This window comes from Cydia amplana, chromosome 1, assembly GCF_948474715.1.
Source record: "Cydia amplana chromosome 1, ilCydAmpl1.1, whole genome shotgun sequence".
NCBI classification, from domain to species: Eukaryota; Metazoa; Arthropoda; class Insecta; order Lepidoptera; family Tortricidae; genus Cydia; species Cydia amplana.
Window position 1 is genome coordinate 20,255,735 of NC_086069.1, and position 144,179 is coordinate 20,399,913.

A 144,179-nucleotide genomic window follows, 5' to 3' on the forward strand; every position below is an offset into this window, starting at 1 on the left:
CGATTTGCCAGGGAGGTTTTGGGAATACACTTAGCAACATTTTCTATGGGACCAACGCCGAAGTGGCGAGAAAAAATTTGGCTGTTTCATACATTTTGGCTGGTCCATTTTCTATGGATGGGAGGGTCATGGGAGGGTAATTTTTTCTCGCGATTTCGGGATTGGGCCACTAGTAAAAGTTGCTTAGTATAATCCCAAATTCTGCGTGGCAATGGGAATGCAGTTATTTTTTAGCCACCATGTATATAGGAATTGAGGTCTTCCTCTCGCTCAGCACGTTTTCTTAATTCCTCCTTACCAAACAAAATTAAACTTTATCCCGTTAGTTTATACTTGGTCAAGCGAATCTTGTCAGTAGAAAAAGGCGCCAAATTTAAAAAATCGCGGGTTAGCAACACTACTTTTGAATTGTTCGAAAATCGCTAGTTGGTCAAGCAGATCTTGTCAGTAGAATAAGGCGGCATATCTCTGAAAAATATAGGCGTGAAGCCATAGAAAATTTGAATTTCGCGCCTTTTTCTACTGACAAGATTTGCTTGACCATCTATATCTTATCTGTGGAACTGTTTTGTTTTTAAGCCCCCTCCACACTCGTGCGCGAATCGCGGCTTCGCTCGCACGCACATAGTCTGGAGGGGACTTAGGGATACCATACTGTTTCCTTTAAAGTGATAACACACTATCGCACCGCACCGCAACCTTGGTGCGGTGCGATAGTGTGTAATGGGCCTTACATTGCTACTAACTATAGTTTGTCAAATGACTGTCTCATTTCAAACATAGACAGAGACAATCATACTATAGATGGTCAACCAAATCTTGTCAGTAAAAAAAGGCGCGGAATTTTCTATGGCACGATATCCCTTCGCGCGTGCTTCGCGCCTACATTTTTCAAATTTGCCGCCTTTTTCTACTGACAAGATCTGCTTTTATATCTTTGCCTTACATTGTGCTTACATTAGTACTAGCACCCAAAAGAAAAAATGAGTATAGTTTTTTGTTCTTTATTTATTTACTGACCAGCTTTATTTGGTTGACCAAATCTTGTCAGTAAAAAAAGGCGCGAAATTCAAATTTTCTATGGGACGATATCCCTTCGCGCCTACATTTTTCAAATTTGCAGCCTTTTTCTACTGTCAAGATCTGGTTGACCAAGTATATATATATATTTCTTTTATTGACATTTTTAACAGTTGGGTTTATCAGATTATATAGCTGGTCAAGCAAATTTTGTCAGTAAAAAAGGCGCGATATTCAAATTTTCTATGCGACGATATCCCTTCGCGCCTACATTTTTCAAATTTGCCGCCTTTTCTACTGACAAAATCTGCTTGACCAAGTATATTGACACTAGTTTTTTTAACATGACATACATCGAAACGAAACGCACCAAGTGTCAGTCGCAGGACAGTGTCATGGTCATAGAATTAATATAGAATAGAACAACTGTCAATCTTCAAAAGTGCGACCAAAAATGAAATGCAAGTGTGTGCGTAAATTGTCTATGTGAGATCAAAAATAGTGATGTCATGTTACAACATATTAATAATCTATCGGTGTTTGATTGCTTTATCGACTACTTTTCAAATGTGTTTTCACTATCACTAGGTACATAGTATAAAACAAAGTCGCTTTCCTGTCTGTCTGTCTGTCTGTATGCTTAGATCTTTAAAACTACGCAACGGATTTTGATGCGGCTTTTTTAAATAGAGTGATTCAAGAGGAAGGTTTATGTATAATTTGTTAACCCGCGCGAAGCCGGGGCGGGTCGCTAGTTTGTGTCGCTAATTATTTTATGGACCTCATACGAGATAAAATATTTTTTTATTATGAGTGGTGGTAGGTATACGAGTAAGCATTGGTACTTACAGGTACAAACAAAGTTGGGATGGAGCCGATCTTGAGATTTTTTTTTACTATTCCCCTGAAACATTCTGGATCAAAATGTTTGCCACAAACAACAGAATATTTATGTGGAGTCCAAGTTTCCCTGTTAATGGCACGCAACCATTTCCGACGTAAGTCAGGGTCATTGGGATATCTGCAAAGGAAGGAGCAGGGATATCAGTCATATTATTACTGGAATATTAACAGGATTCGTTGCCAAACTTACACAAACCTAGATACTGCGTTATGATGGTATGGTAGGTAAAGAATAGGTAGAGTAGTGTAGAAGAGGTTAACTAGCGTTTGGTTGCTTGAGGACGAGTAAAGGACTGAAATAATGGTTCGGACTATAGTAATTTAGTGGGATTATGAGTATTTTAGTTACTTGATGTGTCTAAACACCAATAATTTAGTCGATTATATTAATAAGATTGGTAGGAGGGACATATTCACCAGATTAAAATAGATCCACTCGATTGTTTGACTGACTACTTTACTAGACAAAATATTTCGTGTTGAGTTCAGACAAGTTTAGTAGGTACTTAACTAAAATACTCTGACTACTCGATTAAATTACTAACGTAGTCCGGACAAGCCTTAAGGAACGCGGCGTTATCGGTAAAGCAGGTGACTCGCGTCGATAAAGCAGGTTTATTGTCGTAAGCGTGTGTGAGAGATGTAACGTCGTTAACACAAACACATGCTAAGCGTTAACACGAGGGCGCAAAGAGTCGACTTACCATAGAAAATTTGAATTTTGCGTCTTTTTCTACTGATAAGTTGGGTGTGTATACCTTGTGCTTCCTTGTGTTGACGGCAAAGCCGTGGAAAAGTGGCTAAAATTTAAGTAGAGTTAGATCAAGAAAGGTCTGCAACGACTTTGATAGCACTCGCAGTGCAATTGTTATTTTATTTTTAACGTCAAATTTATACGAGTTTATGACGTATAAATATCAGTTGCACTGCGTGTGCTATCGAAATATTCAGTCACTGCAGACTTATTTTGGTCTAGTCTAACTCTTATATCTTAATGATGTCTTGTGAACAAATAATTACATAGCTATTAATATACCGACGAGTTATCGATATTGTCATATGAACATTTTGTCAAGCCCTAGCGTAAAGTAACAGTTTATGTTTTTACACAAAATATTCTAAATTATAGACTAATATGATAAAATAATAGCACACAACGGAAGGAAAACTAATATTGAACTGTATAAACCGGCTTCTCACACTTTTTATGCTGTTAATTAGACAAAATATCCTTAAGAAAATTTCGCTCGGAATATCATAATCACCTGTGAAATGAGTATTTGTTTGGATTATTTCGGCCCGTGATAGTGCAATCCGGCACACTGCAAGATTTCATCTTCCCTGTTGTATTTTATTTTATAGTAGCTTCCTAAATTGTGTCTCTTTTTCCAATTGAAAATTCCTACGATACGCCTTTGGCCGTCCGCGGCCGTCGTCAAATTCAAAAATGGTCACGTTTTCTCATTTGTAGTCTGACTCTTTCGCACTCATGGGATGTTCATATATTTGATGGCTTCCCTTTCGCACACTTCAGCTGTCTGTCAAGCGCGAGCGCGAAAATGACAAGTCTGTGGTCATGGTCGTCTGTCATAATTAGTTTAGTTTCATTCAGGGGGGGGACACTAGGAATGTAGTTAACGTCAGTAAAGATGCAGGCGATTTCTATATTTTGCTCCCGACAACATACTATTGCGTAAAGTTGACTTCCGATTACACAAACTACGTCACCAGATGTCACTATAAAATTCATATAATTTTGGTGGCATTAATATTAAAATTAAAATAAGTACGAATTAATATTTTTAATTATTATAATTTTCAATTAATTTTGCGAAAAAATAAGACTTTTGTTAAAATGTGATTTAATTATGCTGTTTGTTTATGCTGGCAACATTGCATAACCGCCAAGACCATAGAGGTACAATGTACAATCATAATTATATAGATGAAATGGGCGAGGAGCCAGTTGACCGAACGAGATGCACTTATAGAACTTTTAGTATGGAGTAGCAGAGAAAGCGCTTTTGAAATAACCCGACCAAATTACGTAGGTTATGTTTGGTAGGTTGTCGGGAACGTCAAAAAGTGTTTTTAATTTGGTCGCATCACGTATGTTCTGTCCCTCACGGGCGCACGCGTATAGCTCATCTAAGTATATAATACTAGGTATATGGCCAAGACATGAAATTTTTTAGCTGTCACTGGAAGAGCGTAAATTAAAAATATTTTAGTGATGGTTGAGCCATTTTCTTCGTTATGGTTTGGTTATGGTGCTGGAGGAAATTAGATTATAGCCCGAATGAAAACACATGCCTGCCCTGCCCTGCCATGCCCTGTTGTGAAAACCTCCAGAAAGTGCGTTGAGTTCTGTGTTATTTTGTGCAATATGGACGCTATTTTAGAGTAAATTTTTTTCTTGGTAGGTATCTAATAAGTACCTACTTTTGATAAGGCACGCCACTATCGATAAATCTGCTACAATGCCTAGACTATGTGCTTGTATTGTGCGTAGTAAATTAATCATATTTTCTTAATCATGTATTTTCTTGTGTGTGAATGCTTTTTCACCACACTCGCTTTCTTTTCTATTGTTTACCTAAAATTGTACTTTCCTAGCGATAATGTGATGTAAAACATGTATGCAATAAACATATTGAATTTAATATTCTGTTTTTTTCTTTATTCCATTATTGATAACATTAACCTTTTCCACATAATGTTAGGTCTACTTGGGCGGTTTACAAGTACATTTGTTGTTTGATTTCTTGTAAATAATTAAAGGTTTTTGTTACAAGAAACCAAACAAAAAATGGACTTGTAAACCGCCCGAGTAGACCTAATATTATGTGGAACGAAAGTACACGTATGGATGCATATGTAGTTGTGCACGCACACAAACATACTTAGTATCGGCGGAGAATCAGAGATGGCTCTTTCAAATGAGTTTCCATAAAATGCTTCAAGAGGGCTCTCTTTACCTATATACTTACTTTACTCTTTGGTTTCATTTATGTTTAGTTTAGGTTTAGTTACTGTCAGTGTCAACCTAATGTCATGATATGTATATGTAACGAAGCAAAGCAACCTTTTATTAGTGATATAATAATATCAAAGTAGGTTTAAGTGCGCAAAATAAACGTTTTTCCGTTTACCAGCACTCAGGCTGATTGGGCTTTAAATAATGTATTCCAGGATAAAAATGAGGTATTACACGTTTTGTTTACATTTAATTACAATTTACAAAACCCTGTATGAGGCTGTATGTTCATGGTCAATTAGAATTTAGAAACCTGTTTACAAATTGTTTTTAAATGATTAATGTATAAGCATTTTGAATTCACTAAGTTTATTGTTATTAAAATCCAATGCGAGGAAAAGAGTGTTTGCCAGCAATGGGACACAAATAACTACGTTCACTGTGTTCAGCTGTTGCCAGTGTGCTGGAGGAGTCCTGTGCAGGTATTTGAGTTCAGCCGAAGTATCGACGGCGCTGCGGCCTTTTTACTTCAGTGTACATCCAGACTTGTTTGGAAAATATCCAGAACAGAGAGTAAGTTCTATTATTGCTTTGTATTTCAATCTGTTACTCTAATCTGATTACTGAATGAATTAATTAATATACTTTCATTCTTTTTTTTAAATTGTGTATTGACTTTAAAACTTGTTTTATTGCAGAAGATAAATGAAAACTCATTACAACAATTAAGTGCTCTAATAGAGGCACAGCAATCTAGTCAAAGAATGTCTATACCTCCACTATCATTTTACTTAAGGCAAAAGGATATGGCAGAAGGTATGTCTCATCATATATTCTCTAAATTAAAAAAAAATCACTGATTTTATAGAGTCTGTGCGGAAAGAGAAGAGTTGTGAAATGTATGGGATCCAATACATTATACGACTCTTCTCTTTCAGCACAGACTATTAATATCCAATAATTTGCAATTGTATTGTTGGTGTTAAAAAATAGTTAAATCACACGTAGCATATGTATATGTATAATTTGATTTCTTGCTCACTAGCTGTTTCGGTCAGGGGTCGGCAAACTTTTGAAGAGAAAAGTTAATCACAATAGAAATAATCAGTTTTAAGAATGTGAGAGCCACAAAAGTTGATTTGACTAGGTCTAAACCCTCTAATTGTTAATTCAAAGGGCAACTTGGCTTGCAAGCTACTGTTTGCCTAGCCCTGGTTTAGGATGTGAGAATGTAGATTTCATGTTTTATAATTCTTTCAGGTGAATTCAAACTAGTCAGAATCCAGTTGAACAGCAGTGATGTTAGGGAAACAGTTGTAAAAGTTTTGAGTGCATGCGATATATCTACAAAATATATTGATAAGATACCAAGGAGTCCACAGAAGAACAATACTTTTAGGTAAATGAGTAAAAAAAAATGTACCTTTTAAAAGCTGCTAAGTGAGAAATAAGTTAGGATAATATTACTTATATGAAATATTTTTTTACAGTAAGGAAAACTTTACAAATGCATATAAAGAATACAGTGTTGAATTTGAGAAAGTTGCCCGAATGAAGAGAAAAGTTCAGGAAAAGAAAGCAGTTGAAAATCTCATGTAAGTGCTTTCACTGTGACGATTTGATTACACTATTTTAGACAATTGATAAGTAAAGAGAACCTATGTTATTGAGCAGGCCTCATTATTTTGTTCATTTAGTCATATTCTTAATTTCGGATTGCATCAATGACTGTTAAGCAAAATCTAAATCTTCTGTTTTAATTTAATTTCTACAATAATCATCTTTATTATTATAGAGAGTGGATCTACGACAATAGTGCAACAGCAAGGAGTAAATATGAAGCAACAAGTGCAACCAGGGACCAAGTGAAGAGCTTAATGGACAACCTATGTAGTACTTATGGTATAAAAGAAGTTCGTAAAGTAAAATATTAAGTCAATACTTTTTATTGTTGTAAATCTGTATTTTATAATATGTATCCTCTCTTTAAGTGTCTCAGGAACCTGCCACCAAAAAGACGCTCCCATACAATCAAAGTTATACTCTAATTTTAAAATGACATGCTGAAATAACATGAAAATCTAAGTAAGTAATATATATGTCTGGTACTAGTTTTTGTTGCTAAATATTGTAATGCATACAACTAAAATAGATCCAGTAAAAGTTTTGTATGTAAAACTTACTCATTCTATTTTCTCTGTGTACTAGACGAAACGAAAACTACTATCAGACATAAATATGTATATGTTACTTGAATGTCCTTGCCAAATTAATATAATTTCAGCACTTAATTTTAAAATGTAAGCATACCTACAATTATATGGCGTCGGCTAGGTTCTTAATATAATGGTGTGTCCAACAGTGGAACTATTTTCATTCATAATTAGTTAAGTAAGTACACTGATTTACTTATCATCGTGAATAATGTGTTCTACTGTCTGCTTACTGCAAACATCAGGCACAGACGTCCGCTAATGGATGGGAGACGCATTTGTTTGTTATGATCCAATATGCTTGCAGGTAAAATATGATAGTGGTTGGAATATTAGCCATATCAGAGGTGCGCTACAAAGCCTGGTTGCGTTGGCCACGCAACATTCGCAACATATGAGTAATTTAACAGGTAAGTTCGAAAGTGATTGTGTACAGTCAGCTGCAGAGATAAAAATGTTTTCCACAATAATGAACCCATGACAATATCAAAATATTCTAAAAAATTGCTGTAAATGCAACGTCATTTTCCCTGGGCGGGATAAGACATAAGACAGAGGCAGTATTTGTACGGGCAGCTCGAGGCTCTCTAACCGTTTTAAAACCCCCATACATAATACATAATGATCTCTGCTAGGCTTGTGCCTGCTCGTTCATTATAGCCAATTTAGACTCTCGCGCGAGCCACGAGACGAGCCGCGAGCCGCGCCACGAGACGCGAGTCCACCGCTTACACTCGCGTTCGGCTTGTCATTCGGTTATAAACCTTATGCCGTGTCGTTAGTGTTTAAATTATATTAGCTCGACGAGCTTGCGAGCCACGAGACGAGCCGCGAGCCCACCGCTTACACTCGCGTCTCGTGGCGCGGCTCGTCTCGTGGCTCGCGCGAGAGTCTAAACCGGCTATTACAGAGAGCGCTCCGCTCTCGGTCAATCGGTCAAACGAACTAGTTCGCTCTTTTAGTTCCTTTAGTTTAGTTCGGTCGTTGAACTTGTTGGGAGCCGGGAATGAATAGGAATCGGTTTTACACACGATTTTTTTCCAATCTTTGGTAAATTCAAATTGTATGATATGATTATGTCGATATTAAACACCTCAATAAAAAAATCAAATGTATAGAAAAATACAGTATAGAGGTATATGGAAAAATATTATTTTCCTTCATAGTTTTCGGGCTTTAGCGTGTCACGTCGTTCTTTGTCTCGTTCGCACTTGTGCTAGCTACATTTTGAACCGTTTCGTTCCGTCCGTTTTCCGTTGCACTCATTCAAGCGCTCTCCAATCCCACTGAACTAAAGGACCTAAAGACCGATTTTGAGCGCGCAAAAAGATTTAGTTCCTTTCCGTCCTTCACGGGATTTCATTCCTAACAGTTCTTAGTTCGCGACCGACACAAGCCTAATCTCTGCAGGGCCGGATCTAGGGTAGAGCGAGTGGAGCGGCCGCTCTAGGCGCCGGAGGGCAAGGGGGGCGCCAAAATGGCAAATGAGAAAAAAAAAGTTTTAAAAGACGCGAGTGTGGCGAGGGGGGGCGGGGTTGGAAAATACGCATGAAAACTTCAACGAAGGGCGCCAAAACCCGATTTCGCTCTACCCTGATCAAGGGCTCGGGCCGGCACTGGATCTCTGTCCTTATTCTGAACTTTAACAAGAGCAGAAATGCGCTGCGGCGCACGCGACACTAATAATGCGACATGTGGCTCACGCCCTTGCACACTGTTCATTTTGTTCAAACATGGTGTAGTGTAAACTCTGATGAGCATTTTAAACTATAATTGTTTAATTTCAGGTAGAACCATTGCCTTAGGACAATTTACTGGCGTAAGCTTAGATGGTGATGTTTTCCTGAATATAATTGACGTAAGAAACGAATGGCTCTCGGTAAGTTAATAAGATTGAGAATTATTTATTCAAGTCAATAGTATGAGTATCATGATTAATATATTAGGTCAAATACGAAACATATACTTAACTAAACATAGTTAGGAAGGACCTAAAAAATGTTACACTTAATTGCATTAAGGAATGTGTTTTTCCCTTGTACCCCGTACATAACCAAGTTACATAACTAGTAATGTAAAAGGACAAATAACTCCTATTCCAGAACTGGGTTTTGTAAAAGGAATTTTTATTTCCTGGTTCAAAACTTAGGTCACGTGCCAGTAATGTAAAAGGAAAGAAAATTTCTACTACAGTACCCGGTTTTGGAGTAGGAACTTTAGTTGCCTCGCACATAACCAACAACTACAATATAATTGGCAATGTTAATAGGAATGGGATTTCCTGACGCACAAGTCAGGATAATTACTACAATATGTTTAAGTAACTGACCAATAGAACATACATATACTACAGTACAGTTTTTCTTACAACCAATATTTGACAGCTATCATCTAAATACATTTTTCGCGTTTTAGGTTATAAGTATCGAAATGACAGCCGTCAAATATTGGTTACAAGAAAAATTGTACTAATATGTACATATATTTGTGTACATATTTTTAGGTAAGGTAAACTTATGTTAAAAGCACTTACAAATTATCGCGTCATGAATCATCACAAATGACTTGTCATGTCTATTAATATTTTGAATTTTAAAGAAAGAATATGCCAGTATTTTATATACCTGCCAAACTTTAAGTTATAAGGTTGGTTTCATTTTTGGTTTTGTATATATATAGAATGAGATTGCTAAGATCCTGTTACATAACTCGCTTATGCGTCAGGAAATCCCATTCCTATTAACATATTGTAGTTGTTGGTTATGTGCGAGGCAATTAAAGTTCCTACTCCAAAACCGGGTACTGTAGTAGGAATTTTCTTTCCTTTTACATTACCGGCACGTGACCTAAGTTTTGTACCAGGAAATAAAAAATCCTTTTACAAAACCCAGTTCTGGAATAGGAATTATTTGTCCTTTCACATTACTAGTTATGTAACTTGGTTATGTACGGGGTACAAGGGGTGTTTTTTTTATATTTCAGCTTATTAAAAAGGTTAGCCAAGAAGATAGTGCTCTGACACAAATACCACACTACGAAGAGGCTTTGTCCAGTATACTAAGGAATATACACATTTGTAGACGGTAATATTTTACCTTCGTTTTATTGTCAAACAATGCTATTAGAAGGGCGGCCAGGGGGCCTCCAACACTAATCGATGTGACTGGACAGTATACTACTGACAAGTGGTATGGTTGTGTTCGGTAGAGTGTACTGAGTACGAAATAGAGACTTGTCACTTTCTAAGACTGTGGGGGGGTTAACTGTGACGTCACAAAGATGGCGGTCCCGGGTTTCAAATTTTAGATAATTACTCGGCAAGTTATTATCCGAATTTGAAAAATGAGGTGTCCTATGAAAGCTGATGAAATGTAGAATAAAACATGCTATGTAACTAAAAGTATAATATCATTAATTATTTTTTTATTTACAAAAATCCGAAAACATAACATTTGTGTTTTTTTTGTAGCCCAAAAAACACAATGACAACGGCCACTTAGGTGAAAATTGTGTCATGTAAATCATTTAGGTACATTTATAAGCTATATGTTACTTCTTGATTTTTGTGAATCGGATAATAAATAAGCAAACTACGATGATTTTACCACGGGCGCGGCGTATCTCGCGGCGCGCGTTCGCGTACTTATAGGCGCGGGCGCGACTGAGGACGCTGACGACGCTGTACTGTATAGTGTAGGTAGATCAAAAACTACCTACTTAACATTTTTAAACAAATGATATATCATATGAAAGATATTTAAATAACCAATAAAACGTGGTTATAAACTGTTGACTGTCATCTAAAAAAGAAGTATCTATATAGAATTAAACAAACAATAAAAATACAAAAAGTAGTCACTTCACTATAATTAGTAACAGTAATCTGTTATCGAAAATAATATACGAACCAAATAAATGTTATTATTTAAGCATAAATAGCCAGGCAAGCGACATCTCTATGACTTAGAATACCTACTGTTTGATAAGTTTTTACGCACTAGCAAATGTTTTTGTTATGCACTAGCAAAAATCATAATAATGTTTGTTTTTATTATTACCTACTTGGCTAAAATTAGTACAACTACTTGTATACATGTCATTAAAAGTCCACACTACAATGGTAATACTTAAAAAAACCTATCTATTTATTAATCACAACCATACCACAACTGAATAATGTTTGCGTTTTTTTTGTGTTTTTCCCAAATAACATACATAAGTATTTTAGCTATTATTTAATAGTACATTATTGTTGAGGCTCGGAAGTAGCCGTCCGGTCGAGTCATATATACTGCTTTTCACAAATATGGTGCAAGAAATATACTTACCTACCTCTATAAATATAAGTATTAGAAATATTCTACAGAAGCAACGTTCTTACGTATATATATGTCGCAATCAAATTGTAAGATACGGCATTTTACAAATGGCGTCGTCATTTTACAAACGGGAAACGTTATACAAATTGCCGAAATCACCATTTTGTAAAATATCTTAGGACATGAACAGCACCGTTTGCAATTTACCGCGGCCTTTTGGTCGAATTAGTTCTTTAATTTACCACGCGTGGTGCTTCACATCAAAATTATGAAAAACGCTGCCCAGGGTGTCCATTAAATCTGGAGTTCGTCGAACTTATTCGCGGAGCGGGGGGTGTGGAGGCTTTTGGATCTGGGTGGCTTCGGCTTGCTGGTCGCCTTATTATGGCGACCAGCTTCAGTTGTTCGCCTCGCTCGTTCCCGCGCTCCGTCACAGGGGGCGAGGGCTGGTTTCCCTTCACGCTTTCGATTTCGCAATTGCTCTCTGGAGAAAAGGCAGACAAGACTACGTGGACAGTGGGGTGCTCTAATTCGGTTTTGGGTGACCTTGTGATTTTGGTGGACGTGATGGTGGTTTGGTATAAAAGTAAATATAAATTGATAAAACAACAAACCATGGTCACCCTCAGACAACCATCACGTTTACGTTGACACTTTTGAGCACATTAATAATTTGCCTTCGCCAATTTGCATAACGTTTCACGTTTGTAAAATGCCGAATCTTACAATTTGACTGCGACATATACCTACTTATGTAAGAACGTTTCTTCTGTAGAATATTTTTATTACTTATATTCAAGGCATCTGCCCACTACACCGTATCATACCATGACCGTGCTGTGAACGTATCAGGCACGGAATGTAACGCGATACGGACTACTATGCCCACTACACCGTGTCACATTTTTTCATATCCGTACATAACGGGTTTAGTGCCCGTAGTAACTGCGTATCATCCCCATAGCATCCGTCTATAATCGCCGTAGCATCCGCGTTTCATCCCGCGCGTTTTATTCGCGAGAGCCAGAGTCGTCAGAAAGAGCGAGCACCGTTCTGGCAACGTTGCGTGCCATGCACGTAGCGTTTCAGCACCGGCAAAATATCCTCGCCGACAATTTTTGACGCTGGTCGGTGACGGAACGGGCTAGTCGGCAAAGTCTCATACTTTTAAATACAAAGAATATTTTTTGCCTAACACGATCCTACTGTGGTCATGGTATGATACGGTGCAGTGGGCAGAGACCTTTATTAAGAATATTTCTTGCACCATTTTTGAGATAAGCACTATATATGACTCGGCCGGAAGACTTACTTATAGTTATGTACAACGCTTAATATTCACTTACCATCTAGTCGCTCAAATAAATCCCGTGATGACAAATCAAGTCACTTTTTGCGTCAAAACGCCGTACCTAAACTGTTTCGTCACATTACTTAGATTAGCTACCTTTTCTTGCTTGGCAAATAATACAACGAAATCAATCGACACTCATTCGTAAAAATAAACTTTTAAACAGTCACAAACATCATTATGCCACATAAAAATCCTCAAATTTAGGAATAATACGATAAAACAAACGCAAACATTAGGTATTCAGTTGTGGTTATACTTACCGACATTTTGGGAATAGGTAAGTAGATAGGTTTTTTACGTATTACCAATGTAGTGTGGACTTTTTAGAACTGTATACAAGTCATTTTAGCCAAGTAATAATAAAAAGTAAGAATATTATGACAAAAACACTAGATAACAATCACTAGTTTATAACCACGTTTTATTGGTTATTTAAATATCTTTCATATGATATATCATTTGTTTAAAAATGTTAAGTAGTTTTTGATCTACCTACACTATACAGTACATCGTCCTCAGTCGCACCCGCGCCTATAAGTACGCGAACGCGCGCTGCGAGATACGCCGCGCCCACGGTAAAATCATCGTAGTTTGCTTATTTATTACCCGATTCACAAAAATCAAGAAGTAACATATAGCTTATTAATGTACCTAAATGATTTACATGACACAATTTTCATCTAAGTGGCCGCTGTCATTGTCTTTTTTGGGCTACAAAAAAAAGACAAATGTTATGTTTTCGGATTTTTGTAAATAAAAAAATAATTAATGAAATTACACTTTTAGTTACATAGCATGTTTTATTCTATATTTCATCAGCTTTCATAGGACACCTCATTTTTCAAAATCCAATAACAACTTGCCGAGTAATTATCTAAAATTTGAAACCCGGGACCGCCATCTTTGTGACGTCACAGTTAACCCCCCCACAGTCTTAGAAAGTGACAAGTCCCTATTTCGTACTCAGTACACTCTACCGAACATAACCATACCACTTGTCAGTAGTATACTGTCCAGTCACATCGATTAGTGTTGGAGGCCCCCTGGCCGCCCTTCTATATTTTGTTTTGTTATTACAAAATAATATTAAATTGTTAATCATTCAAAAAACTAAAAGACAAAGTCTTTAGACTTAACACCTTTACTTTACTCTTGGTTTACGATTGGCCTGTTATTTGTGTAATTCCGTAATTTCGGTGGCAATGTAATAATCTGATCTAATAACGCAGTATGCAGCTCCGTATCGAAAAAACTCAACCATATCAGTTTGGGCTCATTAGAATTAAGGGATAGAAATTTGATGGAAGTGCAAAGCAAGATACAGTCGGCAGTAGCTACCAGGATGTTGCAATATTTGTTATTTTGATTATAGTTCGTTTTTTTTAGCATTAGAAATAAGGTAAACAATCTTGATGTGTCTTTTAATTGAAAAACACATTTTAAAAATAAGTTACGGCAAATATGTAACAATTATAAATCTAATACGATCATTTATATTCTTCTGCTTTCATAAGTAATAGTTTTTGATTTTTAAAAAGCGTTTTTCAATTAAAAGACATGTCAAGATCGCTTACCTTCTTGCAAGTTCTTTCTAATCCTAAAAAAAACGAACTATAGTCCTAACGTAAATAGTCTAGCCTATCTAGTTCTAGAGGATAAAACAAATTATTTGCAAGACGTTTCTTTGAAATACATCAAATCCACATTTTTTACAGGAAATTCATGCCAAAAGTGTCCGCTCACCAGTACTGCAGCCACCTGAGGCAGCTCATCACATCCATCGGGGACTTTTACGGGCGGGGGAAGAAGATCCCTGCCTCGGTGCCAGAATCGCTTAGCAAGTACGAGATTGTGGTTGAGCCGTAAGTTCAAATTATCTTCATGTGGTGGTAAAACACTTTTAGGTACCTATAGTCAAATAAGTCCGGTAGGAATAATGAAATCAAATTGCCTACCGTAATAAGAGCAGATCATTACGCTCGTGGTTATTCTGAAATTTATCTAAATTTATCGTTATCTTAAAATTTTGAGCGTAGCGGGGTAATGTAAAAGCCTCTCCTTACCGCGAGAACGAGAACATTCACTTTGCTTTTCACCATTCGATGCTTTTCATAGACGAGTATATACATCCTTATAATTTTGATATTAATATTTTGCGCCTTTAAGAAGCGCTGGTGGCCTAGCGGTAAGAGCGTGCTACTTTCAATCCGGAGGTGGCAGGTTCGAACCCCGGCTCGTAGGTACCAATGAGTTTTTCGGAACTTATGTACGAAATATCATTAGATATTTTCTAGTCGCTTTTCGGTGAAGGAAAACAGCGTGAGGAAACTGGACTCATCCCAATAAGATCTAGTTTACCTTCTGGGTTGGAAGGTCAGATGGCAGTCGCTCTCGTAAAAACTAGTGCCTACGCCAATTCCTGGGATTAGTTGCCAAGCGGACCTCAGGCTCCCATGAGCCGTGGCAAAATGCCGGGATAACGCGAGGAACATGATGATTATTTGATTAAATATTTTGCGCCTTTGAAGTAAAATGGAAGGAGCAAAACCGATCATGTAATAGGACATTAGTACAATAGTATGTAATGTACTATTTCGTCTGCGACTATAGTTCGTTTTTTTTAGCATTAGAAAGAACTTGAAAGAAGGTAAGCGATTTTGACATGTCTTCTAATTGAAAAACACTTTTTAAAAATCAATAACTATTACTTATGAAAGCAGAAGACTATAAAAGACCGTATTAGATTCATAATTGTTACCTATTTACCGTAACTTATTTTTAAAATGTGTTTTTCAATTAAAAGACACATCAAGATTGTTTACCAAATTTCTAATGCTAAAAAAACGTAGTATAGTGTAGGGTAGTGTTTACTTACAGAGAGGCCGGTCCCCTGATGCTGTCACCCACGGGCCAGTTCATCACGCCGGCGTCCTGCCCGGCCGACGAGCTCATCTACTTCATCAGCAACCACCTGGACGAAGCCATGCTGCTCCTGACTGAGTACAGCATGTAAGTTTTGTATCACAATTACCGTACCGTACCTGCTTATAGAAACATTTTGTTCAAACATTTAAACCAAAGTGTACCTAATTCTATATACACGAAATATCAGATCTGTATGAACCATGTTCTCGAAAACGTTTAGAATAATAACTACTAAATTTAAAAAAACGAGAACCCCCCCCCCTACGCTATAGCGTATATGCCAAAAATGTATTAAATCATTTTGGAAAAGAGCTGATTCAGCTGATACTCTTAACTGCTGGATCGATGACTTAGATCCTGGTCTATTCCAAGAACAAACATGTTTCATTGTTCAAGATCTACAGATTAAAGAAAATACATTCCAAGAACATAAATACGATACACATTACTTAAACTACAAACATTAAAGCCATAATTATTGATATTAACCTCCTAAGGCCCAACGAAAAATTGAGTATGTACTCAATACGGCCCATAGTCCTACCAGTAGTACTATTGTTTTATACTCATTCAGACCCAAGTACTTAAAATACTTTTTTTTAATGTTATTGTACTTATACCTTGTACAGCACTTTGTATTTTTTTTACGAACTTGTTAAAGGGCTCACAGACAAAACAAAACAGTCCTTTAGAAGTTCGTACACGCCAATTTCGATAAGCGCAAAATTTGAAATGGGTTTTCTATTAAGTCCTACTACTGGTAGGACCGTGGTACGCTATGACTACACAATTGTTGTAGGAGCTGGGTCTGAATAAGAAAGTTAATAAGTACTATGGGTAGGACCTTGGGCCTTAGGAGGTTAATTAACAAAACATGCAGAGTTTGGATATGTATAAAAATGAGAACGTAAACAAAAGTAGCTCGGTACACCTCCTTGGATGGCCTATTCTTATTTCCATGAAAATATTAATTGTCATGAAATAACAAAAGTTCCATTGAACAATTCGTTTTATTCAGCAACAAGCATGTGGAGAAGGCACTTTACAAAGAAGTAAAAGATCGGTTCGGCCTCCTCGGGCTGCACAAGGACGACAGCATCACGCCGGCGCTCATGATCCTGTGCTGCCAGCGGCTGCTCACGCGCATCGACAACATTCATATGGTAACACATATTTACCACTAATATTGTTTGCCGGTCGAAGTATTTTACAGTTTTTTTTTTTTTTTTTTTTTTTTTTTTCTCCTGGCTTACTCCCTGCAATTTTGCCCAGGGTGAATTTGCCAATGTCGGTGTTGACTTTCACACGTGAGGAGAATGTTCGGTATAATAATTTTGTATTTTTGGAAGGATGTAGTTGGGAAACCCTAAAAACAAATAATTGTTATGAACATCACAGACAAACACATGACGAATACAAAAATTAGCAAAAAAGCGGGAAGCGGGTGACAGAACGTTAGTAGTGCCAACATGAAGGAAGTGGAAGAGAAGAATACTTTATATATATAATATAGATAAAGATATAGAGTATAAATTGACATGAATTAAACGAGTTAAATTAGAAAAGATAAGACGTTATTTAGAGTTTAATGTTATTCGTTTGTAAATATTTAATTAGGATAGAAGTTAGCTTAGTATCCATGTGACAAAGTAGCGAGCTAAAGCATATAGGTCGTGGAACATTTTCGGGTAATACATCGTACAGCGAGTAGCTACATTTTGAACAAGCAAAGAAGATGTGGTCCAAGTTGCCCTCATCCAACCCACATTCACACATTGAATTCGCACGGACACCAATCATAGCCAGAAATAACGGGGTACATACTTTGCCTAAGCGTAAGCGACAAATGGTGGATATTACCCATTTCGGAGAAGTACGGAATCGATAGAACCACGGTTTTCGAGTAATTCGAGGTTGTATACAGCCATAATGTTTACCGGTCTCTAATCTAGAGGTATCCCATTGTTCCTGCCATGAATCAAACATATCAGATAGTGCACAACTCAACAGGTCAGTACTGTAAATTTCCTGTTTTATTGATCCAATCTCAATCGCCTGTTTTGCCCATATATCAGCCATCTCATTACCTCTAATACCACAGTGGCTTGGAACCCATCCGAGAACAATATGTAGGCCCCTCAGTTCACACCTACGTAGCACAGCCTTAATTTCAAGGATCAATGGAAATTTTGCTTTAAATTTGAATTGATTGCCTACAATTGCCTGCAGGCAACTCCTGCTGTCAGAGAAGATAATTGTTTTTTTAATGTTATGTGTGTCTGCATATTTTACCGCCTCAAGAATAGCAACTGCCTCACCGGTGAAAATGGATGCTTGAGGAGGACATTTAAATGGGAGGGCAATATTGTACCGAGGAATCCACACCGCTGCTCCCACGCATCTTGTAGGATCCACCTTAGATGCATCAGTAAAAACCGGTAAGTATTCTTGCCATTTTTCCAAAAATTTATTGAGTTTGTTGTTTGCCCCTGTATCATTTTTGAAAATTCCTATATCTAATATAACTTTTGGTGAGTATATTAAGGTCTCAAACGCCACTTCAAATAAAGGGTTAGTACCAGATTGGTATACACTGGGGTGAATATTAATTAATTTTGAAAAAGAAATTACTATTCTGGGAAAGGCTTTATATGTCCAATATCGGTTTTCAGTGACCTCCAGTGCCAGTGCTCGCAAGCGTGGAAGCAGCAAGTGGTTGTTATAAGAGCTGGCTTTAATCAAGAACCTGTCGGCGAGGTATTGTCTGCGTAGAGATAACGGCGGTTCAACACCTTCCACCTGCATGCCATTTTTGGGAGAAGGAAGCATAGCACCTAGTATGATCCTTAAACATTTAGCCTGTATAAGGTCTAATTTATCTAGGCCATCCTTATTACAGGGTTCCATTAAAAATGACCCATAGTCCATATGGCTGCGTATGATGGCATTATATAGTAGCTTCTGGCAATAAGGATGGGAGCCCCACCAGACACCTGACAACGCTCGCAGAATATTAATATTTTTCTCACATTTACCCAGTACATATTTGTGGTGTGAGGTGCCAGACATTTTGTGGTCTAATATAACACCTAGAAATTTTACTGACTCTTTACTTGGAATCACAACACCACCATAACGGACATCTGCGGCAGGCATGATCCTTCTGCGACTGAAAGTCACTACACAACTTTTTGTTGGTGATAGGGTCAAACCATGTTCATCAAGCCAATCCTTGAGGTAACCCAAAGCTGTATTTAGACTAGCAGTGGCTTTGTCCATTGACTTTGCTGAGGTGTATAAGACTAGATCATCAGCATACTGCAAGATATTACAGAAGGATAGGACAGATTGCTCCAAGTCGTAGGTGTAGATACTGTAAAGTAGGGGGCTGAGCACCGATCCTTGCGGAAGACCACGCCACAAAGTTCGAGGAGGGTAATAAGAATTACCATTCCTAATTTTAATTGACCTACCCATGAACAATTTGGTGACAATATGTACAATCTTCGCGGGAATGCTCAGATGTAGCATTTTTGCCCTGAGCACCGGAAGAAGGACATTGTCGTAGGCCGCAGAGATATCTAGAAAACATCCCAGCAGATATTCGTTTTTTGAAAGGGTAAGTCGGATATCAGTTGCTAAAATATTTAAACTGTCCATTGTACTACGGCCCTTTCGGAAGCCAAACTGCGTGTCAGCCAGGATACCTTTGTTTTCCACAAACCACTCCAATCTATTTTTAACCAGATGCTCTAATATCTTTCCCATTGTCGCGGAAAGAGCAATCGGGCGATATGAGCTAGACTCGTCTGGGTTTTTAGACGGTTTTAGGATTGGGATAATAACTTGGGTCTTCCAGTCAACTGGAATCTCTCCCGTGTCAAAGGCGTGGTTTAGAATACCAAGCAGATACTCTTGTGAATATGAATTTAGCTTAGACAGGAAACAGTATGGTATGCCATCCTCTCCAGGTGTAGTATTTCTCAATCCACTAAGCACTAGACTGAGCTCTGAATATGAGAAAGGCATGTCCAGGGAGCTCAAGGTGCCTGACAGCGGGGGAAGTAACAAGCAGGATGCTTCAGGAGCAGTTGGCGGGGCAAGTCTATCTGCAAAGTCTGACAGCCAAGGAGCATCTGTGGTGGGCATAGACTCTGGATGAAATGAACCCCTGAACCTCTTTATGTTCCGCCATATCAGTGATGGAGGGGTTCTAGGAGATAAGCTCTCGCAGAATCCCTTCCATCCCCTCTTTTTAGCCTTTGCTAGGAAGCGCTTTGTACGTGCCGAGATTTTTTTAAAAGAAATGTAGTCATCCAAATTTCCGGAATTGTTGAAAGCCTTTTCAGCGGCATCTCTTTCCTTAACGGCTACCGTACAGTCCGCGTTCCACCACGGGGGAGATGGGATTTTAAGTCTAGCAGGTTTCTTTTTTGGTATAAATTTATCGGCGGACTCTATTAACACATTTGTAAATTTTAAATATTTTTCAACTTGACCCATTTCGCTCGTGTCCCATTCTTTCATATTTTCCTCTATAAATAATGCATAATTGGGCCAGTCTGCTGATTGAATTTTGTGTTTTAAAAGAGGTTCAGGGGAGGGAGTTGGGAGAATAGAAGAAGGCTTCGTGATAATAATTGGGAAATGGTCACTGCCAAACGACTGGCGTAATACCCTCCAGGATAATAAAGAAGACAAACTAGGAGAACAAACAGATAGATCGAGAACTGACTGGGGGTTCTGACCTGGGTATACCCGATGCGTGGGAGTACCGTCATTAATAACTCCTACATTGATTTCATCGAATAAATCCAACAGGGCAGATGAAAACGCATCCGAATGGTATGACCCCCATGACATATTGTGACAATTAAAGTCCCCTAAAATTATAAGAGGAGGTGGAGCCGATTTGAGAATAGAATTTAATTCATTTATATCAACTACTTCAGTATGGGGAATATATATAGAGATGAAATTAATGCCCATAACCTTGGCAGCTACGGCATTAATCCCATCCGAATGAGGGGGGATAGAAATTTGGGAGAAAGGGTAACCGTGTTTGATCAACAACGCACATCCGGCGCGTCCATCATTACGATCTTCCCGGAGACATGAGAAGCCCGGCACTCTGAAAAAGGCTCCGGGGCGTAACCACGTCTCCGAAATGGCCGCAACAGTCACACCGTGATTGTTGATGAGCTGAATAAGGTCAGGTTTTTTTGGAATAATGCTTCGACTATTCCATTGTAGAAATGTGACCGGGGGGGCCGTTATGAAATGTAAGTCTTTCCGCGAGTGTGATCATTAGGGGCGCAACGTCGTTCGGTAGGCAATCGCTCCACTTAGCGATTATGTTTGTTAAGAGTTTTATACAGAGCTCCATTAGGTCTTCATTGGGAGTGATTCTATTGTAGGAAGAAGAATCATTCAGAGCATGGCCATTAGGAAGTTGAGGTGGGGGAGTTCGGACAATATTCTTGTGAGCCTCTCTATCATAACCCGGGGAGAGAGAGACCCGCGTCCGGGGCGCTCGGTATACGGTCTTACGATATGATGTGGTGGGCGGAGGGGTTGGCATGAAAGTATTAGGGTGGCCTGGGGACTGGGAAGATTGTGAAGAGTCTGTAACCGGTTCAAACATGACTCTTGCTACATCTGAATATGGCCTGCGAACTGCTGAGAACTGTGCCGCTGCTTCTGCGTATGAGATGTTCTGTTCAGACATGGCAAGTTTAATGGCCTTTTGCCGACCATATTCATTGCATACTTTTTCTGTAGCAAAGTGTCTGCCTGAACAAAATATACATGTCACATGTTCTGGAGCTACATTGCATCCATCACCGGGGTGTTTTTGTGCACACTTATAACATCTGGCATCAGACCGGCACTGTGTTTGAATATGTCCGAACCTAAGGCACTTCCTGCATTGAATAATTGGCAGTTGATATACTTCTACAACTAGTGAGGTGTAGTAGGCGAAGATTTTTGATGGTAAGGATTGCCCTTCAAAAGTAACCACCACCGACTGGGTTGGTACCCAGGATGGGGAGCCATCATCCTTTGTCACCTTTCGTTGCAGTCGTCGGGCCTTAAGGATTTTTCCTCTACCTTCTTTGAGGTTTGTGCCGTTGACTAATTCCTCCATAGACCAATCCGAAGGAACTCCTCGCACAACTCCCATACGCGACACATGGTATGAGGGAATATCAGCTATAAACTTATGTTTGTCTAGTAACGGGTGTTTTAGGAAGCTATTTGCATCAGCTGCTGTGGAGAAAGTTACTGCTACTCTGTTGCGACCTACTGATTTAATACCACCTTCTTTCTGGATATTATTAACATTTGCTTGAGTAAGCAGAAGGCCTACATTGATGGGTTTTAGAGAAGCATTGGAAGATGGCGCAGACTCTCTGGAGACATGAACTATAAATGGTCCATCATCTTCGGCATTGTACTCTCGGTATTTGCTGTCTAGACTGGGGTGTTTGTATAAGTGTGGGTTGAACTCGTCTGAATTATTTTTGTTTGAATCAACCGTATTAATTTGACTTGTCTGGGCTGGATTATTTTTGTTTAAGTCAACCACATTACTGTTATTAGGCTCAACTGTATTAATTGTATTACCCGACTGCTTGCCGGCCTCTGACGGGTCGATTACTATTTTTTTAGGAGAAGGCTCCAGCTTGGTCGGTGACAAATCCAAGTTACGTTTACGTGAGACTGTCTCCCAGTTCATGTCATTATCATCAGCCTCGTCTGGAGGCTTCTCCTTCTCGTTACCCTCCATCTAAACGCCTATTATATTTAAATATACCACCACCTGATTAGTAAACAAGGAAAGTTGTTTTATTTATGGGAATATAACCTAAAAACGAACCACTCACTCAACGCGCTACTCCTCTCCTCTACTCCTCAATTCGCGGTTCGGCCTCCTCGGGCTGCACAAGGACGACACCATCACGCCGGCGCTCATGATCCTGTGCTGCCAGCGGCTGCTCACGCGCATCGACAACATTCATATGGTAACACATATTTACCACTAATATTGTTTGCCGGTCGAAGTATTTTACAGTTGGCGCCAGCTTGGTTTTCCCTGTCAGTCCTGTCTAAGAAGTGAAAAATTCTTGTTTTATTTGGGTAATTTTGTGGTCGCATATAACAAATCGGTAAAACCTATGCTGGTACCATCTATAAAAAACCTAAATCTTTGACAGTTGCCAATTCTATTGGTAAATCTCGTTTCATTTTCGTGGCAGCGTAGTGAATTCAAGTAATATTGTCAAAGAGGTACTATTTATCTGAAAATGTTAGAAAGCAGAGATTAGATTTTTTTACTCTTAAATAGTCAAGTTACATTGACTTGACTCAAGTCAATGTAATTTAAAAAACCGCTTTCGTAAGCGACACTTAGAACGTATCTATTTTTTCACAATTGTCATGAAAAGTATTAAATACTCCCTACACATACCTAAACCTGTGTTACATTTAAAAAATTTACCTATCTAACATTTAAAATTTATTAAGAATTCTTAATCAAGTTTAAAAAGTATTAACTACACCAAATCTGGAGATCACATAGAGTATTTATTAATCTAGGACTATCATATTCATATAAATGTTTTGTTACAGAAATTACAAGGAAATATCTTATACGTCACACATTACTACTCGGTACTAACGGAGGGCGTTTTATGCATACCTTGGAACTTCAAATAAGACCTTTGCATACTTATACCTACTTTTCTAAAAAATTGTAAATGTTGTAGGTCACACTGAAAGTTTTAGAATGAACCATTTTGAGATAACGCAATTAAAATAACCAATATATTTTAAAAAATGCACTCCACTACTCTAGATTTTTTTATAAATTCATAATAATATTATAGTTATAGTTTTTTGAGGGTTGTCATTTGTTTTTTTTTTTTGGGTGGTAATTGAGAATTTTCGTGTTGATTTCTTGTGGCCTCAGTTAACTTATTAAAGATGTGATGATGGTGTGGCTGTTTTTTAATAATGAAATCTTATACGACTTAGATGAGTGTTTCTAATTGATAATACAATTTTATCTATCTCTTATAAATTATAAGTTATAATAATTATAGCGAACACCAAAATAGCTGCATATCAGCAAATTTTCAAGTCTGAAAATTTGCTGAAAGCCTGAGAACCAACATGACACAACAAATACGTATACACGTTGTTTGAAATATTCTAAAAACTTTCAGTGTTATCCTCGTATTTATTTACTCATTCATAAAACTTTACAGGCCACAATTAGGTAATATATGTACGAAGATTATCCCTTTCATACAAATACATGAGTAACATGAGTCAAAATGACATTTAAACAAACAATTGATAGCTAATTGAGGCATGTAACACGTTTATGAATAACGGTCATTCTTCGGCCATTAGATGAAATAGGTAAATACCTAATAAGTTGAGAGATGTCACATTATCAACCTTCATTTGGCTTCTTCTGGTAAAAATAGTACCTGGTTAAATATAAGTACATATGTAAGTAGGTATTCGCCGACTGAATACTTTTTTTGCGTGCCACTTTTCTTTGGAGTGATACTTTTACAACTCTCGTTTCAAATAGAAATAGTATACATACATACATAAAGCATTTAGTATTTCTTAATTCCGTGGAACGAAGTTCATTAAGAATACGAAGTCGAAACTATGCGATGTTATTTTTAAGTCAGTATAAAAATAATAGAGCGAATCTTAGTTGTTCTCCGTGATAGTATCATATCCGCATTTGTTTGTATTAGATATCACCCTAGTTTCTTAGGCAATAAAGGTCAACAATATCAAGCGAATGGTTTGAATGAAGCCTGCGATTATCATCTAACTTTTAATCAAAAATAAGTGTTTTTAATAGTATAGATGATTTGTAAATGTATAAGAACAATTGTAGTTTATCACGTTGTATTTTATAATATTCTTTTCATGCTTATTGCCACAATGGATCACAACATGAATTTAGAGAATACGCTTACATTATTTTTTACAATAGAATATGAAATCGTTTCGAATTTAAATTAATTGAAATATTAGTTACTAATAAAAAGTTTTAAACAGAGATGTATAAAATCATGGATAAAAAATGTATTGTAATATTTTGTAAATAGCGAATATGATAAATATGTGTAAAGGCAGAAATAAAGCTGCGAGTAAATATCAGTGTTTCTTGTGCTGTACGATGACGAGCTTGTTCCTCTCCTTGGTGACGCGCGCCGCGGGCGCCGCCGTGGCCGGCATCAGCTGCCGCAGGTTCTGGCTCGGGATCAAGGGCGCCTGCAACACATCATAACTCAATGGCACAAAACAGATACAGTACAGAAATCAATCTACATACAAAGTGCGCTCGAGCAACGCACACATAGACACTGCTCACGGACACGATATCTCGGACCGGTTGGGACCAGTGCGAGCGCGAGTGCCATCCGGTTGAGAGCTTGCAATAATGGAGAAACAAAAAAAAGTTATTCTAACTGTTCAGTGGACGGTCGTTTAAATTCAACATTAAACGGTGAATTGTCGTTTTTTAAGCTACCGGTGGTTTCAGAGAGGTAAGTAGGTATTTGCTTGTATTTCGATGGTTCGTTTTAACGTTAAACAGAACAGTTAGGTAGGTAGGTAAGCACCCTGCCCGGCCACTACTAGATAAGAGTGCCACTATCACGATAGTTTTTTGTGCATAAGTCATAGTTGACAACCCTAGAGCGACCGCCGAGCGTAGGTATGAAAAGTGAAGTACATACATGTGATTGACTTCTGTACTGTATCTGTTTTGTGTCAATGGGGTTGGCCGGTACAAGTATTTAGCAGATGGCGCCATCACAGCTTGCGCTGTCAATCCCTAGAATAGTGTCAATTTTTGTTTTTTTTAATGCCCTGGATGCCAGCCCTTTAAGCCAAATCTCAGAAAAAGGGGCAAGCTATGATGGCGCCATCTATGCAAACCTTTGACAGTTGCCAACCCCATTAACGCATGCTGTGCAGTAATAGACTTAACTAAATTTTAATACCACTGGTAGGATGGATAAAGTTTTGGTGACTATACACCGAGACAAAACGATTCTTAAGACGAAAAGCGACGACCGCTTCTCCATACATTCCCCGCTATCCTAATTCTGCAGGTGATACTCCTGAAAGCAGCTTTAGAAACTGTTGATATATTTTCAATAGAATTACCCCGCAGAAAGCGATGTAAAATCAGTGTGACGTCAATTCGTTACTACGTCTCAACGGAATAGCGTAGTAATCCAGTTAGGCAACAACAAATACCGATCAAAGCACATACAAAGTTTACAGCATACGCTGATCTCGAATGTCCAGTAGTTAAATCTGAAAACGTGAAATGTTGAGCGTTGCGAGGGTTTCAAAGCACGAGAGGTCAATAAACTGCTGCCTAGTGAAATACAAATCGTGAAAATTTACCATCAACCTGGCTGAATAGGGATAAAAACTGGGAACGTCATTTACCTGATAATTTCTTGAAAACTACAAATTGTATTATGCAAAATCTACTATTATTTTATAATCGCAGTGGTGTGAGTAGTTGTTCACTTCGCTATCCCTATTCGGTACCAAAGCAAATTGGCCACTCACCGGCGGACATCTCGCCAGCTGTTTCATCCGATCGACGAGCCGCATTGCGTCGTCCGACGTGTCGGTGTCCGTCGTCATGCCCAGGGACAGCGCTCGCTCGGGGTTGCCGCTCTCTAGGAATCGGTGCACCGATTGGTATTGTCTGAAATTGATTAGGTAAATAAGGGCGTGGAAATGTCAAATTCGTGTTATTATTACCTACAAAAAAACAGTTTTTTTTTTCTTTTCATGTTAATTGATTTGGTAAACTGGCATTTGTACAACAGCAGTAGAATACAAAACACTATACTCATTCCTTTTTGTTTGGGTGATAATCTGATAATATAATCCTGATCCAGATAATCCTAGTATGTACCTATAAGAAAAAAAATACAGTATGATTCTTTGCCTATGCTCCAGTGACAAGAGACTTTTGCATCTTGCATAGTAGAAAGCAATTTCCGGCAAGATTTTTTTTAAATAGAAGACCCCGAGAGTCTGTTTGAATTTGATGACCTCGGGGAGATCTCTCGGAGATCCGAGATGTTTCGCCCTGTACGGTTGGTTAAAACCATGGTATCTGTTGCGGTCGGCGACTGAAGACCTCGAGTAAAGGTAAGTAAGGCTGGTAGCGCACCTGGTGTGCTGGTGGTGGCGCGCGCGCTGCGCCAGGCGCCAGGCGGCGGCGGCGCGCGCGCGCCACGCGGCCGCGTCCTCGGCCGCCGCCGCCGCGCCCGCCTCCAGCGCCGCGCACGCGCTGCGCAGGTCCACCACCTGCAACACGATCACCATGCGTTCCACTTGTATCATCATAGCCTCCTGAGACACCTCGTACAATTTTGAGTACATATTATACCACAGTGTAACTTTTGTGTAAAAAAAGGTTCAAATTTATAGTACATTACATACCTAGCGAGGTGAATTCGTGAATGCTCCAGATCGAAGATAAAAAATGAAAATGAAAATATTTATTTCAGACACCAGGTATCCATATTTTTGTCTACACAACTATATTAGTAGATAACAAAGAAAAATAAAATCAACTATAAAAATAAACGTTAATGTTAGTAGAACATATAATATGCGATCTGGGGCTTTACGAATTACCGCCCGTAGTTGTCTAAAGTGTTACGTCTTGCCTTGGCCAGGAAGTGAGATTTTCTCCTCGCGTAGCAGGGAGAAAATTCCACTTACAGGCCTAGGGTGACGTAAAAATAAAACAAGTGCTTCTGGGTCTCAATCTAATGCAATCTAATCGATCTAATGTATTACGGCTTTGAGAGACCGCCCCCGCTGCCCCCTAGCGTCAAGGCTAACAATGTCTTCATCTAAAAAAGATTTGAATCTCTAATAGTTTAGGTTACTGGTTTTTCCACGTTGTAGCGAAGAGCGCCTACAAACAGAGAACCAACCTAGAGCGGGTCGCTATTTACAATTGTTCTTGTTACCAACCTAAGGTTTGACAAGAACAACTGCCCCGCTGAGGCGTGTTGCGAGATGGAAAGGGGCGCGGTATGAGTTAGTTAAAATTAGCAATTCGAAAGAGGATATGACAATTTACCTATTGTATCATTTAGGGAAACTCGGACAAGAAAGGCATAATTTTCCAGTATCGGAAATCGAAACATACCTTTTGGAAATATCTATAGAGAAGGGTCTTCATTTCATCATGCGGCAGTTTGTCAAGCCTCGCCATCAGCATCTGCTCGCCCCGGCTCTTGGAGTCGCGATTGTCGGCGCAATCCGACAGAGAGGCGGACGGCGATCGACCGCATATCAAGTTGTTTTTGTACTCTATGGCAGTGTCTATTGCTTCTATGGCCTCTTCACATTCAAGCAACTTGCGCTCCTAGAAAACAAAAAATCCTTAAGTAGGAATGGTGATAAGAAAACCAACAAATTGGTTTTATGTATAGTAGGAGAAAAAATGAAGTTTGTTGATAACCACAGATAATAGAAGATGAAAGATGCTTGGACACCTCTTACGACACGACGAATTCATCAAAAACATCATAGAACCGAGTTGAAGCAACCAACACATACATGGATCAATTTAAGGAAAAACTCACCGTCGTGTCGTATCAGGCTGTCAAGAAGAAGGCAGAAGACCAACGCATAGATTAAAATCGCTCCACAGACAAGTCTTAACTCTTATTATATATGATGATGATGAAGATGAGGAATGGTTTCGAATCTAGATTCATATATTAAAATAATGAAGAATGTGTTATCATGTTATCAAAGTGGGTCAAAATCATCTCATCAGGTAGCAGATAAATATTTTTTTAAGATTTGCAGTAGTGCCTGCCTGTATGCTGCTTCACATTAGCTAACTTAACTGGTTACATTGCTCGAGAGAACGTAATTTTGGATCCACATACCTACAGATTTACTTACCTCAGAATCTGATAAGGATTTGTATATTTTTCTTTTGTGGCCTAAACTACATCTTTGTTCATGTAAGCATTCCCTAGTTTTCCTCAAGTTTTTAATTTCTTTCCTTAACATAAATTCCTTTTCTTTTGATAGTTCTAAATTCTCCAAATCATTAGTCTTTTCTTTAAGTATACTGTCTATATGAGATATTCTATGTGTGAAGTGTCTTAATGAATGCACCTTTTTATCTTTTACTTCAACTGAAGTTTCAGATAGTTCGTCTAATTTCATTTTGTCCTTAACTAGTTCTACGTCTAATGTGTTTTTACGTTTTTCGTCTTTTTTTATTTGCCGCTTTATTTGGTCTATTTGTTTTTTATATGTTTTCAGACTAGTTTCATGCTTTCTTATCTCTTTTATATTGTCTTGGTCTATTGCACTGGACTCTTCACTGTCTTCTAGTTGTTTTTCATATTTCTCTATTATAGACTTACATTGTTGCAAATGGTGTAATAATTTGACATTATTCTTGTCTATGGCTAATTTTGAATGTGTAGCTGCAAAATCTGCCTTGGCTTTGTTATACTGGTTCTTCGTGGCTAATTTGTCAGCATAAGGTTTATTTTGTGAATTGTGATTCATTGCTCGCGAGAGATCATCTATCAGTCTTTCTTTGGCAATACAAAGATTTATCAATTCTTTAAGTTGTGATTGGCTGTTTCCAATTTCTTTAGATAGTTTCCTAGCTAAGACTTGTTTCTGTGCATACTTTTCTTTAGTCATTTTATATTTTTTACATAACTCTACATTCTTTGGAGAGTCAATCATCTTAAGAAGCTCTCTCTCAATCAGCTTTGGTTCAGGATCTAAATCATTTTTGTGTGATTCAATAAGAATTCTTTGAGATTCAGGTGAGATTGCTTTTGCTGCCACTTTTCTTAGTAACTCAAGTTCTGGTCCAGATAAACTTTCGCCTGGTTGAATGGTTCTTCTGCGCCCAGAGTTTGACTGTGAAGTCATAATGGGCAAAGATTGTGACCCACTAGTTTCTGATATTGTGATATCATCAGAGTCTGCATGGTTCAGATATTCCTCACATCTATCTGCAAATAGTTGATCATTCTTTTCTCTAAAATATTCCATGAATTTATCTAGTTTGTCTTGGAAAACTGTGTCAGAGTCACTATCTTCTGAATCAGACTCTACGTCAGATTCACTGGGCTCATCACTGGGTTCAGTGTCTTCTGCAATTCTTGGCAAGCCATGCCTTGGACCTACGTCTTTATTTTCTACCACATCTGTATTGAGACATTCGTCACATTCAGCTTTCAAGAACAGCCATTCACTCACTTGATTGACATCTGTTTCTGATAAAGATTTAGATTGCAATATTTTATTAAATAGTCCTTCTGCATTAGATACTAATTTGATCCACTGAGCAGTAGCAAATTGCAAATTGAAATTGTTATCAACTGGTGGTGCCATCAATTTTTCGCTGTATACGGGCGTATTGTTATCCGCAAATAAATTGACTGTGACAAAATTCTTGATTCCTCTGCAGCATAAACACAAATTCAGTATTTTCAATGTATCTTGATAATCTTCAGGTTCCGTGCTGGTACAGCCTATCACCCAAGTAAAGGCTCGACCCCCAAACGAGTCTCGGAGCATAGCAGTGAGAATACATTGATCGTAATTTATTTGTTTGGGTGGATTGCCAGCTAACAGTTCCTTTATTATATTTTCTAAAGCGAAAAGTCCAGGTTCTGGATACGCAGCTAGATCACAAAAGCTAGCTGTTGACATTCTGTGATTTAGGACTCCATTTGTGCCAACCCATTTTTGTTCCATACTGACTGTAAATACTGTATGGTTGTTACCCTGGCAACGCTGCCGCCAACCTAACTGCAAATACTGAAATGCTTCCTCAACATTACAGCATCTGACTAATCCGGCTCCCAATACATCAAATATATTGTTGTTCACAACTTGCATCCATGTTATGTGTAGAATGTACTCCCTCTCAGGCATTTGATTCAGTTTATGAAATATCTCAGTCAGGAACCTGGGTACAATGCCTTGGTCACACTCACTATGAATGCATTCAAAACCTGAAAAATGTAACAAAAATCAATAAAGGGGTTCAACATGGAAATGTAACTAGATTAATTGCAGTTTTGAATAAAATAATAAGGCATAATAAAATCTTTGAACAAAATAAATTTCAAATATTGTGGCACGCCCTGGCCATCCCTAAGTTAGAATAGTATGGTTCGACCTCCTTAAACCAAATCAGCTCAGGTGACTCCGGGCTAGCGCAAAAAGATGGCACTGCCATTAATACTCTAAGAACAAATAAGATTATACAAAGCCTTTGGAAATTGTCATATTCTTCAAAATTTTGACCCATGCCAGCAAGCCCAGGTGGCCGAGCGGTTCAGACATCTATCGCGTAAACGGCAGACACTGGTTATTTTCCAACCCTAGGCACTGGAGGCCTTGGTAATTTTTTCCTTTGTATATGACATTTATTTCGTTTATATGTAGTTTAAATGATAGTGTGACTACTTGTAAAACACACAAATTAAAATATTTTCATAGAAAGTAATTTAATTTGTTCTTAGAGTAAATCTGCCTACATATGAATTTTTGTATTTTGACAAAGAATAAATACAAAAGAATATAGTGGTAGCTTGCTGCTCCTAGTAATGCAGTTTGTTTGTGGAGCTTGCATTGAAATAGAAATCTTGCATAACAATACATAAAAATAACAATATTAACAAATAAACGAACATACGAGAATAGACAATTTAATTTAATGTTTTAATATATTATCACGTTCAAACCAAATTTATCTTACAATAGCGTGACCATCCTCATATCCGCCACCACAAAAACTAAAAAAATTGTTAGCCAGTATTGGTAGTTGATTATACAAGTGACAGCCGTTCATTAAGACTAGTCCCATTTTGACCATTTTCAGCAAATTTATATTATACCATACATACCTGGCCCAAACAATGTGTAGGTCTTCCCAGTCTTGGGCTGCCCAAAGACAACCACTGAAGTATCACATCCATCTAGGAAACAATTTATTTGCGGTATCATAAACGAATTGAAGAGGTGTGCTTGAGTACAGTCCACTGGCAAAGCCCTGTTGACGTGAAAAGTTTGTCCACTTTCTGTTATCACGATTTGAGTCACTGGATTACTGAATATGCATTGTGAGGAATCCACTAGGCTCGGAGGCTTCAACCGCACGGCGATTTGCACTGGGATTTCCATGGTGACTCCTTGGAGGCCTGCAAACTTGAGCTAAATTATGAAATAAGTATTTCTATACTATACAAGATCATATTTTGTCAATTCCACTTCAGACATAAACCAATAAAATGATAGTTCTACACAAGTGTGCGGTTATTAATGAATTTCGTGTAAATCTAAATCCACAGGTAAATCTTCTTTTCCTCGAAAAATAACAATCCATACCAAATTGTACACAAATTGAGATGGTATGGTTTGGTTTGGTTGACACAAAATCACAAAACGAAACGAAAGTAACGAAACGTTCAGAAGAAAAAAGTTTTTTTACGTTTTTTTTCTGATGCACAGCGTGCATGGCGCATGGTGCACAGCTTACAGCCAGCTGCATTAAAGCCATTATACACTACCGCACCGCACCAAGGTCAGTACGGCAAGCAGCGATTCACGCACGAGTGTGGAGGGGGTTTTATAGCTTTCAGCGATCACAACGATGAGGGGTTAGCGCGAAAACCGAAAATCGCAAATTGCGGGGATGTTTCTCTTTTACTCCAATGAAGGCGTAATTGGAGTGACAGAGAAAATTGCGAGCAATTTGCGAACTTCGATTTTCGCGGTTATAGCACTGATATTAAGCCCCCTCCAGACTATGTGCGTGAATCGCAGGCGAAGCCGCGAATGCGAGTGTGGAGTCGATTTCGCTGTCTGCGAAAATCGACTCCACACTCGCTTTCGCGGCTTCGCGGCGCGATTCGCGCACGAGTATGGAAAGGGCTTTATATTTTGTGAAACGGAAGTCCTCAGCCCGGCTGTCGAAAACACGGAGCTTCGAGCAACACCGGCTTCCCAAAGGTACGGAAGTAAGACGGAAGTCCCAAATCTCTTGTTTTTTATTTACAATAAATTACGAAAGTACTGCTACTTGACAATAGATCATAGAATACCGCCTATAGAAACCTAATATTGGTCATTTTGTTCCTGACGCAACTCACCAAACTGTGAGGTGCGGGAGGGGTACTCACGGCGTTGCGATTGGTCGTTTCAAATATGGCGCGATGTCACGTGTCAGCGTAGGGATGGGACACGTTCATTACGGACAGTGGTACAGTGGTACAGTAATTTATTGTGGTAAAATTGTTATCATTTAGTTTAGGTACTTAAAGTAAACTTATTTAAGAATATTATTGACTAATAATATTTTAGCAATGTAAAAATGTAGGTAAAACCTAAAAATTTTACTTAACATAATGGCATTTATATTTAAAGTTGTTCCCGTATCTTGCATTTTAAACTTTAGATCTTTATATTATTTCCACTTAAAATCGCGATCTCTTTCAATACTAATACGAGAAAAAATTGTCACCGCAAGTTCATACAATTTACTTTCCGTTTTGTTACGGTCATTATAGAGTGTTCTATTAAAAACATAATGAAATAGGCCAAAAAAATTGGGTACATTGTTTTTTTCTCAGTAAAAATGGAAATGGTTTGTTATTCTGAGTAGTGTCGCGGGTTCGAAACCCGGCTCGTACCAATGAGTTTTTTGGAACTTATGTACGAAATATCATTAGATATTTACTAGTCGCTTTTCGGTAAAGGAAACATCGTGAGGAAACCGGACTAATCCCAATAAGGTCTAGTGTACCCTCTGGGTTGGAAGGTCAGATAGCAGAAGCTTTCGTAAAAACTAGAGCCTACGCCAATTCTCGGGACTAGTTGCCAAGCGGACCCTAGGTACCCATGAGCCGTGGCAAAAGCCGAAACAACGCGGGGAAGATGATGACGTATGTCTATCACAAACCAAAACCGAGTTCCCTCGCACTTCTTTGAAGTTCATCATCGGGTCCATCTCGTGACATGAGGCCTAACTGCTCCCCTAGAGGATTCTAAAAAAACCCACACAACATATGCCTATCACAAACCAACACCGAGTTCCCTCGCACTTCTTTGAAGTTCATCATCAGGCCCATCTCGTGACATGAGACCTAACTGCTCCCCTAGAGGATTCTAAAAAACCCACACAACATATGCCTATCACAAACCAACACCTAGTTCCCTCGCACTTCTTTGAAGTTCATCATAAGGCCCATCTGGTGACATGAGACCTAACTGCGCACCTACGCGATTCAAAAAAAACTCACCGATTTCTTATTTTAATACTAGAACTCTATAATGATTATACTACTAGCAAAAAACGAAAATACGTACATATACCTACTTAATATTTAAGATAAACTACCATTATATTAAAACTACAGATTAATTACATTATTATATTCAATTAAAAGTAAAAGAGAATCACAGTTTTGTTTTATATTTCTTAAAATGGTACAATACGGTACGAACGAAGGCACGAAGTTCGCGCAACTGACGAAACTAGTGTTGAGTCGCTCACTCGTGAGGCACCTCATTTGTACCACTCATTTTGTTAATTTGTCGAAGTACTTCGTACCGCAAAAATGTCTTACTTCACTCCTCTATTCATTTTACTTGATTCTAAAATTATCTTTCTCCTAAATGTTCTATTCTTAACCTCCAGAATTGCACTCCAATTAAATGTTACTATTTATTTATTTATAAAGGAAGTGATGAATATATAAATATGTATATACATTAAATATTTTTGTCGCCGTTGGAATTAATGGAATAGTCGACGCTGAAAATATGCTAGTACCTCACCTCATTTGAAGTAAGACATTATAACACCTCATTTTAGAAAATGAGGTACTCATACAAACTCATTTTAAATTGATGTCCTACCAATCACTAGACGAAACCATCATCGTCGCATCCCTAGTCGTAACGTGAAAGGGATAGCACATTGCATTTTCAAGTTGACGAAAAGGGACGGACATAATTCGCCCTGAGCTTATTGACCACTATAAAATGAACCCCGCGGACAAGAAACAATTTTCAACGTAATAATGAATTTGACTTTCCCGTCGAAGGTAATTCCATCTGTTTTGTAAGTAGAAGTCTAAGATGACTTGCCACACCATATTACTCTGCAATATCCCATGATTTCCTCAAGAATTCAATAGTTTATTATTATTATTATTATATAATTATAGGCGAGCAGCTATTGAGCTGATGAGCCTATGTCACACAGTGTCCAGTGTTATATAGTTCAAAGTTTGTATAGTCATATCACTTCACTAGTAATCATCAGTCTAGCTTATTGCTTAAAAGCTAATTGTCCAATCTGTTTTTAAACACATTGACCGAGGGGGCAGTCACAACACTATCCGGTAAACGGTTCCAAGCCGAAGCCGAGCCGAGCCGAGCGGTTTACGATTTATTTTCTTAGACACGTGCACACTGCTAACGGGTCGTAAGCTTGGTCGCTACTGATCGGAGCGGCGCGCGTGCAATATTATATTTGACCTATGCACCATACGGGTGATGACCGCGAGTCGTCCTATAAGCTCTGTCTATAGGGGTTGGTCTGTGCAATAGATGTAGCACCGACCGAAAAGTCTTATGTGGTTGAGCATAAGCATGGAGCATATTTCTTTTTTATTTCATACGTATATACGTTTGGTGGTCTATGAATGGAGTTTTCGATCTCGTACGTCATTTACGTACGTACGTCGAGCTAATATAATTTAAACACTAACGGCACGGCATAAGGCTTATAACCGAATGACAAGCCGAACGCGAGTGTAAACGGTGGACTCACGTCTCGTGGCGGGGCCGCGGCTCGTCTCGTGGCTCGTGCGAGAGTTTAAACGGCTATAATATTCCAGTCAGTGACAGTTTGATTTGACAGACTTCGACTAGTTCGACTCAGACTGCTGGCTGAGCATTGGCGGAGCGACAGCCGTCACATCACAGCCGAGCCGAGCCGAGTCAGCCAAGCTAGCAAGGGAATGGAAATCTCCTAATTTTTTAGTTATCTTGTGTACTACTGATAAGGTAGACGCGTCTTCCCGAATAACGAATACAATCAAAATTTGTCTAAGCTCTTGTTGTTCTGATTTTATAGAACATAGCGAACATCCAGTGACCTTTTTATAAAATGGAAATGGATACAATCGGCGATCAAGAAAAGGACCAAGTGCCCAAATACGGCCTGAAATTGGCTTTAAATCATGAATATCCTTTGCAAAGCAAACAAATTATTATACTAAGTGCTAAGCAAATGTTTGATATGATGCCTCTTACGACTAGGTGAGTAAAATTTATTATTATCAACATTTAACCCTTAAATGCATGATTCTTTCTTTTTGCCCGAAATTAATATATGTATGACATAATTGTTTGCCGTTTCTAGGAAAAATAGTAAAAAAAATTATATCATCGATTTTCACTGCGAAATTAGTCTTAAAAGTTGCATAGGCTAAATAATATTTTTGGAAATATATAGCTATTAGTAAAGGGTATAGGAAAAATCTTAACTGCCATCAGAAAGGTACATATGATGTTCCCATAATAAAATTTGTAAATATAAAATAATTACAAACCCTGAAAAACCTGCCCAAAATCACATACTAAAAATCAGGTTTTTCCAAGTTTTCCGACATTTCGTCTATAAACAAATGTAATTTTTATAAATTAAAATACTGCGTAAATTTATGTAATAATTCGGAAAATTTATTAGTTTTACTATTGAAATAATATACAGGAACAAATAGAATTTGTTTAACCTTTGATCTGTGAGCTGTCTAATGCTTTGTAGACATTTGGCAACACTGCATTTAAGGGTTAAATTTTGTTTTAGGCTATGTTTGATAGACTTGATTATATTATTTATTGCTCTAGATCACAAAAGAAAATTAATATATTTATGTTCTTACATTGGTTACATTACAGATATTTGAAGTATTATGTTGGTAAAAAAATAAGCAAGAAGAAACCGATTATGGATTATATTAACATGATATCTGCTCAAAGAATGTATGGTAAGTCTTGTTAAAAAGTGCAATTTTTTTCTCAGATTAGTTTCATAGAACATTTTTTAGGTAAGTAAATTTCATAGTTAAGATGTATAAAGTTGTAATGTAACCTACAAAATTTTAGATTATGTTATGTTTCTAATTTTGACATAAAACCACATTTAACATTCCTTTTTACTCTTTTATAGGCTGCCCAATAGGAGGTATTGGTGGTGGCACTATTGGAAGAGGGTACAAGGGAGAGTTTTGTCGCTTTCAGCTCTACCCTGGCATTTATAACCATACCACTGTGCCCGAGTGCCAATTTATTGTCAATATAAGGAATGCTAACAATGAAACCATATTCCAGTCAGTTTTATCTACTTACAAGTAAGTCAAATCTTTAATATTAATTTGATTGATGTTGTTTATCTTATCTACTTATTACTTATTTGGTCTTCCAACTGTTTCTTTCTTTTGCTGTTTGCATCCATTTACTTCCTCCGATTTTTGTTAAATTATTCAAATAGAGGCATATCCAGCCATTTAACATTTTCATTAATTCTATAGTTTCAATGGTAACTACATACATCCCATATTGATCCCAAAGCACTTATGTTTAAATTGAATACAAATAATCTGAAACTATAATAAACAATAGAGTCAGACCAAGCTAAGTTGGCAGGGATTGATAGCACAGACTTTGCAAGTGTTAGAAACATCATAATTTCTTGTAATAAGTTGTTTATGACACTGACTCTGACATTCTAATTATCTCTAGCAAACCAAAGAAAGCTCCATCATCGTGGGAATGGAATTTAAATGGAGCAGATTGTCAGTACACAGCACTTTATCCCCGAGCATGGACTACCTATGACCTCAGCAAGTATGGGGTTAAACTAGTGTGTCGACAAATATCTCCAGTGATACCACACAACTATAAAGTAAGTTGCTGTTAAATGCTTTATCAAATTGTAGTGGTATTCCTGTTGTAGTCTTAGAAGAACTTTATTTGATCATTTTGATTTGTAACAAGTCTCTTAATCTTTATAGATATTATAATCTCTTAATCTTAATATTTTGTTTGCAGACTGCAAAATATTCTACCTGTTCTTGAGTAGAGCAAGTCAATTGAAATCTAAACTCAACTGAGTTAAGATTTTTAGAAAATGTTAACCCTATTTGTAACTTCATATTTAAATATGTTCCCTTACACAAGTATACTCGTACCTATATCGCATAAATGCTATGATGCAGACATAACTGACCACCCTGAAAACAAGTTTTTTTATGCACCAGTACGTTTTTTAGCTCAATTGCACCAAAAAAATAGGTAAAGTTAATTTGCAAGATTGACAAACCAGGCAGATTAAAGACGAGAAAAAAATTACATAAAAAAGAATATAATTACATACCTACTTAAATGTGTGACGTTAAATATTAGGCAGTAACAAAATTTAATAACCAAGACAGAAGCAGCGCATCATGTTGTATCATATTGCTCCAATCACCTTAATTGGTTCTGTGTTCTTACTCAATGTAAGTGCTCCACATACTAATTGCTTTGGGCCCTCGCAATATCTGTATGAGGCAGGCTTGTATTAACTATTCAAATTAATTCAAACATGAATACAGATCTTTTATTAAATAACTCACAAATAACTCGTATGTTATTATTTAAAACAGTTATTTCACAACAATCATGAAATTCGGGATCGAGATTGTCTAACACCCTGCCACTGCCATGCCATAAATGCCATAATACAAGATACATAATGTAGTAGGAATCTGGGCAATCTGGCAAAAGTATATGCCAAGGACATTTTGCAATCAAAGCCAGGCGTGTCTCACTCCGCGATTTCGTCGCTTTGCTACAGGTAGCTAAAAGTACATCCGTTCGGCCCCAATTTTGGGGAAAGCCATAAACCGCATAAACCGCGCGTGGCGCTGTCGCCACGTAGCGGCCTTATCTGTGCTGATCGTAACAGACGCGTTTTATTAGAGAGTGAGTCTTCTGTAGGTACTTAGTACTATTATTTATTCTGTGTCAAAGCTTCTTCTGTTCAAGTACTTAATTAAAGCGTTAATAACCAATATTGTAGTAACAATGAGGTAGCTGTGTTTCACTTAACAAGTCTGTATGTTCTTGTGAATCAAATCAATTAGATTATTGTATGCCTACATTTAGCACTAATTCAAAACATCATGCTAAATAGTTTTACCTACGTATTATTCTCTAGACCAGTGGTTCCCAAAGTTGACTGGGCTCTGACCCACCTAACAAAAACTGTCTAATTCGGGACCCATCTCTTGGCCGTCTTAAATATTAAGGAGCATGAAATATTATTAGTATCGGCTGTTTAACCGATTGGAGGCTACCAAAAATTCACAAAATTAAAAATACATTTAAAAGTTTTTTTCTTTAAGTATAGTATAGAAGTATAGTATAGTACGGAGATTTATAAGTTTTTAGGGTTCCGTACCTCAAAAGGAAAAAACGGAACCCTTATAGGATCACTCGTGCGTCTGTCTGTCCGACCATTCCCCCCTTTATCTCCGAAACTATATACTGAGTCTATATTAAAAAAAATACACAAAATAGTTCTTTTCCTATAGATGACAGGAAAACCTATTAGAAATGTGCAGTCAAGCGTGAGTCGGACTTAATGTACGGAACCCTTGGAACGCGAGTCCGACTCGCACTTGGCCGGGTTTTTTCTTCGATTATAAACTATTTGCAGTTGACAAAATAAACAGTTTTTCAGTTCAATGGGAATGTCGCTCAATCCAATTTATCTTTTTCGTATACTGCAGGGGTTGGCAAACATAATAAATAACGTAATGTGAATTGCAGGACAGTAGCCTACCGTGTGCAGTGTTCGTATTCACCGCGTCCAACGTGAGTGGAGAGCACCGACATGTCAGCATCACGCAAACCTGGACCGAAATACCGCTCAAGGCGAATAAGAAGAAAAAGCATTTAGGTCAGTATTGCACAATATATGTATTTATCAATATACCCCAGGCTTGTCAAATATGCCGTACCTAGCTAAATGTCGAGACCACGCTAGGAATTTTCCTATCTCTGATGATGATGTTGATGGGAAGATGATGACGAGCAGAAGATGATGATGATTAATGGGCGGACGACGGATGCAATATACGTCAAAATCATGTTGTCTTATTTAAACCAATTTTAATTACGTATATCGCTTGACATGATTTTGACGTATATTGCATCCGTCGTCCGCCCATTAATGATGATGATGTTTATCGATATCTGTGTGCTGAAAAATCTTGATCAGGTAAACACTTACATATTTCCATAAAAATGAAACATAGCCAGATCGATTTCTCGTCTTTGTGAGCCTTTTTCAAGAACCGATTTACACTCAATGTCCACTAATGAGATGAGACCACCTGCATAAATGTCATAAAATATTTGGGACACCATGAATGTTTCATATTAGTTAGGTAGGTACAAACGAGTCGGACTCGCGCACGGAGGGTTCCGCACCATCAACAAAAAATAGAGCAAAACAAGCAAAAAACGGTCACCCATCCAAGTACTGACCCCGCCCGACGTTGCTTAACCTCGGTCAAAAATCACGTTTGTCGTATGGGAGCCCCACTTCAATCTTTATTTTATTCTGTTTTTAGTATTTGTTGCTATAGCGGCAACAGAAATACATCATCTGTGAAAATTTCAACTGTCTAGCAATCACGGTTCGTGAGATACAGCCTGGTGACAGACGGACGGACGGACAGCGGAGTCTTAGTAATAGGGTCCCGTTTTTACCCTTTGGGTACGGAACCCTAAAAAATCATATTTTTTAGGATTCCTGTAGGTATTTAAATATGAAGTGATATTTACAATATGCATGTTTATTTACCTAACTAATAAAGCAGTTCCGTTAATGCAGGTGTCAAATTTATTTATCATCAAATGAACGATATGGGTATCCGATAACATTATCACTGATTTTAATTTAGCTCAATATTAAGTAGATATTATAGTCAATATTATATCACAGTTGTTAAGTAGGCACGCTTATCTTATCACGTAATATTGGAATTTGTGCCACGTGGCATCTGGTGACACCTTACCTATTGGCAACCACCAAAGTGTTTTTTTTTTTAGATCGATTCAAATAAATTAAGAAAATAACCTCAATCATCATTATCACAAAGACTGCCATTGAAAAATTACAACAAAATCAAACGAGAGATTCGAGCTATTTTCAACGTCATGTAGTTTAACCCATTAGCATCTTCCTACAGTACCTACACCCACTTTTGGGAACTTACCATTTTTATAATGCTGTTAGGTAGAATTACAGTAGAAAATCTGTGAGAAAATCGAATCAAACGCCGTAAACCCAGGTGTACCCAAGTGGGTACAATGGGCGCTAATGGGTTTCGTGTGATAACTTAAAGATGCAAAAATGCTTTATCCTGATTCCTGACCTTATCGCGCGATGGGTGATCATGAATTTTGGATTGTTTTGAGTAACCAAACCTGAGGGACATATTCTAAAATCTTTGGTTTCCGGAATCTCTAATACTATCATAAGTTCCCAATCGCTTATCTACATCTTGCATTATCTTTTAAACTGACAGCAAAATTGGAAATTGAGAGGTATTCAGAAGAAAACACATGTGGCGTATCATTAGAGCAAAAAGTGGGCGAAACATCGTGTACCTTTACTGTGGCGAAGAATAAAGACGAAAAGGAGACTATTCACGAGGGCTATTGTCTATGGAGCGCGGCCAAGACGTCAAGCTACGTGTGGGAGTGCCTTAAGAAGAATGGCAAGCTCGGGCCGGACCCGAGTCTCACGCCGCCGCCGCCAAAGATCCCGGATAAGTCAGAAGGAAAAGTTGAAGAAAAGAAGGAAAAGGCTAAAAAGATTTATAAGTGTGAGTACTGGCCAATATACCTATTACATATATGTTTTGTATTTATTGTTAGGTACAAGTTTTTGTAAAAACGTTTTATTGAGAGGGGAAATTAAACCTGATTGGGTTTGTCCAAACAGCTGATAGACTGTAATGTATGTTCCAAACCGCCTCAAATTGAATTAACGTTTGCTTGCTTGCACGCACACATTAGGCCTTAATTTTTTTCCAGAATGCAACTCGGATGGGCGCAATCTTTTTTTAAATGCCCGAAAGCCGCGAGGTTTGTGTATGTATCATTTATTTAATCAATATAATTAATAAGCTTATTTTTTATAGGTGATTCCATAGGACTATCGAGCGTCATATCCCTGGACCCAGGAGGGACGGGGGCGACGGAGTTCTGTCTCGCCTGGGACATGCCTATTATTAAATATAAGAAAGACAAGAAAATTCATAGAAGGTAATATTAGAATACGTTTAAATTCGTTATTTATAAAATTGTAAATGGCTGATGTAACGTCACTGAGGGACTTTGAAAGGGGTAGCATGATGCGAGGACACCAAGTATAACCAAAATCTCTTATGTGTTGTGCAGTCCAGTTATCTTATGAAATTTGTATTTTTATTTTATTTTATTTATTAAGTACAACCCATAGACTAGGAATCCTCTAGACGGAGTTTAGAGCAATTATTTCATGAAACCGATGCTGCCAAAAATACTGGGGTGCGGGGGACGAGGTGAGCGAATCCCCGTGCCGTTCAAAGACACGGACCAATCACGGCACGGGATTCTGACACTTGACTCGAAGATGGAGTAAAACTACTGTATATTTGTGGCAGAGGGGGTAGCGTTACTATGCTCAGTCTAGACTAGAGGATGTCTTGTCTGTGGTACAACCACATCGTATGTATTCAATTGTTCGGGTAGTACTTTATACCTAGGCCACTCGACGAGTGGCATGGGAAGTCGGCAGAGACGTGTATGGCCTAGGTATTATTATTTTGCTAAACCGCTGGTAAATTATGTTCTCCTATTAGCCCTCTAATCCCATACCTTTTGCACTCATACATACATACTCGTAAATTAAGTAGGTATCTGTTCAAATATCATACGGAGAACCTTGGAAACATGTCATTAATTTTGATTTTTCCAAAACAAATATAACTATATAGGTACCTTACCCTTTTACATTGACTATACTGGCTATAGGATTTTGAAAAAACTAATTAGATTAAAGCAATGTTGTATCCACAGATATTACACAAAATACTTCGGCAGCGATGGCATAGCCGGCGCGAGCATCGCCGCCTACGCGCTCAAGAATTATAAGAACTGGGAGAAGCAACTCGCAGAGTGGCAGGATCCCATTCTCACTAATAGGTCATTTAATACACTTTTCTCAAACATGCAATGAAATGTCGTCGCTCCGGGCGTTATATCAGGCTTCGAAGTATCACGTTTAGGGCGGAGCAACTCCAGAGAACTGTAAAGGAATTTCATACGAAATTGAAGGCCTAGGCCGGGAAGTAATTTTTTTTTAAATTCTAATGTAAACATGGGGTCTGTGTCCATGAACAGGCTAAACAGCCGAATCATATTTTTTTTTTAATATTTTTAGTGAATGAATGGTTATCGGACAAAAATATCCGTGTTAACGCCTGTTATACACGAACGTACTGATATTAAGAATACGAATCTGTATGATTCAATGTGTTGATGAATAAACTTAAAATTTTGTCTATACGTAAGTCACCAGAGACCATAGACAATATTTAAAATCCTCTGCATTTATTTTATTTATAGAAATTGAGATTCTTATTATCAGATTGTATATAATGGCCCTAATAAGGTCTATTCGAACACTACACACGCGAAATTCGGACGACTTCCGTAAAAAAAAAAACAATTATGGCGGGATTGGAAGGAAAATTAAAAAACTTTTGTTGTGAAGTTGGATTTTTATTATAAAGATTATAAATTTGTTTTTTTTGAGTGGTGTATTTTTTTATTTCATTGCATGTTTGAGAAAAGCACTATACATGCCTAGCCGTGAAAAGGTCTTGCCGGCTTCGTATCGCTATCCGGCCTCCCTACGGTCGGCCGGCTATACCTACTCACCTGCCAAGCCCTTCTTTCCCGGCGTCTGCAGTAATGTACTATTACTGCGCAATTGGGCCATTTTATTTAAAGTTGTCCCCTACACTTTTTTTTTCAAAATTGTGATTTGTTATGTTATTTCTACTCAGAATCATGAGCTCTTTTGATCCTAATAAGAGAAAAAAAGTGTCCCAAGATTTCCAATACATTTTTCGATCTTTCCATTCCAAACCGCCATACAAAGTCTATGAAAAAATGGTAACGGAATGGAAAAAAACCTTGGGACACTTTCTTTCTCCCATTAGAATAGAAAGAGCTCGTGATTCTGAGTAGAAATAACATATAAATTCACAAATTAATAAAAAAGTGTAGGGGACAACTTTAAATAGAATGGCCCAATTACTGTTTCTTATTTCAACGTTTTACTGCGTTATGTTTACAGACAAACTGAGTTAGTTGTTAGTACACAGTTGTCATGATCGAAGCGAGCAAACTGATCACGACTTTTTGTCTAGGGCATAGAGTCCATATTCAAATATATGCAGATATTTTTCATAGTTACTGAATCTACTGTTGAGACCTGGAGACTGAACTTGCATATTAATCAACTTATGGGTCACGTCACGAAGTAAAATTTGATAATTTGTTCATTTGCTGTAAAAAAACCTTGCTTACTAAAGTCTATTTTTTTATTCGGTAGACTAAAATGACATTTCAGTCTACGGAATAAAAAAATAGACTAAGTAAATTAGTCTTGTTATATGTTTTCAGTAATATACCAGACTGGTTAAAAGGTGCCTTAATGAACGAGCTTTACTATATCGCCGACGGCGGGACCATTTGGTTCGATGTTGCTGAGGAATTCCCCGAAGGCGACCCTAGGTGAGGTTATCAACTTTAACCCGTTATTATAAGGATTAAATTTAAGTAAATTTTGTCAAGTGGCAAATATTTTTTGTGGACACGGGGAATTTTAATGGTAAAAAAAACGGTACGATTTTGTAACATCTAACCTATCTCTTATCTTGGAATCGGTTTGTTTTTAATCCGTTATGTATACCACAGACGCAAATGGTTGACTTTTTGGTGATTTAAGTTAATAGTAGCAACGAAGTACTTAATTTTTTTTTTGTTTCAGACGCGACTTTGGTCTTTTTGGTTATTTAGAGGGGCACGAGTATAGAATGTATAATACGTATGACGTACACTTCTATGCGTCGTTCGCTTTAGCACAGCTGTGGCCTAATTTACAAGTGAGCTATTGTATCTGTTTTATTTATTTTTTATATACATATAAGTAAAGCGACGACCTAGGTTCTCTTTTCCACTAGTTTTGTCGTAGAAAGAATGGAAAAGATAGCAATATAACCCCAGTGGTCAGTTTGGTTTGTGGAAAATATAGAATGTCTCTGTCATGTCATGTTACGTTACATACAGATCGACTAAAAATAGTAACTAACAGAAAGGAAATGCCTGAAATTTTTCGTTTTCACAAATGCGCTTTATTGATTTTGAACAGATTTTCCCAAAATAAATATTTCTTCAGAAACATGACAGTTGTTGTTGGATTACTAAATTACTATCAACTTGAATCTCGTAATATTTTCATGTATTTACAGGTAGTATTGCAATATATGTTCCGCGACACCATAGCACTGGAGACGGAAAAGTGTAGGACGTCGCTATACGACGGTAAATCCGTCAAGTTCAAAATAAAGGATTCCATACCGCACGATTTGGGAGATCCAGGTAAAATTGACACTACATATTAGTATTTTTCTCGATATATTAGTAATTTTTTCCGTTTTAGTACTTTGATACAAGCTTGAGTGCGTGACTGTTTCCTTATGCTTGACTCCATCCTCAGTCTGGGTTGGCCTAAAGTGTTAACCTAATGACCCCCCTTGGAAACAAGTTTTAAGTATAGTTTATTTTGTTGCAATAAGATCCATAAGTAGTCAATTAATTGTGTATTAGCAATAGGACCAATTTGCCAAAACATATATACACGACTTAAAAATGATAATACGGTCGTGCATAGTTCGTTGACCGATGCGAAATTGGTCTTATCGATGTTTTAGTCCGTAACTGCAGGTACATCATACCCGTGATTTGAGCGCTAGGCTCTATAGTAAAAAGGCTGTAACAAAAATGTTAAATGTCCTGTACTGTATACAGCGGACGTGCCGTTCTCTAATATCAACGCGTACAACATTCACGACGTGAGCGAGTGGCGCGACCTCAACATCAAGTTCGTTCTGCAAGTCGCCCGCGACCATCGCCTGCTGCGGGCCTACAGCGCGCCCTTCAACACCGAAAGGTACATTATGTACATGGCAACACATTTTCATTTGTTATAACGACGGAAAGCCGAATGGATCTTGAGTCAATAACACTTTTGGTCGACTACACGATGTGTCATTCATCTGAGTCACGGACTAAACGGAGGGTCTACCGCTAACATCGAAAAACGTTATGTGCCTCTATCGCTCGAATATGCAAGAGCGATAGTTTAGATTTTTCGACGCTCGCGGTAGTCCCCGGCGCCGCAAACTGAAGCGTTTTCAAAGAGCGCAATGTTAACGCACATTGCAATTTGAAACATCGAGCACTACTGTTGGATCGCTCCACAGACAAGACATCCTCTAGACTGAGCATAGTAACGCTACCCCCTCTGCCACTTATACGATAGTTTTACTCCATCTTCGAGTCAATCCCGTGCCGTGATTGGTCCGTGTCTTTGAACGGACCAATCACGGCACGGGATTCGCTCACCTCGTCCCCCCGCACCCCCGTATTTTTGGCAGCATCGGTTTCATGAAATAATTGCTCTAAACTCCGTCTAGAGGATTCCTAGTCTATGGATCGCTCTAACAGCCTATGCTATCCCTAGAACTCAATCTTTGAAGATAGATATTTAGTGTATGAGAACAGATCGTAAACATGGACGCAATCGGAATGAGCGGTGGCGCTGAGCGCCTACTGCTAGTCGTCTTATAAGTATATGCCCCATCTAGCATTTGATGAGGTGATCCGAGGCCTAAGGCGTTGTATAGTTTGTAGCTTTCTAATAGAGCCCGAAGGCTAATCCTATTGTCTATTGTTAAGTAAAACCGCTCGTGCCACGTGCCACAACCACCTGCATAAAAAATTGGTACTTCGGTTACTGAGTGCCGGCGAGTCGAACGCTACAGAACCAGTCTAAAATGTGTCATCGAGAAGCGTAACAAAGGCGCGTTATCGGAGAGCGCACCTACACTGGTTCTTTGAGCGTTGGACTAGCCCGCGCTCAGGTGCCAAATATAATAATTAGGACCCTTTTTTGCAGGTAAGTAGCACGTGCGGTTTTACTGAACAATATACAATAGGATAAGCCTTCGGGCGCTACTAGAAAGCTACAAACTATACCGTGACATGTGATGGTGGTTGGTTGGTGGGCGGGGCCAGGTACCGGTCGATGGCGTACATCGACGACGTGCGGCCGGGCACGGAGGACGACCTGTACGCGCGCGCTACGGGCCAGGCGGCCGGCGCCGCGCCCGGCGAGCGCGCCGTCGCCGCGCCGCTCCAGCCCGCGCCGCAGAGGCCTAGGGACATCCTCGACATGCTCTACAGGTGGGCTAGCGGGTGGCCGGTGCTAAGTGGAATGGATAGTGTGGTTCGGACTTCGGTCGCTCTAGCAAAGCTTTTTAAATTAAACTATAAAAAAACCGGCCAAGTGCGAGTCTGACTCGCGCACGGAGGGTTCCGCACCATCAACAAAAAATAGAGCAAAACAAGCAAAAAAAAACAAGCAAAAAAACGGTCACCCATCCAAGTACTGACCCCGCTCGACGTTGCTTAACTTCGGTTAAAAATCACGTTTGTTGTATGGGAGCTTCACTTAAATCTTTATTTTATTCTGTTTTTAATATTTGTTGTTATAGCGGCAACAGAAATACATACATCATCTGTGAAAATATCAACTGTCTAGCTATCACGGTTCGTAAGATACAGCCTGGTGACAGACGGACGGACGGACGGACAGCGGAGTCTTAGTAATATTAGGGTCCCGTTTTTACCCTTTGGGTACGGAACCCATATGTCACCCATATGTAGGTCAAATATGTAACAATTATGAATCTAATACGATCATTTATATTCTTCCGCTTTCATAAGTAATAGTTACTGATTTTTAAAAAGCGTTTTTCAATTAAAAGACATGTCAAGATCGCTTACCTTCTTTCTAATGCTAAAAAAACGAACTATATGCTAATGTAACGCTTCATGTTTCATTTATAATTTTATTTCAATCGCCTTTCATTTGCCAATACAATTCCCACCTTACACCAAAGCTATAAAGTTCACATCAATCCATAACACTGGCCATCCGCTACCAGCCAGTACCAGTGCCAGTTGGAGAGCATACTTCTCTGTCCAGGACCGTGGAGGAGCCCGAGGAGCTGGAAGAGCCGGAGGCGCCCGAGCTGGGCGCGACGGTGTGGGACGCGCGGCAGTACGTCACGGACATGTACCCCGCGTGCGCCGCGCTCGTGCGGCGGGCCGCCGCGGCCTGGGACAAGGACGGAGATGGACTCATTGAGAATGGAGGCTTCCCTGATCAGACTTACGACGCTTGGGTCATGTCTGGACCTAGGTACGTTCGATTATTTTGTATTTATTTTTGAATATCCAAACTGGCAATAGTACGTCACGGACATGTACCCCGCGTGCGCCACGCTTGTGCGGCGGGCCGCCGCGGCCTGGGACAAGGACGGAGATGGACTCATTGAGAATGGAGGCTTCCCTGATCAGACTTACGACGCTTGGGTCATGTCTGGACCTGGGTACGTTCGATTATTTTGTATTTATTTTTGAATATCCAAACTGGCAATAGTACGTCACGGACATGTACCCGGCGTGCGCCGCGCTCGTGCGGCGGGCCGCCGCGGCCTGGGACAAGGACGGAGATGGACTCATTGAGAATGGAGGCTTCCCTGATCAGACGACGCTTGGGTCATGTCTGGACCTAGGTACGTTCGATTATTTTGTATTTATTTTTGAATATCCAAACTGGCAATAGTATGTCACGGACATGTACCCCGCGTGCGCCACGCTCGTGCGGCGGGCCGCCGCGGCCTGGGACAAGGACGGAGATGGACTCATTGAGAATGGAGGCTTCCCTGATCAGACTTACGACGCTTGGGTCATGTCTGGACCTAGGTACGTTCGATTATTTTGTATTTATTTTTGAATATCCAAACTGGCAATGGGTTAGGAGTTATATATAATTAATTTGTTGTTTTTACAACCTTGTTGCATTAGAAAAAGTTAAGAGTTTAATGAATATCTTCTTCTTGGTCTTTTTATAGTGGTTTAAGTACGAGGTGCGGTCCAAAAGTCTCCGACCTGACATAGAAAATAAGAGCATACATTTACAAAACTATTTTTATTATTCGATATATTTCCCTTCTATTTCAACACACTTTTTAAATCTGTAAATTAGCTTTTCTATCCCCTTGTAAAAGTACTCTGAAAGTTTGTCCTCAAAATGAACGTAAACCTCATGGGTCACTTCACCATCTGAAGAAAATCGTCTTCCGTCTGCCTTAAGTTTCCAAAACAAATAGTAGTCACTAGGGGCCAGGTCGTGACTATACGGTAGGTGGCGAATTTCCTCAAAGCCACACTTTGCAACAGCAGCCTTGGTAATTAAAGCAGTGTGAATGGGGGCATCGTAGTAGAGAAGGCGCACACTTCTGCTAAATTTTCCCCGAAATGTGTGCTTGATCACCTCTCGTAACTGTTGTTTAAGTAGCCTCTAGTAGCTGCCAGTCACCGTGGTATTACTTTCTTTTATGTTCATCAACCGTATTCCGTGACAATCCCAGAACATGGTCTTTTTAGTGGATTGCGTTACCTTCGCCTTCCGAAGCCGCTATTCACCATGACGACGCCACTCCTTCGATTCTCTTTTATAGAGGCAATCATAGTACAAAACCATTGTTTCGTCCACAGTAACAATTGACTGCAGAAAACTCTTTTCATGTTTTTTATAGGCATCCAAAACTTCTTGAGAGCACGCTCTTCGTTCACTTCGCTGTAAGCTTGAAAAAAAGTTTACACTTTCTGTTGTTGTAATCGCCGTGAAATAAAAACCGCAAACAATAGAATCCCAAAAACGATATCCAAAAGAACAGGATAAATGACAATAATAAAAATGACATATTTTGTTCTTTTTTTGAAACGGCCAAATCATTCCAGCCGGAAATATTTGGACCGCACCTCGTACTTTAAGTGAACGTGTTATATATTTCGATCAATTATTGTTACCGTAATGTTATTGTCACCGCAAATTGCTTAAACAAAACAGCGAGTCTGGTTTCTATAGCCAATTAGATTTGAGAACACTTTTTTATTTTGTTATCGCATCATATCGGACTAGCTTTAGTTTTTTTCTCTTTGCGAAGAACGCCTAGAAATATTCTGATTTGTTTGTGGTGCAGCGCCTACTGCGGCGGGCTGTGGCTGGCCGCAGTGGCCGGCGTGCTCAGTATGGCCCGGACGCTCACTCTAGAAGAGGACGCGGCTGAGTTCTCGAAGCTTCTCGAGCGGGCGAAGGCCGCCTTCGAGGAGAAACTGTGGAACGGCTCCTATTACCGGTTCGACACCAGGCCGGTCAACGAACGCGTCGTCATGTCCGACCAACTTGCTGGACAATGGTAAATATTACCGTCAAACATTTATTAACCTGCCCGATCCCGCGACCCGAAAACTAATTTTGTTGTTGTCTCCCAGTATGTTGTTGTCTCCCACTTCAACTCCCATTTGAGCCACTGGGAGTTGAAGTGGGAGGTTTTGAAAATCGTGGGAAATCTGGAAAATTTATTTACGGCTCATATTTGAGCCCTTGGGATATGACAGGTTAAATATCACATACATATTCCTTTTTAAAACTTAAAGCATTACCATCAGTCACTTTTTAAATCCTTGATTCGATCCCTTGCTGTTGACGGAAGCATTGTAATATGCTTCTCTACTTGTTGCAGTCTTCAGCTTGATGGAAAGCCTTGCCCCAACTAGAATTCCCTTTGGTTCCTTACCATCCTTCACCATCTCCACCTTGCCTGTTATTATTGGGTTTTCTAGATTATCACTCCCGAATTACTCGTTATAGTAGTTTGAAACTTTGAATGGCAACACATTGGTACCCTTAATAGGCTACATGACTAATTTTCATTTATGGTATCAATCGATCGGGTTTGTTTTTAGGATCAAATGTCTATATGGGACCCATTGCATTAAAGTAACACAAAAGTCAGAAATTGTAGTCAAAGGCCGACAGTCGCACTTCACTCGCGAAACGCCCTAAACAAAACGAGAAGGGAACGTGACGTCAAGGTCTCTGGGAGCCCATCTTGTAGTATGGACAAAACAAGAAAATTGCGTTTTTGTCGGTGAAATATTGCGTTTATGTATATACATAGTTGCTATATAATATTTATTTGGATGAAATTTAAGGAATCGAATGGTACCTTACTTTTATCGTTTTTGGAAGTTAAAAAAAAAACTTAAATTTTGAAACTTTCCGGTCCTATATTTTTGTAATTTTTCAATATTTTATTTTAATATCCACATTATTGATAAATTGCTCGCTTGCTATATATTTAATAGAATATAAAATTCAACATGTGTCATCATCCCTAAGCAGAAACCGATTTGTAAAAAATTTATCGCCCTTTTTAGGTTCCTCCGTGCTTCGGGCTCCACCGAGCCAGTGTTCCCCGAAGCGCACGTTCGAAAGGCACTGTCTTCCATCTACGAGAACAACGTGCTCAAGTTCATGGACGGCAAGATGGGCGCCGTGAACGGGTTCTCGCTGGAGCGCGGCCGCGCCGACGCCACCGCGCTGCAGAGCGGCGAGGTGTGGGTCGGCGTGGTGTCCGGACTCGCCGCCACCATGATCTACGAAGGTATAGTTTGTAGCTTTCTAATAGACCCCGAAGGCTAATCCTATTGTCTATTGTTAAGAAAAACTGCTCGTGCCACGTGCCACAACCACCTGCATAAAAAATCGGTACTTCGGTTACTGAGTGCCGGCGAGTCGAACGCTACAGAACCAGTCTAAAATGTGTCATCGAGATGCGTAACAAAGGCGCGTTATCGGAGAGCGCACCTACACTGGTTTTTTGAGCGTTGGACTAGCTCGCGCTCAGGTGCCAAATAGAATAACTAGGACCCTTTTTTGCAGGTAAGTAAGGTAGGTAAGTAGGTAGTAGGTTTGTCTATTGTTCAGTAAAACCGCACGTGCTACGTTTTATTTTTTATTACCATTGGGAGGAGGGGTAAAATCAGGTAAAAAAAAATTATCTGTTTATTTTCAATCAAGAGGTTAGTTGTACAATCAATCTCAGTTACAATCTCTATATTTGGAGATTATTTAAACTAATTAGTCATAGGGGTGACCGGACTGAAAAGGTTAGGAACCACTGCTCTATTGCATCAGGTATGGTCTACCAATGCTCACTTAAACGTGTTGCAGCATAGAATCATAACTATTTCGTTATCTCTTAGGTATGCACGAAGAGGCGTTCAAAACGGCCGGTGGTCTCTACAACACACTAACTCAAATGGGGCTCTCGTTCGAAACTCCGGAGGCCCTGTACGAAAACGGCAACCATCGCTCCATCGCCTACATGCGGCCCCTTGCCATATGGGGTATGTACCAAGCCATAATATCCACACCCCCGGTCCATACTCCCATGGCCAACGGACAAGTTGCCAAAGAGAATATTGTCAATGGATTATAGTTAAAAATACGTTTCCGAAACAAGGTTGTGTTGGTTCACAAATTTAAAATTTATAACGTATTGAAGTTGGGTTTGTTTAGGTGACGTTTTGGATATGGGAGTTAATTATCACAGCAAAGGGTTAAAAAAGAGAAGAATGACATAAGAATTAATAAAATAAATTTACAATGAAACCTAATTGACTGGCTGATAAGTGATAAGATAAAATAGGGACTGATTTAAAAAAAATAAAACTATATTCGAATTGGATATTTTTGTGATGTATCTTAGTCCTTTGCTGTTTTAGCCGCTCCCTAGTCAGTTTGTCCTGTTGTTAAATATATTTGTATGCGAGAAGTGTTAAAATTGTTATTAATTAACGAGCTTGTACGATACGGATACGGATGACTTCTAAATATATGTTAAGAATATTTGAGTTCCTTCGAAACGAAAGTCAACTTAGTTTTTTGTGCAATACTTTAGGTATTTATTTACTGGTTCGCTTACCTTCACTTTAAATTTAAAATCACAACATATTCATGGCGTGCAGTATTGTAATTTAAACCTAATATACCTACTTCATTTTTTTAAACAAAAATAAGAAAATAACATAACAGAACTATCTTAAATTAAATTATCATGGCAATGTATTTTACCCAGATTTTACCAGCCGAATATAAACATGTAATATCGTTTATACCTAAACAAGTCGATATAGTGTTGCAACCGATTGCTCCTCAAGCTCCATTTCTAAATCACTAGATCAGTAGATTGAAGTAGCTAAAGATTCGACCGTATCTAATCAAGTGCAATAACTGCTAAATTCTATTATTTAAATAGTGTCTATGCAGGTAGATACCTTCACACTACGTATGTTATATTTATATTATATTTTTGGTGAAACGTTTTTTTTTACAACTTGCTTTATTTACTTGTATGTGATATTATGATGTTTTAAGTCAAACCGAACCACACCGATGTTCAGATATTTATTAGTGATATTTTTTTGTATTTATCTCGACGAACGTTGTTTATTTACGAAGTGCTTGGGTTTAACTTATCATCTCATCATTTAACTAGGATGGACATTCAAAATAAATCAATGTGATATTGTATATGATATTATGCTAATGGTGAAGCAACTTTTAGAAAAAGTGTGTTTTTGATATATAATTATTTATTAAATGCATTTATTTAATGTAATTACTTAATCAATAGTTAACGTTTAAACCAATGAAATTGCAACGAGAGTATTGTATTTTATATTAAATTTTAATAATTTATTAAACAAATTCTAGTTCTAATTTTTTTTCTTGTCTTAATTATTAAACATGACTAATGTACTTAAGTAGAAAATTATGGGCGTATTCTTAAAGTTTATATACCGATTATTAATGAATTTTGTACTTAAAACTTATATCCGAAATCCGAATGTTGGCCTTATAACGGGTTGGTGAAATAATAAATACCATTTATCTTATTTTTACTTTTTATTTCAAAGATTATATAGATAAAAATAAATGCGATTTGGGTCACATTAATACAAAATTACGTATAAAAAACCTTCGTTTCTATTGAGATTCCCATTTTCGAAACATTTGTAGCAACAAAAGAAAAAAAGAATGGAAAAAAACATGTTCTACAATAATATTGTCACTACCCGTCGTAGTTCTTAATTCTATTGATGCTGCATATGTAATTTGTACGAACTTTAAACTAAAGAATATATTTTGTACTGCATATAATAATATTAAACACGAATGCATTACTTTAGATAATAAATAGAAAACTATAAATCTAATCTAAACGGTAGGTATATTTTATTTACACAATATTTACATAAAATTACGTTAACTTTTCAGTCTTCAAAATTCGTTGAAAGTGTCATATTTGTCCAAAAACAACAAAGTGAACAATTTATTAAACCATATATTTTCTGCTTGATCGACACAAAATAGGCAAGTCATTAGTTTACAAATCGAATTATGTGGGCGCCCCAACTGTAATAATTCTTTCGAATTCAATGTAGGTGCTGTCATAATTATGAAGTCTAGGCGTTCTGATTGTAGTGAATGTATCCATTAATCTATATTGTAGAAGGCATAAGGCAAACAGAAGATAATATACATTCTGGTTGTTTGTCGAACACTTGGAATGTAACTACACAATAGCTTATTTATATGAGCTAGTAAGTATTTTTGTAAATGCAATATGTATATTTAGTAAAGAGTTAGTTGGCAAAAACGGGGTCGACGCAAAATGTGTCAACACCAGAGATGTGACTTATTTCAAATACTTGTATTTAAAATGCAAATACAAAATGCAAAATACCTATTTTGTATTTAAATACCTTTTGAAGAAAACTATTTTGTATTTTATTTGAAATAGTTTTTGGGACCTATTTTCTATTTTCAAAATACAAAATACTTTATAGTAGGTAATGTAGGTAAGAGTTACAATCTCTTCTGATGTTACAATCCTGGCAACTCTCTCATTCTTTTAACATGGAACTGTTGAATCTGTTTAGTAACGTCGCACATGACCACAAGCGTAGCGAGTGGTTAAAAAAGTGGAAAGTGTTGCGAGGGTTTCAAGGTACAAGAGGAGAACAAACTTTTCTGCCCTGATGAAACACCAACGAGACGTTTTCATCACACTAACGAGAGGCATTATACTAGCTGTAAAACATTACAAATCTAAATTAATGCTTTTAAAAATTGTCCGTTATAAACCATCATCCATCCATCCTTCCGGTTAATATGAGCAAACAACTAGAAATTTGCACTTTAGATAGAGGATGATTGACACTGTTTTCAAAGAATAAAGAGTCTTTTCAATTCGGATATTCTGAGTAATACTTTTTAATTCAGACTAGGTATTCACTATTCAGAGTACCTTTTATCGCAAAGTATTTGTATTTTTAAAAAGTATTTTGAAAATACCTATTTCGTATTTTGTATTTTAAATACAAATTCAAAAACTATTTTGTATTTTGCATTTGAAATAGTATACCAAGGAAGTATTTGTATTTTGTATTTAAATACTTTTTATAAAGTATTTTTCACATCTCTGGTCAACACGTTATGTAACGACGACCAAAAACGATTGTATCGGAGCTGCATACCTACAACTGCACAATAATGAACATGATCCGTCTCTATAATGTCGACGTGTGAATTAACCATCTTGCTGTACACTACAAATTAAGAGGTAACAAGGCACACCGCCTCTATGAGGAGGTATGGAAACTATAAAAAACTATTTGGTATTCCTAAAGCGGAGCGCCACTACAAAATAATCCGCATACAGCATCGCGTATTAGGGCCAAAATGGGCTCAATGGGTTGGTCTGTTTTGGGCGGGGTACCCTCCAAATTGTAAACTACACCACAGCCTCGTGTCACCCGCCACACTAGGTGTGCGTCGCGGATATGTTCATGTACATGTGCGCGCCGTCGCGGTCGTCGCAGCGGCCGGTGGGGGCGGGGCGGTCGCGCGGGAACTTCATGCGGAGGTGCGTGCTGCTGGCGTCCGACTCGCAGTCCAGGCGCTCCCGCGACGCTGAGGTTTCGCGCTCCACTATTGTTGCCATGTGGCCTCTGAAAGGTAAGATGTTACTTCAGTATCGATAATACTTTAATTGATATATTTATAATTAACTATTAGCTTTTGCCCACGACTTTATATATCTCCGTGGAATGATGACCATCATTATAAAAACTAAGGTGTGTCCTTAACCGGGCCTTAAACAATCTCCGACTCCATACCAAATTTCGACTAAATTGGTTCAGCGGATTAGTGTTGCAAATAAAACTCCGGTCGAGGTTTCAAGGCTAGCAAGCCTTCTGTAGCACTATGAAAGCTAATTTCTGCGAGTCTGCCAAGGCCTGATAAATAAAAGACGGCGTGTGCGGAGTAGTACGTATATTTCTAGACAGATCGGCCTAGCTTCGACCCACCCTCAAGTACAATTCTATTAATTTGTATATACCCCCATATTCAATACCTAACACCTCCACCCTTATTTTCTAACTTATGCCAACTAAGTTAATAAGTACATCTATGTATAGATATAGTATTGACTGTTAGTTTACTTTGGTTGCAGGTGCCAAACAATACGGTTAAGTTATTAAGTTTTCCTTAAGGCTAAAGCAAGTTTACAGTTGGAATAGGTACCTACATGTTTTAATTGAAAACAAAGACTAATACTATTATACATCTTATAAACATAGCATGCATACCAAAGACGTACAATCGTGTTCAAGGAATATTTATAAATTGAACTTTTTACAGTAAGGCACAACCGTTTCCTACAAGTATAATGAAACATAATTCTTACATGCTTAGGCGAAATTAAAACTTATTTTAATAACGACAAGGAACGTATACATGTTTGCATGTAAGACAAAGCTAGGTATAACAGTAGGTACACAGGTGCTAGGCACCAACTTATTTATCTATTATTAATGCTAATTAGAAATACATGTATATTAGGTATAATGAGCAAACATTAGAAAGTCTCTAGATACAAAAATATGAAACATCACTAAAAGATGTCCTCGAAACCGAAACGTCTAGGAGGATTCACCATGGGTCTCAAACGCTCGGCCCGCGTGCGTTCAGCGGCGGCGTCCGGGTCGGGACGCTGCGCCAGCTCCGGGTTTGACTCCGGCTCTGCCCGCGCGCCCTCTGGTGGATTGTTTACCTCGCGACTGACACTCTCCGCCGACCCTGAACTCGACGCCTCCTCGCTTGGGACCAACAAGGGCGTCCGAGCCGGTGGATAACTCAATGCCATATTACGCGGTCTAGGCTCCCGGACTTCCCCATTTGAATCGCGTTTTCTTAGTTGATTTATATGCCGATGTGTAACTCCTAAAGAACTAGCTATTGTGTAATCGGTTTCCCCTATCCGTTCCAATACCTGTCCAGCTTCCCACTTGCCCTGTGAGTTCCCTACATTGTACCGTCTATACCATACCAAGTCGCCTACGTTGAGTGCTCGCTGCGTTCCTCCCGCCGCGTCCCGCTGGCGGCGTTGAAGATCGGTAACCCTCTGTTCTCGATCGGGTTTAAGACAATCTAACCGGGTGCGCACCGCACGCCCTAACAGAACCTTAGCCGGACTCTCGCCCGTGGTATTATGGGGGGTGTTACGATACATTAATAGGAATCTATTTAAGGCCGTCTCTGTATTCATATTCTGCATTATCGCTTTATTAATTACACGCTTACACAACTTGACCGCGTTTTCAGCTGCACCATTAGAGGCCGGGTGGTATGGTGCTGAAAACAATTGTTCGATTTTATTATTTGAACAAAAAACTCTAAACTCCTCACTCGAAAACGGAGGTCCATTATCACTCACTATCTGTTTAGGCAAGCCGAACCTAGCAAAGTAGTCTCGTAGTTTTTGAATTAATATTTTAGCCGTTGAACACGACATTTCTGCTATTTCTATCCATTTAGAATACGCATCTATAAGTACCAAGTACTTTGTTCCAGCTATTGGACCTAAGAAATCTAAATGAATCCTAGCCCAAGGACGACTGGGGTATGGCCAGGGGCAGGGTGCGTGGCGCGGGGGCGCCGCCGCTACCGCGGCGCACACGGGGCAGGCGCGGCACATATCCTCCACGGCCTCGTCCAGGCCGGGCCACCACACATAGCTACGCGCCAGCGCTTTAGTCTTCACGATCCCCATGTGCGAATCGTGCATCTCTCGCAAAACTCGCTCGCGACATGCCGTCGGCACCACCACCCTATGACCCCACATGACGCAATCAAGCTCAGTATATAATTCTGATTTACGATTAAAAAAAGGTTTTAATTCTTTTATGTCTGTATCTTGGGGCCAACCGTCCCGGATATAACTAAGAATTCTACCTAGCAATACGTCGTTACGAGTTTCTTTACTTATCGCATTATAATCCAAAAGCATCGCGTCAGTCGCAAAATGTAAATAAGTTTGTTCCGGACCGTCCTCATCTACGGAACCCGTCAACTTGTGTGCCGCTATGAGTCGCGAAAGGGCGTCCGCGGTGTTATCATCCGATTTTACATATTCTATATCAAAGTCGTATGCCGATAAAATTAAGGCCCAACGCTGCAAACGGCTCGCAGTCATACTAGGTATACCATAACCTGGTCCAAATATGCTCACGAGAGGCTTGTGGTCGGTTTTCAACGTGAACCGCCTACCGTAAAGGAACTGGTGAAACTTTTTTACTGAAAATATAATAGCAAGTGCCTCTTTGTGTATTTGACTGTAGTTGCGCTCGGCCGGTGTGAGCGCTCGTGAGGCGTAGGCGATGACAGTGTCGGGCGCCCCGCGCGCGCGCCCGCGCATGGCCAGCACGGCGCCCACGCCGTAGGGTCCCGCGTCACAGGTGACAACCAGTTCCCGTTCCGCGTCGTAATGTCCTAAAACCGGCGCCTCGCTCAACAATTTTTTTATCGTGTTAAATGCCCTATCCTGATCGACCGACCACGTCCACTTCCTTTGTTTCTTTAATAATTCATATAACGGAGCTAAAATTTCGCTCAGGTTTTGTATGAACTTTCCATAAAAAATTATCATACCGATAAACGACTTAAGTTCGGAAACATTCCTAGGTCGGGACATTGTTAGAATTGGTGTAACTTTGTCTTCGTCTACCCTAACCCCATTTTTGTCAATCACAAATCCCAGGTATTTAACCTCTGGTACCAGAAAGGAACACTTTTGTTTTTTTATCTTTAATCCATTTTTACTTAATCTTTGTAATACCCGCCGAAGGCTACATAAATGTGAATCTAAAGTATCCCCCGTTATCAAAATGTCATCTAAAAAAAAAGTCACGTTAGGGATATCTTTCAAAAGATTGCTCATGATTCTTTGGAATATACCCGGGCTAGATGCGAGACCGTATACTAAACGCTTATACCTAAACAATCCCCGGTGCGTATTAATTACCGTTAACTCTCTAGAACCGTCGTCTTCCAATATAATTTGATTGTAGGCTTGTGATAAATCTAACTTAGTAAAATACCTACTACCGCTAAGCTGGGAAAACAGGTCTTCAATTTTAGGAATCGGAAATTTATCTACTAACAAAACGCGATTCAATGTGGATTTGTAATCCGCGCACAACCGTAACGATCCGTCCGGTTTATTTACGATTACCAATGGCGTGGCCCAGTCCGAGTGCTCCACCGGCTCGATGACGTCGGCGCGCAGCATGGCGTCGAGCTCAGCGTCGACGCGGCCCTTCAGGGCGTAGGGCAGGGGGCGCGCGCGGCAGAACACGGGCGCCGCGTCCGGCCGGACGCGCAGCCGAGCCCGCCCGCCGGTGAACGCACCCAAGGTCCCATCGAATATCTCTTTATGCCTGGAAATTACATCGGATATTTTATCATCACATATTACATCATTCGTAAGAACATTTTCGCATGAAGACAGCTTAGGTATTGCAATATCTAATTCGGCTAACCATTGCCGCCCTAATAAACTAGTCGTACCTCTCTGATGGACATATAAATTCAAATTTTTATCTATGTTTTTGTACTGCACATTGCCTACAATAAAACCTAATAACGGTTTCGTTACGGTACCATCATAAAACTTTAAAGACATATTACATGGCTGTAACGGTACATCTTTAAACAAGGTGTCATACGTCTGTTTACTTATACATGTTAAGGCTGTACCCGTATCAATTTCAAAGGTCATTAACTTATTATTAACCATAACTTGTATCCTTACCGGTTTGTATTTGTCGAGGCTCATTTGGTAAATGGGCTCCTCGCTTCCTTCGTTTACCCCGAACGGTATCTCCTCCTGGTCCAGCTGGCCATCTTCAATCACCCAGTGCACCCGCGAGTTTCCCCAGCTGTTTCTAGCGCGACCACCGCGCGCTCCGCTGCCGCCGGGCGTGGCCGCTGTTCCCGGCCCACGGGTGGCTCCGCTTCGGCCATAACCGGCTGAAGCCCTTGTACCGCCACCCCTAGCACTACTTCTAGGCGAAGAAGAGGCCTGTTCGCGTATTCCGTTGGCCATGGTTGGACACATGCGACGCAAATGCCCCTTTACATTACACCGACTACACACGTAACTGTTAAATTTGCAGTGAGCCTGTTCATGACGGAAATCACCGCACGCCATGCATCCCGCCGCTGCCGAACGAACATTATGTACTGCTGCAGTCTCTGTTGTCGAGCCACTTGCGGCTGCCCCGCCGCCTCCCCCCTCGACCGCTACCGAATCCCGCTCGGCCGCTTCCAGAGATAACGCTAATGACACTGATTTCGCAAAATTTATTTCACCTTCCGCAAACAATCGCTGCCTTATAAGATCACTTGACAACCCGCACACAAACTGATCACGCATATTATCGTCTAACGTCGTTTTGAAATCACAAAACCGTGCCATCTTTTTTAACTCCGCCACGTACTGCGCCACTGTTTGACCTTTGACCTGTCGGTACTGACGAAATCTGAACCGTTCTGCTAGCACCGAAGGAGTTGGTTGCAGATGTTTTTCCATTACCTCCACAACTTGTTTAAAGGTCAGCTCGGCCGGCTTCTTAGGGCTACACAAATTCACCATTAATTCGTAAGCTGTCTCACCGACTACCGAAATCAATGTCGGTAACTTCCGCTCATCTTTCACGTCGTTGACGACAAAGTAGCTCTCCAGCCTGTCACAGTATGATCTCCAGCTACCACTTTGGACGTCGAACTCCCTGATTTTCCCCACCGACATTTTGATTTAAATAATATCCTCGTCAGCCACTGATAAATAAAAGACGGCGTGTGCGGAGTAGTACGTATATTTCTAGACAGATCGGCCTAGCTTCGACCCACCCTCAAGTACAATTCTATTAATTTGTATATACCCCCATATTCAATACCCAACAACTCATAAAATAATTTAATTGGAAATTAACATTTACCACCAAAATTTTAAAGTTACCAAATAATGTACCTGTTCTGATCTTGTTTAGGGTGGCCGAAGGTGGTGAACTGCGGGCAGCCGTTGAGCGGGCGCGGCGGCGGCGGGACCAGGTAGTCGTCGAGCCGGCTGTCGTGCTCGCTCGCCGAGTGCATCGTCAGGGTACTGGCCGAAATCTGGACGAGTCCAAGTTATATGGGTAAGTGCTCTTCTACATTACAATCAATATTAAAACGAACTCTTGATAATTAAGGAATTACCGTGAATGAATTCTGTTTTGGTCTTTATACAATTGATAATACGAGTCATAAAATTAAACGCGAGAATAAATCAAATTAAGTATGTAGTTATTTTACAGCTAATTGGCCCGGAGCCTAAAAATTACAATAGTGTCATTCTGCATAGGTATTTTTAAACGTACCTATGTTTTTTTATTGAGCAGTGTGTAGCTAAAACACGGTTTTAACCGCTGCAACAGTTAATCCGTGGATAATGTAGGTACAATACTTCACAACTGGTAAGTAGGTAGGGACTAGACCACATTCACGGATTTCGACGTGCATCATGCATCTGAGCACCTAATTATGTAATTGTAAGTGATTATTATGAAATACAAAATAACTCACAATAGATCTCGCCTTGTCGTCATGTTCTGACTGAACGCTGTTGGTCTCCGCCACACTGCCTCCGCTCACGGTACTCAGGCGCCCAGATGATGATGAACCTTCACAAAAACATGAAACATTATTTAAGGAACTAAAAGAAACATTCAGAAAAAATATTTCGTATTAATACATATAACCAACTCACTGTCGCTTAAGCTGCTGTTGGGGCGCGTATTTCCTTTCCTTTTTTCAACGGATCCATTTTGGTCGTGATCTATAAAAAATATGTTATAATTAGAATGAGAAGTTAAAAATAAAGATCTAAAAGGGTGAGCATATTTATTTAGCAACTTACGTTTTTTGCCTTTGGAGAAAATTTTCTTTACCCTCTCGAACGGGGTTGGCCTTTTCAAATTGTCCTTAATTCTTTGTTGGATCTTGTCGTACTCATCACGCATTTTGTTAAGCTGCTCCTGTTTCTCTTTTAAGGATTGCTGCGTCTCATTCCGGTTCTTCCATTCCATAACCAGTTTTTCGACTTCAGAAATAGAGAATACATTGTTCTTAAAATCGTTTATAATTTCCGCTAACTCGTCTTGTCCGTTTAACGGGAACATTTCTTTCCCTGATTTAGCGCTACACCTATCTTTGGCATTCAAGTTTATTTGGCTTATGTCACTGGTGGGAGTTTCTATGTTAAAGTTTTTGAATTCTTCGGTGGGTGAGTAAAGGAAAACGTCGGACTGCTGAGGCATGAGCCGGGAGCTGTTGGCATACAAGTTGTTGGGTCTGAATTTAGGGCTCTCCACTTTGATGTTGGACGGCTGGACGAGGTAGTCGTGCTCTATCGCCTGCTGGATCCTGCCGGCGGTGTCATCGTGGAAAGGAATGTCGTTTTGGTAAAGTTGCTCTTTCATCTTTGGTATTTTCAGGACGGGTCGTTTCTTTTTGTTTTCGCTAAGTTTGTCTAAATTGTCTTCCAAGGTTTGAGTGCATGCCTCGCTGAAGGGGTCGGTGGCCGGCTCTTCCACAGCTTTCGCTTCGGGGCTCGTGGGGGAGTCGACAGTGTCGCACGTTTCTACAATTCGTAACTCTTCATCGTGGTTGATTTCCTTTTGGTCTTCGTCTTTGTCGCTTTCAGTCATATTTTTTAAATAGTAGTACATATTGGAGAATTCGTTTATTTTCTAAAACAAATGGATTACCATTAGACCATTACACATTTTAAACAAATGGGTTATTTTATTTATCATGATCAATTTAGTTTAGTTATTTGGTTGAATATTAACTATAGATTTGCTATACAAAATACTACGTATCGTAGTTGGTAGATGGATGAACCTTAAAAATAGGACGAAAAATTCTAACCACGAGCAACAGAAAACATTTAAATAAAAGTTTTGGGGAAAGTGTTGGTTACCATATGGTCAGCCAGCACGTCGGCGAGCTTAGCGTGGTGGTGGTCGCGCGCCAAGTCGGCGGGCGTGCGCTGGCGCACGTTGCGCAGCGCCACGGCCGCGCCGCCGCCCGGGCACTCCAGCAGCTGCCAGCACAGCCGCTCCAGCCCAAAGCGTGCCGCCCAGTGCAGCAGGGTGGGGTATTCTTCGCCGCCTGACGACAAATGTGTGTTTTGTAGAGAGGGACTCATTTTTGGAACACCTCTTGAAATTGAGAAACTCGCGCTAGTTTCACGAAACCGGTCATCAACGGACACATAAAGCGAATCGCCGGTAACAGCATATTCAGGACGTCAATGACCACGGTAATTTAAAAGCGACCTCGGAGGATTTCCTACGTCTATTACGTCTTCTGCTTTATCGGTGCCGTGGACGAGCATGCTAAATTATAAAAGCGCCCAATAAGTTTTACGTGGATCGATCTACATACTACTTTATTTCGAATACGTTCAAATGAATTATTATATAGTAGATTGGTACTTACTTGATACATCAGCCTTAGGATTAAACTGCTCATTAGAAACGAGCAAGTTGAAGTGTGGAGGAATGTTCTTCTGGAATGCGCTGAGCATCCAACTGTCGAGCTGCTCTTTACTTGTTGTTTTAAAACCTAAAGTCTGAAATAAAAAGATAAATTGAGATTACAAAAGGTCTCTAATGAAATATTTAGGTAGATAAACTGATATTTAACTCGGATATTGTGTTACCTGGCACATGAATTCCAAAGGGTGATCCGACGCCCTCAATAGCTGGTCCAACTCTCTAAGTCGACTTTCGCATTTGATTTGCCTCCTTCCTAACGGCTGGCCGTTTTTGCTGACTCTAACCCACACCAGCATAGATACATCCAGACACGATTCTATAAGGAAACAACGAGATTAGTAAAGTTAGACCAAGCAAAGTTTTCAGTGATTTTGATAGCCCAGACTTTGCAAGTGTTATTTTAAACGTCAAACTGAAATTATGACGTCTAATTAACACCAAATACTGTTACTTATTCTGTGATTTAACACTTGCACACTGGGCTATCAAAATCGCTGCCAACTTAGCTTGGTCTAACACTAAAATACGTGTCAATTGTTAGCAATTGCGGTATCAACACGTTACATAATTCAAGAGTTCATTTTCTCAAGGTTATTTTGGTGTCTTTTAATTACGAGTATTAGTACCTACCTGGAATGTCAAATTGCAGCGTATAAGGATTCCGCTTCTTATACGTCGGTATGTGGATGGCTTCCCCTTTCTTGTCGACGATTATCTTGATACTGTCCTCTTCTCTGATTGGATCGTTGAGCAGTGCTATGACCCGACTATGTCCCTAAATAATGAGATTGTGTTATTGTAGCTTTCTTTGAGATTCTAGGTATATGTTGGTGGAAAAGCTACCTATATAAAACTGTCGATGTTACGTATTTCGTAAACGCCAATTATTTGATGCAGTGTTGATCGAGTTCTCAAAGGCATTAAAGTTTTAAAAAGCTCCTTTCTTAGTCCTGCAACATTCCTCAGAGCGCCGAATAGCCCGTATATCTACGAGTAGGTATTCAGTTGGTATGACCGAGTGCTCTGAGAACTGCTGTATTCTTAGCTCGTTTTCTTTTTTGATTAACGTTCTATCATACTTCTACGTTTAACAATACAAGTTTCTTACAATTTTGACTTTCTTCGGCACTATAGAGAAGCTGGTGCGGTCGGTGGCGGTGTCCTTGCAGTCCTTGGTGCGCAGGATGCCCACGGCGGCCGTGAGGAACGTGTCCACGAAGGACGTGTCCTTCTCGCGCACCGACATCATCTGCCACTGGTCTATCGTGGGGTAGTCTGTGCAATAATCAATCATTTGAATGGCTTTGTATAAGGATTTGCACTGGGCACTGGAGGCCTTGGTCACTTTTTCTTAGTATGACATTTATTTAAAGTTTAGGATTTAGATTATAATAATTTCATATAGTTGTCTAGCGAGGTTATTCTTTATCTTACTACTATTTTACCGTCGAGGAACCATAGATAGGGTAGGCATCAACCGTTATGCGGTCGCAATCCTACCTACAATTTGTAACAGTTGACTTACTATCTAATTAAACGATTGGAATTCCGAATATTCCGATTATCAGTTTCTTACCTTCACAGTTGTTCGCAATAACTTGATTCTTTTCGACGCCTAGCAGCATTACCAGCACCTTGTCGACTTTGAACAGCGTCTCCATGTTGCTTTCCACCTTCAGGTCCGACATCTTGGTGGCGAGGTTCGGGCACAGGATCACTATTTGAAGCTGAGATTTTGAAAGTTTCTCTATTTTCTCTTGTGAGTCGCTGGCCATTAGCTCCTCCACAGTTATAGGCGTCACTCTAAAATGTAAACATAAAATTGTTACTTAAATGTACGCTAAACATTTTATTGAAAAGGTATCTTTTATTTGAACGTTAAGTGAATCTATAACCTCTAACTGAACGATTTGCCTTGGCATATCAGAGTAAAATAGTCGCCATGTAGGTAGAGTCAACCGTATGAATAAACAGGTTTTTATATTTAAATTTCCAAAGTATGTATATTTATTATGTATCCCTTAGGTGCTTTAAGCTGGGTGCTGGGAAAAAGATCGGCAAAATTACATTGTAGAGCTTTTGCGAACTTTAGTAGAAGCTTTTAAAGATAACTTGTTTAACAAGAAAATCCGAACCCTACGATGAAAACAAACATAAAAAAACATCAAACGACATTGACATAAAGTTAATTAGGGACTCTTTTGGCTCGTTTACAACATTTGAAGGCGAACGATTGGGCGTGTGCCTATTGTTAGCAACGAAATATTATTTGTGGCGTTATCTAGTTTCATAAAGAGTTGAGAAGTAGACCTCCAGTGAGTTCTGTTACAAACCTATCGATAGGTAAATAGGGAGTTCCTACCTGTAGTGATGGCGGGCCCTCTGAGACATGATCTTGTCGAAGCTTGCTACGAGGTAGTCTGACCAGAGCGCGCTCTCAGGCGAGCCTGAACTCCACAGGATCGCGATGTCTTCCATCTCTGCAATGTATTTAAAATTAAAATCTTTTCAAACAAAACACGGCATTTCTGCATTATTTTACCATGGCATAAAGAAATTCAATCAAGTCACGAATAATTTTTGAAATTATCGACAACATCTCATCCGTGATGATGATGAACCTCATTTATATTCTTGTTTACCTACTCGTACGAATAGGTAATTATTTATTTAGTGTATACCTATGTATGTATAACTAAATTAACTAAATATTTATGTTATTCAATAAAACAGGCTGCGATATATCCTGTTGCCACATATGTAAAGTGCACTTATAGGGTCCATGTTGGAATATCATATTTCCCGCAACAATCTGACGATTGAACTGTCGTAACTCAATAACGTCTTCGTCAAATTGGAATAAAATAAGGCTGAAAGGAAGTGTTGTATGGGCATAATGGATATGAACGGAGCCGTTCACTCCGTATCGGCGGGTCACAGCACCAAGTTCAAGTCACCGAAATTAACTCCATTTAAACATTTGGTTTGATAGTAACCATAAATATTTACTTAGAACTAGCTTTTTATTAAATATACTAGCTTTTGTCCGCGACATCGTCTGTGTAGACTGGTGATGATTATTGATAAAAATTACCCTGTGATGTCCTTCTCTGGGCCTCAAATTATTAAAGTATCAGCGGTTTAAGCGTGAATAGGTAAGAGAAAGACAGACAGTTACTTTCGCATTCATAATATTTGTAGGGATAAACTTGGAAAACACAATCGATATAATATAATAATGACATATACCAACCTATTATTACCGTACATAAGTAGTAGGTACTAGCTTCTACCCGTGATGTCGTCTGTGTGGAATGATAATGATGATGATTGATAAAAACTACCGTGTGTCCTTCTCCGGGCCTTAAGCTATCTCCATCCAGGGAGTTAGACAAACATTTGGCATACGAAAAATAATCAATACTTACAGCATCTCAATGACCCACTTGAAATCAATTAATTGAACAGAAGCATCGATTCATTAGCATAATGGCATCAATACATTTCCCCTATCTCCGCGTGCAAGATTGAATGCGCTTGGTTCACAGTAGACATAAAAGAACGCTAAAAAAATAACATTGTTGTCGCGACAAAACTAGGTAGGACCCGTTACTTATCCATAACAAGCTTTATTGGTGTAAAAAGCACACCTACAACGACTTCTACTTATAAGGCATTGTCCTAAAAACACACTCCCATATCCCTGCATGAATGAAAACATACGTTGGCCGTTAACATTTTTATTGCATCCAAGCTCCGCGCATACGCATCGACTGCTTACAAAATATGCTATGCACCGCGCGCGCCGGAAACCCATTCGGATTTATACTTGCCCACCTCTGCCGCCAAATGCAGACGAGACTAAATGTAATATCCGTTTCCTAAATAGACAAACGTCTATCAGCGTCGCCCGGAATAACTAACGCGCGATGCCCGACATGCGAACAAGCCTGAATAACTTGAAACACGTGGCGAAAACGCTTCGCTCCTGTTGGAATGCGGGGATACTCGTAGTGAATGCACCCATTATCATAATTATCGATTTGTGGCTAACGCACATCCTAAAAGCTCTTTGGAGCTCTGTCCATTAGGTACATTTAAAATGGATTCAATACGTACTTACTTTATACTTAACTAAAATAAATAAACTTTAGCTCGCCAATAAATGTTAAGTATGTACATTATTTCAAAGACATAGGTGCTTAAATAAATACATCCAACACGAGCTACGAAAAATAGGAAATGGTAGCTGAATTTCCAGAAACAATAAAAGTCTACATAATATTTCATACAAGCCAAGCGTATGGACTGTTCTTAATGTCCTAAATTAATTGCACCATGCTACATGAGGTGCACTTCAGATTATTTTTACCCGCTCTCGGCAAGGAGGATATTGCGCAAAGCTCTTCAAAGTAGAGTAGAGCAAAGGTAAGTACATACAGGGGCTGTACCATTTCGGGCATAAAATCTGTTGTGGCTTAAACTTCCAGCTCAGTGGCCGCTACGTTTGATGTGTGAAGTGAAATATTGCAGTTTCCTAATAACTGTTTTCATGTGGCAGGTAGCTTTTTGATCTAATGTTTTCACAAGTGTTTGAAATACCATCAGGCATGTACATTGGTTTATTTTCACTTTTAATGATGGTTTCGCTTCTCCAAATGTTAACTAAATTTTCATTATTATCAAGTTTATTAGAAACTAACGCATCACGGGTACAAAAGTGAATTAGGTATAACGAATATACTAGGTAATAGAATAAATACTATATATATGACTTACTACAGTTTAAACTTATGAGACTAGAGTAGCTACCTATAAGTACTTATTATACTAAATACACCTTCGTTCTAATTGCTATGAATCACACATAGGTACACAGATAATTTTAATTTGTCTTTAGTTTTTAAGTCTTAGTAGGTACAGATAGGTATACTTAATTGTAGAGGTATACTTAGGTAGTCTTAGTAGATACATGTATTATTGGAGTCACATAGTAACGTAGCGTCTTACAAACAGTAAGCACACATTAGGTAATATAGGTACGCTTAAAACAATGTACGTATTTAGTAAGCAATAGGATGTGACCCATTTAAGTTGATGAGGTTCTAGGAACGGGGAGGAAGCAGCTCATAGAACCACAGTAAAACTTTATGTTATCCTCGTTACAGTTTATTTAGCTCGTTAAGTAAATTGTTGTTAAAACTTTGCATTTGTTAGGAAATTCTTTATTCGTTAAGTATTTATTCTGGTACTCAATTAAGTATTCAGTAATTGAATTGACGCTTTAAGACAGATGTAGTTTAGGTTCCGTTTATAATGTGAAAACCCGGAGCCTACCGAGAACAACAAAAACTCGATAATTGCTATCTGCTTCTCTATCGCTCGAATATGCAAGAGCGATAGAGAGGTAGGTAACGATTTTCGACTTTCCGATGTTGGTGGTAGACCCTCAGAACCGGGGGCACGACCGCGTTTACTTAACGAGTGCGTTCTTTCGCACTAACTACTTAACACTCTCAAATTCGGGAATATTCCCAGGAAGTTTTCATAAGGTAGTGATTGTTGTTCACATTTAGGCCGAACATAAATTAATCTGCAAGCTGCCTCGTTAGTGGTAAAGAAACGTGTGATAACAAACACCAAGTATTGAGTGCGCATCCGCGTGATGAATGTGATGATTCACGACATCAAAATAAACATCCCTTCTTTCCCTGGTTTCTGTAGCCGAGCGTGCTACATCGCACGATCTGGCGCCGCACTGTACGGAATAATGATTCATTATGATTTCACGAATAATTTGGGTCACGTTTTTTAAGAGAGACTAAAGGAGTAGGTATCTTTTTTAGAAGCAAGTTCTCTAATTGGCGAAAGTAATAAAAATGTAATACATAGAGTCTGTGCGGAAAGAAAAGAGCAGTGGAATTTATGGGGCCCAATACATGTTCTCTTTCCGAACAGACTCTACATTTTTCACAATTTGCTCTAATTATGCCTGTCTGTATTAAATATGCAAATTATCTTAGAGTGTATTTATAGTAGGTACGAAATAATATCGTAACTTTCTTACAGTTTCATGAAGCGGTCAAACCATACTGCTTGACCAAGATATATACGGTTTAATAGAATTAGAGCTTGTAAAGGTAACTATGTTAGTGTTAGGTAGAGTTAAAGGCTGGCTACTCGTACTATGAGATCTGATAACATTTTCCGGAGTAAAAGCTTCATGCGCTAGTTAATCTAACGCTACATGAAATGTTTTGGCGGGATTCAATTTAGTTACTCCTGTCCACTCTACCGATTGACTCAGGCGGCGGAAGTTATTTTATAGGTATATTATGATTGACTATACGGTGTGGCTTAAAGGTTTGCCTGTGGGCGACTGATAAAAAAACTTAATTAATTGTCGAACTAGCTACCTAATACCAGAAAACCACCACGCAAATAACCGGTTAGTGTTAAGATCTTGCTTACGACAAATGAAGCAACCTCGAAGCTTATTAAAAGCACGCGTATGTTTACATTGGATCCCGCGCTATTTTTAATGCTGACAACCGAGTTAATTAGCAAAGTGTTCCAAGTAATTAAGACGACCATGTCCAAGTGGGGACCTACCTACTTACCTATTAATAAACAACACATGGGTCTAGTACAAGTAGGTAAATTAGTTAACAGAGCTTGATGTTTAAACATTTTAGTGCTTTACTACAATTGTAGGCGATTAAAATACCTGTTTATAAAATGAAGGAAAACTATAACAGCCTATTATTCTTATGGTTTATTAAAAATATTCACAACGATACCTTTTCCTGGTTAAAATATTTGCCTTCATAATATCTAGAGTAGCACTCTTAGGTATGTAGGCACCTATTAGTAAATAGGAAATCAATAAATACACTTATGTGTACAAATCAGCCTTGAATGCGGTCAAAAGCGATAAGTGTCACCCCGCGGCGCCAGGATCACAATCGGTAGTAATAATTTAATATTCTATCTAACGCGATAATGTCGTCACTCGTCGTCGAATAACAATAGAACTATATGACATTAGGCTCGTGTACCTAAGAGCCTAGACTAGGATGTTCAAGTAGCGAAAATATCGAGACTTCCAAGTCTTGATTTGTTAAATTTCTTTCATTTCATTTGACAAAATTGCTTCATTTCAAAAGCAGAGTTCGAATTACATTTGAATAAATAAATCTTCCAAAACTTTTTCGCTTCCCCTCTGAGAGAAATTTATTTAATGATCTTATCTAAATTGTAAATTATTTTGCTGAATGCTCAGACGACGACTAAAATTGATCTGCGCAAAAATCTTCACAAGTGGTGATACTTAGGTATCTTCAGATGACCGTATCTAACGAGCTTTTGTTTGGAAAGAACAGTAAAGCTTCACTGTATAGAAGTAGGTACATGTTTAAGATATATATGTAGATACCTAAATCTCGTAACACTACATGCATGGGGTATTTAAATACTGGCTCGGTCGTAGCGATTCTGCATGTACCTTTAACTCTTGTTCCTCAGAACATTGAAATTCACTACGCGCGTACATTACGGGAGGAGCTTCGATGCATGTAAATTAACCTATGTTTATTCAGCCATGCTACAACCCTGTAAAGGTAATGTGTACCGTGTAACTAATATAAATTTGTTCCCACAATAGGCTATAGTCACCTTTATGGCGCAGGCGTAGAGTCTAAAGTTGTGAGGGTTAAGAGTGACCATAAGTTAAGATAATTTGGTGAAGATATACGGTGTCTCTTTGACAATGATTTTGGGTCGGTCAGGTACACCTTCGAACTACAAAATTTACACACTTTTCCGACGTGATGGGCTCTCTAGGCCGACTAAGTAGTCGCAGTCGCAGGAGGGCTGACAAAGGCGGATATAATACAATTAACTTAGACGCCGTACAGACATTTTACAGAATATTTAAGTCATAACTAGGGCTTGCAAACATTCGAAACTTTCAGATATTCGAATATTCGACTTTTTCTGACGACGTATTCGAATATTCGAATAATTATTCGAATATTATAAAAAATAAGAAAAGGAACGAGAAATCGGTTTATTATCGTTTTATTCAAAAGCTTTTTTCACATATTGCTAAAACTAAGGATATTTGGCAGAATCCACTTGCACCAATCCACTAACCCGGGGTTTACCGGTTAAACCTGGAGTTACCATGGTTACCAGTACCATTTGACACTAGGTTAACGGTTTAACCGCTTAACCCCGGGTAAGTGGGATGGTGCAGTTGGGCCTTAATTGACTAGATTTTATCATCCTACTATTTATAAGATGCCCACAGTTATAAAAAAAGCGGCCAAGTGCGAGTCGGACTCGCCCATGAAGGGTTCCGTATTTAAGCGATTTATGACGTATAAAAAAAAACTACTTACTAGATCTCGTTCAAACCAATTTTCGGTGGAAGTTTACATGGTAATGTACATCATATATTTTTTTTAGTTTTATCATTCTCTTATTTTAGAAGTTACAGGGGGGGGGACACACATTTTACCACTTTGGAAGTGTCTCTCGCGCAAACTATTCAGTTTAGAAAAAAATGATATTAGAAACCTCAATATCATTTTTGAAGACCTATCCATAGATACCCCACACGTATGGGTTTGATGAAAAAAATTTTTTTGAGTTTCAGTTCGAAGTATGGGGAACCCCAAAAATTTATTATTTTTTTTCTATTTTTGTGTGAAAATCTTAATGCGGTTCACAGAATACATCTACTTACCAAGTTTCAACAGTATAGTTCTTATAGTTTCGGAGAAAAGTGGCTGTGACATACGGACGGACAGACAGACGGACAGACGGACAGACAGACAGACAGACAGACAGACAGACATGACGAATCTATAAGGGTTCCGTTTTTTGCCATTTGGCTACGGAACCCTAACAAGTAAAACGCCAAAATTAGACGTATTTAATATTTCTAGATATAACTTATTATAAATGCGTCGTTGCGTGAAATAATATAACTTTAACCATCCAAACACCTAGGTATGTAAGATATTTTTTTTAGTAGGTAATTATTTTCCGATTTAAATTAACTTGTAATCACTCAGAGGCCTGTAAAAAGGCCTTTAATTTCATTGTATTTTGAATCTTTATTGACTTTATTTGTTTTGGCAAGTTATTATTCCTAATGGTCGGCTAATTATATCATATTGGAATATTTAAGGGAAAAAGTTAGTTGAGTACTGGGTGGATTATTCGTCAGCTAAAGGTGCATGGTTAGATTACCAAGTTGGGCAGGTTTGGTATGATTAAATTTGAGAATTGCGGTAAGTGGCAAGGTTTAGACTTCAAAAATTCGCTTAACGTACGCTTGTACTGAATAAACAGAATGACCCTTTAACTTAAAACTTACGCACCGTAAAAATAACATTTTGATTTCGTTTTCTTTTAAATTGAGTTAGGTTTCACTGAATATTCACGAAGTCTATCGAGAGGAATACAGTAAAAATATTATTTCCTTCGTATTTGGGTACCTACCGTTCCCCATTCACTGTAAATACCCGTAAAACACACAGAAACTGTAACTACAGCGGATGACATAGATTTTTTTATAGTAATAAAAAATATTCGAATATTCGAAACCTGAGCGGCCGAATATTCGAATATCAAAACAGGTCGAATATTCGACAAATTCGAATATTCGAATATTCGAATTGCAAGCCCTAGTCATAACGCGGGACAAAAGCTTACATACAATGCGTCGTAAAATACATAAATTAGGTACTGGTAACAAATAATATTATTCTACTTTAGGTAGGAAATGGTACGCGATTTTCACCAAGGGGACTGTACGCTTGTTTGCCACAATCGTATAAAAAACCTACATCAAAAGTTTTCAACCACATACAATATATTGCTTGTACCGCAACCGTATCTATTGTTTATAATGCAATTATGCTTAATATTTATTTAATACTTTTGCACCACACCTACCCTTGTATAAAAAAAAAACTATAAGGCTTTGTTTGGCAAAAGTGAAAAAATACATATTCAAATAAAACTCACTTTCGGCTTCCATTGTCACCACAAACTCAAAGCTGCTCCAAACAAACTGTCATTGCACCGAACTGCAGTGAAATCGAGCGCGCGAGTCCTGCGAAGTGACCGAGAGCGGTTCGCGATATAATGCCGCGCGCGCAGCCCCGACTGGCGTCAAGCAGCGCGAGCGCACGCACTTCGCATACTAAACCGCGACGCGACGATAATCGAATCGCACACCCCGGCTGCCCGACAACCTAATCAAACACTACGGACTCGGCTCTATATTCCCCTAACGTTATCGATTGCCAAATACAACCCCGAAGATAAATATGCGAGCCGCGTTTCCTACGTTTAAGCAGACATTACGGTTTCTCGAAACTGATAAGCTTAAGTAGCGACACAAGGGACGAATATAAATATTAAATTATGGCAGATGGCTAGAAATCTTAACGATGCAATGTACAGTTACGTATTTATTTTATTAGGTGCGTATGTGGTACATAAGGTATCGATTGTATGATAATTGCATAACACATAATAATAATGTAGTTCTCTATTGTTTGAGATAGCCAAATGGTTAAAGGTCAAGTTGATAGAAGGTTCAAAGCGCCGCCCGTTTCGGGTGTACCGCGGTGCATCGCCGGGCGGCGGCGCGCGTATCGATTGGAGCCGCAGAAGGGTGCAGCGGGTGCAACGTACTTTGGTATCAGTCCGACGTCTCCACTGACATGTTTATGGCCATCTCTCATCATCTTAATCATATACACGCTTATCAGTGCTATTACTTAATAATAGATTTTACTGCGTAAGTTTCCTTTATTATTCGTTTTGTGTCTAGGTACGAGCATCCTCCCACCCAAATAAATAAATTTAAACACGAGATAACATTATTTTTTGATATACCGGAACAAATATTTAACGTTGTCTTATGTATTTGTTTATGCAGGTATCCATTTTATACCACAAACTACGTTTAACAGACAAGCGGAGATAAGATATCGAAAATTTTGATCAAGAGATTTCAGGTAAATGTTTGCAAAAAATCTTACCTTTAAAGGGAAAGTTCTTCGGTCTTCTACGTTTGACTTCTTCTTCTTTGGGTCCGAACCGCGGCGGTGGCATTTTAGGCACTTCGCTGGGCACTGAGGTAACTTCTCCGGCGCCCGACGCGCCCGCCGCCAAGTAACCCCCCACGGAGTGCCTTCTGCGACCCTGAAGGGGGATTGTGTAAAACACCTCTTCACGCTCCTGAGGGCCATCAGGTGTAACCACGGTCGTGCTGATTTTTCCTTTTCTGCGACATATATAATATACATGTAATGGCTGGCTTTAACAGACAGTTAACCCATGAAAATGCTTGTAATGATTCGAGAACTTACTTTATCCGTGGTGCTGTGGAACTGTGCCTCATGTCGCCCGGCGCGACATCCCCCGGTCTGGGCTGCCCTCGCAGAAATGCCTCTGCCTGCTCCGGCTCCTTGGCCGACAAAGACCGGAATAGTGCTCGGAATTCCCTTCTCCGGGGGCTCTCTGGCTCCCGTCGTCGCGGAGAGCCCAGAGATCTGCCATCTGCCCAGACGCGGCTCGGTGCCGAGCGGGAGCATGGCTCCGCGGTTTGATTTGATTCTGCGCTGTCCAGAACATCGGCGTTGGGAAGCGCAAAATATGACGGGTTATCTGTAACAAATGTTATGTAGTTATTATCCAACCTTAAGACAAAGATCGACAATTAATTCTGTCAACATTTACCAACGATCATAGTGTACGGCGATGTCCCGTGCCTGGCACTCGGCGACTGTGGCTCGCGGGAATTATTCAATAACGCCAATGAACTAACGGCTCTCCATTACGTCCAGTGCGGGCGAGTGGAGCAACCTACTTTTGTGAGCCGGAAAATGCGAATTGAACGTAATCTCCGTTCGTAGCCCGCCTAAGACTGGCGTAGACAATAGGCAATGTGGCGTAGGGCGATGCCTAATACTAAAGATATTAATTGTGGCGTAGCTTAGGTATTATAGAGATGCATCTAATTTAATATCAGTTCCATCTCGTTGAATGTTAGTTAAGTTTCAGTTAGCTCAGTTAAGAGGATTGTGAAGCCACTAGCGGCTAGTGACTAGCCAGAATATATAATCCGATCCCGTACAAAAAGCAGTAATTTTTTACAACATATATTTAATACCTTTCCATTTGTAAAATTCGCTCCTATTTACCTATACTTACTGCTTTTGAAAATATTGCAAATGTTATGGAAATGCTGTAAATAGGTGTTGCGTTTAAAGAAAAAAAGTGTATCGAATAGTCGATTTTTTTATTGATTTGATTAAAAATTAAAACACAGTGACAAACTGAAAAAAACTTACTATTAATCTATTTCAAATGTTAATTTTATTTACTACCTACTTAAACTCTGAAGTGCGCGTTTTTGGACCAGACCCAAGATAAAATCAACGTAGTGACGTATCAGGACCTCAAAACAGTGGCAGAGAGAAGAACGGAATGGCGGTTACTCCACCGACAAGAGCCAGGCTCTTAAGAATTATGATGATGATGAACCTATGAAGATTTAAAATCACATACATATTTTAATATATACTACATCTCTATGTATCTCATGCATCTCTATGCATCTCTGTGTATGTATCTCTATAGGTATCAAGACACCCATTTCGCTAGTTTGCTTAGATTTACCCAGCTTATCTCGGGCATTACGTACAGAGCCACATAAGTATGTAGTGAAGTACTGCCTAAGTAAGGGTATTATCGGCACAGACGCTTTGAGCACGACTGTGCACTGAAGCAGCCCCACCCTTTGCAAGGGTGGCTGGGCTTCAGAGCTTATTATAGTAACGGGATAAAATTTAAGACTTATTCCTTGCGCATAAAAGGCGACTGAGGTTTATTAATATCTCTATAACTTATTGTAGGGAAGTAAGAATAGGTATTTACATACATATACTCGTATACCTCCTTATTACAAGGAATCTGTAAAATAAAGACGTTTGATTTTTAACCGACTTCAAAGGAAAGTTCTTAATTCGTCGGATTTTTGAAGTGAAAACTTCTTTAGCGGCGCTGGGCACATTTTGAGGTGGGGAAAAAATGATAAACTCGAGACAACGTAAGGCGATCACGTGACCGTAAGGTTTAGATGGCCACTCATTTAGATGGCATTTAAATCAATAAAGAAAAACTCAATGACATTACATGAAAAAGGTTCTAATCTTGTACGGGCTGAAATACGAAGATCTCACAGTTACATTCTAACTTTATATCACTAAAATATAATTCAATAAAGCTACATCTTGATGAAATCGCTAATAAAAGTGAACTCTAGTACTGGTGAATAAAACTCAAAATATCATGACCAAATATATTTAGATGCGAGGTCTGCAAGGTAACTTTACAATTTCTATTCGAATTTTAAACAATTAACGCAACAAATTTAAGCTCACTGGCCAGCAATTTCGGAACTAAAGTTTTTCAATAGAAAGGAGGATGGGTCAATTATACATAGTGCTGCAGACATTTTGGACTAGTCATTGAGTTTTCGCTTCTGTCGGCACTCCCGGAGTGCAACCCGTTGTTTTTTTTTAATGATGTTCCGCAATTACTCGAAGACGCCTGAACCGATTTGACTAATAAGCTAATAATTATATACACATTATTATATGCTACTCACGTATTTTAGTCACTCACGCGACATGTTTCGGAGAGCCTAGGTCTCCATTTTCAAGCACTAGCAGTGCATAGTAGCCATTCACGATAGCTAGTTAAATTCGATTTCGAAATTCAATACTTAACAAGGTTAAAAGTAACTATTGAAATAAGTTTTCACGAAACTTGCTTAATACTGATGTGAGCGTTCTAATGTAGATGGTCCACGAATAGTCAGTAGAAACTGGGAAAAAATAAACAAATATCTCAGAATTTACTAGCATTTGACGTAATTGACTGACTTTTACTGAAAAATAAAATTTTAATGAAGACAACAAAATATTTTAGATAATAAAATAATTAATGTTAATACAAAGATTAAAGTGTATTTAATACATGACTGGACCAACCATGTACGTTCTTTAAAAGTAGTAAATTGGTTTGTTTACACTTTTCCCAATTTCCACTGAATCGTGAATGATATATCTTATAGATGATTTGTTCCCAGGCCAAAAGTCACGTCAAAGTTGAATGCTCTACTCTCATCAAACAGATAGATACATTTGTTTGTTTACAATATTGTTGGGGCATTGTAATTAGACCATACATATTTACTATTTAGCATAATGGCAATAGGCAAGTATAAGTAAGCTTCAGAGTAGGTCATATAATATTATTCATCTCAATTAAGCTAGCTTATTATCATTATTTATTATTCTTTTGGTTTAATGCTAATTAAACAAATACAAATGGTTATCGTTGTACCTACTTACAGACTAAGAATCAAACGTGCTTAATCTCCATTTCGGTTTAATTTATCTCTGTAGCTAATAAAACTCTCAAAATAGTAACTTATACATAAAATCTCTTGCTTTAATGGGGTTTTTTCTTAGCCCGCATGTGTATTGGGTTCGTTCGGGCGAGGGCGGGACAAAAGAGTCCCTGGACTGTTCTCAGCCCTGCCCAAGCGCATCTCCTCGGGCGTACCAGAAATGATTGGATCCCCGATTACTCATAGCGGTTACTGTTTTTTGGGTCACACATATACTGGTAGGCCTCCGACGATGCGCTCGGTGCTACGTGGGAATGAAAGCCCTGAGAACATGTGGCGGGCAACAAGTCACAAACAATGCCAGTTCCACGGAGTTTGGGACACAGATTGAAAATAAATGACGGCTATTAACATGTAATGATATTAAAGGTTATTGTGTTGTGACACTAATTTTTAATGATCATTTCTGGTGATTTAATGCTGTACGTCTCTCGATTATTATGTACGATAGAGCTACAATATAGGTACTGTTTACTGTTGTTGGTAAAATGTTTAAGCTTTGATTAAAGACATTAATAAAAAGGAATAAGTATATTAAAAACTTACGTCTTATTTCTACTTTTCTAATAACCATATACCATAACCATTAGGTACTAATAAAAATATCATTAGGGCTACGTACCTTATAAAAGTGATAAAGTTCTATTAAGCGGTGAAACTCTTGAAGTAGATAAATAATTAAATATGTAATCTTCCAAATATAGATAGGTACAGTTTTAAAAGTTATATACCTAAGTATTTATCATTTAGATATATCACATTGATAGAGTACTAAATATATACACGACGGGAAAACTTGAAGGTACCTTATTTTACTTCAATTAAGTTTGCTGAAATTAAACAAGCATTTGTTTGTTTAAATAACAATTTGAACGGGAAACATTGTTTTGATTTGAATAACAAATCTCGCTGGCAGGTAACATGTTTGCATATTTAATATTATGGTAGGTACTTAAATATGGATATTAATATAGGTACGTATAATATTTTTAAAATCGGATTTAAACAGTTAAAGATCGACGGATTCTTTATTTCGTTGATTAACTAATTTAGCTAGCATGCTGTAAGAAGCAATAAAACATAATTATACAGCGCTCGAGGCACTGATGAATTAATCATTATTCCCAGAAGGCATGAAAGGAATCTCTAAATAAGTACGTTATGTTGTGTTGTGAACATACTTAATTTGTTTAAGATGTTTCATCCTAATGACTAATTTTGGCGTTCCCGGTATTTTGGCTGAATGTGTTTTGAACGAAGGCGGCATTCTACAACAGTGTAAACACAAGTACTTACCGCATTTACGTGTGTTATCTTAATTACTGACAGATGTTTAACCTAACTTAAATCCGATGTATGTAGGTATATACTTATATTCACTTACGTTACTATAGATATAAAATATAGGTATTTACAAACAAATAAGATAAATAAAGAATATAATTTTTAATCTCAGCTAAAGTGTCCGGGGCTTATTACTCTATCCCACACTCTATGAAAACAATTATGACCTTTAAACTCACGAACAACGTTCAAATAACTTAGCAGATTCTTACACAAAGGCGCGGGAAATTAGGAAAGTTTCATCATTTTTCCGATTACTAACCGCTTAAGTATAAAGATTATGTGCAACCCTATCCTGTTTCAAGCTTTTTCGTAAATTGTGGTAAACTTAAACTTACGGAACATCTCAGAGACATCTTCAGTACCACCTAAAGACGGATCATCTTCCTCGCGTTTTCCCGGCATTTTGCCACGGCTCATGGGAGCCACCTAAAGACGGATAACTAATAAAAATGTAGGTATAGGTAAATCAAATTTAACACTCACTGGTAGCGCGTAAACAGTAGTCAAATTGGGGTCCCATTTTCACTGGTTGTATCTACGCTCGCATCACTAAGCACGACACATCCCGGCGAGCGCTTGGCGGGCTCTGTGCGCCGGCGCAGCCGCAGGTGACGGCACACGTGCGCCGCTTTCATGAGGAAGCGAGCTTTCTTAGCACGAGCGGAAGCGCCCGTCGTAACCCGGAGCCGAGCTTTAGGAAGTTTGTACTGGCTGTGATTTGGAGGGTTCCTTATTTCATACTACAGTATGTTCGAGTGAGGCAGGTGGCTCCTCTTCTTACCAATTACATATGTTCGTTTATCCGCTCGCTCGTTCGTGGGAACGGAAGGACATACCATAATGTCCATAATGCAATACTAGATGCTTCCGATTTTAAATATGACTGTACGAAACTATTTATTGTGTTACTGACATTTTAATCATACACTGCCTAATAACCAGAACGTTGCTAATATAATACTTGGACACGCCCCTGGGCATCCAGCCAAATGAAATGAATCGAAAACATTTATACAGCTTTGAAAAACAAACATGCAACAAGCGCAAAGCTTTAAGAATACAGCAATTACAGCATAATCTCAGTCTTAAGCATAAGTACATACCTATATAAGTACCAAACCTCAAAAAGATATATTGGGCTAATCTATAGAAACCGCTAAATTGAAATCGGGTCAGTGAGTTTTCTTTCGGACAAAGCTAATAGGTATGGATCCCTGAAAACCGCGCACGTAGTACCTACGCTACGTCGAGCGAACGGGGGAGCCAGACCAGATTTAATTTAAGTATTAATGTGTTGGAGCGTGTGCATTTCGGTAGCACACGCCAGGCGTCGATGTTTGTAAATATACCATATACAGTGTTGATGTTGGAGCCCATTCATACTTGGAGCTCATAGGCCCGTTTTCCTAAATATAGATATTTTATGGCATGGAACTAATAAACTTTTAACCGGAAAACGGAAATATGTAATTATTTGTTATTTGAAGTTCAACTTCTATAGGTTATTACTACATACTTCTTTTCACCTCAGCAGCTCGAACAAGCGTACTTTGTTACTTAAAAAAAGTGGGCAAAATCGCATTTTGCTCACAGTTTTTTCCAAATTCTGTATTCACGAAACTGTTTCATATGTACTTAAGTATACGTACCTAGTTTTCCACGCCTTTCGACTCTCCTGCCTTTATGGATAATAAACTTGAAAGGACCTTCAGGGTCTCAAGTTCGGAGGTTAAAAACCTCATCAGCAAAGCTAAAGCTGATACTCACGAGCAATCGTGCATGGCTAATGTGCCAAGCTCAAAGCGGCAAATAAAACCGAAAAATAAGTTATTTTTAGAATTTACCAAGAAAGTTAAAAAAAACGTATGTAATTGTGACCACATATCGTTACAATGTTGAAAATATAATTCAAAAAATAATAATATAATAGTTGTTAATTTTAGGGTCCCGTGCCCGAAAGGTGAAACGCAGACGAGTGGCCCCAACAACAAAAGTGAAGTCAGTTGCTATGTTATAGAGCAGGTTATAAATAAAATAATAAATTAGTAGTTTGCCTTTTTTAAGTACGAAAGTTAAAAAAAAAACATTGGAAGTTTAAATTTTTGATGCTGAATCCACTGAAATAAAAATGTAAACCGACCTTTCCGCTACGGTTTGATTCTTAACTTCTTTGAGTAACTTCGACAGTGGAAGCAAAAAAAAAATGCCAGATGTTGGGTCGGCTGTGTTTACTTCCATCTGCAGTAAAACAACGCGGCCTGTAGACGCGTACCTACTTACCTACCGCCGCCACCGGCGGGTCATTAGGATCAACAAATTCATAAACACAATGTAGATCCACAATGTAGTTCCATCGTCAATTAACTGGCTGGCTGCATCTCGAATTGCTCCATCAAATAAGTCTAGGTGATTTCTAGATCTCATCAAAATAAATTAAATCTGAGTTCTCAGGCGAAGAATTTTAGTGCAGAATTTCCACTCGACTGACAGTTCGTAAAAAGCTCTTATTGTCGGAAAAGGCCTTTGATGGCACGGAGCAGCTCTGACGATACGCACCTGTAGGTACCTAATGTTGAGAATTTTATTTACCTACATACCTATGTCTTGCGTGTGTCGTTTTTTTATATTACGAACGTGTTTTTACAATTAATGCAAAAAATTAATTGGATTTATGTTTTTACGGCGCTGTCGTGAGCTTTGTGGCTTTGTGGAATGCACTCGAATTTATTTTCGCGCACACTGGTTGCTCTGTAATTAAAACTCTTCCATTAGTCATCCGCAACCGTGTACAGTCATTTCTAATTATTTTAACCACACCAGTGACATTCGTAAATAAAGGAGCGATATTGCAGTGGTGCATTTGGTACATCGACTATAAGTACTAAACGCACCCTTCCCTGCCTATTCAAATTTGAATGTTTTGAATTGATGTCGACACGGCAAATGCGATATGTGTAAGATTTATTAAGCATCTATGATATACATCAGTAAGCCGCTGTTTTAAATACTGAGGGTACCTTGCAGTATTTGTTATATGCCTTAATGCGCTAAAGTCCGCTATTTTTTTTTTTGTTAAATTGTGCAATAAAGTTTAAATATGTACATCAATATTATGTAGAGTAGACAGGTATCCTTAATAGCCTTTATGATAATTAGGTATTAAACTTTCAGGAACCGCCGCATGCTCAATAAGATTCTTCGTTAGATTTAAGACAATGCCAGAGTCACGACTGCATTCCTCGAGAGATATGCAAAGGCCTACTGAATGTTAATAAAGAGCTACGGCGTGATATTCCTTCTGACTTTTTGCAATTAATATTTTAGGGCTGCGCGGCCTGTGATAGAGCGCAGCTTGACACCGGGCCCCAGTTTGAAATAAAATACTTTCAAGTGTAGAGTTTCTCGGGACCTATTTCTGTGAGTTCATAAGCTCAATTCCAATATTGTGTCGACTCTTAAAACGTAGTGGTTTAATTCTCTTTGTGTTCTACATAATGAAAGGCATTAAAATATGAGTGTGGGTTTATGAAATGAATGGAATGAGTTTCATAAAAGGATCAAATTTGACAAAGTTGTTTGCAACTGATACTTCATTTCGAATAAAACGTCATCTCCGTTAGCTTTTCGTTCCTGAATACATATATTATAGGGAAATTATGATATTAATGTAGGTAGATAAAATTTGGAAAATCATAGGATGAACATTATGTACCTCTTAATTTAAAAGCGATTTGCATAACAATTTCACTCATGGCAAAACTAATAGTCTATAGACAATACAAACCTATGTTAACCTGTAAATTTCTCCAGTCTAATACGAGTCCTGTTTTGTAATACTGACCTTTCTTCATATAAAATTGTCATACAGATTTTATATCTCAGATAATAAAATCTATTTTCTACAAGAACACGACGACGCAACGGGAAAAATAGGGACTGGAAATGTCACACTTGAATGTCAGTAGATACGAGTGGGTAGTGGAAAGACCTTGCTGTATTGGCATATTAGGACGAGAATAGACAACCTCTTAAGTATCTGTTATATTGAAAACCGGAATTTTCTTTTGTATTTTTTTGAGGAGAAACCTATGTACCTACGGTCTTACATAAGTAGTACCGTAAGTAGGTATTTAGAAACAAACGCTTTTGTTTAACAGATTAAGGCCCGAGGCGAAAAAATCATCTCATAAAACTCATATTAAGTATAGCCATGGGATAGCATAGGTTTTTCCTCAAGATAGGTATTGACCCATCTGGTTTGTTTAAGATTATTCCAAATTCAACTTTATTTTTATCACTTTAATGATATACGACATATTTAGGGATTGCAATCCGGTCTGGTTTTGAATCTGGCCGGATCCGGCCGGATTTTGGCCTCAATCCGGGGATCGGCCGGATCCGGCCGGATTGGTATGCGGATGAAAAATTCGTCCAGTCACGTATTTTATTATGTTTTTTAGCGTTTTATGCGCAGTTAAGGATATTTTTCTAATGGGTTAATAAAACGACAGTTTGAGGTTTCAAAAATCAACGTTTTTATTACGTAACCACTAAGATAGATAGATAGATAGATAGATAGATAGATAGATAGATAGATAGATAGATAGATAGATAGATAGATAGATAGATAGATAGATAGATAGATAGATAGATAGATAGATAAAATATCTATAGCCCCACAACTCCCACAAAAAGGTGCTTTCAATTCTTCGCTTTATTTAGTAGCATAATAATAACAAAATAACATATTTTATTTACTTTATATTCGACAAAACATTTATTTTGACTGCTGAATGAAGTCTTATAAATATTTCTTCATTCTATTTTAAATGCAGTTAACAGTTATTATGGTTTGTACTAAATTAAACGAAACAACATGTACGTTATATATTATTATCATGTAACAACACAATTCATTAAATATAAAACAATTCAGTACTTACTTACGGTGCACGGGAATCTCAACCAACACTACCACTACGACGACACATATTTCGTCGGTAGAAGACTGGCGTCAACTAACAAACAAGTTGTTGTGTTGCTGTTTGCGAGCGGGAACGCGGGGAGGGGAGCATCAAAGTAGAATTACGTTCGAATATTGGCGAGAACTTTTAAATTTTAGCAGTGTTTTAAGCTGTTATTTTATATTTCAGCCCTTTTATTCCTTTTACCGGATCCGAGACCAGATCCGGTAAAATTTGCCGGATCCGGTAGCTTGAAAAATGTACCGGATCCGGCCGGATTACCGGAAACGCCGGACCGGATTGCAATCCCTAGACATATTATCACTGTCGAAAATGTAAGAATGTCTCACCATGCAGCAAGCGGTGATAAAATTAATAAGCTCTCATAGTAATCAAATAACTGAAATAACATATAATAGTAACATACAGGGTTCTTCCTGTAACAGGAGCAATAAATTAAACTGTAGGCTGTACTCCTCAAACTGATAAATATTTGTTCAGCAACTTTTGAAAATAACTCATGTTTTGATTTTTATTACACTTTAAAGTTTATTCTAAGACGCAATGTATTGCAAATTTTGTTATGTTTAAAGCGTGACAAGCAACGTCAAACACACCGATGTCAGCGTACATTGAAGGCAATATTTATTTTGTATGAAAAAGAGGAAGTCTAAAAGCTTCATAATTAAAAGTTGCTGAACAAATGTTTATCAGTTTGAGGAGTATAACCTTTAGTTTAATTTATTGCTCCTGTTACAGGAAGCACCCTGTATAATATACCATATACCTTTAAATTACGACTTTACTATTAAAGCTAAAAGATTCAAAACTGCAACGACAGCTTATAACTCTTATAAGTACTCGGGAACGATTATAACGGACCCGTTTGAATAGCAAGTAAATTAAGCTTCGATTTCCGTATGTATTAAAAACTTAACAAAATGCTCCCTTAATAAGTATTAGGTACCAAGTAATGCACCTTATTATTTCCCAAATCAAACGTTTAACGGAATTATCAATGACTACTTCTGGCATTAACGTATTAGTGTATCATTAATATTAACGTAGGTATTAGCAGAATAGATCCCGGGGAACCGATCACGAGCATGCATAATACGGGTCAATAGACATTTAGACAATGCCTGTTGCCGGCCGTCGGGTCCACTCGACAGCTACAATTGGCTACTTCCGCCCAGCAAACTGTTCCCAAACAGCCACGGATTATCGTGGAGACGCGGTGCGCCACAAGAATACAAAGTTGCTTTTTATTGCTTATGAGCTATTTTGATCCGAGGTCTTGAGAGTTGCGAGATACGAGTTTTTGTGAGTGAGGTGTTCATTTGTTTTGGATACGACTAATGTTCGTAGGTACCGTGAAACCACCCAACTAGCACAAATCGCAATATAAATAAGTCCACAATTATCGCGAATGTACATATAAACCTAGGTAACTAAAATGCCTTCGTTTAGAATTTTAGATGTTACTATTTACTGAATGACGCAGTTCGCAGTTCTATTCTGGCAAAAAAAATATTAAATAACCATTTACACACAATAAAAAATAGCAACGTTTGTGACGTATTAAACTTGTGAGTGTGAGGTATAATACATAAGTATGTAATGGATGAATAAATTTATGTACCTAAATATTATTGTTTTCAGGCCATGCTTAACAGCTTTTACAATTTCCAAAAGTAAAAGTTGTTTATAGTAAGACAATGTTATTTATGATTATCCAACTGATCTGATTGTAACTTGCAGCTTGCAGGTCATCGACTCAAGTGGGCGAACACCACATGACCGCAGATGATTTCTCGCACAAACATCGTGGCTGTGTTAACCTTGTCCAGATATTGGTGTTTCCTTAATCCGAGTTAATTTTAGGTTTTCGTGCGAGCAAGATAATGTAAGCTCTCTGCAGAGAAACATTTATGGATCTTATGATGGAGGTTGGAAAGAAAGACTATAGGTACATTGGTTTCCCCTTACAACATTTGTTGTCTGGTATCGCAGTTACCTACTAATCCGTCTATAGAAGGTCCAAAATGAATTGATAAAATTACTAAGTACCTACCTAAACTAGTAAGTAATAACATGATCTGACGAACACTTAACTCGTACTAACTTTATTGTATGAATAAAGTTTATAGTGTCATTAGTGCAATTACCGTTGCTCTACTTGAGTATGACAGTCGCGTATCAACGCTGGACATTATTTAGAACAATATGTGTAGGTACGTACGTACCAATAGGTAATAGGTACCAACAATAACTTATGGAAAATATTTATGGGAAGATAATTGCTACTGAAGAGAACTGAGTATTTAAGTAAGTACCTACATTAAATTGGACGTCAACATTGGAATTATGTGAGAAATGTAGACTTAAGCAAGTAGATTAATAATACGACGTAAACCTTAACAAACCTAGTAAATATCCCAAGTAGACACAGCCCATACAGATTCTACTATGGATGAGAATAGAACCCTCACAATGCCCTACCAATTTGCACCGTCGCATAGAAAATAATCCCACAGTGTACTCAAATAGAATCTGCATTCAAGATGCAAACAATTACGCTGCACATCATTCGTACACTGCACTTACCCCATTCCTGGCAAGCTTACCTAGTTACCGTAATGAATGCGATGACAATGGGGTCGCAAGGTGGCAAGGAGGTAGCAGCTCTACGGCGTGGCGTAGTACAACTAACACAAACAGTACGCAAACGTCTACTCTTAATATTATCTAGTTCCAATAATCATAAACATTTACCCTATTACTGGCAGCATACCTAGTTATTACCGTAATGAATGCGGTAACAAATATAACAATGAGATCGCAAGGGGCAAGGAGTTAATAGCGACGCTACGGTGTCGCGTAGTATACAACTAACACCAACTTAGCAATTTTTTATGTGCTTATAAACGCTTCGTACTTGTTGACTAGACTAATATACCTACCTACATTTATTTATTTACAAATTTATTTATTATATAACTAGCGACCCGCCCCGGCTTCGCACGGGTTAATCTATATATATAAATGCAAGTGTCCTGACTGACTGACTGACTGACTGACTGACTGACTGATTCATCAACGCAGAGCCGAAACTACAAAAGCTAGAAAGTTGAAATTTGCACACTAGGTTGCATTTGTAAAGTGTACAAGAGATAAGAAGCGATTTTGAAAAATTCAACCCCTAAGGGGGTTAAAAAGGGGATGAAAGGTTGTATGGGGTTCAAGTTTTAGTTTAAGCTAGGAATTTGAAACTTTGTGAAAATGTATTATATTAAAAAACAAGAAAACTAATTTCAACGTTTTCGAAAATTCATCCCCCAAGGTGGTGAAAAAGGGGTTGAAAGTTTGTATGGAGATCAAATATTTTTGTGAGTGTAGGACGTGAAAATTTGTATATGGGTATGTTATTATAAGACAGTAAAAGTAATTTCAGCGTTTTTGAAAATTCATCCCCTAACAGGGTTAAAAAGGGGTTGAAAGTTTGAATCCATTACAAATGCTTTGAAACTTCTTAGAAAGGCATAATAGCCGATTACAAAAAACAGTAATTGCGACGTTTTAGGAAATTCAACCCCTAAGGGGGTAAAAAAGGGAATGAAACTTTGTCTTGGGGTGCAAATTTTATTTTAAGCTAGGACCTTGAAACTTTGCAAAAAGGTATTAAATTAAAAAACGAGAAAACTAATTTCAGCGTTTTTAAAAATTCATCCCCCGAGGTGGTGAAAAAGGGGTTGAAAGTTTGTACGGAGATCAAATATTATTGAGAGTGCGGGACTTCAATCTTTGTATAAAGCCATATTAATAGATCTCAAGAAAAGTAATTTCAGCGTTTTTTAAAATTCATCCCTTAAAAGGGTTAAAAAGGGGATGAAAGGTTGTATGGGGTTCAAGATTTATTTTAAGCTAGGAATTTGAAACTTTGTAAAAATGTATTAAATTAAAAAATAAGGAAACCAAATTCAGCGTTTTCGAAAATTCATCCCCCAAGGTGGTGAAAAAAGGGTTGAAAGTTTGTATGGAGATTAAATATTTTTGTGAGTGTGGGACTTGAAACTTTGTATATGGGTATATTATTATAAGACAAGAAAAGTAATTTCAGCGTTTTTAAAAATTCATCCTCTAACAGGGTTAAAAAGGGTTGAAAGTTTGAATCCATTACAAACGCTTTGAAACTTTTTAGAAAGGCATAATAGCCGATTGCAAAAAAAAGGAATTGCGACGTTTTAGGAAATTCAACTCCTAAGGGGGTAAAAAAGGGGATGAGACTTTGTCTTGGGGTGCAAATTTTATTTTAAGCTAGGACCTTGAAACTTCGCAAAAAGGTATGAAATTAAAAAACAACAAAACTTATTTCAGTGTTTTTAAAAATTCATCCCCCGAGGTGGTGAAAAAGGGGTTGAAAGTTTGTACGGAGATCAAATATTTTTTAGAGTGCGGGACTTCAATCTTTGTATAAAGCCATATTATTAGATCCCAAGAAAAGTAATTTCAGCGTTTCCAAAAATTCATCCCTTAAAAGGGTTAAAAGGGGGTTGAAAGATTGTATGGGGTTCAAGTTTTAGTTTAAGCTAGGAATTTTAAACTTTGTGAAAATGTATTATATTAAAAAACAAGAAAACTAATTTCAGCGTTTTCGAAAATTCATCCCGCAAGGTGGTGAAAAAGGGGTTGAAAGTTTGTATGGAGATCAAATATTTTTGTGAGTGTGGGACTTGAAACTTTGTATATGGGTATATTATTATAAGACAGGAAAAGTAATTTCAGCGTTTTTGAAAATTCATCCCCTAACAGGGTTAAAAAGGGGTTGAAAGTTTGAATCCATTACAAATGCTTTGAAACTTTTTAGAAAGGCATAATAACCGATTGCAAAAAAAAGGAATTGCGACGTTTTAGGAAATTCAACCCCTAAGGGGGTAAAAAAGGGGATGACACTTTGTCTTGGGGTGCAAATTTTATTTTAAGCTAGGACCTTGAAACTTCGTAAAAAGGTATGAAATTAAAAAACAACAAAAATAATTTCAGTGTTTTTAAAAATTCATCCCCCGAGGTGGTAAAAAAGGGGTTGAAAGTTTGTACGGAGATCAAATATTTTTTAGAGTGCGGGACTTGAATCTTTGTATAAAGCCATATTATTAGATCTCAAGAAAAGTTATTTCAGCGTTTACAAAAATTCATCCCTTATAAGGGTTAAAAAGGGGTTGAAAGATTGTATAGGGTTTAAATTTTTTTTAAGCTACGAATTTGTAACTTCGTAAAAAGTTATTTCATTAAAAGAGAAGTTTTTAAAAATTCATCCCCTGTAAGGATCCAAAAGGGGTTGAAAGTCTGTATAGGGTTCAAATTTTATTTAAAGCTAGGAACTTGAAACTTCGTAAAAAGGTATTTTATTAAAAAACAAAAAACCCTATTCAGCGATTTTAAAAATCATCCCCCGAGGAGGTGAAAAAGGGGTTGAAAGTTTGTATGGAGATCAAATATTTTTGAGAGTGCGGGACTTAAATCTTTGTATAAAGCCATATTATTAGAACACAAGAAAACTAATTTCAGCGTTTTTAAAAATTCATCCCATAACAGGGTTAAAAAGGGGTAGAAAGATTGTATAGGTTATAATTTTATTTAAAGCTAGGAACTTGAAGCTTTGTAAAAAGGTAAAGGTAAAGAAAACTAATCAGAGTCTTTGATAATTCATCGCCCAAGGTGGTGAAGGGGGTCAAAAATTTGTATGGAACCCAAATATTTATTTGAGTGCGGGACTTGAATCGTTGTATAAAGGCATATTATTACAGTACAAGAAAAGTAATTTCAGCGTTTTTCAAAATTCATCCCCTAAAAGTTTAAACAGGGGTTGAGAGTTGGTAGAGGGTTCAAATTTTATTTAAAGCTAGGAACTTCAAACTTCGTAAATAGGTAGTTAGGTAGTAGGTTTTATTAAATAGTGGACTTGAAAATCTTCTGCGGGTTGAGAGAGATTATATCGAGAACAATTTTATTCAGTTAGGGGCTTGAAACTTCGTAGCCAGGTTGTGAAAGACAAATCTCATGCGTTGTATAATAATTAACAAATGATTAACCGTCCCTACTGCTATCTTTTGCTGCATAATGTTCTAAAGCTAAACTAATGTAGAATGTATAACCACCAATATACAAATCCACGCGTACGAAGTCGCGGGTTACAGCTAGTTATACATAAACCTTCCTCTTGAATCACTCTCTATTCAAAAAATCATTAAAATCATCTATTAAAAAAAACCGCATCAAAATCCGTTGCGTAGTTTTAAAGATCTAAGCATACAGACAGACAGCGGGAAGCGACTTTATTTTATACTTTAGTATGATGATGTTGATGATGATAGTGATATGTGTACTGCGACCGGACTGGCATCAATTTAAACTTTAATTAGCCTGTCTTTGTTTGCATTGCCTACTCAACGAGAATGGCGATCGGAACAGTTAATTTTCAAATGGAACTTCGTCGAGTGTACACAGCTGATTAAGCTGCCTGAATTATTAATTGACGTTTAATTGGTGGGTAATTTTGTTTTGTTCTCTTTGCTGTTGAAAGGATTTTGTTGATTAACGGGTTTACATTAATTATTGCCCTTTTACACGTGTAACGGTAATGAATTAACTTTTTCTGCAATTTTTTTCCATGTGTATTATTAATTGATTTACAATACTTACACACCGTCCTTCTTTAATTTAATTGCGAAAATGGACGCTTACTCCAGTCAAGTATATTATCATTGTAATTGTAATTTATTTGCTAGAATCATGGGTAACACAGATGTTACATCGAAATATTAGTCCAGTAACAATTTTGCCGACTTACGGCGTGCAAATTTAACTATACTTGCTTACTATACTTAACTAACAAGGACTCTGGATGCAAATTCAACTTCAATTCTGATCTGAGTCTCGAGACTGGGAAAACTATGGACAAGTAAGACATGTTGGAGTCAGCCCTAAGTATACGTTTATTGTCAAAGCTTGCCGATTACTTGCCTCCATTTAACCAGTATAAAGGTGATCCCGGTTATAGAAAACGTATTACGAAACACGAGGTCATAGTCACTGGTAATAAACTCCTGCACAAAGCTGTCAGTAGTCAGATTGCTCCACAACGGGATTAGAAATAGTATTCCGTGAAACACCTGGGTAGTCGTATAGTGGTTATACTCGTATACATATATGATTATATGTATATGTGAAACTGATTTTTGGCTGCTATCCAATAACCACGAACTTCTTTTTACTAATCACGATAGCTGACTGGCATTATCAGAGATGATGGCAAGAGGCCCGATGGGGTGTCCTAAGTTCCTTGGAGCTTGGTACGGATGTTAGTGTGGGATGCTACCTGCGTAGACACACTGCTGGCACCGTCCCACCTCCAACGGACTAATATAAAATTAATCGGGCGTAGCGGCGGAAAGCGCCGAAATTTTTAAACGTAACAAATATTAAGAGCCTCGGTGGAGAAGAGAGTACCATTTTGTACCATTTGGAGTTGAAACTCTAGGTCCATGGGGTCCCAGCGCGCATAAGTTGTTCGCAGAAATCGCGAGGCGTCTGGTTGACGTAACTGACCGAAGAGCTGGCGGCTACCTCGCACAACGTATCAGAATTACGATACAGCGAGGAAATGTCGCCAGCATCCTTGGTATTGTACCAAGGCTCAAGGGCCTATTTTAGATTTAAGTTATTAATTTCTTTTAGTAATACCACTGTATAGGTATATATATCTTGTTTGTAAATAAATGATTTTGACATCACGATAGGTAGGTACATTTCCACGTTTTTAAATTTGCTTATTTTGTAAAAATTAGGTATGAAGTATAAAAATTGGAATCTGATCTGACTGACTGCTAAGCCAAAGCAAGAGGAATTTTATGGTCCATTATTATTACTCATTAACTAGGTCATGCGCAGGCAGACATTCAAGTCAGTTGTTTTTCAGCCACTTGCTTGTCCAAAACTGATAATGCCTACATGTAATTACTACTTAGGTACCTAATTACATATTTACTGTTATAAAAGCCCCGGCAATAGGTAGTTAAGTCAATGATAAATAATGTATTATCAATTTCCATACAAAGTGACCCGTTTTCCATGCCCTTGTTTTAGCGGTATCTAATCAATATACAATTGAAACTCTCACCTACTTACTGACCTACTTCTATTTGACCGTTTCGGTTGTCCTCCTCTCCACACTCCGGTCTCTACGACCTATACAAACAGTATTTATCCTATAAGATGCTTTAGGAGTTTGGTTGTATGAACCTCGGAATATCCGTTTAATAGAGACCTTAATTAAGCTATGTAATAGTATATTAATTATACGTAGCCTCTGTAGGTCGAAAGCTCTATTCATTAAATTCTATGCGACGCCCCTGTTCCGACTTTGAATGGGATTTTTATTACAGGCTTGATACGGGTAGGTATAGTAGGTAATAGGTAGTAACCTCCATAATAACTGTCCAGCAGTTGGGTAATAAAAGACCAAATCAGTTTTATTTATTATTTATTTATTTATTTATGTTAAGGAGAACCAACAGCTACAAACTTTAAATAGATAGTAATATTAAAAACAGGAAGCCAATTACAGGAACTCACAGGTAGTTACAAAGTATTAAATTTAAAACTAATGCTAGCACCTACGCACACACACATGCGTACAAAAAGAGAAGGAAAAAAAGAGAAAAAAAACATAATTGAAAATGGCAATAGAAGCCTTACAATAGATCCTAAGTTTAATAAGTTTAATACCTACTTAGTACATTAGCGCCTGGAATGTCAGAGGTCTCAAAATTCGAGCGATGAAAACAAAATAAAGTAAAATTATCATAACGGTATACAGTTAAATAATACATAATTATGTAATGTCGCTATCAAGGCGCCAATACACTTAGTTGAATAAATTAATTTTAATGCATTTTGCTCGCCTAATTAGAAAAAAAAACAAAAAGTATACATGAATTAAATACATTGGTAGGAAGGTCGCTCACATAAAACACCGCTCAACCAAACTATGCCTTACATTGGGAACTTTACAATTGAATATATCGATATCAAGTTCCTTCGACAGCTCATTGAGCCTTCGACTCGCACGAACTAGGAAGCTATTCTGTCTATACTTGGAGGATGCAGTCTTAACAGATAATGGGGGATAGTACCTTTTAGAACGATAGGGAGTATTGAAAGAAAGTTTACCAAGTAGCTCGGAACAGTCAGTTACGCCACTGGTGATGTTCAGGAGAAAAGTAATGTCAGATATATCACGTCTTTTTCGCAAAGGGACTAGATGGTGTTTCTTACAAATACTTAAATAATTGGATGAACTATAGGGATATTTCAGTTTATAGCATAAATATTTTATAAACTTTTTCTGAACGCGTTCAATTCGGTCAATGTAAGTATTATAGCAAGGGTTCCAGACCTGTGACGCGTACTCCAGTTTACTCCTGACATATGCGCAATATAGCACTTTAAGGGTTTTAGCTTGGGTGAAGTATACAGAATTTCGCATTATAAAACCTAGCGCTTTTAGTGCTCCACTAATAATATTATCTATATGCTTGTCAAATATAAGTTTAGAATCGTGAATAACACCCAAGTCCTTCATATACGTTATTTTCTCGAGCGGGTAGCCCTTTATTATATATGATGTGGGAGTTACATTGCGTTGACGGGAAAATGTTAACGAAAAGCACTTGGAGGGATTAAGCTCTAACTTATTTATTCCACAGTACTCATCAAGACGTTCTAGATCGGATTGCAATAACATTGAGTCATAATTGGATTTTATATTTTTAATGATTTTCATGTCATCCGCAAAACAAAGAAGTTTAGAGTGCAAAAAACACTTGCCTATATCGTTAACAAAAATGTTGAATAATAACGGACCGAGCAGGGACCCTTGAGGGACGCCGCTTGGGACTGACACCCATCCAGATATATAGTTATTGACTACGACAGCCTGAGACCTATTATTGATATACGAGGAGAACCACCTCAGTAAATCCCCATGTATTCCCATGTCATATAACTTGGATATCAGTAACCTATGATCAATCCTATCGAAACACTTGCTGTAGTCAGTATATATGACGTCTACCTGAAGGCCACCATCCAATGCTTCAGTGACATAATCATTCAGTAAAACAAGATTGGATACAGTTGACCTTCGTTGCAAAAAACCGTGCTGATAATCATTAAAAGAATGTTTAAAAGTATCGTATACTTGTTTAAATACAATTTTTTCAAGTACTTTAGAAATTATACACAATTTCGATATCGGTCTATAATTAGTTATTTCCGTTTTCGGACCCTTTTTATGCACGGGGGTGATAAAAGCCGACTTCCATATTGAGGGTATTGAGCACTCGGCGAATGAACGCTGAAAGAGTAAAACAATGGGACACACCAAGCTCTTAGCACAGTTAATTAGGAACTGGGCAGGTAGCTCATCAGGTCCCGCTGACTAAGTTTTAGTTATAAATGAAAAATAAAGGTTGACAAACTTTCGGCACATACACGGGGCGCATAGAAAATGTGGGAGCTCAACTCTGAGCATTGTTGTCAAACATTCATATGCCACCCGACTCACCCATTGCCGGGACATCCGCCGCCACTTCCGCCGCCAAAGATGGAAGATCGGGCTGGTTCGTTGACAGCGCGAGCGTCCCCGATATTATAAATAAATATCCCTTTATTTCTTTCTAACTAGATTCACAGGCACGGCACAAAATATCGATATTCACAACACAAGATTATTAATTTTACCGCGGCACGGCCGCAGCGGCCGGAGATCTGCGTAAACTTGCGTACGGCTTGTCTTGGGAAGCTATTTTTGATGCAAAAGCGATGGGACGCCAATGTCTAGAGCATGCATTGAATATGCAATGCCAGCCTTGGGTTCGTGTGTGGGTAAATCACCTGCGCGTCTTCGGACGTGCCTGCTTACATTGCAAACGTCGTCCTTAATAAGCAGTTAGCAACAACATAGTTAGGTACTTAAACCTGCCTTCTGCCTCCTCGAATAAGAACTACTACTTACTGGCAATAGGGTAAAGCTACCTATCGACTTATTTATGTGTTTACCAGGTCTCATCATCTTCGCGTTGTCCCGGAATTTTGCCACGGCTCATGTCATGGGAACCTGGGGTCCGCTTCGCAACTAATCCCAGGAATTGGCGTGGGCACTAGTTTTTACGAAAGCGACCAATGTCTGCCAGGTCTATTATAGCTAAAACTGTAAGTAGTTAGGTAAGTCTATGATAATAGGTATTAGGTGAAAATTTATTTACGCTTTCTCTGTTATTAAATACAAAGGAATATCTAATAGATATAGATAGAAGACGCAATTTTTCCTAGGGCGCCTTTAGACCAACTCCTAACTAAAGTTTTCATCATGTAAGTACCTACATATACATACTATTTAGCATATAAAACTTTACATTGAGTTACCACAGACAGCACAGATGGGCCATGGGCCCATGGGATACTGAAATAGGCAGTTGTATGATATTTCTCTATTAATTAAAGAGTCGAAAGTTTCCATCCCAGGTCGAAGATCCAGGGGCAGACCCAGAACAAGATGGAAGGATGTAGTGCTAAAGAACATGAGTAAATCCAAATTATCCGAGGACGATGTCGTGGACAGGGCGAAGTGGACAAGGTAACGCAGGAAAGCTGACCCCACTCCACCACCATGTAAGATAGATTTATATAATCGAAAGATTCACGTACCTGTATGATAATAGTTAAGTTTTTTTAATGAAGTAAGCAATTACCAAGAGTATTCCGTCAGATGGGGTTGGCAACTGTCAAAGGTTTGCATAGATGGCGCCATCATAGCGTACCCCTTTTCTATTAGATTTGGCTTAAGGGGCTGGCATCCAGGACATTAAATTAAAAATAAACAAAAATAAAACCAAAATAAAATAACTTAATATAATATCTTTTTTTAAAAAAGGGAACCGCCTTCAAAAAACCAACCCACTGAAAAGTACAAAATAATTTTTATATGGCACCCCTTTACGTGTCCAGTCCCTATCCCGTCGTAAAGCAAATTTTTGCCAAAAAGTGATTAATACCTAATAATAAGAAAATTAATAATCATCCGGGTAATTACTTAGTTTTTGAAGTCGGTGCCAAACCAAAATTTTTGAGAACCGATATTTTAGACAACGAAGAACGCTGACCTTACTTGCATTATAAAGACATACTTAGTTTACTCATTAATTTAGTTCTTGTACCTACTCGTATTTTTTTTTCTGATTGGTAGTAAAGACTGTTTTTGTTGGTTTGGCACCGCCTTCAAAAACTAAGTAATTACCCGGATGATTATTAATTTTCTTATTATTAGGTATTAATCACTTTTTGGCAAAAATTTGCTTTACGACGGGATAGCAGTGTTGGCCGAACGTTAATCCCAATTACCATTAAAAATTAACCATTGAAAAGGTTAATTCGAATTAACCATTAACCATTGAAGGAAAATTAATTGTCAATTCGCATTAACATCAATTTGCATTAATATTAATTTATTTCGAACCATTAAAAATTAAAAAGAATTAATGGTTAATGCTTCACAAACCATTAAAAATTAAATCAATTTTTAATGACAATTAAAAATATTATTGATAATTATCAATTAACAAAAATATATCGTAATTTTATAAAGGCGCCCGTAATTTTTATCTAGCTAGTGGACCTCAGGTTTGGTGCAACATAGAAACACGCCGTTTGGTCATCCGACTCGTCTTGATGAGCACTTGGGAGACCAGTACCCAAGATAGAGCTGATGCTGAACCCTGGGTGTACCTAGTGGAATTCAGGTTTGGTGCAACATACACACACGCCGTTTAGGCTATTCGACTCGTCACAATGAGCACTTGGGAGAGCAGTACCCAAGATGGAGCTGATGCTGAACCCTGGCTGTACCTAGTGGAACTCAGGTTTGGTGCAACATAGACACACGCCGTTTAGGTTATTCGACTCGTCACAATGAGCACTTGGGAGAGCAGTACCCAAGATGGAGCTGATGCTGAACCTTGGCTGTACCTAGTGGAACTCAGGTTTGGTGCAACATAGACAAACGCCGTTTTGGTCATCCGACTCGTCTTGGTGAGCACTTGGGAGAGCAGTACCCAAGATAGAGCTCATGCTGAACCCTGGCAGTACCTAATGGAACTCAGGTTTGGTGCAACATAGACAAACGCCGTTTTGGTCATCCGACTCGTCTTGGTGAGCACTTAGGAGAGCAGTACCCAAGATAGAGCTGATGCTGAACCCTGGCTGTACCTAGTGGAACTCAGGTTTGGTGCAACATAGACACACGCCGTTTAGGCTATTCGACTCGTCTTGGTGAGCACTTGGGAGAGCAGTACCCAAGATGGAGCTGATGCTGAACCTTGGCTGTACCTAGTGGAACTCAGGTTTGGTGCAACATAGACAAACGCCGTTTTGGTCATCCGACTCGTCTTGGTGAGCACTTAGGAGAGCAGTACCCAAGATAGAGCTGATGCTGAACCCTGGCTGTACCTAGTGGAACTCAGGTTTGGTGCAACATAGACACACGCCGTTTAGGCTACTCGACTCGTCACAATGAGTACTTGGGAGAGCAGTACCCAAGATGGAGCTGATGCTGAACCTTGGCTGTACCTAGTGGAACTCAGGTTTGGTGCAACATAGACAAACGCCGTTTTGGCCATCCGACTCGTCTTGGTGAGCACTTGGGAGAGCAGTACCCAAGATAGAGCTGATGCTGAACCCTGGCAGTACCTAATGGAACTCAGGTTTGGTGCAACATAGACAAACGCCGTTTTGGTCATCCGACTCGTCTTGGTGAGCACTTAGGAGAGCAGTACCCAAGATAGAGCTGATGCTGAACCCTGGCTGTACCTAGTGGAACTCAGGTTTGGTGCAACATAGACACACGCCGTTTAGGCTATTCGACTCGTCACAATGAGCACTTGGGAGAGCAGTACCCAAGATGGAGCTGATGCTGAACCTTGGCTGTACCTAGTGGAACTCAGGTTTGGTGCAACATAGACAAACGCCGTTTTGGTCATCCGACTCGTCTTGGTGAGCACTTGGGAGAGCAGTACCCAAGATAGAGCTGATGCTGAACCCTGGCTGTACCTAGTGGAACTCAGGTTTGGTGCAACATAGACACACGCCGTTTAGGCTATTCGACTCGTCACAATGAGCACTTGGGAGAGCAGTACCCAAGATGGAGCTGATGCTGAACCTTGGCTGTACCTAGTGGAACTCAGGTTTGGTGCAACATAGACAAACGCCGTTTTGGTCATCCGACTCGTCTTGGTGAGCACTTGGGAGAGCAGTACCCAAGATAGAGCTGATGCTGAACCCTGGCAGTACCTAATGGAACTCAGGTTTGGTGCAACATAGACAAACGCCGTTTTGGTCATCCGACTCGTCTTGATGAGCACTTGGGAGAGCAGTACCCAAGATAGAGCTGATGCTGAACCCTGGCAGTACCTAGTGGAACTCAGGTTTGGTGCAACATAGACACACGCCGTTTTGGTCATCCGACTCATCTTGATGAGCACTTGGGAGAGCAGTACCCAAGATTGAGCTGATGCTGAACCCTGGCAGTACCTAATGGAACTCAGGTTTGGTGCAACATAGAAACACGCCGTTTTGGTCATCCGACTCGTCTTGATGAGCACTTGGGAGAGCAGTACCCAAGATAGAGCTGATGCTGAACCCTGGCTGTACCTAGTGGAACTCAGGTTTGGTGCAACATAGACACACGTCGTTTTGGTCATCCGACTTGTCTTGATGAGCACTTGGGAGAGCAGTACCCAAGATAGAGCTGATGCTGAACCCTGGCAGTACCTAATGGACCTCAGGTTTGGTGCAACATAGACAAACGCCGTTTTGGTCATCCGACTCGTCTTGATGAGCACTTGGGAGAGCAGTACCCAAGATAGAGCTGATGCTGAACCCTGGCTATACCTAGTGGAACTCAGGTTTGGTGCAACATAGGCCCACGCTATTTAGGTCATCCGTCACATCTTGAACCTGCAGGTACTGCCAGGGTTCAGCATCAGCTCTATGTTGGGTACTGCTCTCCCAAGTGCTCGTCAAGACGAGTAGGATGACCAATACGGCGTGTGTCTATGTTGCATCAAACCTGAGTTCCACTAGGTACTGCCAGGGTTCAGCATCAGCTCTATCTTGGGTACTGCTCTCCCAAGTGCTCATCAAGACGAGTCGGATGACCAAAACGGCGTTTGTCTATGTTGCACCAGACCTGAGTTCCATTAGGTACTGCCAGGGTTCAGCATCAGCTCTATCTTGGGTACTGCTCTCCCAAGTGCTCATCAAGACGAGTCGGATGACCAAAACGGCGTTTGTCTATGTTGCACCAGACCTGAGTTCCATTAGGTACTGCCAGGGTTTAGCATCAGCTCTATCTTGGGCACTGCTCTCCCAAGTGCTCATCAAGACGAGTCGGATGACCAAAACGGCGTTTGTCTATGTTGCACCAAACCTGAGTTCCATTAGGTACTGCCAGGGTTCAGCATCAGCTCAATCTTGGGTACTGCTCTCCCAAGTGCTCATCAAGACGAGTCGGATGACCAAAACGGCGTGTGTCTATGTTGCACCAAACCTGAGTTCCACTAGGTACTGCCAGGGTTCAGCATCAGCTCTATCTTGGGTACTGCTCTCCCAAGTGCTCATCAAGACGAGTAGGATGACCAATACGGCGTGTGTCTATGTTGCATCAAACCTGAGTTCCACTAGGTACTGCCAGGGTTCAGCATCAGCTCTATCTTGGGTACTGCTCTCCCAAGTGCTCATCAAGACGAGTCGGATGACCAAAACGGCGTTTGTCTATGTTGCACCAGACCTGAGTTCCATTAGGTACTGCCAGGGTTTAGCATCAGCTCTATCTTGGGCACTGCTCTCCCAAGTGCTCATCAAGACGAGTCGGATGACCAAAACGGCGTTTGTCTATGTTGCACCAAACCTGAGTTCCATTAGGTACTGCCAGGGTTCAGCATCAGCTCAATCTTGGGTACTGCTTTCCCAAGTGCTCATCAAGACGAGTCGGATGACCAAAACGGCGTTTGTCTATGTTGCACCAAACCTGAGTTCCATTAGGTACTGCCAGGGTTCAGCATCAGCTCTATCTTGGGTACTGCTCTCCCAAGTGCTCATCAAGACGAGTCGGATGACCAAACCGGCGTTTGTCTATGTTGCACCAAACCTGAGTTCCATTAGGTACTGCCAGGGTTCAGCATCAGCTCTATCTTGGATACTGCTCTCCCAAGTGCTCATCAAGACGAGTCGGATGACCAAAACGGCGTTTGTCTATGTTGCACCAAACCTGAGGTCCATTAGGTACTGCCAGGGTTCAGCATCAGCTCTATCTTGGGTACTGCTCTCCCAAGTGCTCATCAAGACGAGTCGGATGACCAAAACGGCGTTTGTCTATGTTGCACCAAACCTGAGTTCCATTAGGTACTGCCAGGGTTCAGCATCAGCTCTATCTTGGGTACTGCTCTCCCAAGTGCTCATCAAGACGAGTCGGATGACTAAAACGGGGTTTGTCTATGTTGCACCAAACCTGAGTTCCATTAGGTACTGCCAGGGTTCAGCATCAGCTGTATCTTGGGTACTGCTCTCCCAAGTGCTCATCAAGACGAGTCGGATGACCAAAACGGCGTGTGTCTATGTTGCACCAAACCTAAGTTCCACTAGGTACAGCCAAGGTTCAGCATCAGCTCCATCTTGGGTACTGCTCTCCCAAGTGCTCATTGTGACGAGTCGAATAGCCTAAACGGCGTGTGTCTATGTTGCACCAAACCTGAGTTCCAGTAGGTACCTACTGCCAGGTTTCAGGGTCATTTTGTTGTCTCATTTTAAAATATCACGACCTGATAATTCACTGAAGCTTGTATTCATATGCTTATTTTTAATTTTAATACCTAGCTCCAAGTTTCTAAGCAATAGTAACATTAATTATTAGTTTATGAAAAAATTGATTTAATTGCATTAAACGTTAATTTAGATTGACAATCAATGTAATTAAACGTCTCAAAATTCAATTCTAATTAACTTAATTTAAATTGATGCGTAATGCAATTGACTAATTGCGGATTTAATGGTTAATGGAAATGATTAATTGTTAATTAGAATTACACATTACGGCCAACACTGCGGGATAGGGACTGGACACGTAAAGGGGTGCCATATAAAAATTATTTTGTACTTTTCAGTGGGTTGGTTTTTTGAAGGCGGTTCCCTTTTTTAAAAAAAGATATTATATTAAGTTATTTTATTTTGGTTTTATTTTTGTTTATTTTTAATTTTTTAATTATTTTTTATTTATTTTATTTTATTTTTTACTTTTTAGTGATACGTAGTACTTCATTTATTTTAGGTTTTGGGCTAAAATACTAGTTTGTTAGGCTCTCCATTTAGTTTTGGGCTAGTAACTACCTACTAATGTTGGTGATGGCCCAACTCGATGATAAACGCGACACAACATAATACGACGTTTTGGTGCTAAACGATTTGTATGTATATTGCTCCCACTTCCACTCCCATTCCCAGTCCCAGTCTGAGTCCGACTCCCACTCCCACTATTTAATCTAAATCGGTTTCAGCAACATAAATTTGTTGGTAGTCATACCGATAGCATGGCCACCTACCGGGTCCAATTGGTTTTTCAAACCATCCATGTACTGTACACTAAAACCTACTCCAGAATGTAACAAACACTTTTCTGAAAACCGCATCAAAATCGGTTCAGCCAAACGCGAGATAATCACGAGCAAACATACACACATACATACGTACATAAATACATACGGGTCAAACTGAGAACGTCCTTTTTTAAAGGCAGTTAGAAAAAAGTTCATCGACCCACCTAGTGGAACTCTGCAACATAGGCACACGACGACAAGTCGGTTAACCAAAACAAAGTGTGCCTATGTTGCACCAAACCTAAGTTCCACTAGGTACAGCAAGGGTTCAGCATCAGCTCTATCTTGGGTACTGCTCTCCCAATTGTTCATCAAGATGTGACAGATTACCAAAATAGCGTGGGCCTATGTTGCACCAAACCTGAGTTCCACTAGGTACAGCAAGGGTTCAGCATCAGCTCTATCTTGGGTACTGCTCTCCCAAGTGCTCATCAAGATGTGACGGATGACCAAAATAGCGTGGGCCTATGTTGCACCAAACCTGAGTTCCACTAGGTACAGCCAGGGTTCAGCATCAGCTCTATCTTGGGTACTGCTCTCCCAAGTGCTCATCAAGATGTGACGGATGGCCAAAATAGCGTTGGCCTATGTTGCACCAAACCTGAGTTCCACTAGGTACAGCCAGGGTTCAGCATCAGCTCAATCTTGGGTACTGCTCTCCCAAGTGCTGATCATGATGTGATGGATGACCAAAATAGCGTGGGCCTATGTTGCACCAAACCTGAGTTCCACTAGGTACATCCCGAGTTCCACTAGGTACATCCAGGGTTCAGCATCAGCTCTATCTTGGGTACTGCTCTCCCAAGTGCTCATCAAGGCGTGTCGGATGACCAAAACAGCGTGAGCCTATGTTGCACCAAACCTGAGTTCCACTAGGTACAGCCAGGGTTCAGCATCAGCTCAGATCTATGTATACTAAAACCTTCTCCAGAATGTAAGAAACACTTTTCTGAAAACCGCATCAAAATCGGTTCAGCCAAACGCGAGATAATCGCGAACAAATATACATACATACATACATACATACATACATACATACATACATACATACATACATACATACGGGTCAAACTGAGAACCTCCTTTTTTTTTTGAAGGCGGTTAAAAAACAAAAAATTGACACAATTCTAGGGATTGACAGGGCAAGCTATGATGACGCCATCTGCTAAATACTTCGACCGGCCAACCCCATTGGTGGTGAACCCTGAGAAAATTTGATAGCAAAATTGTTTTACAAGGGTTTACCATTTTATGCAGGTGCTCAGAATGTAAGGCTATTTACTTACCCATTGTTCTATCTGCCAGGATCACAGTCAGAATGGCGAAACAATGAGAGAAAATTTTATTAAATGAATAGGCTAATTATCCCAGGAAAACCCTGTATAGGAATATTCAAGCAATTTAGGGAACAAATAAATATTATTAAAATATTTTTTTATCCATTTTGGATTACACTACACGGGCCAATAAATCCCGGTCTTTTGATAGACTTGCGTGGGGATATAGATCAAACACGTAGATGCCCTTTGGAGTTCCCTTCGGTCGTGTTTTAATTTATCGCCACTCGTTTCGAATTTCCTCTTTTCCGCACTTGTATCGTAAATAACTATTTAAGTATCTAGCAAATTTCATTAGGCGCAGATAGTCCTAGTTGAATGTAAGAACTTCGCTTCGCTCTATCGATAAAGTTTGTTCAATAAAATATCTTGTCAATTCAAAATTTTACATCCGCCTTTGCCCACACACATTAATGCAAAATGTCAATGTTATCATGATGTAATAAACACTAAAACTATTAAAATAAGGTTCATTTTTGTATGAGTAGTATCTTAGTAGTCTAATACGATATTAGCATCTACTTGATATTTTGGTAAACAAATTGAGAATTGTCAAAAGTGACATTAGTGCTTAGTAGAGCAACAACTCGGCAAGTGTTTACGCTTTACGTTGTCCCCTTCACTTTGTTACGTCTAATTAATATACGGTGCGGGTTTTTACTAACTTCATCTAATAGGTAACTCCCCGCTTCCGAGAACCTATTGATCGAAGGTCGTGCGCATGCGTGCTGGTTCATTCAGCTTAGTGTGCGATTGAAGCAAGCTTGTGAACGTAGAGTGACTCCAGCCGGATCAAAAGAGACCTAGCCAGCTCTAGTACCCGCCGGGGAGCCGTAAGGGAGGGTTGTGAAGATGACGGGCGTGGACGAAATACTCAATTACCAAAGGAGCCCTGACGACGACTTCTACGCGTTGTTGGGCTGTGACGAAAACTCCAGCGTGAGTACTTTTGCTGTATCCAGCTCATCTTGTTCCCTTAAAAAATATATTGATTGTATCACTCTGTACTAATGACCTTATTCTGCAAGGTCGTTACTGTTGACCTACATCTTTGGCTTGTTTTATTTGAATTGAAATTGGATTGGTTTGTGGATCTCAACATATTTTCAAATGCATAAAACAGTTGTTAATATAATATATTTGTCTAACCTTAACCACCTGTTGAATGTTTTGAGTAAAGTGAATTGAATTGTTTGATTCCTACTCAAAGAAAATTTAATGTTATCTATTGACTTAGACAATCTGGTTCATAATCCTGGCTTTAAAGTTGGGTTTGAATCCCAATAAAGGCTGAATACCTATTTTGTTATTTTGTGAAGCAGCAGGGCATGTGATTAAGGGATTCCTTACACTGGGCACGATGCTGGTATTCGGTCTAGTTCTTCTACTCCCGTCAACTCCTATCCTCGACTACACCAGCCCCACACTCCCCACCTGTATTATTGGCTCGCCGGTGTCTCGGGCAGGAAGGTCTGTTGAGCATGCCGGGGCGGCAGACGATGGGAGAAATACACGAGTAGGCCCGAATACACGCCCTAGCTCGGAACAGGTTTGTCTGGACGGAGGTTGTTAGCGTACCGTAGCATACGCCTCTGACCGACAGCCTGGATTGTGCCAGCGCGTGCATTTGAGCAAGCTCGACAAGCCTCTCCGTCCCTCCCTATCTCTTGTGTGACCAACGCTTCTGCGTCCTTGCAGCAGAACTGCTGGCTGGCGCAGTCACTTAACGGTAACGGTAACGGCAGCAGGGCATGTGATTAAGAGAAAAGTGGAGATCACCTCTATACAATAAATATTTTCACATTTTCATTATAGGAGTAAAAACAAAGGGCCTGGCCAGAATGCCATACTAAAATCGCCCCTGGCTGAAATTCAAATATTCTTATGCATGTTTATTTGTATTATTATTAGATATAATTTAACTGAATATTATGCCCTAAATGCTTACTGTTTGCGAAATAAATAAATAAAAGAAAAATCCGTTTTTATTTGGGTTCCGTACCAAAAAGGTACAAAAGGGTTTGGGTGGTGCGACCCTTATGGTGCGACTCTGTCCGTCTGTCACATCGCTCAATATCTCGAGAACTACAGAAGCTATCGATTTGAAATAAACAATGCTAACCCAAACACATTGAAAGTGTAATTATTGAAAATGCACAACATAAAGAGGGGGCAAAATTTCAAAGTCTAGTTACTTAATCGAGTCGAGTGGGATATCATTTGAAACTGAGCAATTCAAAACAATTTTTTTTTTCATAGTAAAAAAAAAATTTCAAGGATATTGTGAAAAAAAAATACCATACCCCCCCCCCCCCCCCTAATCTCCGAAGTTTACCAACGAAAAATTATGACATTTTAAACAAATAATAACATTATCATTAACATACGTCGCACTACAGCGGGCATTTTGCGGGCATGTCACTTGGTAAGGTTTACAAAAAAACATCTTAACTTACGAGTACATGTACTTAGTATTTGTAACATATTTGGAACCTTACAAATCAATGTTTTATTTATGAGTTTTATGAAGCGGTCGGTAGTCGTTTATTTCAACAAAATACAGTAATTTGATCTCTTGGCAGAAACACGTATAACATGTTAAAGTATCTTAAATGTATAACACAAACTCGTATAGACATATAATCGACTTATATTAAATACTTATAAATTAGCTATTGTCAATTTGGAATACACTATACCCTAGCGTCGAATTAGTTATCTAATTATTAAAAAACATTTTACTTGTTCAGTACAATAAAACAAAACAAAAAACAGTTTTACGTGTTCTCCTAAAGTCAATATATTTCATATACGAGGTTGAGTCACACAGCCATCGATATTATTCAGTCTTATTTTTATTTAAAATTGAAGGGATATAAACTAATAGATTTTTAAGTAACGTACAGCCTTAGTTGCTAAGGTATTTGGATTTGCACATTACAAATACTAGGTACTAAGTACAAATACTTTAATTACTTTTTCACCTCAGCAGCTCGAACAAGGGTACTTTGCTACTTAAAAACGCGAAAAAAAAATGCGATTTTGCTCACTGAGTGAGACAAAATGACATTCAAGTGACCTTAATATTCAAATGTCATTTCAACATGCGGGGTCTAATACAAGTTCGAAATACTTGGATTTTATTATATCTGTCCCTTTCACGTCTTTAGCAAAAAGAAAGAGACAAAAAAAAGTTCAAACTATATTCAACGGTACACTGACGGTTTATAATAGACCCCCGAAAAACGTTAGAACGCATCGTTCCAAAATACATACGAGTATGGATTCTTAATAATTAATTAATGAAAATAAAATTTAAGATTTCATAAAAACTGATAAAAACACTATATTTTACGTTACTTATTGTACGATTAAAATAATAAACTAAAAAAATACACAGAATATCACGTAAAATAAATAATTATAGTTTTAAGAATCTCTACTATAGTTTCCAAATGGTAAGTATCCGCAATTCGGACCGTATCTTACAATGTTTTTTTTTACAAAATAAAGTTGTCGATTGAAGTGTCAATCAATTGATGGATTCCATATAATATGACCTATTTAACTGAAATTTACTACGTTTTGTTTTTGTGTTTGATTGTGGTAGGTAATTCAACTTAATTGTTAGTATATCTTAAGAAAGCATGAGTGAATAGGTAAGTGATGAAGGAGGATTACATTTTTCAGGTTGTCTAATATGTTCTCACTGCTGAGGTGAAAAGTTTTGTGAACTACACGAGATCAAAGTTATTACATCTCGTGCGCTTTTGAGTCCCTTACTACGCTCAAGATTCTAAATTAGATTCACTCGCTACGCTCGTGAATCTACTATAGAATCTTTCGCTTGCACGGGACTCAAAATAAGCACTCGAAGAAATATCAAACTTTGATCTCTTGTTGTACAAATAACTATATTCTGACAACTCGAAAATTGATTTGTGAACCTTACCAAGTGACATGCCCGCGAAATGCCCGCTGTAGTGCGACGTACGATCATTAATATTACAGGAAAAATATAATCCCACCTGTAATACTTGAAAACTTTTTTTATTACTTATCAAAAAACTTTTTCTAATTTAATTTGTAATTTAACCCCTTTTGCAAGTGTTTATGATACTTGGAATGTCTGGGCTTTTTCTAAAATAAATATCGAAAACCCGATTCTTTCAAATCTGGACATTCTTGGGCTCATTCTACTCAGAATCGACAGCACTCTCCATCCTAACATTAAAAAAAGATGTCCCAAAATGTCCATTCCATTACGTCACGTTTTTAGTATGAGAAATTTTTTCACTTGTATGTAACGTGACGTAGTGGAATGTACAATTTTCATACAAAATTTTGGGTCAATTTTTTTATCATCAGGATTGAATATGCTAGTGATTCTGAGTTGAAAGAACCCAAAAAACCAGGATCTGGGAGAATCGGGTTTTCGATATTTATTTTAGAAAACGCCCGTCTACGAGATTACACTAAAAACACCTTTCAAATAAAACAAAAATTGTTGATATCGGTTCACATGATAAAGAATTATCCTTCAAAAACCAACATACATACGTCGCACAAATTAGTTAGCCAATTTGCCGATAGATGGCGCTATACACAATGATGCTTAATCAAGTCTTTTCGACCGACAGAAGTAATAGGTTTTAATATTTACAGCCAGCCTATTATGGATAGCTTTATCCATCTTTATCCACGTGATAAAATAACTGTCACTGTTTAACACCGTGGGAAAGAAAGTGACGGACACCGTTTTATCACGCTGTCACGTAGACAAGAACGACCATCATATCCGTACAGATTTAAATGTGGTAAATGGTAATAGGTGGGAGTTATTGTCTCACCAAAATATTCATTATTGCCCCATCAATTCATCGACTTCGTACATTTATGTAATTGTATACTGCTATTGACTTACTTAACTTTTATTTTGGAAGGATAATGGAGAAGTTATAATGTTTGTTATTGTTCTACGGACCTTGACACCACCTTTGTTGTTTGTTGTAACAGGTGGAGCAAATTACCGCGGAGTTCAAAATACTCGCTCTGCAACACCATCCTGATAAGAACGACGGGGACAAAGAAGCAGAAGCCAAATTTCAGAAACTGAAGGTAAATATGCGATAATTATATTTCGAATATCCCAACAGAGTCAGAGTGTTGCTCACGATTACGAAACGCTCCCCTTTGAAAACTGATGAAATCGCCAGGAATTTAACATTGGTTGATATTTTTTTAACTGCATCTATGTGATCTATGTGATATATGTGATCACTTTCTTTTGCAACCCGGAAGATGGTTTGGTTGTTGAAATTCCTCAACTGTCTTTAATGGTAGGTAGTGGAATTGGCTTGATGAAGTTGCTTCTTTGATGCAATCAGAATGTATACTTACACTATCCTAAGCAGTTTCAATGACCATACAAGATCAACACTTAATTTAAAAATAACTCGTTTTCGCTTCACAGAACCTATCAAATACTCTAAACTACTGAAATTACTGATCTGACATTTTTATAAATATAACTTTAGGTTACGCAAACATACTGTGAACTATTTATTGCTTTAAGACAGCGTCAGTAATCACTTATATTGTTGTCATTCATAGGAAGCTAAGGAAACACTGTGCGACCCGGCAAAGCGAGCGCTGTACGACAAGTGGAGGCAGAGCGGCATCGCCATGGGCTACAAGCAGTGGCTCGGCATGAAGGAGCACGTGCAGCAGTCCATGCACTGGTCCAAGCCCAACACCAAGGACCGCATGGTCGAGGGCGCGTCCGGCCCGTCCAGCCTCGGGCCGGCCGGCGGCGCCGCGCGCCGCGCCTCCGAGGGCGGCGCCGCGCTCTGGGGCCGCTGGGGAGGCAACCAGGAACCACCCTCCGAGGTCATCTCCAAGTTCCGCAACTATGAAATCTAAACCATCGCCTTTTACAAAAAACATAAGGGCAGTTTTATTTAACGTTTAAGAGATTGTTTGTGCCCTAATCTCTTGAAGTTTTAGTAAAGATATGTACTTATATTTTTTCACATTTTCTCAAGTCACAAGTTTACCTTTTATGTTGTTTGTTGACTCAGCCAGGCTGTTGAACGCTTGCCAGTTTTATTGAAGTTGTAACTCGACGTATTATAAAAGTAAGCGTAAGTAAGTATTATTAAATTAGATATAAATGGCACAATATTCATCAAGTCAGCTCATTGAATAATGTTACTCGAATGTGGCTCGATATCTTTTTCAGAGAATTATTAAATGTTTGATGTGTTTCATGATAATAAATGTACTCTGTTGCGAGTAGGCAGCGTGTTGACGTTAGGACCCCGTCCCTACCGAGAGTGATTAGTGTCTGACACTCGTAGCTATATCTTTAGTTTTAAGCTATGCACATTCCTAAAAACTTATGAGTCTGAATATAAAGAAAACATTTCTGCTGTAGAACAATATGTTAGTCTACTAAAGAATCTATAATATTTTGAAGATTTTATATTTTTGATCCTCTTTTACGACTATTTATCTTACTGTATAAGAACTAAATTACTTTTAAAGAGAGGGAGTGTGTGGAGATAATGTTGTGAGATACGTACAGGGTAAATGATGGCAGGCTGATCGCTTCTGTTACCTACTTATCAATGGTTTGTACTTGCGTTGAACTTCGTCATATCAGTTTATTTGTTTGTTGAATGACATTCGTAATTGTCCTAAAATAGGTGTTGTGTTCCCATGTTAGAGTTGTGTAGACTTAATAAATCATATACTTAATGGTATATATATATATATATATGTTGATGTTTTACTAGTTTACTTTAAATGTTTAATAAAATCAGTGTTAAAATAGTAGTAGAAATTTAAATTTTTAATGTTTTATCTGGATAAGAATCTCTATCTAAAAATAATGCCAAATGTATAAGATGTTTTTATTTTTGATGTAAAATCACCTTTGACACAATAAAGTTTACCGGACAAAAGAGTGTTTTATTTGAACAGAGAAAATTCCGAAGCGACGCTGGGCCGCGCGCGTGGGAAGTGGGATTATGGCGTGCGTCCTCTGAGTCGCTGATGTAGTCGGTTAAAACGGTACTATCAGTCCCGTACAATTTCCAAGATTGAAAGATATCAAATCGCACTGAAAGTACAGCCGCCATCAGATATATCGGAGCGGCCAATTAAAGTGTTGACAATATCTGAACAGGCACTCTAACGCCCTGACAATAGAGGCGTGTTCAGATATTTGTGAGCGCCTTAGCGGCCTTAGCCGCTCCGATATATCTGATGGCGACTGTACAACTCAGACCAGCACCAAAGGACGATAAAAACGTACAGACCTTCTCATCTGTTTTTAGTAGTACATTTTGTGGTTTTATTCAATGTGTAATAATTAGAGATGCCCCGAATAGTGGTTTTGGCCGAATACCGAATATTCGACCACTCTCTCGGCCGAATACCGAATATTCGGCATGATATGCGAACAATGTGAGTCACAATTATTATGAAAATTGTTCGCCAACAAAGCACAACGTTTGCTAACATATATTTTTTGTAAAACAGAACTAACGAATATAGTTAGAGTCAATCAAATCAGACCTATGATCAAAATAAAATATTCCATAATCAACATATGTTTAAAAAAGGGTCTTCCTATTTAACAACTTTCCAATAATACTTTTTAAATATTAAATATACCTAATTTTTGGTATTTTTTTTGTGTAATTTTTATTTTTAGTTAGGGGCAACAGATATTCGGTATTCAGCCGAATAGTAGGCAAGATTCGGCCGAATACCGAATATTCGGCAAAGTGGCCGAATAGGCCGAATACCGAATAGTTGCCGAATATACGTGGCATCTCTAGTAATAATAGGTAATAATATTGGGCGCTTGGCAACTTGTGGCGAGCTGTTGGGGAGTAGCGATCCCACGTACCCGAGTGCTCCTGGGGAGTTCTGTCACCCGAAGGTGGGTGATGGGTGGTACAGGATTCTCTGCCTCTGGCTTGCCCTGGCCGGCCGTTTAGAGGGGAGTCGCCAGAGCTGCGATGTAGATGTTGGTAACATAAGTGGCGAGTGGGCTATATATCTTTAAACACACACACCTCGTGCACCTCTCTACCCTCACACCATAATTTGCGGTTTTTGAACGCATCACATCTCAATTAATTTCAAAATCAAATTTCATCAATCAATCAATCAAACCATTTTCCAATGATAACTTGATAACACTTACCTACCTATTACCTCTTCTCTCTCTGAGGCTTCTTCTCTACGAGGCCTTTAGGTATGAGTAACTACCTACACTCCTATCACTTATATCAGGTGTTCGTAATATCTTCTTATAGTAAACTGAATGAACAATTTTATACCTATCACTATTAATATAATACCTATACATATTATGTATTTTAAGATCTTGCAGTTAAAACGTGCGTCTTTTCCCATTGCTATTAAATGGACTTAATTCAGAGAAAGTATTTTATAAACAAGCCGAGGTGCGTGACGACTAAATGCCTCTGAAAAGAAACAACTTGTTTTCACAGAGCTGTCCTGTTTATGGATTCCTACAATTCCATGACAGGTAGGTAGGTAGAAATCATGGCTGGTCCATTTCTGTGTAGGTAAAATGAATAGGCTCATTAAACTGGTGAGCCTTATTAGAACCTTGTCATTTTGACTAGGTAGGTACCTAATTATTTTCATTTGAAGGGTAGGTAACCTACACGGAAAACATGACTAGTCACTTTTTTTGAAAAATGAGATTTTAATTTCAAAATGTAGAGCTCTCAATGAACTATTAGTTACAGCTTTTGTTACCTCTGTAATCATAAATATGTATAACTCCTTTTTTTCCCACTTTTAAAACACATATAGGAAAATAATATGGTTAATTATGTACATCGTTCCTTTCAAACCGCGATAACTCAAAATGTTGTCACAGTGACTAGACTAGACATGTTCTTTCCGTGTACCCTTCTTTGTGTTTTAAGTAGTCATACTACTAATAACCAGTTTAATTAGTCATATAATATTGATCGAACTTCGCTTGCGAAGCTCGTTTGATCATATAGAGTTAGGACAGTTAGGAGCGACAAACAAATTCCATGCACATTTTTAAAAGCTCCGGACTTCTGTAAAAAACAAGCGGGCATTACTGAGGAAAATAGAGACTACGTTTGTATGAAGAAGCGGTCATCCCCTTACATCTTATTAACTGTCAATTTCATCCCAGATAATGTTTTGTAGATCGGAACGTTGTTTTCGTGACAGGTGAGATTTATTTGTCCTAACCTTCTTTTGTGGATAGGTCAAGAGCCTGTTCAAGGCTACGATCATGGTGGGCAGTGGGCATGCCCATGATGTATTATCTCCAAGTGGCATAAGTCTCCTATATTAGGTACTTACGTTAGATGATTCATTGTAAATATATTCGGCACGAGCGAACCTCAGTGCAAACCGCTACCATTGTATACTCGTAAGTCACTCCAAAGACTAACTCCCTTATTCATAAAACTTTACACGGCTCAACTAGTTAATTTATATGTTTATTACATTCTTGCAAATACAAAAGTCAAAATCGCAGGTTAAGACAAACCATTAATAGCTAATTGAGGCTTGTAGTGTAGCGCGTTTTTGAATAATATACAGTGTGTAAATCCAATACGGGCGAATATTTAAACGGTGGTTAGCATAGGACCTAAAAAGTATATTGAGATAGATTTTACTTAGAAATGCATTGAAAATTATAACCATACAAAATAATTCGGCCCGCAATGTAATACACCACACACGTTACGGGATACGAGCTTTTTAAAGTAACTGTCAACGCTTGTTGGCAGTTACTATGAAAAGCTCGTATCTCGTAATGTCATTATCATCTTGTTTCTTAATGTTTACAGTACATTGCTGCTCGGTACATGTGGAAAAAATTAATCACGGGGTCATAATTAAGTGTAACTTAAAAAAACATCTTAATTAATGATAAGACGGGTAAATTCTATATCTGGTTTAATTTATTGCCCGTATTTGACTTACACACTGTATAAGCCATAAGGCTACATGCGCGACTTTGGCGGTGAGACTAAGCCTGAGTTAGGCGCCCACCATAACTGGCTAATTAACTGTTCATATTATGCCACAAGTTATTTAAGTACGGTCTCGCAATGACGTCTGAGATGTTTCCAATGTAGATATATCTAATGGTAATTGAATTACGCATACATACTTAAATATAATACGAACGGAACCACACCAGCACACCACACACACACACACACACACACACAGGTAAAAATTGTACGGAGAAAATAATACTGCGTAACCCTTTCAATACGAAAAGGTTCCAAATAAGTACGCTGAACATTATCATGTGTCTACTGTCTACGAGTAGGTACTTATACATGGAGCTGGGTTACTAGGGCCTCCCTGGAAATTAGGGCAGCACGTGATGCTTCCGCAACAGGTCCTTGAGAAATGCTGACTTGAAGGATTATCATGTTTATCCACATGTTGCTGAGACTGGATTCTAAAAGGGCCGATTTTTTTGCTGTCGAATTTTTCGTCAGATTTCGATAAAATTTGGTGGATAGAAATGCTTATTCTGTACAATAGGTATAAGCGCGATTTCACCAGTCTTAAAAAAAGTCTTCTTCTGATTACATAGGTATATATTTTTCGATACAGCTTTTTATTATGTCCAAAATGAGGAGAACTAGCCAAATTGTGCTCAAATCTAACAAAAAAAGAATATCAATTCGAGAATTAAACGAGTTGTGATCGAGAGACCTGTACTACCCGCGTTACGAGGATTCCATTCGGTGGATGTTTACAATGGCGGAGTCCGGTTGCATCGTTAGCTGGCGACGACCGGCCCGAGCACCACCAGTCTATTGCCAGCACTGGACTGTGAAAGTGATTCCAGTGGTATACCTGCAGTGTTTGTTACACTCGTGAGAAGACCTGTGTGGAAATAGGCAGGTAAAAAAAGGTTTATAAATTACGGAGCTCTGAGACAAACTTAAAAAAAAAACATCCAATTGAGGATCTCCTCCTTTTTTGAAGTCGGTTAAATCGGTTAAAAAAAGTAAATAGGTACGTGTAGGTGCATTTAGTTCAGATGCCTACAAACTATAATAGAGTGGTGTCTTGTAACTGAATTTTATCTTCAGGTAATGGTATCACCATTGGGTGTTAGTCAGTTTAAAAAGAAGTAGGTACAGTCAGTTACAGTTTTGTATACAGGGGTGATCCGAACTCTGTAGCTGACTATGTATTTCTTACACATTTTTAAAGTGGATATGTAGGTACCTAGGTTTATATCACTACACCTTAATAAAACAAAGTCCTCCGCCGCGTCTGTCTGTTCTGTTTGTGTGTTTGTTTGTATGTTCGCGATAAACTCAAATACTACTGAACGGATTTTCATGCGGTTTTCACCTGTCAATAGAGTGATTCTTGAGGAAAGTTTAATTGCTTAATTTATTAACCCGTGCGAAGCCGGGGCGGGTCGCTAGTATGAAATATGATAAAATTAATTACCTACGACTCGAATCAGTGAAATATAATATCGACTCTATCACATATTATACGAGTAGAGAGCGTCAATTATTGTATTTTCAGCCATAAATTAATTCTTTTGAAAATAATTTGCTCTCGCAAACCGAAGTATATATTTACATGATAATAACAAAGTAAGACTTAGGTATCACTTTGCTAGTTACTTTGCTGCGTCCAATTTATTGGGGAACTTGGGATTTATTAGCTTGTAGAATGATGAGGACAGTACGAGTATCTAGGCAGATACTAGTCTAACACTGCCTTTCACCCTAAATGCGAACCTAAAAACATATTTGTATTGTCTTCGTCCCGTCCGGGTCAACCCTTATTTGGGGGTTGACCGTTCAAAAATAGCAATCGAATGTCAGTCTTGCTCATTGCATATTGAACTACATTGATTGCCTCTGCTTTGTTTGATTTGATAAGGGTTAGAAGACGTATATTCGAAATAGTATCTATACATACGTCCTCACCCTTTTCGCCATTTTTGTTAATAGACCATCGCGTAGGACAACATAAATCAGTAGATCATATTGCACTTAGCGACTCGTGTAAAACGCATTCAAGGTAGGTACCTATCATTTTCTTACATCAGACGCCAAACTAACACCATATTTTCCACAAGATTGATTTATAAAAGCCTCTATTAGTTAATTTATGTTTTATTCGAACCTTTCTTACAAATACTACGTAAGCCAAAATCACTATATCACTACATAACAAAAAAAAAGTGACCAAGTCGCTTCCCGCTGTCCGTCCTTATGTATGCTTAGATCTTTAAAACTACGCAACAAATTTTGATGCGGTTTTTTAAATACATAGTGTGATTCAAGAGGAAGGTTTATGTATAATTTGTTAACCCGTGCGAAGCTGGGGCGGGTCCCTAGTGACAGATAAAGAGTTAAAGACAAACGATGATTAGGTAGTTGAGGTTTGTAGCGCGTAATAAGGATTATTATTAGACGTCCTTGGCGTCAAAAGACTAAAACAATGAAAAACAGCGGACGATTAGCGTCAAATTGAAGATAAATACAACTGAAGCATTCTCATAGGAACTCGACAATACGTTTCCGTGAATCGGGAATCCATTGAAGCAACCCGAGAGCTCGTTTCCAACATCGCACGGTTGACCCCATAACAAAGAGCTATAATTCTTACACGGGGCAACGCAACACCGAAGGTTATACATATTTTGCGACGTGGAGATTGATTTCAGTGAATTCGATATAAGTAAAATACGTGGGTGCGGGTGCAGTTGAGTTTTTTGCTTTAGATATAGAAAATAAAATGTGTTTAATTACGAATACCTACACATATCTATAAATTCCAAGCTAGGACTACGTATTCCTTCAATTACACTAAACGTTCTAGGTATTTATGCAGTGAACCTTCGGATTAACCCAACAATATGTGTATTGGAACGGTCACTCAATTGTAATAAAGCTTTGATAGTAAAATTATATTAATATAATAGTAATACCGTTCACCATAAATAAAGGATCACATGCGTAGCTTGCCGAGAATGTCATTACCGTGGACATGACAATTTTAGCCACCAGTCGCCAATGTTAACTTAACACGCAAGGAAGAATGAAGCTCTACATTCAGCACCGACTAGAAGACTTATACGAGAGGGTTTCACAGCAAACACAGTAGTGTGCAATGCTAAAGTTGATACATGCATGTACTTACTTTGTTTGTTCTGAAATATTCTCACTGCCACCGAACGCGACCAAAACCCAGCGCACCGACGAGTCACAAGCATTAGGGTAATGTATAAACAACAGGAATGTTATGTACAGTATACGTATAATTCTATATGTAACGTTTTTGTTGTCTTAAATTGCTCTCCGCCTTACAATGAAGAAGAAAGAATATTCACGATGCTGGAATGGACGCCACGTCATTTGAACCTTTCTAGTTTTATGTAACAAATTGTAATTTTAAATGAACGTAAAATAATAAAAGAAACCACGAGGAAAGTACGCTTATAAGCCCGAGTGTTTACCTCTATCCTAAATTTTTCCGAATAAAGGCTGGCGTCCACTAGACTCGCCGAGGCGAATCTAATCGAATCGCAATAATTCGCCTCCTATATTTTCTAATGCAACTGCGTCCATTGACGCGCTCTTCGAATTATTTGCGATCCGATTCGATTCGCCTCGGCGAGTCTAGTGGACGCCAGCCTTAATGTTTATTGAAAATGAAAACAGAAATGTGTAAAGAAAATTACGTAATGTAATACATAATTACTGTATTATTTGACCACAATTTGTACGTAAAAATATAAGAAAAAAATATACTTAAGTAAACTAAAAAGTTCCTTATAAAATTGCATAAAGCGATCTTGAAATATATAATACATAATAAAATAAAACATAATTTGACCATTCACTGGGCTACATTTAATCAAGTAATATTTCACATATTGTAATTATAAACTATAAAAAATACTTCTAACATTTGTACACTGTAGAAGGGTTTGAAACTTTCATAAAACACTGCTGAAATGTTTCACGTTTTACGATACATTGTAATGAGAATCCACAAATGGCTAGGTTTGATTTCTCAAGAGCTGAACTAAAGCTCTACGCTACGATATATGTGTCGTTCCACGTCACGTAGCACCGCATTTTTATTGGTAAGCTATCTTTAAGCGTAAGGTCCCTTTACCCGTGGAACGTCACATATACCTATAGTTTAATTTAATGGATCGTTCGTTTGTACGTTTGCAATTTTTTTTGTAACATAATATTTGTACAGTCCCTGCAGAAATGCCTGCATGTAGGGCAGTCAACTACCTTTGCGGCTGACTGTATAGCCGCTGATTTTGACAAAAATAAATGCTTTTTGTATGGCATCATAATATTTTCATGTTGAAAAACATTGACTTGATTGCTTATAAAAGTTATAAACTAAGGTAAAAACATGTTATCACGATTTTATTATCACTGACATGTAAATACAGGTGGAATTTTTAAATGGGGCCCTAAAGGCTACCTGATCATTGCAATCATGTAATCCCGTGTTGCTAAGCGATAATGGCCTTAAGAGACCTTTCCTAACTCTTTTAAATAAAAAATATTGGCATTTATAGATTTTGGAAAAAATGTACCTACATTCAGCAAAGTCGTAAATTTTGATAATTTTTTTTTGGTGCCAAATTGCCATTCTATTCCATTTATTTCAAGAATAAGTTTCTTAGAGACCAACCTAGGTCAGGGCACTAGAAAAGCCACAAATGAAAGAAAATTACTTTTTCATACATTTTGTATGTAATCTGGTAGCTGCACTTAGTGCCACGTTTAAAAAATCCACTCTGTATGCACAATTATTTTTCTAGTGAAACTCGATGCAAGTTGGAAACAGTAATTATTTCGATATCGCTACTGTACATATTGCCCAGATACAGCCTCTTACATTGCGTTATATTTGGAAACTGTTACTGTCTTGCTAATTTAATAATGTTCATGTCAGTGGCGGCGCGTCAAACTAACCCATCAGGAAAGCCGAAGTATGTGGCCAGATTAGGCAAGCCGGTGGAGCCACTGGAGCCAGTTCTACACGGTTCTAATGGGAATGCAGTTATTTTTTAGCCACCCTGTATAGACGCCCTGCCACTGTTATACATTAATTATTCTACCTATAAGTACTTAGATATATCATATTGTATTAGTGTCATGGTTAAATAAAATATGGGGCAAGAAAATATAACTGACCATAATTAGTAATTATAGTTTTTAGCATTAGACATAATATTAGGCATATTCATTTCGAGATTCTTAGTTGAAAAATACTAATCAAGTTTATACGCTATGCGACTTGCCAATAGTAAGGAAAATGTGACTTAATTGTAAATTAACAATATACTAATAAAAATCAATTCAGCTTCGTCATATTACAGAGTTTGTATCAAAGTGAGAGTGATTCTATTGGCACTTATTTGTTCCATTGTTTATTCTTAGAGTATTAAAAATGCAATCACAATTAATATTACACTATCTGAAATAATTCTACATGTTTGTTTTTTTGATCGGTTGCGTCAACTTAATATAAAAGTAACCGATTACTAATTAGACAAGCCCGTTTTTATAAATTTGTTTACTATTAAGATAACCTAAGTTTTGCTAGGATTTGTATTCAGTTCATTTGTTTTATATCAAAGATTCATTCCATTCGCTGACAAATTCGTTGGTAAACTTTAGATACACACACATGTAATGATTGTATATGTAAATGGATCTTTGTTATATCAGGCCAATTAGAGTTTTAGTTATTCCATCTGTTTTTAATATGATACTGATTTGTCAGTGTCAAAAGTGACACGTTGACGTCCCTTTCCGTCCACGAGCACAGATAAGATAATGACTTGAATTTTGACAACCCTAAATAGCCGAAAGGGATATATCACGATTCGACCCCGAATCGCTGTCAAACTTCGGTTTTGTAGGAAATGTCCTTTCTGTACGGTAGTACTATTACTTATTCTGTGCCAGTGTACAGTGTATGTCAGTGCAGATCAATCAAACTGGAATTGGCCTGTAGATCAGACGTATGGGAACATCCTACCTCGATGACTTGGGCACCGCGCGCGGTATTTTCCTCTGGATGCCTTCCTGCTGGTAGTCCAGGCTACAGGGTTTGATCAGTTCTTGTCCGCCCTGGTGAAGCCACTTGTTGCACACTATGGACACAACAATAAATAACTTTTATATCATTTTACTTAATATTAGTACTTAAACTTAGCCATGCACAGGACTACTAAGTCGCGTATTTTCGCGGAAAACATTTTAACTACATTGTCAAAGATAACCGCTTGACTGTACATGGGACTGTTGTACAGTGCCATTTACTTCAGCTGTCAAAACTAAACTTACAATATTTTGCACCGCTTTGCTCGTCTCATTATCCCTCTGTCTATGTTCAATTAGAGAAAATCTATTCATCTATATGCGTCATAATTTTCTTTAAACTCTATTGCCTAGGTAATAAGGATGGTGCGTGGTAAATAGACCTATCAACAGTAAATTTACTGTTGATAGGTCTATTATATAGGATAGGTCTATTATTATTAGGTTATTGGATATTATTTTTCAAAGGCGAGCACAGTCGACGTCAATGATATGTTTACACTTTTCCACCTTACTTCTTTGTAATAAAAATAAAGCGAAAAATTTAAACATATCTTTGACGTCGACTGTACTATGTCCTCACTGTCACTGACGATTTATAAGCCTTATTGCAAAGACATAAGGTGCACCGATGGTCAGTCAGTCTCAGTGTCAGTACCGATGCGATGTGCCGTCGGAAAGTTACCGAAATTTCCACATGGAAATATTTTGATTTCTTTTTTAGGGTTCCGTACCCAAAGGGTAAAAACGGGACCCTATTACTAAGACTCAGCTGTCCGTCCGTTCGTCCGTCCGTCTGTATCTCACGAACCGTGATAGCTAGACAGTTGAAATTTTCACAGATGATGTATTTCTGTTGCCGCTACAACAACAAATACTAAAAACAGAATAAAATAAAGATTTAAGTGGGGCTCCCATACAACGTGATTTTTGACCGAAGTTAAGCAACGTCGGGCGGGGTCAGTACTTGGATGGGTGACCGTTTTTTTGCTTGTCTTGCTCTATTTTTTGTTGATGGTGCGGAACCCTCCGTGCGCGAGTTTTCCTGAAATGTCCTAGATTTTTTTCAGCTTTTCGTCAAGTCTCCGCAAGTTGCACATGTGTAGGTGTGAGCACTGACCCCACTTGGAGCCGCGCAGCACGGGGCAGGCGGCGTGGCGCGTGGCCATGTCGCCCTCGCCGGAGGGGTGCAGGTTCAGCCAGAACAGCGCCGCGTTCTTCTCCGGGAACACGCTCAGGCCCAGCTCCGTGAACACCGTCGCGCCGCCTTGCGCCACCTCCGACATCTGTTGAAATAATTAGAAAATTAAACACTGGCCACACAAATACCTATTTGTCTAGTTTTAGGTTTCAATATTGCCACCAAGAGATGGCGCCTCTTTCTATGCATTTCGTTGAGCGAACATGGCGAACAAGTATTCTTGTATGTGCATCGGTCTTATGTGAAATAAATCGTTTCAAGTGATTTTACCTTGTTTCTCTGGAACCAAAGCCCATAATCCAACTACATCTGTTAACGTTATAATTATATAATCAAACTTTCATTACTTATCGTAAAAAAATAAAAATAAACGTACTTTAAAAGTAAAATACCCTAGGGCCGAAACGTAGCAGTTTCAATCGGCTTCTTTGATAAACAATTAGCCACTTTCAAAGCATGAAAAATTACTTACTCATTGGATGATATTTAATACGATTTAAGGGCACCACAGATTGGTGCTACTATGTTACTGATGTAGTATGAGAACAAAGCTGTACATTTTTATGCAAAATTTATAATTTTCCAAGCATGAAGCTTGGTACAAAAAATATAAGGTACAAGATTTTGAAATGTAGCATTACAGTTTATTTACTTACATAAAACAGCACGGTGGCAATTCTGTTGCCATCGAAATGGTTGAAGGCGTTTTCATATTTCTGTAAATAAACATTATGATAAAATTAGTGTACTTGCGAGTGCAGCCATTAAAATGGAGATATTTTGTTACACTTAGTTGTTTATAGAGTTTGCATTAGAAAACAATTGAAAACATTCAGATAATGTGTTGTGATTTATTCGCTTTAGATTATCAATTAAAGGTCAGTTGCATCAAACCGCTAGAACCTTAGCTAAATTTTATTGTATGGGAAGGTTCATAATTCATTGCTGACTGACGTCTATCAGTCCATCAATCGTGGTCAGTTATTTTCACCAGCAGTTACTATTTGTGGGGAAGCGGGTTATAAGACTTATAAGTCACGGTGGAGTACCCTCGCGAAGTCGTAGTGCGGCTCGTAGTGTCCGCCGATGCCGTAGTTGACCACCTGCAGCTCCTCGGCCGAGCCCACGTCGAGGCCGGTCATGTGCTGCACGCGGCGAGTGAGGCGCGCCACCACGGCCGCCTCGGGGTCGCGCAGCCACGCGGACTTGCTGATGCGGTAGTGCGCCGGCACCAGCTCGCCCGTCTTCGGGTCGTGCACCACGGCGCGTTTGAACTGGGAACGTAAGGCATTGTTAGTCGAGTCGATCCCGTTTGTCCAGTTATTACATTGTTTGATAAATTAATCGATTCGATTTGTTCCATGAATTATTGTACAGCTGACAAGATAACACAATGAAAATGTCTCGCTTTCGTATGTCCGGACGTTCTCCTCTGCAGGTCGCATTTCTCAACCCATTCTCAGAATTATATAGAATTTATTTATCGATTCATTTGTTACAAATATTACAAAATGACGGTACTATGGGTACCCACAGAGCCACTAGTAGTTTTTGTTCTTAACTGATTAAACTTTGGATTTAACAGTCACAGAAATAAGCTCATATTTGACAAATTGCTGATAATATTAGTAGGTAGGTATTGTCTAATATCTCCCAACGATTGCTATGCGAATTCGTTGAATTATCTTCAGAGCGACTAGCACCTGATAAAGCCGAATATGTAACCAGCGATGGCGAAGCGCTCATAAAAATAGAACTCGCCCATGGTGACCATGGGAAGAAACTTACCCTCGGCATGGCCATGTCCTGTATTTGCTGGATCTCGTCGTCGCTGATGACGCCGTGGAACACGAACACGTCCGGGCTGATGTACACCTACTCCACCTTAAACGGTGCTAGCCGGAGGAAAGGATGGTTCTCCGTTAAGTAACCTCGGCTTGCTCCAACTTGCCCACGAAAACCATGAGAGGAGACATCCTCGGCATAGAGACGTCATAGAACACGAACACGTTCGGGCTGATGTACATCTGCTTCAATTTAAACGGCGCGAGCCGGTAGAAATGATTTTCCGACAAGTAACCTAAGCTTGCTCCAACTCGCCCATGGTGACCATGGGAAGAGACTTACCCTCGGCATGGCCATGTCCTGTATTTGCTGGATCTCGTCGTCGCTGATGACGCCGTGGAACACGAACACGTCCGGGCTGATGTAAACCTGCTCCACCTTAAACGGTGCTAGCCGCAGGAAAGGATGGTTCTCCGTCAAGTAACGGCACTTCAGTCTGAAAATACAATGGTTATGGCTGTCAACAACATTCCACATTTGAAATTCAAATAGAATATAAAGGTTTGACTTGTGCCAAACGTGGTGGGTCATGTTCATCATAAATTAATGCAAATTAGAGGAGTTACATATTTTGCGGCATTCGTAGCGATTGTTTCCGATATTTATACCTACACCGAATTAGACCTAATCAACGGATTAATCAACTCAAAATTTAAAAACCGATAATTTTTTTAATAAGTATTGATTATCGGACGATGTTGTACCACGCGATTTTTTACTAGTTGGTAATTAACAATTTGCTATAAAAAGAAAGAGCGGATAAATGGGATGCAATACCTATTAATAATGTAGATTTTGCGCAGCAGTACAAAACAGAACCGGGAACAGATAAAATAGTCTGAAATCTGACGAGTAGTAAGTACCTTTTAGCAATTTCACTGGAGATTTCCATCTCGCCGCGGCACAACGCCTCATATTTTTTTCTCTCGATGGCGTAATCTCTCATCTCGTCGGACACCTCGGGCTTCGACGACTCTTCCCCGGTTTCCTATCGCAACGGATACAATACATGATAACAGAAAATATGGAGGGATATTTTTTGACAGTACATGGCTTTATTTAGAGTTAACGTATGAGGTGTGTAATTTTAAATTAATGAAAGGAAAATCAGGAAATTTCGAACGAATTTCGTAATATTAGAATGTGTAATTTTTGTACAGACAGAAGTACCTAAACGGGCGAGATGTACAAAATGACCTATGGCATCCTGATTTTGTTAAAAATAAAGTCCTGTTCAGTTAATTTTGAATATCTCATCAGCTTAGCAACTTCTGCTGCTGACTATGCCTATTTAGCATACAAAAATTGCAAGTTGTATTTACATTCTTAGGTAAAAACACCTCTTTGTCTTTGTTGTGTTATTTGTTGTTGTTGTGTTAGTGTATTTGTTGTGATCGACTAACCCCTCGCTGCCTCCTCCGCACAGCTTTCTCCTGCTCGGCGATAGTTTTCTTGAAGTGCGGCACATTGCCCCGCGCCCGCGGATGTTCAGGGTCCAAGGCAAGCAGCTTTTCCGTCCATTCCAGGGCACTCTTCACGTCTCCTGGAGTATGAAAAAAGACATCACACTTGAGGAACTGTTTGTAGATGTACCCGCATTGTTAAGTTTAAAAACGCTGGTAGAAAGTTAGAAACACGACCCTGATGACAGAGCCTAAGATAAAGCATGCTGGTTCGTAATAGCTTAATTTATAACTGCTGCTTTAATTATATGTAGGGTCATAAATTATAAATTATATGTACAATATTTATTATTTCTATATGCTAGGGCTAGGCAAAGCAGACCAATAAGTTCACCTTAATTTACAGAGAGACAAATTTATAATTATTTTTAGCTAATAATTTGGTTATAACTTACAACAACCTTCATTTACAGGTGACTCACCCTTCAGGCAATACGAGAAGCTGATGTACTCGAGCAGGTCTATCTCCGTGAAGGAGTGCGAGACGGTCTCCTCCCGCAGCTTGCTGAGCGCCTCCATGGCCCACCGCAGTGATCTCTTAGTCATGTTGTACACACAATATTGACAGGTGTCTCACCCTTCAGGTAATACGAGAAGCTGATGTACTCGAGCAGGTCTATCTCCGTGAAGGAGTGCGAGACGGTCTCCTCCCCAGCTTGCTGAGCGCCTCCATGGCCCACCGCAGTGATCTCTTAGTCATGTTGTACACACAATATTGACAGGTGTCTCACCCTTCAGGTAATACGAGAAGCTGATGTACTCGAGCAGGTCTATCTCCGTGAAGGAGTGCGAGACGGTCTCCTCCCGCAGCTTGCTGAGCGCCTCCATGGCCCACCGCAGTGATCTCTTAGTCATGTTGTACACATCATATTGACAGGTGTCTCACCCTTCAGGTAATACGAGAAGCTGATGTACTCGATCAGGTCTATCTCCGTGAAGGAGTGCGAGACGGTCTCCTCACGCAGCTTGCTGAGCGCCTCCATGGCCCACCGCAGTGATCTCTTAGTCATGTTGTACACATAATATTGACAAGTGACTCACCCTTCAGGTAATACGAGAAGCTGATGTACTCGATCAGGTCTATCTCCGTGAAGGAGTGCGAGACGGTCTCCTCACGCAGCTTGCTGAGCGCCTCCATGGCCCACCGCAGTGATCTCTTAGTCATGTTGTACACATAATATTGACAAGTGACTCACCCTTCAGGTAATACGAGAAGCTGATGTACTCGAGCAGGTCTATCTCCGTGAAGGAGTGCGAGACGGTCTCCTCCCGCAGCTTGCTGAGCGCCTCCATGGCCCACCGCAGTGATCTCTTAGTCATGTTGTACACATAATATTGACAAGTGACTCACCCTTCAGGTAATACGAGAAGCTGATGTACTCGATCAGGTCTATCTCCGTGAAGGAGTGCGAGACGGTCTCCTCCCGCAGCTTGCTGAGCGCCTCCATGGCCCACCGCAGTGATCTCTTAGTCATGTTGTACACATCATATTGACAGGTGCCTCACCCTTCAGGTAATACGAGAAGCTGATGTACTCGAGCAGGTCTATCTCGGTGAAGGAGTGCGAGACGGTCTCCTCCCGCAGCTTGCTGAGCGCCTCCATGACCCACGCCAGTGATCTCTTAGTCATGTTGTACACATCATATTGACAGGTGCCTCACCCTTCAGGTAATACGAGAAGCTGATGTACTCGAGCAGGTCTATCTCGGTGAAGGAGTGCGAGACGGTCTCCTCCCGCAGCTTGCTGAGCGCCTCCATGACCCACGCCAGTGATCTCTTAGTCATGTTGTACACATCATATTGACAGGTGCCTCACCCTTCAGGTAATACGAGAAGCTGATGTACTCGAGCAGGTCTATCTCGGTGAAGGAGTGCGAGACGGTCTCCTCCCGCAGCTTGCTGAGCGCCTCCATGACCCACGCCAGTGATCTCTTAGTCATGTTGTACACATCATATTGACAGGTGCCTCACCCTTCAGGTAATACGAGAAGCTGATGTACTCGAGCAGGTCTATCTCGGTGAAGGAGTGCGAGACGGTCTCCTCCCGCAGCTTGCTGAGCGCCTCCATGACCCACGCCAGTGATCTCTTAGTCATGTTGTACACATCATATTGACAGGTGCCTCACCCTTCAGGTAATACGAGAAGCTGATGTACTCGAGCAGGTCTATCTCCGTGAAGGAGTGCGAGACGGTCTCCTCCCGCAGCTTGCTGAGCGCCTCCATGGCCCACGCCAGCGCGTTCTCGTAGTCCTTCATGTTGTACAGCGCTCGCATGAGTTCATAGCAGTCCGCCGCCGACATTGGGAAGCTGTGAAACATGGTAACTACTTGGTGGTACTCAATGCTACTAAATGCCAATGAAGTATTCAGGTGGTGTATTTTATGGCTATGATAAAATTTACAACCAATTTCTAGTAGTCGGGGCGTTGTCACGTTCCCAATGTATTCTAAACATTCTATAATATACTCAGAGAGTATGCCTAGAATATGCCCCTCAAGTCCTTCAGCGTCCAGTACTGAAAACATTCTATGCGTATTCAGTATTTTAATGCAAATTTACCTGTACTTCACTCCGTTGAGTACGCCCTGGGCGAGTTCGTGAACGTTTAAGTGGTAGGTGGTCTGTAATCTCGTTAGAGCTTGCGCCGCTCCCGCCAAGTCTTCTAGTGTGGGGTACTTCACGTCCGCGTGATTCATCGTAATGTTCTTTATGTAATCTGCAATCGATAAAAGAATGTGCTTAACTTGTTTAAAAGCAAATACATTCATGGTTTTCATGTAAGTTTAGTAAGTTTTAACAAATAGTAATGAAAAAAAAACATGAGTACCAACCAGTGCCAATTTTTATACTATCTTCTATATCATCTAATTCCGTAGTCAGTCTTTTAATCAAGGTAAATGCGTTGATAGGATTCCCCAAATAGTTGGGAATGTCTTCCATAGCTTTTTCATGCTCGTGCTTGTACAGGTCCAAGTGCCTAGAAAAAGGGCGTTATTGAGTTTATGTGATCATTGTTAGGTCTCAATCAATCGATCCAGGTGTGTCGTAATCTGTAAAAGGCGCCGCTATTGCACCATTCGCGAAAGGATCGCTTTGTAGCGTGACGTAGTATGATGTGCAGTGCGCGTGCGTTACACCAGCGGTTCGGCAAACGCGCATTCGTCAGATCTGGATGCAATGCATACAGCAGTACATTACGATTTAGTGTACTTTCATCGTTCAGTGCAAATTCGTTTTTTTATTAATGCAAATTAGGAAATGTATAATTGTATAAAATTAGTCTTCTTATACAGATTTTATAAAAAATTGCTTACATATTTTTAACCATTTTATTTGCATCACAAATCACTATCGTTATGGCTTAGGTTTTTTTCCATTTTCATAGTAAGATTGATTAGGTAATAAAAAAGCATTGTATAGTTGAGACCAGGCGAGACAGTGACTAAATCATTTAGATTGGTGTTCAAATTATAGAGCGTTGCTCCGAAACGTGGATGACGACGCCGGTCTATTTGAAACCATTTGTGCGATGGTATTTATGAGTTTAGTTTATTAATTATGCATGCAAAAAAATACCTATCTTAGTTGCTGACACAAGATCTGAGACCGAAAATTCATATTATAATGTAGGTATAGTGATTTTCTCAAACAATGCTGTGACGAAAGATAATAAATATACTGCAAACAATACTTGGTGATTTAAGTACTTGAAAGTGCAGTGGTATTGTACCACAAATACTTATTATGCTTTTGATAGACTTTAAAAGCAATTGAAGTTATTATTAGTTTAAAATAAATACGATTATACTTCCAGAACCATTCACAACGAACTCAATTGGTATTTGCTTGATTTAATCCAACTTGGCCATTTTCGAAAAAAGATGAAAATTGGGTACTCCCATGTTCATTTACAAAAAAAAAAACCGGCCAAGTGCGAGTCGGATTCGCGCACGGAGGGTTCCGCACCATCAACAAAAAATAGAGCAAAACAAGCAAAAAAACGGTCACCCATCCAACTACTGACCCCGCCCGACGTTGCTTAACTTCGGTCAAAAATCACGTTAGTTGTATGGGAGCCCCACTTAAATCTTTATTTTATTCTGTTTTTAGTATTTGTTGTTATAGCGGCAACAGAAATACATCGTCTGTGAAAATTTCAACTGTCTAGCTATCACGGTTCGTGAGATACAGCCTGGTGACAGACGGACGGACGGACGGACAGCGGAGACTTAGTAATAGGGTCCCGTTTTTACCCTTTGGGTACGGAACCCTAAAAAATAGGGTCATATTTAAGATCAATTTGTATGCAGGCGTGGTTTTGTAGCGAAGAATATAAAGTTGTTACCTTCTCAAAACAGCGATTCTTTCCTCTTCCTTTATAATATAATGATCTAAGTCATCAATGATCCTCTTGTGCGTCTGTAGCAGTGGCTCCATCTCGGCTATGGCCGTGAACAGTTCCGCGTGAGTCCATGACTCCAGGTGCAGAAGGAAGAAGCTCACGCATGCTATGTGCGAGATTTTAGAAACCATTTTTGACGTATTTGTTAACCTGAAAGAAACATTTGGTTGTGCATAACTTACGAGTTTCAAATCGGATACGTAGTAACCATCAGCTACCATCAGTACGGATTACTGCGAAGGTTAAACACCTACCTAATCGGGGGACAATTGCTAAATCTCTTTCCCTCGGTCCCATCTCCTGCTTCGGAGCCGACATTTAACAAAAAATAGGAGCCAATATTTTAAAAATGCTCATATTATAAGAGCTAAGTAGGATTGCACAAATCCTTCTGCTTATTTGACGAATATCTCATGTTAAAGTGTTTGGGGTCGCCTGGTGAAACTAAGTTCAAAATGCCTTTGTAGAAGATGTCTTGAAATCATATTTGCATTGATTTGCATAATGCATCGCTTATAGGTACCTAAGTACTGCTGGTGCCTACAAGTTTTTAAACTTATTTTAAAGAGTAGCTTACATAAGTTACAGATAAGGATAATTAATTAATAATTAAATTACTTACAGTATAATGGCTTAATTAATATATGATTCATCATTTTGTTTCAAGGAAGCGTCTTCGCATTTTATCGCCTGATTATGAATGAAACAATGGAACATATCTGTATACCAACAAAAACCTTTCTTTGTGGAAAAAAACGTGGTCATGACTGATTTTTAATATATTGCATCAAATCAAGGTTTCAGTCATGTTTTTCTCATATAAGTATTCATATCATTCTTCTTCCATATAATTTTATAATAAGTTTGCATACCTACCTAATCTCATTCTGATAGATACCGAATATTAACATCTTTAGAACAAACAAAATCGCTCGTGTTTGAAACGTATGATTTTATTTAATCGAACTGGACTGGGGTCATTTGAATAATTCGGAAAGTACCGTTTTTCGGGCAAACCGGTTAAATCAGGGAAAAGGAAGGTAAATTTTAGAATTATTTGCAATGTGAACGGACAGGGCGTTGACTGTAGGTGTATGTCACGGTACGTTGTGCATATGCCTTTTGTACCGCCACATATCCGCATCAATACACATGAATCGCATGATGCTTCGGTCATTTGTAAGGTTCAAATAGAATTACATATGCCTATTGTATATATAAGCAATAGTTTTTTTTGTGCCGATGCCAAGAGAAGGGCCAAGAGCAATGGGCTTGAAAATTAGCCGAGCCCCATCTACTTCAAGTCCAATATGCGTCCAAAGTTAAAACGGCCGTTTTTGTTTTGAGTTTATAGATTGACGATACTTAATACAAGATACAGTACGTAGCGGCCCCCTTTTTTTTAAATATCTTTCGTTAAATTGAAATAATCGCGATTATTTAGCAGTGGCGCTAGTGTGCACGTTGATCAATGATTTATAACTCAAGATAGGTTATAGGCGTTCCAAAATTGAAGCGCTTAACTTGTGACAAATTGGACAAGTTGCCTTTAGACGCGGCTGGACAAGCGATAAATGTGCACGTGTTAACGAGCTCCCGCACACTGACAGAGAAAGAGACGGCCTTATGTTTAACAACGAGTGTGACAAAGATGGATGGAATGTGAAAAACATTCAAAAATAACAAATTTCTTCGTAGGCACAGAAATAAATATGGAAGTATTTTTTTGTGCTCCTCAAGTATGAGTATAACCTATCTATGGTTATATAATATCATTGACGTTGATGGGCTCTTAACAAGCGCATCGCGGGGCGAACTCATTCAAATAAAATCTTCGGTTATGATATGGTTCATGTTTTTACGAACGTCGAAGTCACATCCGCTTCCACTATAACTAGGTATTTGTAAAGTTAACAAAGTCCGTAAAAAGCCTGTCTTGTATAGTAAAAAGGGGTGACTATGGAAAACATGGGGGTAACTTTGGTATAGTTTTATAATTTCCCAGGACGTGTGCTTAATAAATGTGGGTGTTAAGAAATTAGATAGGAACATAAATAAAGAGTGAGTGGTGACGAGTTATGCAAGATGAGGTTAATTAGGTACTTATTTAATTATCAATTGGGTCAATTGGTCAATACACAAATATAACATGAGGTTTGCAGTAGAATACGTGCTTTCGATTGGAGTGCGTATGTGATAGGGTATACGGTCTGACCCACGGAATACAGACTTACGTAAAAACCGATTAATTACGTACCTACTCATACTAACGATACCAATTTAGAAATCATTTGCACAAAGTGAACAACTGCTGCTTTTGATTCAAGGATCTATCTTCCCTTTGGGGAAGCTTATTAATAAGTATACTTTCGGTGTTCTGAAGCTCCTGAAAATCCCGAAGCATGATGCTACCTGACGAAATTTACGTCCGTCCGCAATTTAAAAAGGACCCCCCAATACACTAACCAAATCGGGTAACATGTAATAATATGTGATACGTAAAGCATACGCCCTCCTCGTGTACCTACTCTCGTTATCAATCATTCAATGAAGAGAATTGTTGTCGGCGTCCCCACCGGAATGATTATAACAGATGTGTTCACTTTCAGACTCTGCTGTAGTCTACAGCTTTATGTTATGTAGAATCATTACTACGTATTACTAAACGCGACATTCAAGTTTTCCTTATAAGAGGATTTGCACAAGTGTGGGTGTACTGATGGTCATCGTAGTAGATATCTTAGTCCAAGACGAAACAGTTACTTTTGGATGATGTCATGAATAAAATGAAGAGCTCAACGATTTTAGGTAGTAAAACAACATAACATATATTATAGTTAACGATCATCCTACAGTTACAGCTTACGCGCGAGCGCCATTTCCATTTTTTTAAACCAAAATCTTTAAAATAGAGACTGTAGAAGTGTAGATACAGATGTTTGTTACTTCTTCGTGTCACCGACTTAAGACAAAAAGAATATTGCTATCCTGGCTATAAATAGAAAATACAGTATAAAATTCGTTTGTACTGTAACTAGCATAATATGCGTATGCGTACCTATATGTTTTACCTTTCGTTTCGTTGGTTTCCTTGTTTTTCGTAATAGCCGGCTCTGAATCAGGTCAAAACAATCAGTATTTTACCACTCTTCTACATTACGAAACTGCAACCAATAGGTACCAACTAAGTTTCTCATCACTGTCAATGACACAGCTTGAAAGCTCCGTTCAAGTTCTAAACACAGATGTAACGTAAATATTTCTGTTTCCGCATTTGACCGGCGGCGGGAGTGCGGGTCAACGAACAAATGACTACCGCCCAGAAGCTAGCGGCGAGCCGATGACTTTATCACAAATGTTTATAAATTTTAGTGACTCGTTTAAATATGACTCTATCTACTTATATAGAAGAGCGCGGAACACTATGGAATGGGTCCGTAGGCAAGTGGCTGACACGGATTGGTCGCGGCGGTGCTGACGCGGCCCCGCGTGCGCCGTAATTTTTTATGTTTACAATCGGGAATTTTCTGGAATGGGCTTCTACAACTGTGATTTGTGCGTGACTGTACGAAAAGTTAGACTTGAATAAATCCGTTGGTTAAACCGTTCGTAGGATGACGCGTGCGCCATTTTTTTTTTAATATAGTACCTACTTAATACCTAATTATAAATAAATTAATTTAAATGGATTGAGATAAGCACGGAGGAGGGGAGGTAGAGGGTAAAGAGGCGCGGAAAGATTTAATTTGGACTAATTAACATCAATGACATGATAGAATATTATAATTTTTGCATGCTCAATTGTGAGTACACTGTACTTCTAATTTTTTGTCACCATCTACATACCCACTGTATTCTGGCAAATAAATAATTTATATTTGTAAAAAAAAACATAATACATTGTATTGGCTTTGTTTAAATTCTGTGATTTTGTTGATGGTAGGTGCAATCAAGAAATGCCATACTGCCAAGTCAGGAATCAGGAGGGGCCTTGAAAAGTAAATTTTTTGTATACTGCAATGTATTGCATGGAACAAATGCAGAATATATGTCAACATTTTAAACAGCATACATCATCTTGTCCTCAATCCTACATACAAAATTCTTTGTATAAGTTTTTGAGCCATAGACACAAGTCAAAACTTAAACAAATTATTTTTAATTGTTCCCCATTTGGTTACCTGGTTTGAGCAACAGCTTTCAAATTTTAAGTTAAGCAGTGTTAGTCCCATCAAATAAAGGAGCCCTATATACAGAAACTATTTGGCAAGAAAACATACATCTTTAGGTAAAACAACAAACAAATAACCAGATATGCTACTTCCAACTAAAACATATCACAACTAAAGTTGTGTTTGTGTGTTAAGTACATTGACATCCACCATCCACCCACATGCCATACCTTAGGCAGCTTTACCTTTAGCAATTTGTTTCACAATATGTAATAACATAAGTAATTTGTGTATTTACCCATTACCAAACAGATCAAAAATCCAGATTCAATGTTTTACAAATGCACATAAAAATAAATAATATAGAATAGGTGTACAATATATTATATTGCATTTGGTATTAGACTAGTAATCAGTAAAAAGTTTATATAGACAAAAAAAACATTGTATACTGATCTAAAGTCTTAGAAAAAGCATGATAGAAGATTTTGTTTCTTCTTGGTTTAGTTAAAGAAGGCATTTGTGTCCCTAGATAATTACTATAGTTTGTCAAAGGACTGTCTCATTTCAAACAGACAGAGAGAATCATACTATCTTTGTCTTACACTAGTACTAGCTAGCACCCAAAAGAAAAGGATGAGTATAGATTTTTTTGTTCTTATTTACTGACAAATTTGGTCTGACCAACTATAATGTTCAATTTAAATAAGTACCTACTCTAAGACATGAAATATGAAAGTAATTTATATCACATCAAACTAAAATATCAAATATAACTGCTGAAAAATTGTGCCTTCTAGACATAATATTGTGCGTACTTTGCTACCAAGTGAAATTTATATTCGAATTAGGTAAAATAAGCATTAATTCAAAATTATATTGCAAAGTTTATTTTTTACTCTCCAAAATAGTGTCACAACAAAACTTACAAACATAAAAATGTGTAATGTAACGACTAGGGCTAACCTATTCTTTTGAATACATAGCAACCTAGAGAACTTTCGTTAAAATGATGTCCGAGCTTAACTTCTGCGTCTACGTTTATCTTGACCGGAATATAGACGGAAGGGGGTCAATATTACCCGGGATCTATCCGACAAGCATATTATAATTCGCTGAACTTACCTGAATAAAACTAAAATGCCATAACAACCCGCTTCGTTTTCTCAGTTAACTTTTATTGAATATTAACAGAGGAACGTCATAAAGTGTAGTTATAGTAGTAGATCACGATAATATAAAAACACAGTGTCGCATACGTACACTACTGATGACGATAATTCATTCACTGATTTTTTTTCACGTATTCATTCGTTTTTCCAATGCATGTAGTTTGACATAGTTTGAGAAAGAGTATGACATTGACAGCTGTAGTAGAGTCCTTAATGAGCAGCCAAACAATACATCACTATGACATCACTATTTTAGATAATCGTTAAGGCTTCTACAGACCTTACAATAAATGGCATGCGGGCCAAGTATGAGCAACGAATAATATCCATCGATCAAATGCCGCAAATCGCATTAGAATTGATAATCTAATTACGTTTGGAGAGGCTGTTGTTAATTCGAGCTTTATTGGCGTTAAGGACGCAGCTATGACTTAAAGCAAGAAAGAGATAAGCTGACCGGACTAAGGACACGGTCCGGTACGCCCGTCCGTAGTACTATTATTTGTACGCCTGTCAAAACAAACCAAAACTCCAAAAAATCTCTAAATAAATTGGCTTAAAGGACTCGCATCCAGGCCATAACTGTAAAAAAAAACTCTAAATAAATGACACTGACAGTTCATTTCATTTTTGATTTCCATAGAAGGTAGCATCTGATTTCATTTCATTGCAAATGCAAAAGCGTGTCGCATTGTTTTCAGATGTAAAAGAATTCTATATGTTTTATTTTTAGTTAAACAATACTGCAGGCGTTCTTAACATGTCAAAAGTTAAGATTAAAGTTATTAGCCGAAACCCTGAAGATTACCTTCGAGCTACTAAAAGAGATATCCACAAATGTAAGGATTTTTAATATTTGGAGGTTATGTTATGTGGACAGCAAGATAATCTTTGATGTAAATAAATACGTTTTGTGTAATACATTTAATAAATATTTTTCAGTACCAAGAAACTATGATCCTGCATTACATCCGCTAGAAGCACCACGTGAATACGTTCGAGCTTTGAACGCAGTAAAGCTAGAAAGAGTATTTGCCAAACCCTTTATAGGGAGTCTTGACGGTCATAGAGATGGAGTATCTTGCATGGCCAAACATCCCAGTAGGCTCGCGGTATTGGCCAGCGGCGCGTTTGACGGAGAAATACGTGTTTGGGACTTGGCTACTAGAAAATGTACAAGAAACTTTATTGCTCATGAAGGTTGGGTTAGAAGTATTTGCTACACTCCAAAGGGTAAAACTTTTACAAGTGTTGGTGACGATAAAACTATAAAGACATGGAAAACTGAAGTCGTGGATGAGGATGATGAAGATCCCATTAACACGCTTTTGAGTGCTTCAGTAGTTTCGGGAATAACTCATCACAGACATAAGCCCATATTTGCAACATGCGGAGAGCATTGTCAACTATGGGAGAATACCAGAAATGAGCCTATTAAAATCTTTAAATGGGGAGTTGATAGTCTTCATCATGTTGCGTTCAACCAGGTAAGAATATTTACAGTACATATGGTGCCCCATTAGTGCAATATAGTTAGCACATTACTTAACTATGTTGAAAGTCTACCTCCCTGCGATCATGTTTTAATTTATCACTACTTGTTGTGAATTTCCAATTATTTGCCCTTTTATCGTAATGTACTAATATGTACAACAGTAGACTCAAATAAGTAGGTAGAAAAAAATAAAATAAAATTTATAACATTTCTAATAAACATTAATTTATAGGTCATGTTACTACATGACCCTTACTAGGATTCCATAACTGACCTGCTGGCCTTTTATGTATGTTTTGCATGACAAATAACAATCTATATTGATATATTTCAGGTAGAAACAAACATTTTAGCATCATGTGCTAGTGACAGGAGTGTGATCTTGTATGACTGCCGTGAAACAGGGCCCCTGAGGAGGGTGGTGATGGAGCTGCGGCCTAATGCACTCTCCTGGAACCCCATGGAAGCCTTCATATTCACTGTCGCCAATGAAGATTATAAGTAAGCCAATGCCCATCAGTTTTCATAATACATTTTCTGTCTATGTACAAGCAAGTCAAGGGATTTGGAAATGTGTCCATACATCTTAATATATTCTATTGCTAAATTGGAGCAAGTATTGAACAACCAATTTAGCTAGGAGCCAAAATGGCGTAACAATCGTGGAGCGTGATGGTACTTGACACCACTGCTCTGACCTTTTCATAAATGTTGCACGGTTCTGAAGGTCTTTTTTGCAAACTTACCCTTTTTCTATGTTATCACAGACTGGTCAACTACCACTAGGTTAAGACATAGGTTAGGGATAACAACAATTAATAGTTATTATCTTTCAGTTTGTACACATTTGACATCAGAAAACTAAAACAACCCATAAACGTCCATATGGATCACACCTCAGCAGTAGTTGATGTAGACTATTCGCCAACAGGCAGGGAATTTGTTGCGGGTAGTTACGACAAAACTGTGAGGATATTTGAAAGTCTGAAGGGTCACTCCAGAGACGTATATCACACTAAGAGAATGCAGAGACTGACTTGTGTAAAGTGGTCCCTGGATGACAAATATGTGCTCACTGGATCAGATGAAATGAATATTAGGATGTGGAAAGCTAGAGCTTCGGAAAAGCTTGGTGTTGTAAGTATAATCTCTACTATTTTAAATGCAAAAGTAGCAATATCAATTTGTTAAATAGGTTTCAAATGCTGATCCAATTTAGATGAATGACTAAGTTGCGGGCTGAAACTAGTTTATCATAATAATATATTGTTTTAAACAAGGAACTAACTTGGACTAAGCAATCAGGCCTTGTCCTTGAGTCATAACATAACTGAAGTTAACGTGGCAGTGTCGAAAATCTTTAATAGCCGGTTTAAACTCTCGCGCGAGCCACGAGACGAGCCGCGAGCCGAGCCACGAGACGAGAGTGTAAGCGGTGGGCTCGCGGCTCGTCTCGTGGCTCGCACGAGAGTCTAAATTGGCTATAATATTCTCGGATATCTTTTTCTCTTCTAGCACACCAAAAGGATCTTAAAAAATTATCAATCTGAAGTAAAGTCAATTACACACATGCTTACATTTATGACTAGGTATTGCAATTTTTTCAATTAATGATTTGTTATATTTTAATTACAGTTGAAACCCCGCGAACGTACCGCCCTGAACTACTCGGAAGCTCTGAAAGAGAAATTCGCGAACCACCCTCAAATCCGGCGCATAGCGCGCCACAGGCACGTTCCGAAGCACATCCTCAACGCGCAGAAGGAGCTCAAGACTATAAGGGAGAAGGGCAAGAGGAAGGAGGCCAACCGCCGCGCACACAGCAAGCCAGGGACGGTGCCGCACGTGCCAGAACGCAAGAAACACATTGTTAAGGAGGCTGAATAAAATACTGTATGACGTCTAGATTCTTTTGTTTGATTTAGAGCAATTAGAGCACAGGGCTATAACCGCGAAAATCAAAGTTCGCAAATTGCGGGCAACTTGCTGTCACTCTAATTAAGCCTTCATTGGAGTAAAAGTGAGATCCCCGCAATTTGTGAAATTCGGTTTTCGCGGTAGGCCCTCAGAATAGGTAGGTACGGGCAAGGAGTTTAATTTCTGTACCATTTCGTATCTTGTCACAGTAACAGTAATAGGTACATATTATGAGATGAGACCCAATTAATATAGATTGTCAGTGTGACAAGGTATGTACTAAATGGTACGGAAATTAAATTACTTGACATACAAATATACAGATAGCAAAACCCCTAACGAAAACATCTAAGGTTCATCATCACGAAAACATATAAGGTTAAACGGTAGAAAAAAACGCTTAAAAATGTCACATACGATTTAATGATAATATGAGTAGGTATACAAAATCTTTCATTCAATCTATTGCTATTAAAATAATAAAGTATATATAAACTACTTAAGAAAATTATAGTTAGTGTGCAGTTGAGGAAAGCAATGATTTGTCAATTTTCGACTTAATGCCAATGCCGGGAAGGTTGAAATCACAAGTTTTTGCTGTCCGCGACAGATTCGTAAACTCGTAGTACACAATTTAGGGCGGTTTCAGACTAGCGTACGCGTACGTGCGTGTAAACTCGTATAGACCAAATGTAGGGAAAAGTAACGCGCGCGGAAGCTCGTAAAACCATATGCAGGGAAATAACGCGCGTGTAATCTTGTACCGTCGAAACGACCGTATAACGTATAACGCGCAGGGAAATACGCTAGTCTGAAACCGCCCTTACAATTATCAATCGCAACGTTTCTAGGGTCAGAACTGTATAGCAAAATCGGCCTTATCACGGAATTTAAAGCCTTCGACGCTCTGCTTTATTATCATGGTCAATCGTGAAATAAAAAAACTGGTCAAGTGCGACAGACAGACAGCCGCACGAGTGATCCTATAGGTAAGGTTTTCGTTTTTCCTTTTGAGGTACGGAACCCTAAATATTGAGTTCAAATAAATATAATTAGGCACGAGGTACCCTGAACACAACAAGAAATATAACAACTGAAAATATAGGAATAATATAAAGGTATAACACAGCCAACAAAGGTACATTACGACTTTCATGATAAGTATCTTTTAGAGTCTGTGCGGAAATAGAACAAGAAACTATTGGATCTCATATACATTTCACGACTCTTCTCTTTCCGCGCAGACTATAGCACATTAAGTACATAACCGTTTTGAACAAAAGGCTTAATTTTAGGTTCCTAAGGTTTTCGTGAATTTGATCGTCCTAAATTACGTATAAGTGATACCGAGATATCTTGTTGTAGGTTGGTTTATCTTGTTGTAGATATGGTTTGCTATTGTGGGGCCATAGCAGCGACGCCCACGACCTATTTATAATGCAAAAAAAATGCATCCGTATATTGGTAAATATTCCACAGACCGACAGTTGCAAACCCCATTTTCAGGAACTTCAATTATTGACTCTCCCCTCTCTGTATATCCTGGAAATAACTTCATTTGTCAAAAATAATTTACACCTATTTGAATTTAACAAGAGTGCGCGTCGCAAAGATAATCTCATCCTCCCAGAACCAATCTTAGATATTTATAAAAAAGGACCGTACTACCGAGCAATAAATATATATAATAAACTACCTACTGAAATAAAAAACATACAAATAAATCATTTATTTACACAAAAACTCAAGTCCGTTCTATTGCAAAAATCATACTATACCATCGAAGAATTTATGCAGGATGATCTATTATGATAATATTTGTAAACAAAGTTCCTAAACATAGAAAATAATAATATGTAGCAAGTAGCAAGCAAAGTATGTTTAAGTGTACTAAATATTATATTTAGTTAATGTAGTCTTAAGGATAATTGCCATACCCTACCAGGGTGCCATGTGATCTGTTTCTTATTGTAACATCTATTATATTGTACCATGGTTTGCAATAAACGATATACTATACTATACTAGGTATTTATAGGACCAGTAAACCTAATATCTATTACACATACCTAAATCTTTATGACGTTATTGTTATTTAGGCAGTAACATCTATTCTAACTCTCGCATGTCATTCAATCATCCTTTATATCAATAATATAAATATAGATAAGTATAAGTATTAATCTTCTTCATGATGAAATGGCGTTCTGTTACGGTTATTTTGCGGTTGTTAAGGCAATAAAGTTGTAGGTAGGTACAGAATGTAGTACATACCTACCCAGTGTAGAACGTATAGAGTTCTACACTATGTAGCATCATACTAGAAAAAAAAACCGGTCAAGTGCGAGTCGGACTAGCGCTCGGAGGGTTCCGCACTATCAACAAAAAATAGAGCAAAACAAGCAAAAAAAACGGTCACCCATCCAAGTACTGACCCCGCCCGACGTTGCTTAACTTCGGTCAAAAATCACGTTTGTTGTATGGGAGCCCCACTTAAACCTTTATTTTATTGTTTTTAGTATTTGTTGTTATAGCGGCAACACAAATACATCATCTGTGAAAATTTCTGTCTAGCTATCACGGTTCGTGAGATACAGCCTGGTGACAGACGGACGGACGGACGGACAGCGGAGTCTTAGTAATAGGGTCCCGTTTTTACCCTTTGGGTACGGAACCCTAAAAACCTACTATTGTACGAGTGACAAATAACGTAAGGAGACTTTATACTAGACCGAGGACGCCCTGACGTAAATGCGTGACTTGCATTCATCTGATAAGACTAGATTAGACCAAACTTTAAGACCCACAAACATGTCTAAAGTTCCGGTGTAGGTACATAATATAATAATATTTTTTATTTATTTATCTACATTGTAAATGTACCTATTTTTTTAACAAACGATGTGGATGACAAGTAATAGTACATTATTGTCGAGGATCGGAAGTAGCTACTTGCAGCCCTTGCAGGCTGAGGATTCGTTTTAAACGGACGACCTTGGGAGTCCGTTTAATTGAATCCGAAGCCAGCAAGTAGCCTTCCAGCCGAGTCATATATAGTGCTTTTCTCAAAAATGGTGCAAGAAATAGAAATATTTTACAGAAGCAACGTTCAAATTTTCACAGAAAAAGGTAAAACCATTAAAAAGATTTGCTTGCCGCCTTTAAAAAAAAAAGAAGTGTATTTTTCTGCTGAAAATACGCCAACCTATTTGAGATACCTAAATAGTCGCGGTACCAACATTAAGCCTGTAACAGACTATCGCACCGCACCGCGACCTTGGAGCGTCGCACCCGTAAGTGAGAGCGAGAAAGAGATCTGTTTCTCGCTCTCACTTATGAGTGCTTACTTATGAATCGTTACTTTCGCTACACGCAATTCGTTGATTCAAGTTTTATTCCTTTCTTACCTTGGAGGATACAACTAAACGGAGTAGCCATTAACAGGCTTTCCCCTCTGTCGAAAATAGGCGGCCAACGGTCATACACAATGTATGGACTGACGTTTATCTGACATGGCTATTTTTACGTTACGCATACATTTGACGTTCCCCTCCCCCGCAAAAATCGGCAGACTGTTTTGTACAGAAAATTACAGACATGGCGTCTCCGTTTGATTATATCCTCCAAGTTTCTTACAAATATGACGTCCCACGGGTAAAGGTACCTTATGACCGTTGGCGCTTACGCTATTATTAACGCCGCTCCGCCGCCGCGCGCTATTATTATTACGGCGCTATGCGACGTAAGCGCCAAGTGCCATAAGGTACCTTTTGCCGTGTAACGTCACAAATAAGTACATAAATCAAAATGATCAACGATAACACCAATAGACTTTATTTAAATGTACGATTAGATGTTTGCGTAGTCTACATAGATTACGTGTGGGCTCAGGCAAAGCGTTGACAAAAGTACTAATTAAAGACACACAAAAAAGTACGATAGAGTTGCACTACATGCGCCTATTATGAAGTATTCGGCAACGTCAGTTATCACAGCGCATGTACTGGCTGAACAACAAGCACATGCACTGCTTTGCGTTCAGCCCGCCTGGTTGATGGATCTGCTGATGCGGTTCGGCTGCGACATGCTTCGGATGTCCATACTGAAAGAAAATTGTATAATTTTCAATAATTTGGTGGGCTGGGCGCAAACTGTATAAACTTTTACAACTCCATACAATTGGCACACAAATTGTTAAGAATTTTAAGCTGTGTGAGCCGTGCCGGGCGCGTGCACGCGAAGTTCACGCTAATATTACGACTCCTAGAACTTTGCCCGCCTAATAAGAAGAGTTCATATAAAAAAATCCAAAAAACACTAAGTTAAACAAAAGAGCGAACAACGCCATCCGATCTCCCTGGGTTTAGTGGCCTGTTATAACATGCGTTTATGTCAATTATGTAGGGCTGTAGGGAATTAAATCGCTGAAAGCTTTCTTTATGAGTTGGTGGAGAAGCCTTCTAAGGCCCACCGTACAAGAAAAATTCGACTTGAATTAGTAGGTATTATGGGTAGGGAAGCGACCGGTAAATGTTGGTCGTTAATTGATAGTAATTTTATTGTACCTTGTCTGAAACTAGCGTCAAACTTACATAATGTGGCGTGGTAACACGCTTTGGTCCAGGTTGTGTTCCAGAACTTTGAGTATGCAGAGTGTCTTGAGCGTCGGTGAGTAGTCTAGGATATGCAGGTCGTTGTTATCTAGCAGCAACTCGAGGCTGTCGTCTTCGGAGACAGGCAGGATGGGGACGTTTTTCGCCGGTTGCGGACTGAAAACAAACTTCGATTGAGATTGGTAACATGGTAACAGACATATTTTTAGACAAACACAACAGAAAATCGATTCATGTGATTATATATTTATAATTAATCCCACAAACCTTCAAAGGGCTGACTGTGCTGTAGGCAGTGTTGGCCGAAACGTTAATGCAATTGAAAATGTTGGCCATTAACCATTATAAATTGAACCTTAAACCGTAACGGACGATTACAGTTTACGGTTCAATTTATAATGGTTATTGGCGAATATTTTCAATTGCATTAACGTTTCGGCCAACATTGGCTGTAGGTCACGACTCACGACCCCCTAAATTGTATTGAAAAGCATTGGTACAAATTGAAATCGATTGCAAAAAAATGTACCTACTCAGACGTGCGGTTCATTAAATTATTAAGGCCGCAAAGTTCGCGTGAGACAGCGTCACGTGAGTTAAATTCGTGCTTCTATGCAAATGCCTAGCTATTGTTATATTATGTCACATGACATAAGATAATGTTGTGATTACAACATAATTTTTTTGAAGGCAAAGGTTATTAACATGTGCCTCTACCTATAATTTCTTCACCATTGACACTTACGGTAAGCCTCGTGCACATATACCTACTGATTGTTGCTTAGTGCGCTACGGTGCTCTGCTGTGGACGGTTTTTCTAAAGGATCCTTAATGAGATGATCTAAAGGATCAAGGACTCGTAGGATCTGACTCCGCAAACCAAACTGATGACCAGCGTCGTATTTAAAACTTTCATTCACACTTGCGTGATCGTGCCAAGACTGAAAGAGACATGCACTACTGTCTATGACTCCGGTCGTCAGGGTGATTTGCAGATCGTAGTGTCAATATCCACGTCTACCCCAACATAAGATTAGAGCCCAGTAGTGGACTAGAATAGTGATGCTGGCCGGTTAGCATGAGTCGCGTTCTCGCGCGCCTGTCCAGTGTCCATACTGAAGTCGCGCTAGATGTAAGGAGTCGCGCGCGAGAACGTAACTCATGCTACGGTCTGATTGGTGATGAGTAAAGAGAATATGACACAAAAACTTATTTACCTAACCAAACTCGAGCCGATGTCTGACCCCTGAACCCCCTTCTGCCCCCTTGCTTTAAAGCGTTTCTGCGCCCAACGAAATTCGGTTGAAACTTAAAAGCACTTTTTGTTAAAATTATGCAAAAGATTCTATTGTATAATTTGCACTTGGGAAATACGTTGACGTATAATTGAACATTTAATTTATGCGTGCGTGTGACATGTTTTATCTAATTTTAAGTATGTATGTATTTTTTAAGGATGGTTGTTTACAGCATATACCGTTTATTAGGACTCCGCAGTGAAAAAGAACCCTTACAGCTTTGCCATATCTGCCTGTAGCCTGTCCGCGGATTAGCTCAGAGAGCATTACGATTACAGAGTGTAATAGAAAGCTGTAATTTGGGGATAATATTTTTGCTTCAGCTCTACACGGTGTTTTTTTAACTCCGTTTAACTTTAGGTATCTGTCGTTACACTAAGCATT

General features: G+C 38.8%; 8 protein-coding genes and 1 long non-coding RNA gene across 11 annotated transcripts in view; 5 read left to right on the forward strand and 4 right to left on the reverse strand.

Moving 5' to 3' along the window:
* The first annotated feature begins 5,018 nt into the window (after positions 1 to 5,018).
* LOC134649947 (T-cell activation inhibitor, mitochondrial) lies at positions 5,019 to 23,450 on the forward strand. The gene is made up of 13 exons (XM_063504749.1): positions 5,019 to 5,127; positions 5,350 to 5,473; positions 5,599 to 5,716; positions 6,161 to 6,299; positions 6,391 to 6,495; positions 6,696 to 6,813; positions 7,421 to 7,523; positions 8,901 to 8,992; positions 10,096 to 10,196; positions 14,502 to 14,648; positions 15,664 to 15,795; positions 16,730 to 16,874; positions 23,344 to 23,450. Exons 1-13 carry the CDS (start codon positions 5,105 to 5,107, stop codon positions 23,428 to 23,430), a joined length of 1,434 nt encoding a protein of 477 aa, XP_063360819.1. The 5' UTR covers positions 5,019 to 5,104; the 3' UTR covers positions 23,431 to 23,450.
* LOC134650151 (uncharacterized) lies at positions 17,895 to 19,328 on the forward strand. The gene is made up of 2 exons (XR_010097024.1): positions 17,895 to 18,149; positions 18,384 to 19,328. It is a non-coding gene; the product is annotated as an uncharacterized LOC134650151 (long non-coding RNA).
* A 1,298-nt stretch (positions 23,451 to 24,748) lies between the features above and the next one.
* Positions 24,749 to 32,122, reverse strand: LOC134649769 (kinesin-like protein costa). Its single transcript, XM_063504601.1, has 6 exons — positions 31,698 to 32,122; positions 28,711 to 30,800; positions 27,944 to 28,162; positions 26,951 to 27,087; positions 26,335 to 26,476; positions 24,749 to 25,017 (listed from the first exon to the last, which is right to left on the reverse strand). The coding sequence occupies exons 1-6, from the start codon at positions 31,972 to 31,974 to the stop codon at positions 24,901 to 24,903; spliced, it is 2,982 nt and encodes a 993-aa protein (XP_063360671.1). The 5' UTR covers positions 31,975 to 32,122; the 3' UTR covers positions 24,749 to 24,900.
* Positions 32,123 to 35,804: 3,682 nt separating this feature from the next.
* Positions 35,805 to 52,718, forward strand: LOC134650105 (non-lysosomal glucosylceramidase). Its single transcript, XM_063504942.1, has 17 exons — positions 35,805 to 36,120; positions 36,763 to 36,851; positions 37,034 to 37,214; positions 37,606 to 37,768; positions 39,679 to 39,808; positions 41,445 to 41,744; positions 42,063 to 42,186; positions 42,982 to 43,107; positions 44,596 to 44,706; positions 44,963 to 45,077; positions 45,444 to 45,573; positions 46,003 to 46,144; positions 47,272 to 47,451; positions 48,245 to 48,460; positions 50,310 to 50,525; positions 51,550 to 51,776; positions 52,378 to 52,718. Exons 1-17 carry the CDS (start codon positions 35,969 to 35,971, stop codon positions 52,611 to 52,613), a joined length of 2,838 nt encoding a protein of 945 aa, XP_063361012.1. The 5' UTR covers positions 35,805 to 35,968; the 3' UTR covers positions 52,614 to 52,718.
* Positions 52,719 to 55,926: 3,208 nt separating this feature from the next.
* Positions 55,927 to 95,965, reverse strand: LOC134649701 (phosphoinositide 3-kinase adapter protein 1). Of its 3 annotated transcripts, none has more exons than XM_063504537.1 (15): positions 95,570 to 95,965; positions 75,522 to 75,819; positions 75,192 to 75,436; positions 66,491 to 66,608; positions 65,705 to 65,931; positions 65,237 to 65,403; positions 64,759 to 64,903; positions 64,293 to 64,444; positions 64,070 to 64,202; positions 63,549 to 63,739; positions 62,484 to 63,315; positions 62,334 to 62,402; positions 62,150 to 62,247; positions 61,557 to 61,699; positions 55,927 to 56,190 (listed from the first exon to the last, which is right to left on the reverse strand). In XM_063504537.1, the coding sequence occupies exons 1-15, from the start codon at positions 95,571 to 95,573 to the stop codon at positions 56,004 to 56,006; spliced, it is 3,009 nt and encodes a 1,002-aa protein (XP_063360607.1). In that variant the 5' UTR covers positions 95,574 to 95,965; the 3' UTR covers positions 55,927 to 56,003. The 3 variants fall into 3 exon arrangements, with proteins under 3 accessions (XP_063360607.1, XP_063360601.1, XP_063360615.1); XM_063504531.1 differs by lacking the exon at positions 95,570 to 95,965 and adding an exon at positions 80,462 to 80,576; XM_063504545.1 differs by lacking the exons at positions 75,192 to 75,436; positions 75,522 to 75,819; positions 95,570 to 95,965 and adding an exon at positions 74,167 to 74,444.
* Positions 95,966 to 104,635: 8,670 nt separating this feature from the next.
* Positions 104,636 to 111,009, forward strand: LOC134649720 (J domain-containing protein). Its single transcript, XM_063504554.1, has 3 exons — positions 104,636 to 104,983; positions 109,061 to 109,162; positions 109,658 to 111,009. Exons 1-3 carry the CDS (start codon positions 104,897 to 104,899, stop codon positions 109,964 to 109,966), a joined length of 498 nt encoding a protein of 165 aa, XP_063360624.1. The 5' UTR covers positions 104,636 to 104,896; the 3' UTR covers positions 109,967 to 111,009.
* A 9,127-nt stretch (positions 111,010 to 120,136) lies between these two features.
* LOC134650125 (prolyl 4-hydroxylase subunit alpha-1) lies at positions 120,137 to 129,263 on the reverse strand. Its single transcript, XM_063504964.1, has 11 exons — positions 129,072 to 129,263; positions 127,558 to 127,703; positions 127,286 to 127,442; positions 126,852 to 127,033; positions 124,666 to 124,805; positions 124,126 to 124,250; positions 123,545 to 123,698; positions 122,467 to 122,691; positions 122,074 to 122,133; positions 121,337 to 121,502; positions 120,137 to 120,269 (listed from the first exon to the last, which is right to left on the reverse strand). The coding sequence occupies exons 1-11, from the start codon at positions 129,257 to 129,259 to the stop codon at positions 120,151 to 120,153; spliced, it is 1,662 nt and encodes a 553-aa protein (XP_063361034.1). The 5' UTR covers positions 129,260 to 129,263; the 3' UTR covers positions 120,137 to 120,150.
* A 5,900-nt stretch (positions 129,264 to 135,163) lies between these two features.
* Positions 135,164 to 137,874, forward strand: LOC134649962 (DDB1- and CUL4-associated factor 13). The gene is made up of 5 exons (XM_063504772.1): positions 135,164 to 135,311; positions 135,415 to 135,959; positions 136,302 to 136,468; positions 136,804 to 137,104; positions 137,603 to 137,874. Exons 1-5 carry the CDS (start codon positions 135,233 to 135,235, stop codon positions 137,852 to 137,854), a joined length of 1,344 nt encoding a protein of 447 aa, XP_063360842.1. The 5' UTR covers positions 135,164 to 135,232; the 3' UTR covers positions 137,855 to 137,874.
* Positions 137,875 to 141,740: 3,866 nt separating this feature from the next.
* Positions 141,741 to 144,179, reverse strand: part of LOC134650007 (kelch domain-containing protein 3-like) — a 7,211-nt gene continuing 4,772 nt past the window's right edge. The window contains exons 4-5 of the mRNA XM_063504826.1: positions 142,477 to 142,653; positions 141,741 to 141,986 (exon numbers count right to left, since the gene is read on the reverse strand). Of these exons, the coding sequence (XP_063360896.1) occupies positions 141,923 to 141,986; positions 142,477 to 142,653 (241 nt within the window). The 3' untranslated portion in view covers positions 141,741 to 141,922. The remainder of the gene's footprint in view (positions 141,987 to 142,476; positions 142,654 to 144,179) is intronic.

What these genes read in the sequence shown, in the direction of transcription:
- LOC134649701 (XM_063504531.1), bottom strand. Translation starts at nt 80,498, where the DNA reads ATGGGACCCCAATTTGACTACTGTTTACGCGCTACCA. An exon ending in CTACTGTTTACGCGCTACCA is followed by an intron (nt 75,820 to 80,461) that starts GTGAGTGTTAAA and finishes CATTTGTTACAG; the next exon opens with ATAACCCGTCATATTTTGCG. An exon ending in TTTCTCCAAAGGCAAAAAAC is followed by an intron (nt 62,403 to 62,483) that starts GTAAGTTGCTAA and finishes TATTTTTTATAG; the next exon opens with ATCACGACCAAAATGGATCC.
- LOC134650105 (XM_063504942.1), top strand. Translation starts at nt 35,969, where the DNA reads ATGGAAATGGATACAATCGGCGATCAAGAAAAGGACCAAGTGCCCAAA. An exon ending in ATGATGCCTCTTACGACTAG is followed by an intron (nt 36,121 to 36,762) that starts GTGAGTAAAATT and finishes GTTACATTACAG; the next exon opens with ATATTTGAAGTATTATGTTG. An exon ending in TGGGTCATGTCTGGACCTAG is followed by an intron (nt 48,461 to 50,309) that starts GTACGTTCGATT and finishes TTTGTGGTGCAG; the next exon opens with CGCCTACTGCGGCGGGCTGT.
- LOC134649720 (XM_063504554.1), top strand. Translation starts at nt 104,897, where the DNA reads ATGACGGGCGTGGACGAAATACTCAATTACCAAAGGAGCCCTGACGAC. An exon ending in GCTGTGACGAAAACTCCAGC is followed by an intron (nt 104,984 to 109,060) that starts GTGAGTACTTTT and finishes TTGTTGTAACAG; the next exon opens with GTGGAGCAAATTACCGCGGA. An exon ending in CCAAATTTCAGAAACTGAAG is followed by an intron (nt 109,163 to 109,657) that starts GTAAATATGCGA and finishes TGTCATTCATAG; the next exon opens with GAAGCTAAGGAAACACTGTG.
- LOC134649947 (XM_063504749.1), top strand. Translation starts at nt 5,105, where the DNA reads ATGTATTCCAGGATAAAAATGAG. An exon ending in CAGAAGAACAATACTTTTAG is followed by an intron (nt 6,300 to 6,390) that starts GTAAATGAGTAA and finishes ATTTTTTTACAG; the next exon opens with TAAGGAAAACTTTACAAATG. An exon ending in TAAGAAACGAATGGCTCTCG is followed by an intron (nt 8,993 to 10,095) that starts GTAAGTTAATAA and finishes TTTATATTTCAG; the next exon opens with CTTATTAAAAAGGTTAGCCA.
- LOC134649962 (XM_063504772.1), top strand. Translation starts at nt 135,233, where the DNA reads ATGTCAAAAGTTAAGATTAAAGTTATTAGCCGAAACCCTGAAGATTAC. An exon ending in ATCATGTTGCGTTCAACCAG is followed by an intron (nt 135,960 to 136,301) that starts GTAAGAATATTT and finishes GATATATTTCAG; the next exon opens with GTAGAAACAAACATTTTAGC. An exon ending in CTTCGGAAAAGCTTGGTGTT is followed by an intron (nt 137,105 to 137,602) that starts GTAAGTATAATC and finishes TTTTAATTACAG; the next exon opens with TTGAAACCCCGCGAACGTAC.
- LOC134649769 (XM_063504601.1), bottom strand. Translation starts at nt 31,974, where the DNA reads ATGGAAATCCCAGTGCAAATCGCCGTGCGGTTGAAGCCTCCGAGCCTA. An exon ending in TCTATAGATATTTCCAAAAG is followed by an intron (nt 27,088 to 27,943) that starts GTATGTTTCGAT and finishes ATCGTGTTGCAG; the next exon opens with GTGGTGGACCTGCGCAGCGC. An exon ending in AGCTGGCGAGATGTCCGCCG is followed by an intron (nt 25,018 to 26,334) that starts GTGAGTGGCCAA and finishes GATGTGTTGCAG; the next exon opens with GCGCCCTTGATCCCGAGCCA.
- LOC134650125 (XM_063504964.1), bottom strand. Translation starts at nt 129,259, where the DNA reads ATGGTTTCTAAAATCTCGCACATAGCATGCGTGAGCTTCTTCCTTCTG. An exon ending in AGAATCGCTGTTTTGAGAAG is followed by an intron (nt 127,704 to 129,071) that starts GTAACAACTTTA and finishes CCCTTTTTCTAG; the next exon opens with GCACTTGGACCTGTACAAGC. An exon ending in CGCACTACGACTTCGCGAGG is followed by an intron (nt 122,134 to 122,466) that starts GTACTCCACCGT and finishes GTTTATTTACAG; the next exon opens with AAATATGAAAACGCCTTCAA.